This window comes from Sminthopsis crassicaudata, chromosome 5 (genome assembly GCF_048593235.1).
Source record: "Sminthopsis crassicaudata isolate SCR6 chromosome 5, ASM4859323v1, whole genome shotgun sequence".
NCBI lineage: Eukaryota > Metazoa > Chordata > Mammalia > Dasyuromorphia > Dasyuridae > Sminthopsis > Sminthopsis crassicaudata.
The window spans coordinates 299,927,927-300,066,893 of NC_133621.1; the positions used below are offsets into that span (position 1 = coordinate 299,927,927).

At 47.8% G+C, this 138,967-nt stretch overlaps 7 protein-coding genes across 22 annotated transcripts in view; 4 read left to right on the forward strand and 3 right to left on the reverse strand.

Moving 5' to 3' along the window:
• Positions 1–4,361: 4,361 nt before the first annotated feature.
• On the reverse strand, positions 4,362–42,737 carry DMC1 (DNA meiotic recombinase 1). Of its 2 annotated transcripts, none has more exons than XM_074271729.1 (14): positions 42,670–42,737; positions 36,651–36,728; positions 36,189–36,233; positions 33,408–33,554; positions 31,720–31,802; positions 30,338–30,390; positions 28,448–28,489; positions 26,362–26,434; positions 24,683–24,774; positions 23,428–23,501; positions 23,197–23,311; positions 22,307–22,367; positions 8,410–8,526; positions 4,362–4,994 (listed from the first exon to the last, which is right to left on the reverse strand). In XM_074271729.1, exons 2-14 carry the CDS (start codon positions 36,705–36,707, stop codon positions 4,925–4,927), a joined length of 1,029 nt encoding a protein of 342 aa, XP_074127830.1. In that variant the 5' UTR covers positions 36,708–36,728; positions 42,670–42,737; the 3' UTR covers positions 4,362–4,924. The 2 variants fall into 2 exon arrangements, with proteins under 2 accessions (XP_074127830.1, XP_074127831.1); XM_074271730.1 differs by lacking the exon at positions 42,670–42,737 and adding an exon at positions 42,105–42,192.
• A 7,883-nt stretch (positions 42,738–50,620) lies between these two features.
• Positions 50,621–76,532, reverse strand: FAM227A (family with sequence similarity 227 member A). Of its 6 annotated transcripts, XR_012482840.1 has the most exons (14): positions 75,014–75,142; positions 73,036–73,164; positions 72,548–72,700; positions 71,856–71,953; positions 68,263–68,326; positions 66,338–66,426; positions 63,118–63,264; positions 61,389–61,490; positions 58,080–58,184; positions 55,453–55,576; positions 53,736–53,840; positions 52,462–52,592; positions 51,449–51,709; positions 51,069–51,183 (listed from the first exon to the last, which is right to left on the reverse strand). XR_012482840.1 is itself a non-coding variant. In XM_074271732.1 (13 exons), exons 3-13 carry the CDS (start codon positions 72,690–72,692, stop codon positions 50,920–50,922), a joined length of 1,374 nt encoding a protein of 457 aa, XP_074127833.1. In that variant the 5' UTR covers positions 72,693–72,700; positions 73,036–73,164; positions 76,448–76,532; the 3' UTR covers positions 50,621–50,919. The 6 variants fall into 6 exon arrangements, 5 of the variants coding, with proteins under 5 accessions (XP_074127833.1, XP_074127834.1, XP_074127832.1 ...); XM_074271732.1 differs by lacking the exons at positions 51,449–51,709; positions 75,014–75,142 and adding an exon at positions 76,448–76,532 and having other exon boundaries at positions 50,621–51,183; XM_074271733.1 differs by lacking the exons at positions 51,449–51,709; positions 75,014–75,142 and adding an exon at positions 75,212–75,340 and having other exon boundaries at positions 50,621–51,183.
• LOC141544953 (protein chibby homolog 1-like) lies at positions 74,672–87,307 on the forward strand. Of its 2 annotated transcripts, XM_074271742.1 has the most exons (7): positions 74,672–75,391; positions 75,512–75,696; positions 77,635–77,736; positions 85,741–85,846; positions 85,924–86,042; positions 86,419–86,523; positions 87,086–87,307. In XM_074271742.1, the coding sequence occupies exons 3-6, from the start codon at positions 77,659–77,661 to the stop codon at positions 86,497–86,499; spliced, it is 384 nt and encodes a 127-aa protein (XP_074127843.1). In that variant the 5' UTR covers positions 74,672–75,391; positions 75,512–75,696; positions 77,635–77,658; the 3' UTR covers positions 86,500–86,523; positions 87,086–87,307. The 2 variants fall into 2 exon arrangements, with proteins under 2 accessions (XP_074127843.1, XP_074127844.1); XM_074271743.1 differs by lacking the exons at positions 74,672–75,391; positions 75,512–75,696 and adding an exon at positions 75,721–75,975.
• A 2,133-nt stretch (positions 87,308–89,440) lies between these two features.
• Positions 89,441–102,252, forward strand: LOC141544952 (protein chibby homolog 1). Of its 5 annotated transcripts, none has more exons than XM_074271739.1 (7): positions 89,441–89,554; positions 90,327–90,511; positions 92,776–92,887; positions 96,923–97,028; positions 97,106–97,224; positions 97,788–97,892; positions 101,738–102,252. In XM_074271739.1, the coding sequence occupies exons 1-6, from the start codon at positions 89,486–89,488 to the stop codon at positions 97,866–97,868; spliced, it is 672 nt and encodes a 223-aa protein (XP_074127840.1). In that variant the 5' UTR covers positions 89,441–89,485; the 3' UTR covers positions 97,869–97,892; positions 101,738–102,252. The 5 variants fall into 5 exon arrangements, with proteins under 5 accessions (XP_074127840.1, XP_074127839.1, XP_074127838.1 ...); XM_074271737.1 differs by lacking the exon at positions 101,738–102,252 and adding an exon at positions 97,976–99,716 and having other exon boundaries at positions 89,444–89,554; XM_074271741.1 differs by lacking the exons at positions 89,441–89,554; positions 101,738–102,252 and adding exons at positions 90,045–90,110; positions 97,976–99,716.
• A 1,191-nt stretch (positions 102,253–103,443) lies between these two features.
• Positions 103,444–105,956, forward strand: TOMM22 (translocase of outer mitochondrial membrane 22). Its single transcript, XM_074271747.1, has 4 exons — positions 103,444–103,616; positions 104,404–104,522; positions 104,840–104,957; positions 105,286–105,956. Exons 1-4 carry the CDS (start codon positions 103,476–103,478, stop codon positions 105,358–105,360), a joined length of 453 nt encoding a protein of 150 aa, XP_074127848.1. The 5' UTR covers positions 103,444–103,475; the 3' UTR covers positions 105,361–105,956.
• A 948-nt stretch (positions 105,957–106,904) lies between these two features.
• JOSD1 (Josephin domain containing 1) lies at positions 106,905–117,135 on the reverse strand. 2 transcript variants are annotated; one of them, XM_074271744.1, is made up of 5 exons: positions 116,999–117,135; positions 115,291–116,042; positions 109,640–109,768; positions 109,278–109,472; positions 106,905–108,964 (listed from the first exon to the last, which is right to left on the reverse strand). In XM_074271744.1, the coding sequence occupies exons 2-5, from the start codon at positions 115,473–115,475 to the stop codon at positions 108,865–108,867; spliced, it is 609 nt and encodes a 202-aa protein (XP_074127845.1). In that variant the 5' UTR covers positions 115,476–116,042; positions 116,999–117,135; the 3' UTR covers positions 106,905–108,864. The 2 variants fall into 2 exon arrangements, with proteins under 2 accessions (XP_074127845.1, XP_074127847.1); XM_074271746.1 differs by having other exon boundaries at positions 115,291–115,614; positions 116,999–117,129.
• Positions 117,136–129,483: 12,348 nt separating this feature from the next.
• The window catches only part of GTPBP1 (GTP binding protein 1), a 24,219-nt gene continuing 14,735 nt past the window's right edge, over positions 129,484–138,967 (forward strand). For 3 of the 4 annotated variants that reach the window (XR_012482842.1, XR_012482843.1, XM_074271750.1), the window contains exons 1-2: positions 129,487–129,758; positions 133,589–133,700. Coding sequence is in view for 1 of the 4 variants with exons in the window: in XM_074271750.1 (XP_074127851.1) it covers positions 129,567–129,758; positions 133,589–133,700 (304 nt within the window). In the remaining 3 variants the exon portion in view is untranslated. Of the gene's footprint in view, positions 129,759–133,588; positions 133,701–138,967 lie in introns of all 4 variants that reach the window. The other variant, XR_012482841.1, reaches the window with a different exon arrangement.

The following is a 138,967-nucleotide window of genomic DNA, read 5'->3' on the forward strand; positions in this document are numbered from 1 at the left end:
GAGAGTATACCTGGGAAACCCTCTTACAATCTTCTAGAGCACTGAGGAGTTAAGTGTCCTACCACAGTGTATCTGAGGCAGATTCTGAATGGAGATCATTACTCCAAGGTTCGAGCTGCTTTTACCTTGCATAACATGAACATGATAAATGTTTGCTAAATTAAGGGACCTAATTTGCCTTTTTTGTTTTTACACATTTAAAATAAGGCTGGATAGGTGAACCGCAAGATATTTTGTGAGTTTAAGTGATCAAAATTCATATTTTTGGAGCAGAACAACCAGCAGGTAAAGATATGATTGCTTATGTAGACAGAAGAAGGAGGAAGGAAGGAAGGAAGGAAGGAAGGAAGGAAGGAAGGAAGGAAGGAAGGAAGGAAGGAAGGAAGGAAGGAAGGAAGGAAGGAAGGAAGGAAGGAAGGAAGGAAAGAAGGAAGGAAGGAAAGGAAGGAAGGAAGGAAGGAAGGAAGGAAGGAAGGAAGGAAGGAAGGAAGGAAGGAAGGAAGGAAGGAAGGAAGGAAGGAAGGAAGGAAGGAAGGAAGGAAGGAAGGAAGGAAAGGAAGGAAAGGAAGGAAAGGAAGGAAAGGAAGGAAAGGAAGGAAAGGAAGGAAGGAAGGAAGGAAGGAAGGAAGGAAGGAAGGGAAGGAAAGGAAGGAAAGGAAGGAAGGAAGGAAGGAAGGAAGGAAGGAAGGAAGGAAGGAAGGAAGGAAAATTAAAAAGGCATTAATTAAGAACTTATTCCAAGCTGTGCTGAGCACAATACAGAAGTCATTCCAACTTTACATTTTTGTATATAAGCTTTAACCTTTTTGGTGACTCGCAGCCCACCATGAGACTTTACTCAAGACAGGGGCTCAACAGTTTAAAAAATTGATTACTGCTAGAAAAAGACATTTTCCCCCAACATGATCTTTAAATATGTCCTTTCTGATTCAGGTCAAAGAAATTGAATAATCACTGATGTCATGGACCCAACAGAGCCAGAAAGGAGCCCATCTGGTTCAAGCTCCCCATTTTACAGCCGAGCCCCCCAGTTCTCTTTCCTTTCCAACAAGATTTGAAAAGAAACAAAGATTTGGTGGTTTAAGAGTTGATCAAAGGCCCCAGAAGTCAGTGAAGTGAATAGCCCACTATGTGCTAGGCAGCTGGCTAAGATTTGGGAATACAAAAACCAGCAAAATTTCTCCTCTATTTTCCTCCTCTTTTCCCTTTTGGTAAAGTATTACCTTCTCCATCCATTAAGAGTAGGGTGGAGTGGGCTGAGATAGATTGACATTGGTGGGGCCTTTGGTTTTTTGCATAATTGGATTTATAAAGTGACTTGGAAAAAAAAAAAAAAGGCAAAAACAATCCCTGCCCTAACCTTGAAATCTTCCTGCTAATGTTGTTGTTGTTTTAATAAAAATAGTAGCAACTATATTACATAGGAAATAGGAAAGTGCAATAGTGCTTGATGACTTGCAACAAGTTTTACACATTGCCTCTGGATACCAAGTAGATTTGCAAATGAACTACAGGGAAATCCAGAAGACTGACATTGTTAAGATTCTGGAGTGACAGACACTGAGGTTTTAAATTTGAGTGCTAACTGTCTATTTTACCAGAATAAGATAGGAAAGACAAATCTAGACAGCCAGTTATCTAAAAAAGCCTGAAGGTTTTCCCAGATGTGAGAAGCAATGTGGCTTAATGGAGAGAGACAGAAGGCCAACCTGCAAATCAGGAAGATTTACTTCCTGATAAAAGTTCTAAGACTGTACATGGTAAACTTGTTTTTGACAACTCAAAATGTCTCAATGTGGAAAGGGCCACCTGGAAAGGGGGTAGGCTCCTCCCAAAGGAAGTCTTAGATTAATGGCAGGTTGACCAACTCTTGAATATGTTAGAGGGAATTTCTGGTCAGGCTGGATTAGCTGGCCTTGAGATGCCTTCCAACCCTAAGATCCTGGTGTTTTGTGTCATGAGACTCATAGTAGAAGAATTGCTTGTACAGGATATGCTAAAAGCTTAATCACTTAAGCACTGCACTATGACTTTTGGTACACCCAGTGTATAATGAGGAGTCACAAAGGAGGAAAGTCCTGATTCCCAGGTCCTTTAAATTCTGTATAAAATTTAAAATTGATTTTAATTCATCAATCTGCCATAATATTCTCCCAGGCCATGAGAGTCTACTACTTACCCTTACGACTTCACCTTTCACCTAATTGCTAGAGAAACTTGCCCGAAGGTCAGGTTTTTTGCTCCTAAACTACCTCTACCCTTGGAGTAATGTCTTTTTTGAGTTTCAGTCCTATAATTTGTAGCTCTGCCCTGGTACTGTTTACTTTTGTTATCTCATCCATCACCCATCTGTTTAAAATTTAAGTTAATTTAATTAAAATCAAGTGCTCCAGACTATATACCCACCTCCTCCTGAAGATATCTACTAATTGTGATTGTCTTTCCTTTGCCAGGGGAGATCCCAATGATGTTCAGTCAGGCCAATTAGAAGGAAGATGCACCCAGAACCCTCTTTCAGGGTTTATGGTCATTGAGAGAGGCCATTGATTCAACTTATTGGTTAATGCTAACCTAACTAATAAATTGATCATGTTTGGAATTTGTCTCTCAGTTTATCTTCATTTTCTTTCTTATTTTTCTGCCTTCCTTCCTTCTTTCCCTCCTTCCTTTCTTCCTTCTTCCTTCCTCCCTCTTTTTTCTTTATTTCCTTTTCTTTCCTTCCTTCCTTCTTTCTTTCTTTCTTCTTTCCTTTTTTTTTCCCTTTCTGCAATTGGGTTAAATGGCCAGGGTGACACAGCTAGTGTCAAACTGATGCTATATTTGTTTTGTTTTGTTTTGGATGAGACTATATTTTAATTCAGCTCCTCTTGACTTCAGGACCAGTACTCTATCCACTGCACTACCCAGTTGCCCCAGTTTGCCTTCATTTTCAAAGTTAACATCAGAATTTCCTGTTATTGTCTCCACCAAGCAAGAAGGAGACATTGCCAGAGAAGCTGTGATAGGAAGAGGTTGTTTAGGCTGATGGAAGCTTCTCTTCTAAATATTTCTGATCATTCCAAAATCTCAGATCTGAAAGGGACATCAAGGCATCCAGGGTTGGAGACAGAAAGAGCTGAATTCAAATTCTGACTCAGGTGCTTATTTGCTGAGTGATCCTGGGCAAGTCACTTAACCCAATTGCCTAACTACTGTGTTGGTCTCTGTTTCCTCATCTGTAAAATAGGAAAAACAATAGCATCTGCCTTCCAGAATCATTGTGAGGATCAAATGAGATGATATTTATAAAGCATTTTAGAACAGCATCTGGCACAGAGTAGATGAAATATAAATGTTAGTTATTATTATCATTAGTTTTGAGGAATCAAAAAAAACAAGTAAACCCATAGGCTCATCTCTGGGATCTGCATTATGTGAAATAATGGCCTTATGAGGATGCCTGTGTTCCCATTGCTGAAGAACTGTAATTAAGCTTTCAAGCGTTAATGGGTAATCAGGTTACCTTTGGAACCCAGGAGGGCAGCTCAGGGATCCCAGGGAACAGCAGCTCAAAGGCCAATTTCATCATTTAATTCCCCCAGCTCTGAACCTTCTGCTGCTTCCCATCACTCACGTGGGGAAAAGGCCAGATTTCTTAGCCTGCCTTTCAAACTTCAGATATTTCCTCCTAATTATTAACTGGATACCCTTCATGGATACCCTGCTGCAGCATATTATTCTATCCCCTCTCTCCTGAAAGTTTCATTCATGTTCCTGCCTCCTTGCTTTTATCCCTACTATCTTCCCTGCCTAGAATGCCATCCTTCATCAAGCTGAATTCGAATGTTACTCCAACACTTACAAGCCACATTTTAAAGGCATGTAACCACTGTGAACCTCAGATCACCTACCTATAAAATGGAGATCATAATATTTGCAGTACTGATTCAACAGGGCAGTTGTGAAGGTCCAGGAACAAAATGTGTACAAACCTGAAAAACCATAAACAATGGCTCACCCACAAGTGCTTTAAGTGGAATAAAGAGAAGGGCAGTCTGGAAGAAAGCCTGGGCGAATGCTGCCTCTGCCATTTAATACTTGTGTGGCCATTCCTCTTGGAGCCTCAGTTTCCCCATTTGTAAAATGAAATAACTACTGCTCAGTCCAGAGTGCCTAGAGGTATTTGCCCTAGTCAGTCAGGTGTGTACATGGGGGCAGGTTCAGGACTGTTGAGTGTCCTCCCAAGAGACAACCAGAACAGAGAACAGATCCCCTATGAGGAAACATTGCCTAAAGCTCACCATCCATCGATATTTGCTGGAACAAGTTTTAGGTTTAATAAGCAGAAGCAAACACGGCATAAAGCTTACCACACAGCTACATTTGCTAGAACAAGTTTTGTGTTTAATAAGCAGAAGGAAACAAGGTTAACCCTTTAAACATTTGCAATCTGACATTCTGAAGCTGCTGGGAGCCAACCTGTCCTACACAGTGACTTGGTTTATTATTGCTAGGAATGATAAGGCCACGTAGACACTCTGATGTGCTCAATACATACAGTTTTCTCCTGGGCCGGATGAGCCTCTCTACCCCAGTAGTCATAAAGCTTTTCTATTTTTGGAAATATAAGTGAAGGCTGAAGGGGAGGGGGGTACAGAACTCCGGAAAACTGCAGGGCAGAACTCTGTGGGTTCATGCACAATGTCTGTTCTGAGAATTTAGAAAATCTGGGGGTACACTTTGAAAAGATGAAAGGAGAGGAATCAGGTACTTAAAAGGCAAGGAACAATTTTTATCTCTTTTACCCACTTTGCATTAGTCAACACTCTGAATCATGTGAAAAAACACAGCCTGTCTTCATGCGCTGAATCTGTGGTTTTCTTCCCTTTCTTCGGGTCTGAGGGAGCCTGTTCTGCCCCCCCCCTGATCTGCACCAGCTCTCCACCTACTCCTTGGCATCCCCAATTCCTCCAGCTGTTATTGCGAAGGTGGCTTCATTTTCAGGCATCTCGGGGCTACCGAAACATAAGGATGAAAGCACATGAGGAGACCCAGCTTCTAACAGGGCCCTCTGAGCATACAAGGACATCACCTGCATGTGAAATCGGTAGCCTTTACCTGCCTGGATTTGCGATCACGAGCCCATGGGCCTGTGTCTGACCAACCTCACCAGGTCTTCACCCAAATTTCCTGTGAAATGAAACAGAACTCATCCCACACCAGGGGAGCACAATGTGGGGGAAGAATTGGGGTCAAGAAAAGTGGATTCAAATCCCAGTCCAGCACTTACTAGCCATGGGACCTTAGGGGGGGTCATTGTGTTTGAGGGAACCCAACTTTCTGCCAGAACAATGGGCAGTCTGTGTCTTGGGAGTGCTCTGCAAACCCCAAGAAGCCAGAGAAACACAAGTCTGAGAGGATCACTAGTTATTCTGCTTCGAAGCAGGGAAAGAATTAAGAGTGATGTGTAGAAGTCATTGGGAGGCCAATTTCAGCTCAATATAATAAAGCACTTTCTAGCCATTAGTGATATGCCAGAGCAGAACAAATGATATTGGGAGGCAGTTGTGAAGATCTATGCAGATGTACAAACCTGAAAATCCAAAAGCAATGGATCACCCACGAGGGCTTTAAGCAGAATAAAGAGAAGGGCAGTCTGGAGGGAAGCCTGGGTGAATTCTGCCTCTGTCGTTTAATGGCTGTGTGGCCCCTCCTCTTGAAGCCTCAGTTTCCCCATTTGTAAAATGAAATAACTGCAGCTCAGCTCCGGAGTTCCGGGTGGTACTTGCATTAGTCAATCAGCTGTCTACGTGAGGTCAGGCACAAGACTGTTGGGTGTCCACCCCAAAAGATGTCCAGAACAGAAAACGGTTTTATATGAGGAAGGCCTGGGAACCCTGGCTAAAGCTCACCACACAGCTGGAACTGTGTTTTGTATCTGGAAACATTTGCTGGAACAAGTTTTGTATCTAATAAGCAGAAGGAGTTTCTCTGGTGGGCTTGAAGCAGAAGCAGGCTGAGGGACTGCACACTAGGGAGCTGCCCAGGGACTCATCCAGAGGGACCAGAAAAGGATGGAGTCTGAGATGCCCCCTGAGGCAAGAGGGCTGGCTCATCAAAAAGGCTTTGTGCCCTACTTCAGCTCTTGTGAAACATTATCCCACAATGCTCTAGGGGCCTCTGAGACCTCATCACCTTGGATAGGACTTCCAACAGTGAAGAAAAAAGTCTAATCCTTGCTTGCCCATCCTGAGCAATGCTAGTTCATTATTTGCAATGTCTACCCCAGAGAGACAGACAGATTGACAGATAGACAGAGGAGACATACGCTCATTGGACAAACTCTATGGATTTCTATCCACCTACATGTCACCCCTTTGGACAAGGGCCATATGTGACCCAAGTCACTTAACCTTTAGATTTTCCCAGTTGTAAAATGGGGAGAGGAATAGTACCTCATTGGATTGCTGTGAGGATCAGATGATATAAAGTATGTAAAGCACTTCACAACGTTTTAAAGGGCTATTTAAATGGGATTATTATTTTTCATCTATTCAGTCTTTCCTTTGTAGATAGCTGGGCCGGACCCTCCTTCCTTGGGCTAGCCTCAGCATAAGACCGTCTACACAAGGCCTGAAAATCTCTTAAATCTCTCCTGTCTACAAGGAATCTCTCTTTGATTTGTCTCCTTGCTGGGTCTCCTCTGGGACAGTAGCCAGCATGGCTGCACATTCACCTCCCTGCTCTATCACTTTTTTGAAACTAAAAATTACAAAATAGCTCAATAACTAACTGTGCCACTATATCTATAGCTATAGCTATCTATTAATTTATCACTATCAATCTACCTCTATTTATCATTTATCTATATCTATGTCTATCTCTATCATCTCTCTTTATCTATCGCTATCATCTCTATCATATCTCTATCATGTCTTTATAGCTATCTTCCTATCATCTCTCTCTCTGTATCTGTCTCTGTCTCTCTGTTTTTCACTCTTTGTTTCTATCTCTCCCTCCCTTCCTCTTTCTCCCTCCTTTCCTTTCCCTCCCTCCCTCCCTCCTTCAATCTCTCTCTCTCTCTCTCTCTCTCTCTCTCTCTCTCTCTCTCTCTCTCTCTCTCTCTCCTCTCTCTCCCCCCCCTCCCCTCTGTCTCTCCCCCCCCTCTCTCCCTCTTTCTTTCTTTCTCTCTCTCTCTCTCTCTCTCTCTCTCTCTCTCTCTCTCTCTCTCTCTCTCTCTCTCTCTCTCTCTCTCCCTTCTTCCCTTCCTCTCTCCTCTCGCTCTTATCTCTATCTATCTATCCATCCATGAGGGCATCTTTGATGATTCTGATATATTCGAGGTGAGGTTTGGCTTTGCAGAGTTATCTTTTACTGAATTAGCAAAGCTAATCTCAAGCCTAGTAGGGGTTGCTTGGTCTTGCAAGTTTACGGGGCCCAGATGAACATGCAGAGGTGACATATTCTCAAATCCTCTATATTGCAAAAGGAAAGTCTCAGAGCTGGGAGAAGACTCAGAAGTCAGCTAAGCCAAAGCAAAACTAAAAAGGGATCTCAGAGTTACATAGCCTCTACTTGTAGACCTCCAATAAGGATGAGCCTCTACTTCCTGAGGCAGCCTATTCCACTTTTGGATAGTTCCAATTCCTATAAAAATTTTCCTCGCATTGGAATCAAACCAGCCATTCTGCAAGTCACTTCTTGTGACTTCCATCCATTACGGCTAGTCCTGTTCTTGAGGGCCCAGTATAAAAGTCTTTCCTATCTTCTCCAGGACTGTCTTTCACATCCTTGGAGGCAGTGAACACATCCCCCTCATGTCTTCTCTTTCCCAGGTTCAACTTTTCCAACTCCTTCACCTCATCCCCACCATGGCATGGTCTCTGGGTTTCCCTCCAGCCTGGTCCCCCTCCTCTGGATCTATTCCAGGTTTTTCATCATGGATCCCAGTGGCCCTCCAAGGAAACCACCAAGTAACTCTGGAAAGGCCCAGCAAGTCTGTGAATCCACTTAAATATATTTGCAGAAAATTACCAGAGAGCTCTTATAGCTCCATAAAATATAACATTTGCTATTTTCCAAAAGGAAAAGGCATGGGCTCGAGGAAAACAGTAATCTAGAGAGGTGGGAGGCCAGATCAATGAAAGAGCACCATGTCATTATTTAACATTTGTTCAGCGCCAAGAATACACAGAGGCTGTATCAAGAAGCAACTTGAGACTTGAAATTCCATGTGACTTTTTTTTTCCAGCCTCAGTCCCCAGGGTAAACAGTTGATATAGTCATCCTCCTCTCAAAATAACTTTTGAAAAGGAAATCCTTTTCAAAGGGAGACCTTGTTCCCATCTACAGTCTAAATTTTAGGTAGGCAACACTCTCTGTTACTCCCCATCTGTGCAGTTGCTTAAGGCAAACAAAGAAACAAGTTACCTGTCATAAATTTTGGCGATTCGAAGCTCTCCTCTTCCCTTGCGCAAGCAGATCCTTGTTGTTGAAGCATGGGCCAGGATGTGACCCCCAATGGGCTTTTTAGGGTCTGCCTGAAAACTAAACCAAACCAAAACATTTTAATTCAGTTTCATCCTGTGGGTTTTCTACACTGAGGATGGCAGAACAGAGAGTCCTCAACCTCTCACTGGGAGGAGCTATTTTTAAATCCCCAGATTTGTGTAGATGTGTACGCTGTTCTTACGGCCATGATGGCTGCCTGAGTGGAGGCCAGCCACCCACTTCCCACACGCCTGCTCCGTCAAAAAATTAAAGTTCATCCCAGATGGTAGAACACTCAAGAAATCCCAGGAGGGATTACATATATTAAGTCTTCTACCTCAGAGCTACACAGAAAATCAGCTAGAAACCCACTGGCAATAGGAAAGGGGATCACCATCAGATAGCTTCCCAGAACTACCAGAGAGGAATTGCCTGTAAAGGGCTTCAGAAGCCCCAATGGGGAACACTCAAGCTAGGACAGACCAGATGTACAGGAACTACCCAGGACCCAGGAAAGGACAGAGAGGGACTTGGAGATTCAGAGGACCATGACCTTGGAAGACAGATAGAAACCTAAGGGATCCCAGGCTATGGACAAAGAAACCTGACTGACTACTCTACCCCAAACTACAGAATGACCCTGGCACAAGGCCCCAATCCAAGAACTGAAACTGGAGATATGTGTAAACCTAAGAAAACCCTGACCAGTATCACAAGTTATTTTAGATCTGGAGATCTCCCAAAAGAAGTAGAGAGTAATTCCATAGCAACTGTAAGCAGAGCCTCAAGGGGAAAAAAAAGGATTTTTCCATAAGGATTACTTGAATATCTAGAAGAAATAAAGCAAGAGATTTTTAAAAATGAAGTTAAAGCTATAGGCTAGTGTCTAAATAAAATAGAAGCAGATCTCTGCCAATTGCATACTGATTTAGAAAACCTCAAATTGGCTTTATCTATGTTGTACAATATTTGTATTTATTTTATTAAACATTTCCCAATTAAATCCCCCCCCCCTACCTGATACTGGGGTTAAGTGACTTGCCCAGGGTCACACAGCTGGGAAGTGTTAAGTGTCTGAGACCAGATTTGAACTCGGGTCCTCCTGAATTCAAGGCTGGTGCTCCATCCACTGTGCCACCTAGCTGCCCCCCAATTAAATTTTGCTCTCGTTTGGCTGTACTCAGGGTCAGAGAAGGTAAATGTGTCACTTCTGCTCTAGAGGAAAGAAATGGAAAGAGAATAAATTGCTTAGAAGAGAATATAGAAAATCTTACCCAAGAAAGGGGCTCTCTGAAAAATTAAAATAGATAAAACAGAAATCAATGATTCCATGAGATAGTAAGAAATATTAGAACAAAACCCAAAGGTTGAAAAAAATAGAAGAGAATACAAGGCATCTAATATAAAAAACAACTGAGTGGGAATATAGATCAAGTCACTGCATTCCTTTAAAAAATTATTTTAAAAATCTGGAAATCCCATATCAAAAAATCATACGTTAAAATTGCACATATATAGAAAGATACAATCCATCTATCATCTCCTAAAAAGAATTACAAAAGAAAAAGCTCCAGGGATATTAACAACCAAAATCTAGAGCTTCAATAACAACAACAACAACAACAACAACAACAACAACAAAAAGAGCTATCACAATTATTCAAGAAGAAATACTATATCAAGAAATCACATAAGACCTAGGAGCTTCTCCTACAAGTAAGAGAAGTTGGAATTCAACTTCAAAAAGCAAAAGATATAGATTTAAAAATAAGCTGCACATCATTCTAGAAAGGAAAAAAAAAGGACTTTTCATGGAATTGAGTTTTGTTTTTGTTTTTTAGCATTTCTGATAAAAAAAAAAAAAAAGAAAAAAAGAACAGTTAGTAACTTAGTAAGAAGTTAGTTAGAACTTAGTAAGTTGTTCAAAATGCAAACCCAAGTTTGAAAAGAAAAACTAGTAAGGTAAATAAATGCATTTGAAGAATTAGAAGGGCCCATATGATACAGTGCTAACATTTTAATGAGGGAGAAGAAACAAGTGTCCCTTCAAAACGTTAATGTCTTTAAAGGGTATAGAGAGAAAATTGGGAAAACAGAGGACCTGGAAGGATTGGTTCTGTTCTGAGGTTTTGAAGGAGAAGGGAAGCTAAAAGAAGCAAGAAGGGGATAGAACTTGCTATTTCTCATAAATTAGATGTGTGAGAAGAAGAATATATAAACAGCATGAAAGAGAAGTCCTGTGATGTTTGGATTGGACTTACAGAGTCCACTGGTCACTGAAAGCCTTTCCAATTCTTAAATGATGTGATTCTGTGAAATGCTGTCATCTGACCTGTTTATGTAACCTAAGAAGCCCCGGGACCTCGCCATCCAGACCACATGTCCAGCCCTCAGCACTTCCAAGCCTTGTCTCTGTCTTTTATGTGATGTCTCCTTGAAGCGAAGGGTGAGATCCCGCAGAGTGGGGATTTTTCCTGCCTTTTCTCACTATCATAATGTTCATTTTATGAAATGCAAGAGAGAGAGACTATTATGAAATGCAAAAAGGATAATTTTGATTGCATTAAATGAAAAAGAGTTTTCACAAACACAACCAATGCAATAAAGATTAGAAGGAAAGCAGAAAGCTGGGAAACAATGTTAATAACCAGTGTTTCGGATAAAAGCTTCATTTCTCAAGTATAAATGAAGGGGAAATTCTGAAACTTCCTCCTTGAAACTATCCTTGACTTTTGGAATGAACCCTGAAACTCTCCTCTGACTGGGATCCACCCTTCAGGGCAGTTAAGTGGTTTCATTAAGATTAGCCCAGGACCACTCCCTACTTAGCTCAGACTTAAGTGATCTCATTTAGCTAGAGATCTGGACCTGCTATATCTATTAACTAGCAGCACCCTCCATTGGTTGAAAATTAGTCCAGGAGCACTTCTACTTAGCTTGGACTCAAGTGGTTTCTTTCTGCTGGAAATCTAGGCCTGGGAGCAGTAATTTCATTCAATTGAAACTTCAGTCTCAGATTTCCTATTAAAAGGCAATTTAGGGCTCACTTCTTTGCAGAGGCCCAAAAGTAGGGACCAAACCTTGTCAAGGAACCACTCTCTTTGGCATAGCTGCCTGTCAGGACGCCTGCCTGCTGTGAAGACATTCTCTTCACACCTCTGTTTCTCTCTCTGCCAGGACTTTGTCACTCAGAAGTCAGTTTTCCTAGCAAAAACTGACTTCTCTGGGCCAATAAACTTCCTTTTGCCAGTCTGATATTCCGGGTTCGTGAATTCTTTCACATTGGGCCTGTACCAACCAAAGAGGAGTTCCCACAACTCTCTGCACTGCCACTAACTGCATCATTTGGTTCCCTGACCTCATCGTATAGAAAACTGAATCAGATTTATAAGAATACAAGTCATCCTTATATGAACTGATGCTGAGTGAAATGAGCAGGACCAGGAGATGCTTATATACTTTAACAACAATACTATATGATGATCAATTCTGATGGATGTGGCCCTCGTCAAATATGAGATGAACCAAATCAGTTCCAATAGAGCAGTAATGAACTGAACCAACTGAACCAGAGAAAGAACTCTGGGAGATGACTATGAACCACTACGTAGAATTCCCAATCCCTCTAATTTTGTCCGCCTGCATTTTGGATTTCCTTCACAGGCTAATTGTACACGATTTCAAAGTCTCGATTCTTTTTGTACATCAAAACAACTGCTTGAACATGTATACATATATTGTATTTAACTTATACTTTAACATATTGACATGTATTGGTCAACCTGCCATCTGGGGAGGGGATGGGAGTAAGGAGGGGAAAAGTTGGAACAAAAGTTTTTGCAATTGTCAATGCTGAAAAATTACCCATGTATATATCTGGTGAATAAAAAGCTATAATAATTAAAAAAAAAAAGAATATAAGTCATCCCCAAAATGATAAATAGGTCAGAGGATATGAACAATTTTCAGATGAAGAAATTATAGCTATCTGTAATCATATGAAAAAAATCTCTAAATTACTATTGATTAGAGAAATGCAAATTAAAACAACTCTGAGATCAGCTACCTCTCAGATCAGCTAATATGACAGAAAAGGAAAATGATAAATGTTGGAGGAGATATGGGGAAATTGGAACACTAATGCATTGTTGGTGGAATTTGCGACTCTCCCTACTGCACATACCCTTTAATACAGTAATACCACTATTAGGTATATATATGAAAGAGATCATTAAAAGGGGAAAGGACCCACATGTATACTAACAGTTACTGCAGACTCTTTTGTGATGATAAAGAATTGGATATGGAGGGGATGCCCATCAACTGGGAAATGGCTGAACAAGTTGTAATATTTGAATGTAATGGAATACTAAAGTTCTATAAGAAATGCTGAGCAGGTGGATTTCAGAAAAATTGGAAAGACTTACAAGAACTGATGCCGAGTATAATGAGCAGAACCAGAAGAACACTGTACACAGCAAGATTATATGATGATCAACTTTCAACTTAGTTCTCAGCAATGCAAGGATCCAAGACAGTTCCAATGAACTTGTGGTAAAAAATGCTGGACCCTACCAGAGAAAGACCTAAGGAGTCTGAATGCAGATTGAAGCATACTATTTTTACTTTTTGTTTTTTCTTTCTCATGGTTTTTCCCTTTTGTTCTAAGTTTTCTTTCACAAAATGACTACTGTGGAAATATATTTAACATGATTGTACACGTATAACTGATATTAGATTACTTAGGGAAGAGTGAGGCAAGGAAGGGAGAGAAAAATCTGGAGCTTAAAATCTTACGAAGGTGAATGTTGTAATCTATCTTTACATGTAATGGGGAAAATAATAAAATACCATGAAGTAGAAAAAAAATTCAATTCTGTGCAAGAATAAAAAGCTAGATCTAGGTGGTACAGTAAATTGAATGCTAACCCTGGAGACAGGAAGACATGAATTCAAATGTGGCTTCAAACAAGTACTAGCCATGTGACCCTGAGCAAGACATGTAATTTGGTTGCCCTCAGTTTACTCATCTGTAAAATAAATGGAGAAGGAAGTAACAAACCACTCCAGTTTCTTTGCAGAGAAAACACCAAATTGGGGTAAAGAAGAGTCTGACACAACTGAAATGGCTGAGGCAAAAGAATTCATTAGACAAGGTAGTAGAAATGAGGTGACAAAGGGTAAGCCAATAATTCTGAGCCTTGAGAAACCGCAGCTGAATAGGGTTCCAGGTGGTCAGTCAGAAAGAAGGGCTGGGGAAGAGGGTCTGGCAGGGAATGATCAATCTGCTTGGCAAAGCCTTGATGAGTGAAGTGGGATGTAGGATGGTCCGCTCATGAGAGAATGGGTGCCTTGTCCTTGATCCAGCAGAGCTCAGCATCAGGAAGCTGGAGAATGCCAAACTCAGAGACAAATCACCTACAAGGGAGCAGAAGGGCGCACTGGACGGGAAGAAGATATCCAGCCCAGATGGCCCAGGGGAGCCAGTGTGTTCAGCAATGCCCCAGGGAAGGACACTCCTGTGCAGGAACACAATGTCCTGAGGGGAAGGCTAGCAAGCTTTGTCCTTTTAGGGATCCGCCCCTCCCCAGGGGAGATAGGCCAGTTACTCTTGTGAGAGGGCCCTTTTAGAAATAAACACAAGTGGGATTTCATTGCTATCTAGTCTTGGTGTTGCCTATGGCAAGGTGACCCACTCAAGATCCCTCAGCCAGGCTGGTGATGTAAGACATGAGGCCATGTCATCCTTCCTCAGAGGCTGGTTCTCTGTCTGCTCTACCCCTGAGAATCCAAGAGCTAGAGCTGGATGGAACCCTTGAGGTCATCAAAGGCAGAGGTGTTAAACACCTGGTCCAGCACTGCCCAGTGTGCCCAGTACCAGATTAAATATAACAGGGACAGATTAAAAAAAAAAGCAAATAAAAATCCAATTCAACATAGAAAATGATTCTTGTAGGTTGCAGATTGACTTTATGTAAGTTTGACACCCCTGACCTAGAGAGAAAAACACTGGATTTAGAGGCAAAGATGCTAGGCTTGAATTATGGTCCCTTTCTCACCAGTCATGTGACCATGGACTGTAGACACCCCGCATCTCCAGCCTTACTTGAGGTGCACTTAGAAATGTTTGCTGAATTGGATGATTAGTTGGATCTGGTCTGTTTTTGTATCCCCAGTGGTCAGGGTAGTGTACATCAAACATCCCTCCAACCACAATAATCCTTACAACCATACTCACAAAACTCTCCCCCTAATCGTAACTGTACTAGGAATCTTAATAGACACAGAACTTAACCTCTTAACAAACAAAATACCAAACAAATCCTTAATCCATACTCACAACTTCTCAATAATGCCACTAGCAAATCTAAAAATAGGCCAACACATCACTACCATGTACATGGCACATAATAAGAATTAAATAAATGCTTAAAAAAATTCAGTTCTTCAATTTTAAAGGACCTATGAAGGAAGAGACTGTCCACATCCAGAGAAAGAATTTGACAAATAGGAGTATACACAGTATGGTTTTACATATATTTTATAAATCTGCATCAAATGGTGGCCTTCTCGAGTGCAGGGGAGGGAGGGAGGGAAAGAGACAGTTTAGAACTTAAAATGTAACAAAAAAGGAATACTTAGCACAACATCCCAACAAATGGTCATCCAGCCTCTGCTCAAAGGAAGATCACCTAGAGAACCCAAAGAGAGGACTGTGGGAACTGGGTATGGATCACAACACACTTTTCACTCTTTTTGTTGTTGTTTGTTTGAATTTTGTTTTCTTTCTCATTTTTTCCTTTTTGATCTGATTCTTCTTGTACAGCAAGATAACTGTATAAATACTATGCCTATATTGGATTTACATATATATTTACCATGTTTAACATATATTAGATTACTTGCCAACTAGGGGAGAGGAACACAAGGTAAAAAAAAAAAATCCTTTAATTTAGAGGGGAGAGGGAGGCCCCAGATACTGGAGAGGGAAAGGGAATTTTGCATTTCTGTCCTGCTATATCTTTGCAGCAAAATCCCTTTGTAAAACCTTTGGGAGAAAAAAAAAAAAAAAAACTTAAAGAAGGCAAAAGGAAGGAAGATAGAATTTTATGGATCAGAAACGGCAAGCAAGGCAATTTCGCTGAAATGTAGGAAACCTGAAGGGGAGTAATATGTCACAATCCTGGAAAAGTAGCCCAGGATGAGATTGCAGAGGGCTCTAATCCAGAAAAGTTTGCTTTTCATTCTAGAGACAGCAAGGAGTCATGGGAGATTTTAGTGAACATGCATGAACTGGCAAACCCTCTATTTTATGAAGATGATTTGGACTAGTGTGTGGAGATAAACTGAAGAGGTGAGACCCTGAGGTAACTGCTAAGAGTTCAAGGAAGAGGCCTGAATTAGAGCAAGAGCAAAGGCCATGGGAGCTGAAAGGAAGCTGAGATGAGTTGGAAATGGGAGGTGAGGTGGAGTACAGAGTCAAAGGTGACTGAGATTATGAACTGGGATAACTGGAAGGTTCTCAGTGCTCTCGACCAAAGAAGTTAAAAGAAGAGAAGACTCCAAGTCGGTGGCTGGGGTAGAAGATAATGGCTGGTTCTGGTTTAGAAATATCGACTTTGAGATGTCCCCAGGAAACCTAGCTGGAAATGCCCAATAGACTAATAAAGAGACTGGAACTAGATGTAGAAATGAGGGGGACATCTGTACAGAGATGATCGCATAACTCAGGAACTGATGAATTCACCAAAAGAGAGAACACAGAAACGCTGTAAAAAAGACCCAGTTCAGAGCTTTAGGATATACCCACAGAGAAGGGGCAAAACATGGATGATGGTCCAGCCATTGAGACTGTTATAGAAACCTGAGAGCAGAAATTATCAGGAGGCAGAGGGTGCTTTGCAAGTGTCAAACCCTGAAGAGAGAACCAGAAGGAGAAGGATTAGCAAAAGGTTCAAGAAGGGGGACACCTTACTGGGGAAGAATCACAAAGGCTGCATTTTGATCTTTGATGCTTTTTTTTTTTTTTTTTTTAATCACCAGGAGAAAATAAGCACTGCAAGATCTTATCTTCTCTGTACCTTTCTATGAAATCTGGATGCATAAGAATGCAATCTGTTGTGGAATATCCTGTTTGAAAATCTGCCTGTTTCCTCCACATGCCCTTGAGGTGTATATTCATCACTTTCATAAAGCTCTTCATAGAGACAAGAAAATAGATGGATCAGCTGGAAGTAACTGAAGTCCCATCAATCACCTTTCTCAGTAATAATCCTTGATTTTTTCCTCTTCTCTGGCATCTTGCCGTCTTTGAAATATCTTAAGAATTTATCCCTTAATCTTCACAAAATTCCTCTTTTCCTTCTCTTTTCTTTGGGGAATGATGGCAAGAAAGGAAGAATAAAAGCTGCAAACTAGTCCAGTTTGAAGGAGAGATGAGGAGAGAGAGACAGAGACAAAGAGAATCAGACAGAGACAGAAACAGAGAGACAGAAATGGAGAAAGACCATTTCCTCCCTAAGATTTCAGAAATGAATTTCACATCTTAATAGAGCATTTCTCTTGAGTGCCACACCCCTCTGATTGGCAAAAAGATCAAGTATTGGCAGACTAAGGTGATTTCTGGGCTCTTTTGGCCTTTGTTATAGCAATAACATTGGTTGAGCTTCCAGAGGAAATTGTGATACTTTCCTCGAAGTCTTTTTCTTGTCCTATTTTCCAGCATAAATGGAAATAGTTCCAGGGCTGTATCATAATTCCATTCGGAATCATCTTCTCATCTTCGTCTTTTTTATCTAATTTGGTGATGATTTTGATCACTGTTTAAACACATCTGATTGCATACTGGTAGTTAACTGACATCCTGGAGGGACCCTAGAGGTCATCGAGGGCAATTTCTTCATTCTAAAATTGAGGCAACTGAAACTTAGGGAACTTAAATAACTTGCCAACACTTTATCCACCATACCTGACTGTCTCTCCAGGATTCACTTTCTTTCCTTTAAGATCATTGTTAATTGGGAAGGGGAGACTATTTTAGGTTTTGGTTTTTCTTGAAATTATAACAATTTACATTTCTTAGGTAATTACCAGGGACTTCGGAGCGGATAAAACAAGATTAAAAGGTATTCTCTTTGTATCTTGGAGTTAATTTTTTTCTTCATTTGAATGCTTGAAAGATGCTCTAGAAAGTATCCCACCCCTATGGCTCTTTACATTTCTCCTCTTTTCCTTCTCGTTTCTTTGGGTAATGATGGCAAAGAAGGAAGAAGAAAGGCTGAAAACTATTCCATTTTGGAGAGGGAGAGACAGAGAAAGAGACAGAGAGATAGAAACAGAGAAAGAGAGATGGAGACAGAGAGACAGAAAAGAAAAAGAGATAGAGAGACAGAGATGGAGACAGAGAGTCATACAGAGAGAGAGAGAATATATATATTTCCACATGGTGGCCGTAACAGCCCAGCTTTTATACATCAAAGGGACGCAAACGTTTACCCTTGAAAATGGATGGACCTTTCAGCATGAAAGCCATAGTAGCTTGATCTTCCTCACACAGGTTAGAGAATCTGGCTGTGTGATCCTTTGTAGCCAACTGCTAAAAGGACACTATTCCTTAATTTGGTGAAATCATATCTTTATAAGCTTGTAGAGTCATTACCTACTTCTGTGACTCCAAAAACAATACTGTTCCTCCTCGGGCTCAGAAAACAAATACCCAGACAAGGTCAGTGAGAACATGGCTTCCGCTCCTTCGCCTTGCACACCATTGGTACTGTCAGAGTGTGGGGCTTCCCAGCTTCATGCACTGGTGGTCCTTCCACCTTTGTTCCTGGGTCTTCATTGTTTATATTACTCTATTTCAAAGCCTTTATCTGGAAGCCTTGCCTGGAAACCACTGCTTGGCTGGATCACACAGGAGCAACTCGACTCTGTAATTTTGTTCCTTTTAATACGACATGCCATCAAGTATAATACATGGGATATAAGCCTCAATTATTGTCAGCCTGCTTGGGGCCTCATACCAATTATTGTGAGATTTCTCTGACAGGCCTGAGGCGAGCTGCAGCTTGGAGCTCCTCTGCCAGAGGAACAAAGACACTGCCTGCTGCAGCCTTGGGGGGGATCTTTGCAAGCTGCATTTGAAACTCTGTTAATATCTGAACTGAGTAGAATTCTCTTCTGAGGTTGTGGCAAGTCCTGTGCTTTAGCTGGACGTGTTGTATTTGTATATTTAATAGATTTCAAATATACTAATTATAGTGAATTTGGTTTTCCCACAACTCAGTGGGAGGAAAGAGACTTTATTTCATAAAACAATTCTGAGCTCTGCTCTTAGCTCACTCCTTTGAAAATGTCCTCCCTTTTTTTAGACCCTCTTCGATACTTCCCCTTTCCTTCCCTTTCATTGATTATTATTATACAATGAGTTCACAGTGATTTCTTGCTTTCTAAGTTTACCATGAATATATAAACACACATGCATGTGCGTCCAAACATACATGTACAGAGACATGCAAATACAGAAATCTGGAGAGTCTAGGTCATGTGACTCATGTGGCTCTCATCCTCACTGGATTCCCCCCCCCCAGTCTGGCCTGTTCACAGTTTCTCCCCAACCCTGAATAAAGAGGCTCATGGGGCTTTTCACTTCGATTTCTTTATTTGAACACAGCTCGCTTCCTCCTCCTGAACCAATGAGTCATTTTTCCTTTTTAAAGCTAGCCTTAAGCTAAATAGAATTGGAAGGTTTTAAAATTAATCTCTGTGAGAAGTGCCTTGTGCCTCGTGTATGAAGGAGCCCCCTAAAACAGAGGCTTAACTCTTCAGAGCCCTAAGACTAGGAAGCACTGATGACTTTCTTGGCCTTCCAAGCAGCTGCTTGACAAAGATCTTTGTCTTCAGCATTCCCCAAATGACCCAATTCTTTCCTTGATTGTCCCTCCTTCAGTGTTTTGGGGTTTTGAGTTTTTGTTGTTGTTATTGTTGTTCATTATCTCACAAGAGGGTATAAGGGAGTTGGATAAATGTTTCCTTGAAAAGGATCTGGGGGTCTGAGTTCACTGAGAGTCAGTAAGGCAGCCAAGAAAACCCATGGGGGTCTTGGGCCATGGCTTCCAGGTAATGGTCCTTTTGTGTTCATTGGTCCACTCTAGAGTACTGGGTTCAGGTCTGGTCAAGGCTACCAGACTGGTCAAGAGCATGGAATCTGAGTCCAAGAAGCAGGAGAAGAAACAGAGCACGAGCCCTAACTGCAAGTACAGGAAAGACTGTTGTATTGAGAGGGCATGAAATCTGTCCTGTTTGTTCCCAGAGGACAGAACAAGTTGGGGGACATTTGCAAACAGGTAAATTTAAGTTTGATGTCAAGAAATACTTCCTAATAGCATTCTGTCTCCCACAATGGAATGGGCTGTCTCTGGAGGCAGTGTGTTCCCCATCATGGGAGGGTCTAAGCAAAGGTTGGATGATCACTGGTTAATGTCAGATTCATACCCCAGGCATCATTTGGGCTTGAGGGCCAATAGTTCCCTTCAATCTCTGAAATTCTGTGAAAAATCCATCTACAGTAGAAGGATTTTTAAACTCAATATCGTAGGGCCTTCACACAGAAATCCACTGATAAGGATGAGACATAAAGATCAGTGCTCTTAATGGACAGGGTAGAAGACAGCCGTCAGAAAGGCTGACCCACATAAAGAATGATGAGAAGGATGATTTCAGAGAGGGGAGGTTTGTATGAACTGATGCAGAGTCAGACGAGCAGAATCAAAGGAACAACACATTCGGAAATAATACTGTAAAGAAAAGCAACTTAGAAAAACGGGGGAGCGCTAGTCAATGTGATGACCAACCATAATGCCAGAGGACAGATGAGAAAACATGGTCCCACTTCCTGAGAGAAAGGTGGTAGACCCAAGGAATAGAATGATACGCACATTTTTTGACACAGTCACTGAGTGGATTTGTTTTGCTTGACTATACTTATTAGAAAAATTTTAAAAAGGTCATTGAAGCATTGCAAAAGTGTACACAAGAGAATGGAAGTTCCCAAGGAACACAGATGAACCAGGATAGCTCTGAAAGTAATATAATCTAAAAAAGCAAGTGCGTGTGAGAGATATGTTTTCATATACAAACCTCTTTTTTCTGGATATATCTATAAATTTGCTTTTTTCTTTCAGTATTTATTAATTAAAATTTGTAGAGGGCAGATAGTGGGAGAATTCTGGGTGAGGTATAAGACCCTTCAGCACAGAAGGAACTGCTGACAGTGTCTGGTTCAGCTCCCCATCTCTCCCTAAGAGCTCTCAACCTTCCAGAGAAGTCAGGAGGCTATGACAACCTGTGTTGTATTAAAGCAGAGTGATACCAAGTGGCAAAGAGTCATCCACATACAATAGCAAGTTGTTTATGTGTCCCATATAGTTAGTGCATGTGCAGTGTTGCTTCAGTTATACAAGGGTATCAGGGTTTATAAGGCTGAGAGAATTTTGGAGTAAATGGACTCCATGTTTGACTATCCACGCAAGTCTAGCCTCATCACTCCTCTACTAAGACCAAGGACTTGGGCTGGTCCCAAGATCCTCCGAAGAGCTAGTCCAGACAGTGTATTTTGGCACCCCAGTGTGGGGATTCTAAAAAGCACACAATAAAAATTAATTAATTAAGAAATGTTCTTTGAAAGACCAATTCATTTCTGTGTAGTTTATGGAATTCACAAAACCATATTAAATATCCTTTGAATACTTCATTTCATCTAGTACTTTAACATCATCTAGTACTTTAACACCATACCCAGAGCTGTATGGGAATGCTAATTAAGATATAAATGTAAAATCAGGAAAGTGGGATATTTTTGGCAACTCCCTTTATGAGAATTCCATCCACCAAAACAGAGCACTCCCACCTCTATGACTTAGAAGTTGAGAAGGCAGAGGGAGTCAGTTTCTTAGAGGAAGGATTTGAATTTAGTTCTTCCTGACTCCAAGCCATTGCCCTGGTCATCACCACACAGGGCTGCATCACTAGGAGCCATCATGCTCTATTCTCAGTGTTGGCATCCAGACTGATGATGCTGCCCATGTTTATCTCTGCCTGCACATTGACAAAGGCAGCACTAAGTAGTAGCAAGAGAACTTGACTTGGAGTCAGGAAGACTTACCATAGTGCCTGACACATAGTAATCTCTCAGCCTCAGTTTCCACATCTGTAAAGGGGACAGTAAGAGCATCTAATTCTCAAGCTGGTTGTGTGACTGAATGAGACACAAAGCAAACCTTGAAGCCACAGAGCAGGGAGACCGTTCACAGGCCATCAGGATTTCTGACTTTGAGCGGAACCACTAGTCTTACTATGATCTAGGACCCAGGGTGTTCCTGGCCTTTAGAAGGCCCTGCCAGAGGAGGCAAGCTCTGGGTCAAGGATTTTACCTTGGTGGTGTCCTGGATGGACCCTCAGGCAGGGACCCATGTCAGAGTCGCAGTGTTAAAAGCAGCCAATAAAACAGGATTATCGAAGACACCAGTTATACTAGAATATAACCATCACACTAGTTTTTAGGAAGTTCCTGGACTCCTGCAGCATGTCAAGGGGTCTAGCTGTGTGTCCCTGAGGACCAGCCACCCTGGAGCGGCCCAGGGCCCCATAGGGGAGGGCAGGCTCCCCAGGACTGGCCAGCTTGGAAGGTGAGGGAGGAGCAACAATCCTACCAGAGAGAGCACTTCTTCCAGGAGGGGGCTAGTGGCAGCCCTGTTAGCCCTTTTTCTACCCACTCCCTCTTCCCAAAGGGAGGAGGGGGAGAGAATGGAAGGTACAAGGGAGAGGGGGAGAGGCTCACGTCAGAGTTGCTCCAGGATCAGCCGTCATTTGATTGGTCACAAACACAGCCACGTTGTATTCTGCAGAAAGGAAACAAAATGAAACCCTGAGGGAAGGGGCTCAGCTCCCCCTGCCTCACCCTTCTGGAAGTGTGTGGCCAAGGCTGATGGATGCTCACTTTAAGAAAGGGGCTTGACCACATTGAGGCTATGCCTGAGAGTCCCCAGGACAGCGACAGCGGTCTGGAGTCCCCAGGCTTGGGCCTTGCTCCCTGGGGAGCACACATACTCTCTCCTTCTGTAGGAAGTATTAACAAGGCTGGCATCTGGGGGACCTGGATTCAAATCCCACCTGGACTCTCTAGAGCTGCAGTTTTTATAAAATAGAACTGATTCACAGAGGAGGGAACAGGCATGAGCTTCAGAGCCTTTACCTTTAATACTTTATTCTTTAATATTTAATACGTATTTAATATGGAAAGCGTTTACGCTTTAAAGCCCATTCATTTTTGCTGTTGCATAATTGTTGAGTGGTGGCTAATCCTGCATGACCCCACCTGGGGCCTACTTGGCAGAGACCCTGCAGCAGCTGGCCATTTCCTTCTCCGGCTCATCTTTACAGATGAGGAAACTGAGGCAGCAGAATGAAGTGAGGGCCCAGGATCACATAGCGAGTACATGTCTGAGGCTACATTTTCACTCAGGTCTTTCTGACTCCATCCACGGCACCATCCAGTTGCCCTATGCGTTGGCTATTATTATCTTATTCTGGCAAGACACTAATATAACTAATTGGTAATCTGACTAATTGAGGTTAGCTGCCATTAGCCAACCCTATCCTCTGACTTTACAGAAGGAGCAGGCCCAGGGATGGACTGATTCCAGCCCTTTGGCCCAAAGGGCCGCCTACCTTCTGATATTTTCTGCAGTCGAGACAACATCTGGGCCAGTTTCTGCTGCCGCTCTGCTAACTCTCCTCGGCCGCTGAAATCCACACGGAAGAGCGCCATGATGGAATCGATGATCTGCAGGGATTGGGGACAGGAAAGGTAGAATGAGCAGACAGGGAGGACTGGACCCTGGGATGAGGGCCAGTGGCCAGCTCAGGGGAGGACAGTAAGGGCAGCCTGTACGCCCGTACCAGAAGCTTGAAGACACCGCCCTCCTCGTGGAACTTGGCAGCCACGTAGTCCAGCAGCTCCATCTGATGCTCACCTGGTGGAAAAGACGCCAAGGAAGAGCTCAGAACCTAAGAGAAGCCCATGGTTCCCACCCTGCTGGCCCAGACTCACACTGGGAGCCTCAGGATGCCAGAATTCTCTCCGTGGGACAATTTCCCTAGGCCTCTGCACTAGCCACAGATCCTGCATTTTTCAAAGGGAAGGTCAATAACTCGATTTACTACTTCAAGGGGCAGAACTGTATGGGTGCTTCGTAAGATCTAAGACCTATCAGACTGGTCAGAAGAACGGGGTGGGTGGGTGGGGAAATGGCAAGCAACCCCAAGTACAAAGCAGCTCCCCTAGGGACAACTCAGAAGCACCAAGTCAGCAAAAATTGACCTACTAAGTGCTAAGCACAAAAGAATGTTCCATTCTGTTGGAACATTTACAAGGCATTGAGTGCAAGGATCTTTATCTTATTCCCCACTTGACAAAGAGGAAACTAAGGGCCAAATACAGGAGCTGACTTGTTGGAATGACCTGGACCTTTCATGCTGAAGATGAGAACTCCCCACATGGTCAATGAATGATGCCAAATTGGGAATAATAATAGCTCCGCTTGCCCAGCCTTGAAATGTGGTGATAAGGTCACCACAAGATCTCAGAACTGCAGGCCTGGGAGGGGCCTCTGATCTCCCCCTTTCCAAAGACAGAATTCACTAGGGCAGGACTTTGGGGCCCGGGGCCTGGGAACTTGGATTTTTAACAGATTTTTATAGTGGGATTTCAATCCAGAACATCATAAAGACTTTGTGCCATTTTGGCCATGGGAGATGCACATGGCTTTCTCCGCATTTCCTTTTGGATCCAGATTGACCAGGAAGGCTCTGGGACCCCTAGAGGGCTCTGGGACGCTGTCCTGTGGGATCCTTATAAGTGGCCATTCCACCTCTACTTTAGGACCCCAATGAGGACACCCCATTTCATTTCAGGCAGGCCATCCTGCTTTGGAAGTTTTCCTTAAATTATCCCTGTGCCACCCCTCCCTACAGCAGATCATTCTGTCCCCAAGGGACAAGACAGCCCCTCTGTTTTTTAGCCCCCTTTTTGCTTCTCAGGAGGGAAAGCAAACAGGTATTATTGTCCTCCTAGAGATGAGGCTGTGAAAGCCCAGAGAGGGTGAGTGCCTTGCCCAGACACACAGCTCACGCCCCTGGGAGATCAGGATCTTACTGGTATAAGCTCGGGCATAGAGAACGTTGTCCAGGACAGCATCATGGTCTACATTATAGCGGTCAGCGATGTCTCGAAGACGGTCTGGGCGGCTGGTCCAGGTCAAAATTAAGGAGCCAGGACTTCAAGACAATGTGAGGCAGAAAAAAAATCTAAGCAGGTCAGATGGGCAATCCAGAGAGGTTGCTAGGCACAGAGGCAGGGGACCACTCATCTATTCAAGGTCACATAGCTAAGTCAGAGGCAAGGTTGAACCACTTCTCCTGCCTTTCCCGGTTAGGGATGGTCCCTCCTCCTTGTTTTTTTGTGGGGCTTATTTTTGCCAGTTTGACATTTCCTGCACAGGGCATGGGGTGATGTATTTATGGTTAGAAAGGATCTCAGAAGCCATCGAATTCACCTCCAATTTTTCAGATGAGGAATCTGGGGCCCAGGCAGAGGGACATGACTTAGCTAGGGTCACGCAGATGGTAAGTAGTAGTGAGGGACAGGACTAGGGTTTCAGACTCAGGTCCCTGACTTTGAGAACAAGATTCTAGGCACTGCTGCACTTTTTGGCCACTTGGGGGGCAGCTAGGCCAGCCCCTCATTTTACAGACAGGGAAATTTCCAAACCTGGCCTCTGTCTCCTGCTGCTCCACATTCCACATATGTGACCATTGAGATTGGAGGCCAAGAGCCTTTGTGGACCTGACAAGCTCCCTGCATTCAGTCAAGAGCTACTCTGGAAAACAAGCTTGGAAGGCCACCTGTTGGGACAGATGCTGCTCTACATTTTACCAGAAAAGAAACCGGGTCCTCCAGCCAGAAATGTTGAAACTGCTCTGTGGTTGTCATTCTGCTAATTCCCCCAACTAAATCCCCCATCCTAGGGTTCACCGAGGGGCTTGCCTGCATGCTCTCATTTCTTGTCCTCTGTAATAGAGAGGCTTTGGACAAGCTGACCTCTAGGGGCCTTTCCAGCTCTGAGCCTCGGCTATCTACAAAAGCCCCAGAGGGCAGAATGGCCCTTCACATGAGAGCCGGACTTTTTATTGGCAAAACAGGGGAACTTGTGGCTCTGGTGTTGAGAACAGAGGCCCAGGGCCTCCCTTAGAGTGAGGAGGTGGGACGAGGCTAGGACCCCGGAGTCTGTGTGACAAATGTCTGGGTGAGGGAAACGGTTCTCACGGATGTGACCAAAGGATGCAGGTCCAGTTTGGTGGGCAGTGTTCACCTGCCAGGATGTTGCAGATCAGCTTCTCCGTGATCACCATAGTCACATCTCGACTGTGGCCCCATGGAGGGATGGGGCAGACATGAAAGGATTCAGGAGGGCAGGGGAAAATGTGTATGGGGAGGGGGCAGTTTTCTAAAGGGAATGAGGATCCTCCTGAGGGCTAAGGCAGTCACTATCTGTGTTCCCAAAGCCGGGGGCCAGGAGCAGGGCTATCAGCACTTGCTGTGGCTCCTCCTATGTTCTGCCTTCTGTCTCAGGTGGAAAAGGGCACTCTTTGAGGCACAAAGACACAGAGAGACAGGGAGCATGGCCAGTGACCATGTCCTCTCCTCTCTACCCACCCATACCTGCTGCCTGTAACGCATGGGAAGATAACATTTCCAACAAGACGTCCCCTTTCTGGGAGCGTTCCCACCCTCTGAAATGATACCAGCAGCCCGGTTAACTAAAAAAAGGGTACAAAGTATTTTCCGTGTCGATGAAGATAACCTTTCCTCCTGTGTAGCCTCCAGTTCCTGGCAACTGAGCTGTCACTGGAGAACAAGAGAAAACCAAGAACAAAGATGAATGCTGGGAGACAGACGTGGAGCAAGTTACACACAGTAAGCTCAATAGCAATTGCTTGTGTGCTTTCTTTAGCGGAAGCTTTTCATCCTTTCCCTTTAGTACCTCCCGCTCCTGGTCTCTGCAGGGCAGGCCTTCTGTCAGCTGGCATCCACCCCTGGGCCCACAGACCTTTGTGCCCCAGAAGGGGAGGCCTACCCAACTTGGTTCTCTGGAACAGCGGCATTTCAACATGACTAATGGGAGTAATACCATAAGCATAAATGATGCCCCGTAACTGATTTAAATAGGGCAATTAATCTAGATCATGTCATTTAACTCGGTGCCATGCTGCTGGAGCAGGTGCTTAAGCCTTCGTGCCTCTCACCCAGAGGGCCTGTGGCCAGACCAGCCTCCAGAGGCCAGCTGAAGAGCGGGCCTCTGCCCTTGGCTAGGCCACTTCTCTGACAATACGCAGAGAGTCGGAGGGGGTAGTCATGTTGGAAGTCTCTGGAGCCCAGGGGGAGAGGGGGCTTTATAGTAGCCAGCGTCCTGTCATCTTTCAAGGGGAGACTTAGGTAAAGGACATCAAGGATGGAGAGTAAATCCGTGACTTAATCAGCAGAGGGAACCTCACATGTGGATGTTCCCCCTTCCAAAGAAGATCTTCTCCTTCTGGTTTGAAAGAATGCCATGGGGCACTGAGGAGTTCTAGGATTGTTACTCAGTCAGTATGTGTCAGAGGCAGGACTGGACCCCGGTCTTAATGGACACAGGATCAGCTCACCATCCACATTGTCTCCCTGCTATGCTTGTTTGGTCACCTCTGACTTTCCATGACCCTATCTGAGTTTGCCAGCTTGTTTTACACATAAGGAAACAAACACAGCTAAGTGACTTGCCCTGGGCCACCCATACAGGAAGTGTCTGGGTACAGACTGAACTCAGCTCTTAGGGTCTTAGGCCCGTCAGCGCCCTCTCCACAGAGCCACCAACTGTCCCCATGTCTCTTGGTAATGCTTCTAATGGCACCACTCAAGTATGAATTTTTAATAACCAAGTGCTAGTGTCCTAATCACTAAGACAAGGGGAAAAAGAAAAATTAAGAAACGGAACTCTAGATACCAAAAATGAAAACCATTTATTTTGTTCCAAAGTGGCACCCCCTCCCAGCTCTCCTGTTGGCACATCATTGCCTGAGGTCAGAAACTTTGATTTATAATTGACATTTCCCATGGCTTCACTTTCCCTACAGAGTCAACCACAACGTCCTATCAGTCTGTCCTCTGAAATACTCCATGTCTCTCCCTGTCCATTTGCTCCAGTCCTATTGCCACTGCCCCAGTCTGGAGTGGGGCGGTTCCCACCTGGGTTAGTCCAGCAGCCTCCCAGCCCCGGCTCTCTCTTCAGACCATCCTATATTAATTGTTCAGTCATGACATGTTGATCAGACTGTCTCATGACAGTCAAACAACTTCTTATCACCTCAAAAATCTTACTAATGAAGATGACTTCAGTACCTGAATTCTCCAATTTCTGTGAGTTCACTAAGGATAAGGATGGCAAGGGTTGTGAGCTGGGTCACTGGGGAAGGCAGGAAGGTGACATGGAGGCCGGCTGATGTCAGGGACAAGATGATGGACTAGTTAATAGGTGCCGTGAACCTCAAAGGGGAGAGATTGTTCAGTCATGGCGGATCACAGGCGTGGATGTGGCCATGATTGGGGTGGGAGGGAGGACTAGCCTGCTTATCTTCCTCCCAGAGGTGAGAGAGAACATGAGAGCACAATCACTCTCCTGCTATTGGAGGGGTAGGGGAGGAGGCAAGGAAAGAGAAAGGACTGGGATGGGAGGAATCCCCACAACTACAGAAAATTATGTAGAACAGCTATGTTTCCAGAACCCAAAACGAGGATGCTGTGTGACAAAGAATAGTACATTTGAAAGGCTTGTTTTCTTGAAACCAAAACGGTCCCAGATGTAAGAGAAAGACAGATACTTACCACAGAGAGTATGAGAAAGCTGGGTTTTTCCTGTTCGAAATTCTGTGAAAGAAAGAGAAAATAATGAAGAACAGGCACTTTTTCTTTTCTAACTCCTTGAAATTTCTGCCAAGAATATCACATGAATATCATCGCTGTTATTATATCTCTACCAGTCTTCATTCATCAAGGCCATAGAATTGTCAAATTTTAAAGCTGGAAAGGACTTGAGGGATCATCTAATCTGCTCTCAGAATTTTACAAATGAGAAAACTGAGTCCCTAGGAGCACAACACCAGCTTTGCAAATGATCAGCTTCTTTGGGGGATCATATTTAAACCTGACAGGGCCTATTTCATCTCTCAGATAGGGGTTGAAGTAAATAATCTCTAATATTCTTTCTGACCCTAAAATAAATCTCCTTTTTTGGATATAGCCCAGAGTAGATGTTTATTGGTTGATATATAATCATTCATGAGATTCTTAGGTCAAAGGACATGAAATTTTTTGATGATTATCAGACTACTCTTCAAAAAAGATTCTATTAATGTGCAATTCCACTAGGAATTACATAAGTGTGCCCATTGTTCCACTAGCATTATTTTTGTCACTTTCAGGCTTTGTTTTGTTTTGGTTTTTTGATGGGTATGATGGAAAAGTGCAAAGTTATTTTAATTTCTCTCATTAATAAATGAGATTATTATAGGTGTTGTTATATGATAGCTATCAGGTGAGATAATAGTCTCTAAGGAGGGAAAGAGAGAAACAGGGGAAGGGTATCAGCAGGTTCTTATGTAAAACCAAAGGGAGGGGCAGCTAGGTGGCACCAGCCTTGAATTCCGGAAGACCCAAGTTCAAATCTGGTCTCAGACACTTAACACTTCCTAGCTGTGTGACCCTGGGCAAGTCACTTAACCCCAGAGTCAGGGGGGGGAAAACAAATAAACAAACAAAGAGAAACTTCAAAGAACTGTAGTAAAAGAGGTTACTGAGGAAATATAAGATAGGGGAAAAAAAGATAACTATGTAGAGAAGATAAGAAAGGAAGATAGCCTGAGGGACTCAATCCTAAGGTGTCCAGTTCTTAGAAGAAACTAAGGGAGATCCTCAGAATATTGAGTAGACACTCCCAAGGCAAGAGATACTTAGGATTGGCTGGCAATTCACAAACTGAAAAGATCATGGATCCACTAGAGTATCAATGAGATTACATTTTTAAAAATGCATCCCTCTTTGTAAAATGTCAGATAAGGGGCTGGTGGTAGATAGAGAACAGAAAATTCTAAAGCAAGAAAATGAAGAAGCAAATAAACACAACAATATTGTTGAAACAAATAAAGAGAAGGAAAGAATAAGAGGAAACAGATCTTGTGGCTAGGATAGAAGTTCTAGGCTTTTAAGTTTCCCAGAACCCTTAGAATCCCAGTTATTTTTTCACAGTGACCCAAATTAAAAATACACATGCACACACACATAAATATACATGTGTATACATGCATGTATATATGTGTATAAGCATATATAAGTTCCACTTATTAAGTATTTTGGTTAAACTTGTTAGATGAAGTATTTTGGATAGATTAAATGTCTGTCCCATGGGACCCCTGTGAGTTTGCTGGGGCAGCTGAGAGCCTTGGCTCAGTTTGGGAACCTCAGCACTAGAAGACTTGGGGAAGGCTTTATGGAGGAGGTGGCCCTTTTCATCCTGTATCTCACAGCTTTGATACCAGCTCTGATATCCTTTGTTGTATGGGCTATTCTTAGACATTATATCTTTTAACGACCTGTCCAACTCAGCGGGCCCTCTCGGTATTGATATTTTCCATTTTAACTTGGTTCCTCCTAGCCCTGTTCTCCTCTGCTCTAAAATCCCCCCGACTTCAGTCATCAAAATATTAAGGTTTCACTCACCCCCAAAAGCTTCTGTAATGGCCATGCTTTCAATTCCACCACCCAAGAGCTTACTGGAAAAAGAAAATAAGCATTAGGCAGTAAGAGCAAAGAGTGTGATAATAAGAGGCCTGAGCTAAGCAACCCTAAGAGGGAGGTACTACTATTATCCCCATTTTACAGATAAGGAAACTGAAGCAAATAGGGTGAAGTGACTTGCCCAGGATCATATAGCTGATAAGTGTCTGAGGCTAGATTTGAACTTGGATCTTCTCATCCACATACACCAGGCTCTATTTACTATGCCAGCCCAGGTTCAAGGCCCATCGAGGCCCTTCACCATTCTATCAGCCCCCCTGCGGATGTTATCTGACTTACTGATGATTTCCTTCCTCCAATGTGGCCCCGGAGCAGAAAACATTCCTCCAGGGCCTGTGACCAGGGCAGTGTTCTGCCTGATCCCGGAAGCTTGGAGGCCTATGGGATTTTGGGTAGCTGCAACCCCCCTTGTCCAGCTCTAAGCTTGGAGTGTATGAAATGTCAAACAGCTACTTCATCAATGTGAAGATGAAGCTCCGGACTCTGGCAGCATCGATCCCATGGGTAACCCAGCAGTTCACCCAGGAAGATCTCGTCCCCTGCCAGGGCCAGGACTTAGGTCCTTAGCTTGCCTGGCAACGACCCCTCAAATTGTGCAGATGGGGCCTCTTCTGTAAAGGGAGCAAAGACCAATTCTACCAAACAGGACTGGGAAGAGAATGATTGGCCTTCAGGATCACAGGGAAATAGAGAATAATAATAACTAATGTCTAGAAAGTGCTTTAAGTGTCATTCTCAATTGATCACAACAATAAACTTAGGCACTTGCTGCTATTATGATCTCCATTTAATAGTTGAAGAAACTGAGGCAACAAGGTTTTACAGCTAGTAAGTGTCTGAGGCTGGATTTGAATTCAGGGCTTCTTGACTCCAGGCCCAGTGCTCTACCCACTTTGCCATCAACTACCTCTAAGATAAAAAGAGGAGCTAAGCCTGCCAGAAGCAAAAAAAAAAAAAAAAAGAACATGGCTTGGGGTCTTTAAAATGTGTCCTTTCAACCTATTAATCTATTTTTTAACAGCAAGAACCAAATTCCTTAAAATAATCCACTTAAAAGCTTGGTCTCTATGAGTTGCAAAGAGAAGCAACAAGTCCTTTTAAAATCTCTTTGAGAGGAAGAACAGCCTGATTTTGTCTTTGGACAAAATCTGTGTGGGATTTCTACTTGGCTTCGGTGCCTGTTGAAAATTCAGAGGCCCTTCTGTGTAAAGAGCATTTATACAAGAAGTGGCTATATGGCAGAGGGGACCTGGCCAGCCCTCCCCAGATCAGGCCCCCTGGTGGGAGAGAAATGAGAGACGCACTCAAATTCCTGGCTTCCCGTGGTGACGTGGAACACCATCTTTCGCTTCTCGCTATACTCAAATGCAGTCAGGAACCCCGGCTCCTGGGAAAAGAACAGAGAAAAACCTCAGAAGGCCAGCCTGCGGCCCTAACTTACTGGTCGTCAACCTTGACACCCAGCTAAAGTGGCCAGAGAAGGGCCGACTTTGGCGTGTCCCAAGAGACACCGTGCTAGCTATGGAAACATCAGGCCCAGGTCCACTCTGGCCAACGAGTAAAGAAAACGGGGAACAACTCTATGATGGACCACCCCATCCTCCTCCTCACAGAGAACTGGGAGTGGCTCTACAGGGTCACCTCTTAGCATCGCAAAGGGCAAGGCCAGAGTCTCATCCCATTTGGTCAGTACAAACCACTGAGAGCAGAGTGTGTGCATGTGTATGAAAGTGAAAATGAGAGAGACAGAGACAAAGACAGAGGGTGGGAGAAAGGAAGTGAACATGTGGTTGCTTACAGAGTACATCCAACAAGTTCCCTCACAGTCCCAGCATTGATTAGCGATTGCTTGCTGATTGGATAGATAATCTATGTACCTTCCAGAAATAAGACAATGTAACCTGAATTATGGGCAATGTGTACGGAGACTATGATGCTGGGACCTACATAAATATTTTCATCAGAGAACATTTTGGGGGAAAAAAGGCCTTTATTTATCATCATTCTCTCAGGAGTGGATGTCTAAAAATGACAACAACAAAGATTAAAGAGCATTTGTCTGGAACTTAAAATATTTGCAAAGCACTGTTCATGTATTGATTCATTTCATTCTCACAACCTGTGAGGCAGACACTACTAGTAGCCCCATTTCACAGATGGGCAAACTGAGACTAAGCGAAGTGAAAGATCTTGCCCTGGGTCATGGAGCAGAGTCTGGGGAGGAAGGATCCAGATTTATCTGGCTTTTGACATTCTGGGTTTGGAAGAAGCGTGGTCATCCACACTTGATGTGCAAAGGAACCCAACGCCTGGTGACTGGAGAGAGAGCTGGATCCGGGGCTGGAGACACTCAGACCCCCACCCCCGTATGGCCCAGGCCAGACCTGATCTTCCCCCTATGTAATTCTTTATTTTGGTGGAAGAGGGTAGGCCCTTCTGGTGCCAAATCTGGGGTCCCTGAACCTTGTTTTGTGCTCCAGGTAAGTTAGGCCGGGCCATTTGCTGTGTGAGTGCCAGATTTGTTCCCCTCACCTTATGAAAGACTCATTCAGGCAGTCTGTCTACAAGTGGAATTTCCCACACAATGTTTAAATGGCTCAGCCTCTGTGTTCTCAGAACCTGCTTAGCCGGGGAATGGCGACGGAGAGAACATGGCAGAAAGGCACCACTCGGGCCATCCAGAGTTCCACTGGCCAGTGCCCAAGGAGGCTCCACCCCGGGCGTTGGAGGGTCACTTCTTCCTGGCGGGCACGCTGCGTCTCAGAAGGTTGGCTCTCCCCTCCTGGCACTGCCCCAGCCTGTCTCACCCTGGAATTTTCTGGCACTACCATCTCCCATGGGAGAGGCTAACCGTTTGGGGAAGGCCGATCCTTGGGGGTAGGCCACCTTGCCCTTGGAAGGCCTGTCCCTCTAGCTGGGTCCCTTACCCCAAAGACCCGGCCCTATTCCCCAGGTCCGGGGCACACTGACCACGCCACAGAAGGGAGCTTACTATGAGCTTGTTGGCCGCCTCCTTAATCTTGTCCACTTTGGCTTCGGAGAGGCCTTTGATGTTGCACAGGGCCCTTCTGGTGGTCATCTGGATCCCCTTGACCGTGCAGATCCCCGCTGACTTCATTTTCTTGATATCGGCCACATTCTGGGGAGAGAGGTGTGGCACACAGTGCCAGTGGAACGCCAGGCCGAACAGCTCCTCTCTGCGTGCCATGAGCCTGCGAGCGAGTCCGCCCTGGCCCGCTGTGCCACCAGAATGACTGCTCTCTGTGCCCAGGTGGAGCCCACCCCCCCCTCCCGTGCACATTCAAATGGAGAATCTGGAGAGAACCCACCTGCTGGGGTGCCAAATGTTCCAGCTGAGCCACGGCTCCCAAGAATTGTTTGTGGAAGCCTGGCCATGCAGAGATTGCTGAAAAGAGTAGCTTACCTTTGGAAAAACGAGCAACCTTCCCCCTTTGCCAATCATCCCCTTGGCTCAGTGCCTTTTGGGCGCAAAAACTGTGGCCAATATCTTTGGGTTTTCATTTTTAAAAAGAATTTTCTTTGCCCTTGAAAAAATGCTCACTTGCCCCTCTGCCAATGAGACAGGATTTCCTCTCCTGCTCCTGGATACTGAAAGCAGCTGAGCACAAGGCTAGATAGGAAAGCTTAGATTCAAAACAGTAAGCAAGTATTAAGCACCAACTGTATGTTGAGGGTAGGGAGGGTATTGCCTCCTATAAAACAACGGGATAATAAAATGTATACACACAAATAACTGTGCCTTGTCAGAATATGGTACATGTACATGAAAGGCGTGAGGGGCAATCAGCAATCGCTGTAAGATAAGGGAAGATCCATACCTGAACTGGCCAGAAAGGGAAAGAAGGATTAACAGCCAGAGATGTCCCCAGAATTCCTTTTCAAAGTGGGGGAGTCTGCCAGATGGCCAGAAACGTCAAGGGTCTGGTCCAGATGGAAGTTAGGGAGTAGGAGAAAGAGTGCCATGAAGTGAGATTCAAAGAGGAGGCCAGGGGCAGAGGATGGAGCCCTCCAATGCTGACTTCAATGAGGAGCATGGGCTCAGTCCTTTGGTAGGGAAGAGAGCAGGTGAAGGGATGAGAGGCTTTGGCCTTGGTGTCCAGATGGAATGGGGCCTGCTGGCTGCTGTGAGGGGCTTGTGGTCTCTAATGTGTCGGTGTCCTGAGTGCACAGTGTCTCTTCTCTCTCCTGTTTGGAAGTTAGCCCCTGGGTATGGGAAAAATGGCCAGAAAAGGGAAAGAAGAGAAGGATGGGGAAAAAGGAGGAGAAAGAGGAGAAGGAGACAGACAAGGCGGAGAGGGCAAGGGGGAGAGACAGAGATATAGGGAGACAGAGGGAGGGAGGGAGAGGGAGAGAGACAGAGAGACAGACAGAGACAGAGTCAGAGTCAGAGAGAGACAGACAGAGACAGAAAAAGACCGAAAGCCAGAGACAAAGACGCAGAGACAGAGACAGGGAAACAGAAGGGGAGCAAGGAACGAAAGGAGAGGGAAGAAGGGAGATAGGGAGGCAGAGATCAAGCAGCAGCCAGTGGGAGAAGGACTGTGTTGTCTTCTATGGAAGAGATGACTTAAAAAGATAAGACTTCTGTCTCAGAAACTGGCAGCTCATCCCTTGGAGGCTCTCCACAAGCAGTCAAGGAGCAAACATTTCTCAGAAGGCTGTAGAAAGGACCTTATGAAAACACCCCCTGGAGCATTCCCATGAAGAAGCTTTGAATGAAAGGACTCCCGAGGTTTCACCCCCACAGACAGAAAGGCCAATGAGAGAAAGCCCCAAGGGGCCTGTGCTGGAGGGGCTGGGAGCACAAGGTGACATTCCCCTTGTGCCTGGCCTGTCTGTACATCCAAGTCTTGTTTCTACCTCCGTTACCTCCCCTGCCCTCAGACAGCTGCTGCCCTGAGACTGGCCCTCGTCCCCCCACTCATTATCTCCCTAACTGGTCTTCTAGTCACAACTCCCCCCCAAACAAAGGGCAACATAGACAAAGATAGTCAAAGCGGACTCATGGGAACTGGAAACGAGGTGAGCGCTTATCACTTGGACAGTGGCTAGGAATTAAGGCACATAAGTATCTTGAAATACAATCATAAGAGATTGTTAGTCTAAGGAATTGGGAGAAATGTGGGAAGACTGGCTCACACTGATGCTGAGAAACATCAGCAGAACCGGAAGACAATGCATAGCAAAGACTACAGTATGAATTAAAAGAGCCCCAAAGGAAGGTGCGCTCCAAGTGACTGAAAAACTAATGACCTTCACCCGGCAGAGAAGTCAGAGTGGTGTATACATTGTCCAGCAAGGTCACTGCCGGGGATGTTTTTTGCTTAATTGTTCACTGCAATTCTCCCTAAGTAATATTCAAGCTGGAGGGGAGTGGGCAGAATCTGGGGGCTTTCCTGCAGAAATGACTTTTATAAAGACAGATGCATCCCCAAAAGAGAATTTAAAACGAGCAATAATAATAATAATAATATTAAAAGAAACAAGTAGATCAGGCAGTAGTGCTACTGCAGTAGGTACAACATGAAGAGCAGCTACAAACTCCCTTAAACAGTGGGGAGTGATTGTTGTCATGAGAGTCTGATTCTCAGGTTCCTCAAACATCCCACTGTCCCCCAACCATCCAGGCACTTCACATGCTACGGAACAGAAGTGGACGGAACAACTGTGAGATAAGTGAGTCTGGACAAGAAGGTAAAGCAGTGGAGAAAGGCTGTGGATCCCAGGAGCAGAACAGTCTGGGTCTACTTACAATACCATGCTTTTGTAACAGGTCAATATCTTGAAACAGGGATTCCTAAAAACAATGGAGCATAAAGAGGAGAATGTGGGTTACTCATCTATCCAACTAGATTTCAGTTCTGCTAATTAACATATTCATTATGTATCAGCTACAGATGATTCCAATACACCCTCTCTAGGCACCTTAAGGAGAGGACAAATAATGATTTTCCTCTGTTCCTATTCTCAATGGTGATCTTGAGAGGAATATAGACACTCAAAAGTGCCACCCCTGTTCCAGTGTCCATTTTTTCTTTTCCTTCTTTTTCTTCCTTTTTCCCCCTTTCATTCCTTCTTCTTTCCTTCCTTTCCTTTTTCTTTCCTCTTTTCCTTCCCCTTTTCTCCTCTCTCCTTTCCCTTCCCTCCTTCTTTTCTTTCTCTTTCATCTTAGAAGAATTTCTACCAACCAGGGACTGTTATGTTCTAAACTTGCCTCATCATCCTGGTATCCTTGTTCTTCCTGAACAACTTGGTCCTCTGTGGCTTTCATGATAGGACAGTTCTATCAGTTCTAGAAAGAAATATATCATTAAGCAAAAGGGATCTTAACATAATATATAGTGGCTAGAAAGCTTTATTTCAAACTACAGAATTTGGAGAGTGTTGAGAATATGTAGTCCTTTAGCAGAAGAAACAACAGAGCTTACAACCTAGTTTTCAAGAACAATTAAAGAGGAATTCTCATACAGTTCACTTTTTATCCTCCTGCAGCAGTCCCCAGATAAGCTCCCAGGTCTGTTCCAGCTCACACAAGTCATATATACATATATGTGTGTGTGTGTGTGTGTGTGTAAATGTGTGTGCGTATTCTGCCTTTTTCTGAAAGTTGGGATATTTACCCATCTCTGCCCCTGGAGCAATTTTCTTATTCTCAGCAATCTTTCCAAATCAATAACACAAACAGAAATAAATCCCCTTCTGGATGGAAAAAAATTTTCTTAGTTCTTAAAAATCGTAAAGAAAATTAAATCAGAATTTTAAAAAGAAAAATTATTTTAAAATAAAATATAAATGAAATCTCTAATAACAAAAATCTTTTTAAAACCTCAAGCTCTTTTTGTTGTCATCAGCATTCTTGAGCAACTTCAGTTCATTCTTAGTTTCAAGGTTCCAAACTCCGTTCTTGGGTGAAAGACCATTGTCACATTTTTGGGGTCAGTATGACACCTGCCTAGTTTCGTTGTCTGGACACGTCCACAAAAGAAAACAAGTTCCCTGTATGTCCATATCATTCCTTTTTTTTTTTTTTTTTTTTTTTTAAAGAATTCTTTCTCCTCCCTCCCCCTTCTCATCTGAATATTTTTCCTTTTTCTTGAGTTTCCTATCTCTCTTGGGATAATTTCCCTCATAGATTTTTTTTTTTTCCTGAAGCAATTGGGGTTAAGTGACTTGCCCAGAATCACACAGCTAAGAAGTGTTAAAAGTATATGATATATGAGGCCAGATTTGAACTGAGGTGTTCCTCCTGACTTCAGGGCTGGTGCTCTATTCACTGAGCCACCTAGCTGCCCCATAGAATTTTAAGTCATAGGATCCTACCTGTACTTTCTGCGGACCAAGTGAAATGTATTTTCCCAAAATCTAGGGCCCACATCAGAGTATTCTTTTCTAGTTCTCTAAATCTCTAAAATGTCTAAAAATAGAGATCTCTTATCCACAAGGTTCCAATCTACTTCAACAGCTGGATTTGTAAATAATTTTAAATTCATATTCTCACTTAATACTGTGTCATAATTATTATTTGCATTTTACCAATGCAGAAAATGAGGTTCCCCCAAAGCCAAGTGATCACCAGACCACACTGGTGAAGGAGAGATTTGATTCTAGAGCCGTTTTCCTTTGGCACAAGACTTCATTCCTTTTGGTTGGTAAGAATCTGATCCAGAACCACAGTTCCCTCTTTTGCTTTCTTCCCCTTTTGAAGAATGAAATGATCATTGATATAAATTAAGAATTTACCAATCGATGTTTTTAGCAGAGAGAGATTCTACCAAACCAGATCAGAGATTCACTTCTTAAAATTCCATTTATCTTCTTTCCAGGAGTTGACAATCTATTCCTATCAAAATATTCCTTCTTTTCTTTCTCTATTACTCTTTACCCAAGTATTCTTTTATCATGTTTTCCCCTTTGGGCTCTGAGTTCCATTATATAAGTATAGTTTTCTCCTCCTCCTTTCTTCTTTCTCTTTCTTCTTCCTCCTTTTTCTTTCTTTTCCTTCTTCCTCTTCCTCCTCCTCTTTCTCCATTTTCTTCTTTTTTTTAGGTTTAAATGGCTTGCCCAGGATTGAACTCAGTTTCTCCTGAATCCAGGGCCACTGTTCTACTCACTGTGCCATCTAGATGCTCTAACATAGCTTTTTTTTTTTTTTTTAAACAATTTTCAATAGTATTTTATTTTCCCCAATACATGTAAAGATAGTTTTCAATATACATTTTTATAAGACTTTATATTTTAAATTTTTCTCCTTCCTTTCCTTACCTCTCCCCTCCCCAAGACAGTAAGATATCTGATATAGGTTAAATCTGTACAATTTTTAAAAACTTAATTCCATATTTGTCACTTTGTACAAGAAAAACCAAACCAAAAGAAAAAAAAACCATAAGAAAGAAAAACAAAAAGGTAAAAATACTAAGCTTTAAATCATTTCACTCTATATAGTTTTCTCTCTGGATATAGATGACATTTTCCATCTCAAGTCTATTTGAATAGCATAGCTTCTTCATATACAATACTACCCCACTGCCTTTTAAGATAGTCAATTCCTGTTAAAGAGGTATTGTCATTCACAATGTACTCTAGCCATGAGCATCCTTACTCCAAACCCCAGAGATCCTTAGGAAGCAAATTTTGCCTCTTTACTTTTAAGATTTCTAGGTCACCTTGTTTGTTACCCACACTCTGTGCCCTTTTGTATAGATGGACAGCTAAGGCTTGGTTTTATTGCTGGTTTGCTTCTTGGATGTCTTTTGTGATAACTGAGCTCTCCAGTTATTCTATGTCATCTCCATTACTTCCTACGATGTCTGCTTTGGCAGATTTATGTAGGGATTCTGCAGCCCTCACTTTTCATTTAGAAAGCTCTTTTAAGAAACCAAAACAGATCTGCAAGTTTCAGGCAAACAGAGCTTTATTAGCCCTTGTTAGGTATTCTCTCTCCTGGCTAAGAGCCTCTATTTTAAGGCACAGCCAATGATCTAAATCTCCTTCCAGGATACACCATCTTCTTAACCAGTTGCTCAGTTTCGAAATCCGCCTCCCTTTCTGAATCCCCAACCTTCATTTGGCAGCAGTGAGGAAACTACCACCTGTGTCCCTAAGGTAGGCCCCCCCGCCCCCCATGCCAGAACTGAATGCTTTCTAAGTCCCTCCATTTGTCCCGACATGCACCAGACAGGGATGGTATTCATCCAATGTAACAGGGCTCTGATCCCAGACCAGGCCTTCCCCATCCATCAATATTAAAGAGTCATCTTGGAATCCCACAGCAGGAAGCCACTAGCCTCTACTGGTCTTTTTCTTCTCCTTTCCTCTGATCCCCTTTTTCCTGATGCCATATAAAGGAACGTTCCTTAGTGCCAAAGAAGCTGTTTCCTTCTAAAAGAGACTGACTCCCTCACTCCCCTCAACTGTTATTGCTGTTCAGTCATGTCTAACTCTTGGTGACCCCGTTTGGGGTTTTCCTGGCAAAGATACTGGAGTATCTTTTCCTTCTCTAGCTCATTTTACAGGTAAGGAAACAAACAGGGCTAAGTGACTTGCCCAGGGTCATGGAGATAGGAAGTGTCCGAGGCTGAATTTGAATTCAGGACTTCCTGAGTCCAGCCTTCAATTTTATTATTTTATATATAAATATAATTTATATTTTATATTATATTTTATATATTTATATGACATCTTAAATAATATAAAATATATATTATTTTATAAATATAATTTAATAATAAAATATATAAATAAAATAAATATTTATTATGCTCCATTTATTCATTATCTGGTGTTTTCCTTTTCTCTCTGGGTTATATTCCTACGTCCTCCAACTTCCACGTACAAGTTAGGATTTTCTTCTTTATAACCTGAAACACGTCCCCCATTCTTTTAAGGAATCCATCGCCATCTTAGACAATCTCCGTATTATGAACCTGGAGTTTGCAGAAGCATTTTCCCAGCTTTTAACTGCACAGGTGACCAATCCATACACAGTAGTGGTAAATTGGTGATGGGAAACACAAACACAACAGACGCTCTGCTGTTGCGAAGAACCCTTCTGGCCCTTCCACTCTGCTACTAGTGAGACTGTCATGTTCCTCAGCTCTCTGTCCTATGTTTACCTGTTGGGAAACTCAGGAAGTGAGGGTGCCTCTAGAAGGTCAAACTAGGCCATCTTTTGCATCAGTTCTTATCTAATCACTGAATGGGTATTGCTCCAGACAACTGAGATCTGGAAAAGACCTTAGCTTAAAAAGGTCGGGTCTCCTTCCATTGCATCCAGGGCCATTTTTAGTCCTCCTGATCTCTATCTGGCCACTGGACTCAGATGGCTCAGGAGGGGAAAGTGAGGCAGGTGACCTCGCAGAGCCCTCCCTCACTTGCTGATGTCATCGGTCTTCTTCCAGAAGGAAGGACAAACAATATCTACTTATAGGAGCCTTTTCTCAGGAGATGCCATGACTTTGCTCAGTTTCTTTATGAATTAGTCCTGCCCTGCCAAAGCCTCAATGCAAAGAGAGATTCCATTTGCCTTTGTCTTCGAGGGGTTCTCAAGAAAAATCCAATTACTGGCTGTTGGGCCACTCAAATCCCTCCCACTCAAGTCTAATGATATGTTCTTCTTGGAGAATGGGGTATCCTGGATGGTCTCTAACTTTCCCACCAGCTCTAAGATTGCATGATTCTAAAATTTCTTTTCTGCTCTTTAAAACACATTTAAATTTCAGGATTGTTTGGTTTTCCACATCCTTATCTCTAAATTAAAGCAGGGCTTGAAAGCCTCTGGGGCTCTTCTAGCTCTAGGACCTACCTGGAATTCAGTTTCCTTATCTGTAAAATGAGATTGGAGTCCCAGGCCTCCTTCCAGCTCTAGATCTAGGACCCTGTAGACTCTCTGGGCCTCAGTTTCCTTATCTGTAAAACTGGAGGTTAGGCTTGATGGCCAGTAAGGTCCAAGTCTAGGATAAGAGTTTTTATTTTATCTGCCCCATGGCTTACATGTCCTAGACATTCAATATTTGTGTCCCCTGGAAACAAGGGGACTGAATGCTGGATCGTGAAATTGTGATCATCAGTAAATATTTGATTTCCCTACTATTTTATATAGCTACATTCCCAGGATCAGGTGAAAAGGGATTGCAAAAGTGGGAAAAGTTTAAGAAGCCCTATTATAGATCCTTCCATTTCCAGCCCGTCCAGACTGCTTTTTTTTTGGCTGGACACACACACTGAGCTTTCTCTCTTGTTCTCTCTTTTCCTTTGCGTTAGTTCTCCTTCCTGGTGTTTGGAGCGCACTTTTTCTCCCCTGCAGCTTTTAGCATCCTTTGGGCCTTTAAACCTCCGTTCAAACACTACCTTAGAGTTAAGCCTTTCTATGAAGCTCCTCCCCCTCCCCCCTTGCCAAGTCTGCCAGCCTCAGTTTTCCCCATCTGTAAAATGGAGGTGCAACACCTAGCCCATGGGGTCGTTGTAGGGATCAAGTGAGACGAGCCAAGTAAAGCACTTTGCCACCTTATATAAAGACTAGCTGTCCTTTATACGCCTTTTAGCCCTTTTTAAAAAATTAAACTATTGGGTTTTTTTTGTTTCTTTGTTTTTTTAGAAAACCAAGTTCCATTTATTTTCCCCGGAATTTTTCAGTTTTCTGACGGCAAAACGGGGTCACTAAAGCACTTACCCACGGCTGGCGGTAAGGATCAGGTAAGACGAGATACATAAAAAGGCTTTGCCCTAAGAATCCCCCGCCTTACGTAGCGGGGGAGGGGCGGCTGCTGAGGCGGCCTTCGGCCGGGCCGCGGACACTGAGCGGCCGCCGGAGCCTCCGCCCACCCGTCGGCGCAACTATTACACGCATGTCCCTTTGGGGCTCAGCCGAGGGGCCCCATCCCCGCTGGGACCACTACTGAATAAACAGGATAACAGCCATAAAAGCGCGTTTTGTTGGTCGCGCTTTCGGGCTGGCTCGGCGCTTTGCAGGCGTCAGGGGAACTCCTCAACCCATTTTACATTAGCGGTACACTGAGGCTAGCCGTGTCCAGGCACGGCGCCCCCTGGCGACCGCCCCGGGACCGAGCGGGCCCCTCCCCCCACCCTTCCCAGGCCCCGGTTTTTCACCTCAGCCCTTTCCCGCCTCACCCCGCCCCACTCCGCCCTGCCTCAGTTTTCCAGTCCGCGCTCGAGGCTCCTGCATCTGCGCCCCCTCCCCGGACGCCCGGACCCCACCCCCCAGACCCCAGGCCCACCCCAAGCCGCAGAGGCGCCCCCAGAGTGCGCGCGAGGCCGAACTGCAGCTACCACAAGAAGGAGGGGTGGGGCTGGAAGAGGGGCGGGGCCAACGAGGGCGTGCGGGGAAGAGGCGGGGCGAGCAGAGGCACGCCCTAGGAGGGAGGGGCCTGAGGGCTGAAGGCGGGGCTGAGGGGTGTGCCCAAATAGGGGGTGCTGAGCAGTATGAGACCCCCAGCTGTGGGGTCTCCAGCAGCCTCACCTCCCCATGCCCTGTCAGAAATCCCAGTCACGTCCCGGAGGATAAATGTTCCCTATAAAATCTCCCTGTGGGCTCCCATGCTGCTGCCCTTCTGGGTCCCGTCCCCTCCAGCGCCCCATACCACGTGACGTCTCCCCTAACTTCCGTGCTTCCCCCACTTCTCCCCCTACGCTAGCTCTTTGGGGGGCCGGTCCCTTCCGGGCCATGCCGGCTAAGGGCAGGCCCCGAGCTCGTGGGGGCGCCCTTTCTCCTGGCGGTGGCGAGTTCCACCCCGACGGTGTCTTTCATATGCTCTCCCTCTCCATTTTGTGCTTCCCCTCCCTATGGCACCCTTCCTTTTGTCCGTATTCTATTCCTCTAATAAGATCTCCCTTAATAATAATAAGTCTGCTTTTGCCAAAGAGAATGGCCATTGTGGATTCCCCACATGACTGAACTCATCAGCTGGCGTCTACATCACACACATTTTGGTGGCCAGCCCACTAAATTGGGGGTACAGAATGTGCCAGAGTGGGGGTGTGGGAGGAAGGGCAGGGGTTTTGGAGAGGGGACCATCATTACTAGAGAATCCCCCATCTCTCCCAGGGAGCTGATTCACCTCAAAGTTGGCCTGCCCCCCTTCAAACCGGATCTAAAGGGTCAAAAAAGCACAAAGGGTTTTGGGCGCGGCTTTCTTGCCATCTCTACGGTGACCACCCCAACCACCAGGGGGCTCTTGTTAGCAGCGTCCTACTTTGACCGGGGGCACCGCCAGGGATGATCATGGGGGAGCCACCCTTTCTCTTCAGGGTTTGAGTGAGTCTGGTGGAATAAATGATGGAAACCCCCACAACAGCACCTGTTATTTCACAAGTAATTTTATTCTGGAAGAATGCTCAAAATGCCAGCCAATGGCTTCCAGTGTGATTCAAAAGATGTTCCGCTCCCAAACCATAGTATATTGTGTTAAAAGGCCAATGACGTCTGTTCCATGAGGAAATGACCTGTGTCCACATATGACTGGATTTACACAAAGCATGAAGTAAGAGTTACTTTCACCTAGGACCTCTCACATGAAATAATTACGGTCAGTTCTGACCATTATCACATAGGATAAAGCGACAATGTTCGAGAGAGTGGAACTAAAGACAATCTCTGAAAAATACAGCACTTGAGACTGGAGTTTCACCTCCCCCTTGACCTTCCCTTAAAAACCCTACTGTGTGTCTGCAGTGACATCCCATCCCTCGACCCCTCAATTCTATCCTTTCTCCCCATCTTAACCCCTGGGTGAACCAATTCAACTCTCCCCAGTCCTTTTTTGGAGGACTGATGATTGCATCCTGCTGAGCCTCAGCCTTGAATCCGCCTCCCTATTCCTCACCTCTGCTCTTTCTCATTTGCTGCTGAACAAATATGGAGGAAATCACAGTGCCATTCTGACAGGATCCATTACCCGGGCCTTCACTGCTGTGCTACTCTTCCTCCTTCATCAGTTCACTTCAGGTCATCCCTCCACAGGCTCCCCTTGAGGTATTTGTATGAGCTCCCTTTGGGCCCCACTGCATTTCCTGTCACTTCACTCTCCCCTCTTTTATCCCTCTCTCACATGGCCATGGCTTAACTCCCCACCATCCAGTCTCCTCTAACAGATTTCTCCCTCTATCACTTCAGTCCTGAAAGTCACAGAAACACCGGACAAACCTCCACAATGTCACCCAAAGCCCAGATCCCCCTCCCCAAGAGCTCTAGTTTCCCAGGAATCCAGGTGTGCAGTTCTGAAAATAGGCCTCAAAGGGCATATGGTATCGTTCTATGGTTTGTTGTCTCACCTAAAGCTAATTTAGGATCTCCACAAAATCCTTATTAATGGCCTATGTCTGGAGCAACTGTACGATCTGTCTAAGCAGCTCACAGTGACATCCTGGAGGGACAACAAAGTCCAGTTCTCTTGGGTCTCTGTGATACAGATTTAGTCCTCCAAATGTTTGATAGTCCCCTTCCTTTTCAATACCGCACCCTGCTGTGTAATCTCCCTTTGGAAGATTGGTTCCTGGCTCAAACTCAAATACCCTGGAAGTAACCCCTAAGACTGGAAACACCATGTCTCATTAATATCAATAGACTCAGTAAAATATAAAATACACAGAAGAAACAACTTATCAACGAGAGACACAAACAGGGCAATTTTGCTACTGCTTTGTTAAATTTAATACACATTAAAAAAAACCTAAATTGCATTTAGCTTAAGTTCACAGTTTCATATATAATCCTGTTTTTGTTTCATGTATTTGTTGATTTAATTCACAATGAAAAAATGTTTTTAAAATTCATGATAAAAAAATTTGTCTAACATGCATGAAACCCAAGAAATCCTGCTTTTGCTCTACTGCCTGAAACCCTAAGACTTGAGGAATATGTGGCTCCTGGGAGACAAAACACCCCTCCTGGTTTTCTTTACATTACCTTCATACTGTTTTTCTTTTACTTAATTTGGCACATTATTGTTTTCTAAGTGCTCAGGGGGAACTGGTTGCCCGTGATCTCTCAATCATCTTATAGTATGATGATTTAAAATCACACAAAATCTACCTTCATATTGTTTTTTACTTAATTTGGCACATTTCTTATTGTTTTCTAAGTGCTCAGGGGCAACTGGTTTACCCATGATCTCTCAACCATCTTATAGTATGATGATTTAAAAATCACAAACAAAATCAATGCAAGTGGAATGAGAAGAAAAGATATGGATGGGGTAGGGGGAGGAAAACATCATTGATAAAAAGTCTAACAATAAAAACTTATAGGGAATTAACCCAATCTACGTGATTAAAAGTTGTTCCCTGAGAGACAAGTTGTTAAAGAAGGTGAACAGTTTTCAAAAGAAAAAGTGCCCCAAATATTAAATGGTTGAATAAATGTTCATATTTACAAATAATAATAGAAATGCAAATTAAAAGAAGAGATTATTACCCCATGCCCATCAAAATGTCAAAGAAGGTGAAAGATGGGGAAAATTTTATCTTGGAGGGGCTGTGAGGAAGATAACCATTTTAAGTTGTATTAAAGTCATGAATTGGTCCAACCTTCTGGAAAATACTTGAGAATCATTCATGAATATTTGACTCAATAAGCATTTATTGAAGGTCTTCTATATATATGTAAGGCATTTTACAAGGCTGAGGGTTTAAAGACAAAAACAAGCCCTTGTCCGTGGGGAGTTCACCTTCTACTAGATACAAATCACACAAATAAGGATGGTTTAAGAAAAGATGAGGAGGGAGGGAGAAGGGATTGGGGAAGGTTCCTCCTAGTAGGTGACACTGGCATTAAGCTTTAAGGGAAGATAAGTATTTTGAGAAAGCAGAGAGGGGAGCAGAAGTCCAAGGACTGGGGGCAGTTCTGGCAGTTCATCCCCAGCAGTGGGATGTAGAATATTAAATGTAGAAAATGGTAAACCATCCAATTTAGGTGAAACATAAGGAGCTGTGTGGAATAAGGCTAGAAAGGGGAATGCCTGTTAGGTAGCATAAGACCATAATGCCATACCCAAGAGTCCGTATTTGGTCACAGAGCAGGGCTTTTGAGCAGTGGAGTGACCAGTCATCCCTGTCCTTTAGGAAGATGATTTTGACAGTTGAACAAAGGATGAGCTAGTGAGGGGAGAGAGCCTGTAAGAAAGGACACAACAATAATCCAGGGGAGAGAAGTGAAGGGCCAGAGGAGGCAATGAGCAGCCTAGAAGTCTGGCAGTGCCAGGGAGGTGCCATGCAGGACACCAGCTTGAGAAGAGAAGACACTTGTGAGGATGAGCTCCTTCCTGGAGAAGATGGGTTTGAGACCAAGGACCCAAGTCCTTGGATGGCTTTTGGCTGCAAAGACCGTGACTTCCTCATATGAGTGGAGAGGTGCAGAGTAAGAAAAAAAGGGTTCACAGCAGCTGGCTTCTACTCCCCCCATGTAGCAAGAGTTGAGGACATCTGTAGAGACAAGAGCTGGAAGCAGCTTGGGAGCTTGCTTGAGGATTGCAGAGGGGAGTTTGGGAGAGAGTCGATTAAGGAAATGTTATGTTTTTCTGTGTAACAATAAGGACCAATTAAGACTGGATAGCATGAATTTGTTCTGGATCTGGCAAGATTGGGGTGTCTCCCTCTGGTGATGTTCAGCAGGTCAAGATGGTGGATATTGGGAGTGGATGAAGAACATTGCTAATGGTAGCAGGAAAATGAGGCAAGGGATAGTTGTTGGTCAGCTATAGGGTCAAGACTCCGAAGACAGGGAAAGGAGCCAGGAGACTTTGAGAACAAGGGTGGAAACACTGGAGTTTGCAACGAGGATGAAGAAAGATTTAGAAAGAGGCAGAGGGGAGAGACGGAAGAATGGTCATGTGTAATGAGGGAATTTCAGAGATGAGAATTACATGGTGATAGTTCTGGAGGAAGGCACTCGTCCCTGGGATAGCTGAAGGCGAGAAAAGCTGTGGGGGAGGGAAGCACAGGCCTGTGAAAGCAATAGCAGTGTTCATATTATTGGATGTAGAGATGCTACTATGAAGTGAATATCCTAAGAAATTAAATGTAACTAGGAAAGACCCCTATGTTAAAAACTGATCGTTATTTGTCATAACAGAACATGCCCCATAACGAGGGACGATGGAACAAAGTACACTCTGGAATGTCGGGGATCTTTACACTTTCAAGAACACAAAAAAGAAGAAATCAGAAGAATTCCCACTCCAGGATGGAAAAAGCCAAGAAAGCCACAAAGTACAATGACTACATTAAGGCAAATAAGGGCAGTTCTCACTGCTAAACTTCAAGTTAGAGTAGACACATAAACTTTTCCTTTCTGTTTCCCGGACATCCCACAGACTGACGGGGCAGTCACTTGAGTCGCAGTGGTTTTAGATCGCTGCTGAATGGTGTCTGGCCATCAAAAGAAAACCTATCGGATTTTTTAAAAAGAATAAGTTGGAAAGGATGGAGGTCATCCTCCAGAAGGTCTGAACAAAGGGGTGAATGTTAAATAAGCCTGGGAGGCCAAATCAACAGAGCATGGTTGGATAAAAGCCAAGGTGCTTGGGAATGTGGCGCATCTCTCCATAGAAATTGGGACTTTTGAAAAGGAGCAGATGGGCCGAGAAAGAAGATATGTTTTCTTTTGAATCTATTGAATTTTAAATCAAACCCTTCAACTTGGGGTCTGAGCTCAGCATCTCAAAACACACTTGAGTAGGGCTGACTCACTCTCATGTGGGATTCTTCCCAAGTTCATTAAGGCTCCGCCCTCCACCCCACACTCAGCCCCTGGGGGTCTCTGTTTGTCACCTCCCCCAAGGCCCCGGATGTGTCCTGTGTAATGTTTAATGTGCCTTCGGAGGTCCGAGTGTAGGCCACGCCAAGAGGAACAGGGAGCAGCCATGCCTTAGCCAGCTCTGACTCCCCTCCCCAGGCCAGGAACACTGGGGCAGCCCCAGAAAGGCCTGTGGTCACTGGTGCTGGCCCAGCCCACCCGGCCCAGGGTAGCAGAGTGCAGGCATTTAATGTGCTTAAGCAACTCTGAAGGCTCGGTAACTTCTAACTCATTATCTTAGGCCAAACTCTGTTTTCAGCGGACGCAGCTCTGCCCTGGATATCATCCACTTAAAGATTCTTCCAAATTGATCAGAAAGTTCCTCCCGAGGAAAGATAAAGTGATGATTCTTCATCCGTCTTCTTCTTTTCTAATTTATTTGTGCTGCCGTCTTTCACTTCCCTGGTATGATGACAAAAATATATATATTTCAAAAGGGAATAATCTATTTATAGGAAGAGAGAGAATTTTATCTTAATTTGCCAGTTAGCAATCAAGTAAATGGCTTTCGCCTCAGAGAGGGGCCAGCACATGGGCCTGAAGTATGGCGCCAAGCCTGAAGCCAGCCTTCCTTCTGACAGCCGTGCTGGGCTTAATTGATAGGGAGGACGCAGTTCTCTGCCCCCTTCCCCACGACCACCCCCTCAGACTGGAAGCGCCCCTGAGGCAGGCCCTCTTTTCCAAAGGTCACGTTCTCAGGGCTGAGAACAATGCTGTGTACTTACTAAACAGTTACTGAATGGGGGCCCATAGTCACAACCGAGCTCTCCTTCTTCTCTCCCAACTTGCTCAGACTTTTTCTCCTTGAAGACATCCTTTCAACTGCTGTCACTCACGGGTGATGTCCCCACCCAGATGTCCCCGTCCGTTTCGGCTCTGAGCTCCTCTGCCCCATCCCCTACCCACCCAGCTGGGCATCCTACGCTCCCTGCCACTCCCATTAAGCCAGCGTTCGGCTGGGCGGCTCCTTTCAAGCCGCTGCACCTGGGAATGAAATTGGGCTCTATGGCCTCTCTGGTCAAGAGTCCCCTGGTCGGGGCAGCTCAGTGGCGCAGTGGTTAGAGCACCAACCCTGAAGCCAGGAGGACCTGAGTTCAAATGTGACCTCAGACACTTAACACTTCCTAGCTGTGGGCAGGTCATTTAACCCCAACTGCCTCAGCACAAAAACAAACAAACAAAAAGTCTCCTGGCCCTGAGCCGGGCCCTCCCTCAGCTTTCTCAGCCACACTCTCCTACACCCATCAGACTATAGGTTCCATGAACACAAAGCCCATGGCACCCCTCACTCCCACCAGACCTTGCACTTAACTCAGTGCCCCACCCCAGAAGGCACTTAAGAAGTATTCTGTGAATGAATGACAATTCATAGGATGGCTTCCCTTATGTCTGGTTACTGAATATTTCTATTTTAATCGGCCCTTTCTGGGGAAGCTAGGTGGCACAGTGGATAGTGCATGAGCCCTAGAATCAGGAGGACCTGAGTTCAAATCCAACCTCAGACCCTTAACACTTCCTAGCTGTGTGACCCTAGCCAAGTCACTTAGCCCCAATTGCCTAGCAATAACATAAAAATAAAATAAAAAAGAAATGTCCTGGACTAGAACCCCCAATCAAAAATAACTAGGCCATTTTGACCCCAACCAACTTAACCCCAATTGCCTAGCAAAAGTAAAATAAAAAGAAGTGGATCCTGGACTAGGACTCATTTAATCAAAATTAACCAGGTCTTTCTGATTCCAACCCAATGAAGGGATTCTAAAGGTGAGAACCTCAAGTCCTCTGGCAGCTTCTAGGATGGCCACTGGCCCCTTCAAGCTAAGCTAAAGATCTGCAATCTTAAGACCCTTGAGCCGGAAGAGACATCCTTGATCTAGTGTAACTACCTCCATCTTAGAGACAATAGGACTGGGGCTAGCCAGGCCAGTGCCCCCCCCAAGCCAGGCAGAGAGCCTCCCACCCCTGGGGGACCCCCCTCGGGCACCTGAGGAAGTCAGACTGCAAATCCTTCTGTCTCTGCTCAAACAACTTCCACTCGTTGCTGTAGGCCCTACGCAGCTTCTGCATCTCCTTGTTCAGCTTGACCATGTTGGCCCTGACCTGCCGGATGACATCTCTGTACGTGGCAGTGCCCTCTGTGCTTTGGGTCATAAAGGAAAACAGCCAGCAGCCCGAGCCCCTTGCAGCCTTGGCCGGGGGAGGCTGGAGGTGGTGAGCTGCCTACCAGGGAAGACTCAGCAGAGAGCGGCAGGGGGACCCTGGGGCACTTGCCCGGGCCATTTCCCTCTGCCTTACTCTAGGGCAAATGCCCTCTCTTTTTAGAAGTAATGTCAGCTAATATGCTGCCTATAAGGCCTACTATGTGCTAGGCTCCAGGCCAAAAGTTTAACAAAGGGGATCTCTCTGGGCCCACCAGGCACGGGCCAAGGGGAGGGACAGGGTCTTTAGATGTCCCTAGCCATCCATCGCGTGCTGGCAGCCAGGGAGGCCCTCTCCCATCGGCTGACCCAGAGGTCGGCCTCCTTCCCTGCCTCCAGCACCCAGCTTAGGATGCTGAATGCACTGGCTGCTTAATAAGCGCTCTGGACGGCTCGTCCACAAGGCCAGTCACCGTGGCAGCGCCAAGCCACGAGTGTGAATCCTCCCCACCTCGGCACACCAGCAGGGCTCTCCCTCCCTAGACCCCACCTTCCCAGGACTCTGGATCCTGGAGTCCCCAGGGGCGACGGGGAAGGCAGGGGCAGATTGAGACTACTGAGTATCTTAAGAGGCAGTAAGGATATGGTATCGTCTTGGACACTTCACGCCGGGTCATCAAGATGTCTTCGCCGGTCTGTTGGTAAGCATTGTGCTGCTGGAGGTAGTGAACGATCAGTGGGCTCTTGCCAGTGATGCTGAACATGTTTTTTGAAAACTCAGGTCCCCTGCAGGCTGGATGAGACTGAGGGGAAGAAGGGGGACTCTGTGACAGGAGCCCCGCAGACATGGGGGAGCCCCTGGCCCACCCCAAACCCACATACACCATCCTACCATCCCCACCACGCTGATCACCATCCACTGAGGAGCCAGAACCACTAGAGGTCCAGTAAGTGCCTTGGGAAGGGGGCTGGAGGTTGGAAGGTGGCCCCTCTTAACCCACTTTGCTCTCAGAGGCCCGAGGGTGTGCTAGCCTCCCTGCAGGGCAGCCCTAGCAATGCCTGTGGTACCTGTCAACTGAAGTCCTTGTGCTAGTCTAGCGCACTTTGCCCAGAGTCGTGGAGGGAGTGGGCGGCAGGGCTGGGGCTGGAACCCAGGTCTCTGGTGCAGGGGTACTTGCTGCAGAGTACTGTATGGGGTAGCTCTGCGTGACCTCTGGGACTCTAATGTCCCCTCAATCTCCGAGTGAGCAAACTGAAGCCCGGGGAACTTCTCCTGGTCCTCCCAGTTCTGGTCCGTGCACCCTTCTTACAGCGCCACTCCTGCCAAGGCTAAAAAGGTGCTGAGTGGGTGCCTCAGTGTGATGCCCCAGGGTTCCTCCAGCCTCTACTGCCCCAGCTGAATGGCCAGGCCTGCAGGCTGGGATGACCCTGCCAGAGCCCTGGCCTGCTGCCTCCTTGCTCTCTCCCATGCAAGGCCCCCTGACTGTGCCAGGCCAGCAGCAGGCTGGTCTCGGAGGAGTGCCTGGACCCGACACAAACAAGCAGTTCTTAACCACAAAAGCCATTCCCGAGGAAGGCGGGCTGTCCTGCAAGGCAGGGGCCTCCTCCTCCCTAGAGGGCTCCCAGCACCAGCCTGAGGAGATGGCAGAGAGCACCCATGTCTGCCCAGCTGGCCTGACAGGACCTTTCTCCTTCAGAGCCTTGGGCTCTTCTTCCAGGGGCACTGAAAACGGCTACAGGAATAGAGACTACCTGCCCCAATCTGGAAGTATCCCAGCCGCTGGGAGCAAAAAAGGAAAACCAGGAATGTTAACCAGAACACAAGAATTTCACAAAGGGACTCGCAGAGGGCTCTTTTGGAAGATGGGGCTATCATTACCCTATTTTACAGATGAGGAAAAAAAGGCAGAAAGCCCAAGTCACAGGCATGGGGTCACTCGGGGTAAGTGTCTGAGGCAGGATTTGCACTCAGAGCCTGTCTGCTCCAAGTTCTATCCATGGCAGCGCTTTGCCAAAGAGCAGCAATTAGAGAACCTAATGGACTTTCCTCTTGGGCCACAAACCAAGTCTAGGCTGTTCACCTCGTTCTGAGACGCCTTCTCCAACAGCCTCATCTCCGTAATCTCCTTGACCTTCTTGGAGGCTTGCCTCTGCCTCTTGTACTGGGGTTCAGACTTTGAGGGCTTTGCGGCCATCCTATGCCTGGCGATGCCTGGGCAAGGAAAGAGGCACCCAGGATATGTGCAAATGTTCGTCTTGGTTTAAGATTCACAGAGGAGGAAAGGAAGCCCTGGGCACCCCCATATAGCCCCTTACTGCTCCCCCTTGGCTCTCATCAACGCTGAGGCTCTTGAGATGGGCAGGGAGCAGGAAGAGCACGGACCTCACCCTGGCGCAAAACCCGCTAACAGCCCCACTTGCCAAGCAGGGAACCATACCAAGGAAGACGGAATGGAAGCTAGAGAAGGCCTGGCAAAGAGCCACCTGAATGGCCCTGCCAGAGAATGAGAAGAAGCTTTCAATCTCCAAGGAGAAAACTGGCTACACAAGGATTTGTCTAAGGGACTACATCCCAACAGACCTCAGCTAGGGAGCTCCCCTGAATCTTGAGAAGGGCTAATTGATCTACTTCTCTATCTACTCACCAACCCATCCATCCATCATTCATTCATCCATCCATCCACTCAACCATCCACATACCCACTCACCCATTTGTTCATCCATCCATCCAGTCACACACCTACTTGTCCAGCTATCTACCCTTCCATCCATCTATCATTCATTCATCGATCCAGCCTTCCTCCCTTCTTTCCATCCATTCATCTATCCATTAATCTATTCACACACCCACTCATTCAATTTATCACAAATTTAGGAGGAATTTCCTGAGTATAGCACTCAACTCCATGCTTCTGGAGATTCAAAAATACATTTATGCTGCCCTCAAGGAGCTTACAAGGGAAAACAAGACATACACACAAAAAATTAAACAGTAAAGGACAGGGATTACTTCAGGAGATAATCCGAGATTCCATCCTTGCCCTTTCTCTGCACTTTCCGGCCCCCATGTATGCAAGGACTTCTGCTTCCTAACCATCCTCCCTCCCTCCCCTTCCTCGGAGCCTTGACCCAGAAGCCATCCCCTGAGTCTCCTGACTGGGCCGGAAGTCTGTTCCTTAAACGGTCTCAAACACAATCGCATCTTGCCCTGCTCATGTTGGCTGCCTCGGGGTGTGGGCTCAGAAAGTGACCCCAGGTGTAACCCCAAGAGCTGGAAGCAGGCTCAGGGGACAGAGGGAAAGGGTGAGAGAAGTCCCAACGACCAGAGGGCCCCAAGAGCAGCTGGCCTTCTCACCAGAGATCTTCTCAGGGCCTCTCAGCATCTCTTCTCTCCGGAATCGCTCTGGCTCCAGTTCAAAGTAGTTCCAGTTCATATAGCTCTTTGGGTTTGGGAGTGTGCCTGAGAGGGAGAGAAGGAAGGGGAGAAACAGAGCAAGGGACCAAGAGAACTTTCTTCAATAAGCATGGGGAGAGGGGGAGGAGCCCCGAGGTCGTCATCCTGAATCTCTGGGAGAAAGGGCAAAATTCCTCATTTTGGGAGCGGTCTCAGTGTGAGGGAGACAGATATCCTCTAGATTGTGAGTCCCAAGAGATCAATGCAACGTCCCCATCCAGAGCCAACACCTCGGCAGAGCCGTGGCTGCAGAATGAGATGCGGTTTCTGATACCACCAATGGAAGAACTCTTTTTGTTTGACCAGAATCCTCACAAGGGAGGGATTTAATTTGGAGGGAGTCAGTGTTGTTGGGGGAGTGGCTGGGCAGGGATTGAGATATGAAGAAATGAGCAAAAACCATTTCAAAGACATAAAAAAGAGAATGGGGAGGTGTTCCAAGGGGAACAGAGCCAAGCAGGGCAGCAGATGCATTACCATTTGATTTATACTTAAAAAAGGATCCCAATAGTTTTATGTCCAATCTCTTTTCTTGTTCTCCTTCGTACATGGAAAACATTCATGTTGGCTGCTGTTTGCTCTGCTCTGCCAGTGAGGAAAAGCCTGGCCTGTGGCCCCCTTGCCTTCTAAGTCAGTCTGCTTCCTGAGCCTCAGTGTTCACTCATGTCAAATGGGCAATAAGTAATACTCCTTGTTCAGTCCCTGCAGCTGGGCTACTTGAGGGAATGAAGTAATGGGAACGCCCCAGCGGCCGTCCCCCAAGGAGCCCCAGCCTGCCTTGGGCCTAGTGATCTCCGCTGTGAGGACTGGGGCACGTGTGGGTGGGTAGAACAGTGGGCAACCTCCCATCCAAGAGAGCAATTATTTCTGGGGAATTCTGGGGGACCTCAAGGTCTATCTGGGGTATTTTGGCTAGATACAGACATGTAACAGAGAAGTTTTGTTTATTTTGTGGCTGCTGCATCTGCCACGCCAGGCCTGCTGAGCAAGGGCATTTTACACTTAATGCAATTATATAGAAATTTCCTTTTAGGTGAAACAACTTAACTTTCAAAATCTGCTGGCACACTCCAAAGCACTCCTGATACCTGAAGACGCCCCCGAACACCTTCTGGGAAAAGCACCCAGAAAATGTCTTATCATTGATCATTAATAATAAAGCTATCTGGGGGCAGCTAGGTACGTGGCACAGTGGATAGAGCACCAGCCCTGAAATCAGGAGGACCTGAGTTCAAATCCAACCGCAGATATTTAACACTTCCTGGTTGTGTGACCCGGGGCAAGTCACTTAACCCTGACTGCCTCAGCAATAAATAAATAAACAAACAAACAAATAATACATCTGTCTAATCATTAATACTTAATAGCATGAGCCATGAAGAATACAAAGAGGCGGCCTGGTGGAGAGCTCATGGTGACAGAGAGCACTGATATGTGCGGATTTCTAGAAAGGATCAGGAAAGAGCATCCTCCTCATGATGGGTCCAAATGGACTCATCAAGGCAGGAAGGCTTGCTGTAGCCAAGCCAAAACACAGAGAATTTGACAGAATCAATAGGAAGATTCATTCCCTGCCCCCGGTCTCCCCCCCCAAGTGGAGAGAAAGGAGAGTTCTCACCTCCGATCCACTGATGTATCGTGTCACAGACGAAAGATTTGAATTCATGATTGCCAAACCACGACTGTGGGAAGCAGGAGCAGAAGCTGGTATACAGAGCTTGGCTCAAGAGGACTGGGAAAATCTGAGGGTCAGAGAGAGTCAGAGAGAAATCCATGAAATCCCCTCCATTTCAGACTGAGCCCCTGAATCCCAAGATTTTCTTCTTCGTTAAGCAGAAAATCTGAGCTGAGCCTCTTTGACAAACTGCTCCCAGCAGCCTCAGGCCAGGCCGTGACGCCGCGGCCCACCTCGGGCTGGACAGGTTGGCAAACACGTTCACGTCCCCCCACGTCAGCTTCTTCCGAGGCCATCCCTGACGTGATTATTGGTGCCGGCGCGGCAGGCCGCCCACCCTGAGACAACAGCTACTTCCAAGCTGACGGAATACGTCTGGTCCTTGGGCCTACTACGGTTCGGCACTGGGCTCCCAGGCTTGGCGCTGTCTGGGCCACACAAGTGGAGGAGCCCAGCTGGTCGCAAGGCTGTGCAAACATGAATCCAGAAAAGTGTCCCCAAAGACAGATCTCTGTTCTCTGCCAATCAGCCTTTCCAGAGCCTCTGAGGCCGAAGTGAGGGGAGAATTTGTAGACAAGTCGTTTTTCTCTATAAACACGAGTGAGGGGCCCGGATACCCCAGATTCCCGCTTCCGGCTCTCTCTCCTGCTAGCGATCCTGCCCCTCTCAGTGCCGTGGGGACCTTGGAGGTCACAGAGTTCCAGGATTCTTCTCCATCACCCAGGACCTGGTGCAGAGCAACTCCCATATACTCCACCTGAGCCCGCAAATTAAAACAAAGTAATACCTGGATAAACCCCACAAATGGTGGTCTAGGGAACTCCAGGGAAAGGGCATAATCCCAGAATAAAGTGGGATGAGGTGGGAGCTATTTTGGAATCAAAGAGGAGAAATTATTCACTTATGTAGGAAAGTCACACATGACCTCTTGAATGAAGGAGTCTGCTTAGAGGGTCTCAGAATCTCCCCCAGCTCTCAGTCTCTTCTCCAGAATCTGGCGGGCTGGTCCCAGCACCAGCTCAGGAGTCCACAACCCCTAAATCCAATTGTGGCTCTTCTATTTGACAGCTGGGCCAAATCTATCAGCTTGCTCAGACCTCAGTTTTCTTCTCTTTAAAATGGGGGGTGGGGGTTGGACAAGATAACTTCTGAGGACTCTTCCAGCTTCAAAAGGAGGATGCAGCCCATTTATCTTAGAGGGAAACATTTTTTAGCATTGCCCTTTTCCCATAGAGCCCCTGTCCAGCTCCAGGAGCACCATCAGTGACGTCCTATGATCAGCGGCAGCAGCATATGCTGGTGAGGGTCCCAGGTGGGAGTCGGGAGTGCCTCCGACACTTCCTGGCCCTCTCTGGGTCTAAGAACTCACCATCGGGCTCTAACTCCGTAACCTTATTATGTCGGATCTCCTTCCTGCCCACCTTAGGCCTTGCGGGTCTGACTCTGGCGCCTGTCCTCGGGTCTCTCCTGAGGCTCAAAGACTCCCCCTTTTAACCACCTCCTGGATGTCTGCAGCATCCACCTCCAACTCCCCAGGTGGTCACTCCATCTCCATCATTTCCCCCACACCTTCTCCCGTATCAAACTCCCAGTCACCTGGACTCCAAACCTCAGCACCTCGCTCGCACTTGCTCCCCTGAGCCAACCGGCGGCCTGTCATTCTCCCCTGTCCTAACCTCCCCTCTCTCTGCTCATGGGGCTACGAGCCCTCGGCCCCTCTCGCAGGGGCTGCTACTCAAGGGTCTCCTGACTGGTCTGCCTGCCTCAAGTCTCCCCTCACTCAGTTACCAAAGGGATTTTCTTGAAACACAGACCGGATGTGACACACTTCCCCTTCACTTCACAATGGCTCTCTATTACCTCCTGGATCAAATCTCAAATCCACTGGCTGCCATTCACCCCTCTCCGATGCTCTTCTGACTAACTCTCTCCCAGGTACGAGCCGGCTATTTTGATTCTGTTGCTTGCCTTTGGTCTCAATGACTTTCTTCCCCGATTCCCAACTTCCCGGCTTTCCCCCAGCGCGCCCCTCTGGGATGACCTCCTGGCCCCAGCTCGTACAAACCAGTTAGTTGTGGGATGTCCACCCCATTGCAATGTGTCCCCTTGAGAGCAAGGATCACTTTTTGGTCAGAAATTTTCCCCTCACTTCGGTCTCAGTGGCTCTGGAAGGGCTGATTGGTGGAAGGCAGAGATCTGTCTTTGGGGATGCTTTTCTGGATTCATATTTGCACAGCCTTGCAACCAGCCCAGACAGCGCCAAGCTTGGGAGCCCTACCTAGTTTTCGTGGCTCAGTAACATGGAAGAGTGAAGAGCAGGCCGGGCTTGGGGACAATTGTGGCTCTTACAGTGGCTCACCGAGTGGCCAGGTGCCATGCTCTGCTGCCAAGCCTCCAGCTCTAACAACACCCTCCTCCCCCCAGGGGGGCTCCTGAGGCAGGAGACCCCCAACCCGGCCAGCCTCTCTCCACAAGCTGTCCTGGAGCCTCAGATCCTCACTGTGGGGCTCCCTTCTGGCACAAATGAGCCGCCGTGATCCACCCCCCCACCACACACTCTAGGTACTCACTCGTAGGAGGGCTTCTTTGAAACCTGAGTTGGGCAGGTCCATCAGAAGATGAGCATAGTTTTGTGACACTCGGTCAAACAGCCTCCTCTGGGTCGCCTTGTTTGACTGCCATAATGGAAATGGGAACAGGGCTGTTAGACTATCTGTGGTCGATCTGGTCCACTGAACGTGGATACCAGTATTCCCCATTTTAATGAATCTGCTTCTCAGGACTTCAAGGCCATCCCTGGGCAAGAATCCCCACTACCTCATCCCCAGGGGCCCCCCAGCTCTGTCTCCCGTGGGGACTTTCCACCAGTCTCCCTGAACCTCCTCCCGCTCCACGGCTGCCTTTTGACATCAATCAGCTGAAGATAACTATGGTGGCCAACCGTCCTTCACCTCATCATTCCCCCGCCTGGCCTCTAGAGCCCCATGCCTAGAACTGAACACAGTGTTCCAGACATGGCCTGATCAGGGCTGGGAATAGTGGCAACACGGCTTCCCTCACACCTAGTGTGGGAGCTGCCTCTGGGGTCTCCGTGTTTCTCTGGGGACTCACAGTAACCTCGAGTTTCCCTCAAACCCCAACTCTTGTATCTTGGCAGCAGGGCTTTCTCCATCTCTAGAACCTAAATGCAGGACTTCCATCTCTATTAGATTGCATCTTATTAGATTGGCCCAATGACTTTTTTTGGACTGGCACTCATCTAAGCAGTTGGCCATCCCCCTCAGCCTCCTGATCTGTGGAAATCTGAAGCCTTCATCTCTATGCTTTCCTTTGAGTCAATAATAAAAATGTGAGACAGAAGAGAAAGGTTACTGGGGCACTTGCATTGGAGACCTCCCTCCGACAGGATCCCGAGTCCCTCATGCTCTGGTCCTGGTCTTTCCACCTGCTCTGATCTCATGGGGCCAGCTTTCTATTCTGTCCACAGCTCTTTGACTCATCTACCAGGACAGCACGAGACCCCTAATCCAGGAACCCTACCAACCAAAGCAGGCAGCCGGGCTAGTTCTCGGCAATCACAGATTCCCTTCCTCAACATTCACCGGCTGACTATCCCACTAAAGACATCCTAGAGTCCCGCCAGGAGTTGAAGTCAATGTCTTCTGGCCAAATATTCGGTGAAAATCAGTGCCTTATGACATGTTCCCACTCTCCAGGAAGCCCAGGTCACTCCCAGCATCCTGGCTGTCTGTCCTGGTGACTTGAGGCTAGCTAGGAGCTGCTGTACTTCCTCCTGGCTCGTAACTCCCTGCCAGCCATCGGGCCTGGTCTTCTCTAGCCCAGAGATGGCAATCTTTGGCCCAGAATGCTTTCTCCACTCAGCGGTCCATCTTGACTCCTCGCCCTCATGCATGTGGGCACTGGCTGACTTCCAGGAGCCTCACCAGCTGAGCCTGTTACTCCTGACACTGTGTCCCAGGACCGGCCTGGGCTTCTGTCTTGGTTCTCCATCACCTGCCCTTGCTACTATCCTATGTGTCTTAAAAATGTATGGAGTTGGAGGACATCCAATGCACATTGGTCTCTTTGGTTTTCTTTCTTAAATTGCTAGTTCGGGCCCCAGCTGCCAAGGCTGGCATCCCTTGCCAAGGCTTACAGGGTATACCCGAGCTCTTTCTCAGCAGGGAGCCTCACAACCAGCTGCTATGGGCTAGGGCCTAAAAGTATTCTTTTTCACAGATGAAGAAACCAAGGAAAGATGTGTGGTTGGTCCTGGGTCACCACAAGCCTCCAGCTTTCTTCTCCTTCTATATCCCATTCCCTAGGATGGATGGAGACTTTCCTCCATGTTCCTCATCTCTGCCTCAGCAGCCAATCTCCTAGCAAGTTTTGTCTAATTCCAAGAGCACTTTCCCTGATTGCTTCCTTCACCTTTTGAAAAATGAAATAATTTGTAAATTATTGCACAAATTAATCTTCTTAACAAAATGGACAGAATTCAGCGGCATCTTTCGGGCAGAGGAGAGAAGATGGAAGGATGGGGCTTGGGAGGGCATGTGGCTGACAGGCAAGAGAATAAGCACCCGTCCCAGTCCCATCACCAGCCTGCTGTGTAGCTCATCTGCTCTGGAGCCAATTTCTTCCTTCTAAGAAAGGAGGGGTCAGATCTCCATGGTTGCTCCCTCTGGAAGATGAGCAGGTGATAAAGGGGGTGAATACTGATGCTTGTCCTTGATACCATCAGGACAAAGTAGCCAAGGTGAGGGGATCCCCAAACACAGGAAGAAACTACTCTGGTCCAGAGAAGAAAGACCAACGTGATAGGAGGGGTGATGGAGGAAGGATCCCCAGACTAGGAAGTCACATTCACAGGCAGTAACTTAATTCCTGCTATAAGGTTTAACGAAGTCTAGGAGGAAGATGAAGCTGTGAAAGAGCTCTCTTCATAGAAACAGATTTGATTTTCCCTAAACGTAAGTCACCAACTTATTTGTGCCCACTCTGCACGTAACATAGTTAAAGGGGGAAAGTCCCTTCATAAGAGTGTCCAACTGCTCCACAGAGTAAGGTCTACCTGTAAAGAAAAGGAAGGTTCCCAGATTTGGGCCCATCACTCACCTGTGGGTAGATTTTTTGGCAGGTAACCCCAGGTTCCATTTTGAAATCCTCCTACTAACTTAATTTTCTCTTTGGTCTTGGAAAATACCAAATCATATTTATTTCTTTGTTTTTAATCCAAAATTGAGGGAAATGCTCAATTTTAATGAGAAGTCAGTAAAAATAAAGATGATGCTTTTTTTCCCATGGACTCCCTGAAATCTAGGGTCTGTGATCCCAGGTTAAGAACTCCTGCCTAAAGGGATGTGATGAGAACAAAAGAAGCATCTTCAGCTGCTTACAAGGTGAAATAGGATGAAGGGTGGACCTGAGAGCCAGGGACTAGACAACCTAGATGATGGCTGTCTGGGTGAGTGATGGGAGAGAGCTTTTTCTCTGGCATAAAAAACCGCCCCACTCACAAAGAGCTGGGATTTCTCAGGGATTGTTGATCCCTTCACCAGCAGGCTGCAATCTGCCTGAGCAGAATAAACACTCTTCCTGGGGCATGGAAGACAAAAACTTGAGCCATAAGGTGCTCCTAACTGGGGCAGTTCTTGGGGACCAGGTGCAGGCCACCGCCGGGTCTCATGGGCTTCCCTGTGTCTCTAATGATTCAATATGGGAGGCCAAGCCCGACCCCTAAGTCTGTCTGTCAATCTGTTGGGAAGTCTTACGGACAGAAAAGGCCACAACCAAGGGACTCAGTGCCAGGGATGGTCTTGGATCCCTTCCCTCCTCACTTCTAACCAGCCTTCATGAGCTCCTCCTTCCTCCCTTACATCATATCTTTCATGAAAGAGCCACCAGAAACAATCCAACACGATATATTTTGTATACGGACAGCAAAAGAATTTGGTCATTTCTGCTGGTGCACAGATGGCCTGAGGAAACAAAATCCAGAGTTGTTGTGGTTGCTCTTATATATTGCCCATAACATTATTATTGTTACTATCTGCTTACTTATCAATAAGCATTGCCTATATTATTATTATTATTGTATACTGTCTAAAACATCATTAAATATTACACAGAACATTGTTTTTACTATATGCTATGTACTAGTATACTATATACTATACATGATATATATATATCCTACATCATCATTATCATATGCTGCCCATGCTATTATTATATACTGCCCAAAATATTATTATTATTGAATACTATTCAAAATATTATTATTATTTACCGCCCATAATATTATTGTTATACACTATCCATATCATCATTATATTCTGCCCATATTATTATTATTATTACATACTGCCCATAACATTACATTATTATTATTGTATATTGTCTAAAACATTATTATTATATACTGCCCATACTATTACTGTTATTATATGTTATCCACATCATAATCATTATTATATTCTGCCTACAATATTACTATTATTATATATTATTCCCCACTGCCCATAATGTTACTATTATTACTATAGTATACTGTCCAAAACATTATCATCACATACTGCCTATAATATCATTATTGTTGTTGTTATATACTGTCCACATCATCTTCTGCCCATAACATTACTATTATTATACAACTGCTTATGCTACTATTATTATTGTATTCTGTACAAAACATAACCCACTGCCCGTCACAATGTTAATTTTGTTATAGATTGTCCATATCTTTATCATTATTATATACTGCCCATAATGTTGCTGTTACTGAGCAAGGCACTGGTCAGATGGAGGATCACTGCCCAACAGTCTGCCCTGTGGAGTGGGTGTTCCGGGGGTAAAGGGGGTATCCAGGAAGCAGATGGCAGGGGAGAGAGACAAGGACACTTCAGGCATCTGAAAGGACTCAGGAGACCGTCCTGTCTGTCACTAGTCAGCTATGTAACTCTGGGAAAATCCTACAAACTCTATGAGCTCAGTATCATTATCTCTCCATGGCAGGATGTGAATATTTTCCCAAAGAAGCATTAGTTTTCAAAGCTGGAAGGAACATCCGGGGCTACCCACAGGGGTCTCACCTATGCCTGCAAAGGGTCTGCCCTTCACCAGCCCCCAGAAGTAGAAGGGAGCCCATGCAGGTACAACAAGGAGGACGGTGGGGGCCAATCACAGACAGAGGGTGAGGGACAAAAGGCAGACATTCAGATATTCATGAAATACTAACGGGCCTTGAGGAAGGCCTCTGGCACACTGGAAGAGCTTCCTAATAAGAGAGCACAGACAATAATCCTCCTGCAGGATCTCATAGGTCACCATAGCTCTCTAGAAACTTGGAGTATGTGGCCACAAGAAAGCCTGGTGGGCTGTGATCTGCACTAGTGAGAAGGTCCTCAATCCATGGAAGCAAAGAAATATGTGGGCAGTGGAGATCTCCAAACCCACCCTAGCTGCCTCCCCGGGCCATCCCAGCTGCTTCCCCAGGCTGAGAAGACCACAGGAGCCTGTGGATGGGAGTGTTCTGGGCAGCTGGCTGAGCTGCCTTCCTGATGTCTCGGGGGCCCCCCGCACCTCATTATGGCCTCCTCCAATTACCTTGCCACTGATGGTGGTGTATCCCTGTGCCCGGACAACGTTGCCCACCATCTCTAAGTAGTTCACTCTGTTTGGCAGCTCATTGGGCATCTCCTCATTGTACGCTGGGGCCTGGTACAGCTCAACCAGGCCATCCTTCTGGATTCTCTGGAGAGGATCAAGAAGGAGGGAGTCACTGTGAAAATAGGGGGTCATTCTGAGAACTCCCAAGTCTGACGGACCGTAGCAGGAAACTGTTAATCCTTCATCCTGGAAAGTCCCCCCTTTTCCTTCTTCAACAGCCTCCCCAACAAGTCAAGCCATTCTCTAGCCTTCCCTTGGAAGCCCTGGTTCCCAAGGCTCCATTCTGGGGCTCAAATCTGCCCTTCTGTAGCTTCTGCCCTTCAAGTCCAACTGAAACCAGTATGATTCTTCATCAGAGCTCTTAAAATCCTGTATTAGCACAGAGACTACCACAATATATCCCAATATGACCTGGCTGGATTTAGGCCAGAAACCCAATTCTGAATCGATATTAGGAAACAAAATTAATTAATGTCAATTAATGTATCTTTAATTTCAATTAAATTAATGACAAAACTAACAAAAAGCAGGGGATTATGTCGAGAAATGTAGAAAAAGCTTTTCTTGCTAAAAACACAAGAAAGCATAGGAATAAAAAATGCTTTTCTCAATATGGTAAATACTACCTATCGAAAACCATGAGCAGCCTTCTCTCTAATGGACGGACAAGGCCTCTCCAAGAGCAGATGGGAGGCAAGATGTCCATCATCCCCTTACTCCTCAATACTGTGCTATAGATGTACATTATAGCAATGACATAAGAAAAAGACACTGGCAATGACCACCAGCAAAAATAAATAAATAAATAAACTATCACTTTTTGAAGATGTTGTGATGATTTATTTACTTGGGAAAATCTAAAGATTCAACCAAAAAAACTAACTGAAACAATGGATAACTTTAGCAAAGTGGATAGGTATAAAATAAACCTATATAAATCCTAAGCATTTTTACTTGTTATCAACAAAACTCAAGAGAAATAGAAATGTTTTACTTAAAATAACTTGGGGCAACTGATAAATGTTGTCAAAGGATACAGAAATTTTCAAATGACAAAATTAAAGCCATTTTTAATTATATTTAAAAAATGCTTCTATATCACTACTGATTAGAGAAATGCAAGCTAAAACAACTCCAAGATACCACTTCACACTTCTTAGATTGGCTAAGATGACAGGAAAAGACAATGATAAATGTTGGAGGGGATGTGGGAAAACTGGGACACTGATGCATTGTTGGTGGAGTTGTGAAATGATCCAATCATTCTGGAGAGCAATCTGAAACTAAGCCCAAAGGGCTATAAAACTGTATAAAACCGTATCTACCCTTTGACCTAGCAGTGCCAATACTGGGTCTGTATCCCAAGGAAATCATAAAGGAGGAAAAGGACCCATATACGCAAAAATGTATGTAGCAGCTCTTTCTGTGCTAAGCAAAGTACTGGAAAAGGAATGACTGCCCATCATTTGGGGAAATAGATAAACGAGCTGTGGTATATGAAGTAATGGAATATTATTGTTCTATAAAAAATGATGAACAAAGCTGATTTTAGAAAGGCCTAGAAAGATTTACACAAACCAATGCTGAGTGAAACAAGCAGAATCAGGAATACACTGTACACAGTAATGGCAAGATTGTGCGATGATCAACTATGAAAAACTTGGTTCTTCTCAGCGGTTCAGTGATCCAAGGTAATCCCAATAGACTTTGGGCAGAAAATGCCATCTGTATCCAGAGAGAGAACTAAGGAGACTAAAGGTAAATCAACACATGCTAGGTTCATCTCTTTTTCCTGATTTTTAAAAATCTCTCCCATGGTTTTTTTCCTTTTGCTCTCATTTTTCTCTCCCAAAATGATTCTGACCTCTTTCACCTCTTCCCACCTGGGTCATTATAAGGGGCTCCCCACAGGTCCCCTGATTTCCAGTGTCTCCTGTTCCCAATCTATTTGCCAACAATCTTCCCAGGAAACATCTGACTACATCCCTGCCCAGTTCAAAAGACTTCTTTTGTTCTTGAAAACAAAAATTCCTTAGACTAGAATCTAGCTCCTTTGTAGATTCATTTCATGTTATTCCCTTCATTTCTTTCTTTTTTTTTTAGCCCAGGTCTGATGGGAAGGGCTGCCCTTTAAGACACTCAGGGTCATTTCCTTTCTAAAGGGAGATCTCTTGGCAAAGAAATCACTGGTTCCGGTGCACAGGCAAGATCGGCTGTGACCCTTTCCCTCTGCCCACCCGACTCTCAGCCTCCCTCCCACCTGGCTCCAACTCTTGCTGTGACTCCTACCACCCCTCTCTGTGCTTGGGCTGCTGTAGAATGCCATGCTATTATTGGTTCCATAGTTCAACAAGATGAGAAGTGAAAACAAGCCTTTGTGGGCTGATGTCGGAAGCAGACCGCTATTTATAACACTGTTTCTATGGGAAAAATGCATTCTGACTTGCAAACAAAGCTTTGGAGCATAACCTGCTACTTGGGGGATGGGACTGTCCCACTGAGGGGCGAAGTGAGAGCAGCTCTTGGGCCTCCTAAGGCCCTTCCCCCCAGCTTTCACTTCCACTCTCCCAGAGGCCTTCACAGGACTAATCATGTAGGGGGGACCCCAGGATCCCTGGAAGAAAAGGCTCCGAGGAGGGGAGCAGCTTAGAGAGTGCAGAGCCGACCCTTAAAGGTACTTCCCCCATCCCAGGATCACCTCCTGACCACAGACACGGCAGCAGTCCCAGAACAAAATGCTCTCCACCACCTTTGCAACCTGAGTCTCAGAATGTGTCTAGGAGCCCTGAGAGATGAAGGGATGTGGCCTGCATCACCGGGGGTCCTGCTGCTTCCCTAGCTATCACAGTAGAAGTCTAGCACAGCAGAGGAGGAAGCGGCCCACAGACCAGCTCTCCTTTCTCCCATTGTGTCAGACAGCACGAAGCACCAATAATGCCAAGTGAGGCTACCCGCTGGCCTGGCAAAGAACACATGTGAACGTTGGGTGCCCAAAAGCCAGAACACGGAAGCCATCAGTCCTCTCACTACGCCTGTGCTGGGTCTTTAGGGCGACCCTAGCAGCCAAGGTCCTAAAACATTTATGGCCCCCAGAAATGAAACCCAGCTTATCCCCAAGGAAATAGGGGAACAGTCACCCCTAGCTCAACTCTCGTACCTTTTTTGACCCAAGATAGGGAACACTTGGAGTCGACGAAGTTAGTGGGAATAACTTATGCAGCTTTGCCTTGCTTCTGCTAGTCTTCTCTGCAAAAGACAGAGGGAGGAGAGTGAGAATGGAGTGGGAAGGGGTCTTTTTGCTGACAGGAACCCCTCTGAAATGTGATTTGCATTTAAATTCCCGCTGCAATTTTTCCCCCAGGACGCCCTTCAAAATACACCTAAAAGTCATAGACATTTCTAGAGCTATCCTTCATATACCTTAGCTAACACTGGATGCCTTTTATTCATTCATTCAACATTTATTAGATGTCTACAGTGTGCCAAGTCCTAGAGATACAAAGAGGAACAGTCCCAGTTTCAAGCAGTTAAATTTGGAGTGGGGAGAAGAGGAAGGAGGGAAACACACAGAGAAAAAGTAAAATAAAAATTTGTATGTATATGGGTGTGTGTACAGATATATAGAGAGAGAGGAGAGGGAGGAAAGAAAGAAATAAAATAGGAGAAGAGAAAGAAAGAATATCAAAGAGGAGAGAAAAAAGGGGGAGAGAGAGAAAGGGAAAACACAACTGTGCTATCCACAAGCACGCACAGGCGCGCACACACACACACACACACACACACACACACACACACACAGAGGGGAAAGGGGAAAAAGAAAGAAAAAAGGAAGGAGAAGAGAAAGAGAGATAATAGAAAAGAGCAGAGAAAGACAGAGAAAGAAGGAAAGAGGGAGAGAGAGAAAGGGAGAACATATCTGTGCTAAACACACACACATATGTGGGGAACAGGGGGAAAGAAAAATAAAAAAGGAAGAAGAGAAAGAGAAAGAACAGAAAAGAGGAGAAGAAAGGGAGAGAAATAAAAGGAGAAGGGAGAGAAAGGGAGATCCATACACACATACACACACACACACACACACACACACACACACACACACATACACACACGGGAGAGGGGAAAAAGAAAGAAAGAAAAAAAGGAGAAGAGAAAGAGAGATGATAGAAAAGAGGAGAGAAAGAGAGAGAAAGAAGGAAAGAGGGAGGGAGAGAAAGGGAGAACATAGCTGTGCTAACCACACACACACACACACACACGTAGGGGACAGGGGGAAAGAAAGAAATAAAAAAGGAAGAAGAGAAAGAGAAAGAATAGAAAAGAGGAGAAGAAAGAGAGAAATAAAAGGAGGAGGGAGAGAAAGGGAGATCCATACACACACACACACACACACACACACACACACACATACACACACACACACACACACACATATGCATAGGGGAGAGGGGGAAAAGAAAGAAAAAAGGAAGGAGAAGAGAAAGGGAAGAGAAAGAGGAGAGAGAGAAAGAAGAAAAGGGGGAGGAAGAGCAAGGAGAACACAGCTGTACTATTCAATTTTCTCATTCAGCATCCTTTAGCAGAAATTAATGCCCTTCACCCACTTGGTTGCTAGGCTCTTTATGGCTAGTCTAGTCAAGTCCAATTCAATTGAGTTTGAGTCCAGAATTATTAACACTTACTGTGGTCAGAGGACAGCTAGGATTTGGGGAAGATCAGAGTCCTGCCCCCCATGAGGGCACACTGCCTAAGGCCTGACCCATGGGGGAGGAGGCACCTACAATCCTCCCTCTTGCCAGCCCTGTGACCTTGGGCAAAGCCCTGGGCCGCTCTGGGCCCAGTTTCCCTATGTGGCTGCTCTGACTCCTGAAGGAGGTACAGAGGAGGGTCCCAGGAGAGCTCAGAGTATCCTGAGGGGCGCAGGACCAGCCGAGGTTTGAGCAAGGGAGCAGAGGGGGGGGGAAGTGGCTTCAGAGGCTTTGGGGCAGGAGAAGGCCAGGATCCCCCCTGCTCCTTGCCTAGAGGCTGAGAGCGGAGCTGGAGGGGACAGGGGGACTCACTCACTACCCCCCCCATTGGTTTTGCCTTTGTCTCCCCACAGGCGCTGATGCTCTCTCATTTCCTCTTCAGCCTCCAGTTTCTCAATGACCTTTGGGAACAAAAAACACAAGGAAGTGAGGGTGCACAGTCAGTCCTTCCAGGTCGGTCCCCCCCAACCAGTCTAGCTAACCTCAGAGCCATGGCAGTGTGCCCACAACCCCCCCTCCTTCTGCTGGCAGATGGGAGTACCATCTTTGTCTACTCCCCTGGGCAGCAGCAGGGGGGTGGCAGGAGAAAAATGGGGAGAGTCAGGAAAGCCAGGTTTGTTTCTCGGATCTGACACTTGAGACTTAAGTAACCCCTAGACAAGTTCTCTTTTTCTGAGCCTCAATATGCTCATCTAAAAACTGGGGGGCAATCCTCCCATCCTTCCGCAGCCCAGGAGAGGGTAGGTAAACCTTGCAGGAGTTACTCTGATTAAAAAGAGAAGAGCAGAAAATCAAATCCATAAAATAGCAAATAAGCAAAACCAGAAAAAAATAAAAGAATACTTAGAAACACACTATGCACAGCTATATGCCAACAAAACCGAGAACACAAATGAAAGAATACCTTCAAAAATGTAAACTATTCACACTATAAGAAGATCATGTGGAGATTTTAAATAACTCTATCTCGGAAAAGAAAAACAGACCGAGTTGTAAAGGAACTATCAAATTTAAAACAAATAACAACAAAATTCCTGATCCTGATGGATTCACAAGAATTATATACAACTTTTAAAGAACAACTAAGTAACCATATTTTACAAATTATTCTCAAAAACTGAGAAAGCAAGCACCCCACTGGATTCTTTTTATAAGAAAAATAGTCAAAATACTTAAACCAGGAAAAAATAAGACAGAAAGAAAATTACAGGCCAATATAATTCACAAACATCAACTCAAAAATTTTAAAACAAAAACCTATCAAACAGACCACAGTGATTTATCCAAGAAATAATTCATTATGATCAAGTGGGATTTATATCAGGAATGCAAGAATGATTTACTATTAGGAAAACAACAACATAACCAATCATATTAGAAGATAGAACAAATAAGAAATACACGACCATTTCAATAGATACAGAAAAAGCCTTTGACAAAGTACAGCACTCTTTTATGTTAAAAACCCTAAAATGCACAGGCATAGACAAACTATTTAAAATACACATAAAAGACATCAGTCTAAACCAAAAAAAAGGCATCACATACAACAGAGATACATAGAACCTTTTCCAATAAATATGGGAGTGAAGCAAGGAAGCCCAATCTCCCCACTATTATTTGATAAAGTTCTAAGAAATACTAGCAATAGCAGTAAGACAAGAATTAAAAGACTAAACAAAGATAAAACTACCTTTATTTGCTAATGATATAAAACATCAGGGAAGGTGCAAAGATTAGTGAGAGAATCAATAGCTTCAGCAAAGTTGCAGGCTGCAAAATTAACTCCCAAAATATAATTTCCATATCATAAAAACAAAATGCAAGAAGCAATAATAGAAAAGAAAATCCCATTCCAAATAACTATAAAATGTATAAAATATCTGGGGATTAATTTCTCAAAGCATACAAAAGAGTTGTATAGAATCAATAACAAAGCACTACTTAAGGAAATAAAGAATAAGCTAAATAACTAAAGGAATATTCAGTGTTTATGGTTAGGTCTTGCTAATAAAAATCAGATCAAAAGGGGGAAAAAAAGAGAAAGGGGAAAAACCCCACAAACAACAAAGATGAATATATCACACTGTGTCCACCTTATCAAACAAGAGACAAGAGGCAATTTTGAAAGATAAAATAGATCATTTTGACTATTTGAAACTGAAAAGGTTCCACAGAAGAGAAGTGGTCAAATGGGATAAATATCTGTATTAAATTTATCTGATAAGGGACTGAAATCCAAGATAAATAAGCAATTAATAAATATATATGAGATATTTCCCACTACATAAATGGTCAAAAGAACATGAACAATAAATGACAATACTGCCAAAAATAATGTATACCTGATACCATACCAATCAAATTACCAAAGACATACTTTATAAAACCTGATAAAATTAAAGAATTCATTAAAAAAGAAAAATATTGGGGTATCTAGTTGGTGCAGTGGATAGAGCCCCAGCCCTGATGTCAGGAGGATCTGAGTTCAAATTTGGCCTCTGACACTTAACATTTCCTACCTGTGTGACCCTGGGCAAGTCACTTAATTCCAATTGCCTCAGCAAAAAAAGTAAAATAAACAAACAAATTTCTGGGAAAATTGGAAAGCAGTCTAGCAGAAATTAGGCTTAGATGTGTACATTTACCACACTCCACAACATACCTTACTACTAAACGCCCCCTCTCTCCCAAACAGAAGAAAACTGATCATCTACCTTTTACATCTATAAGAAATGTAATTTTTTTATTTAAAATTAAAAATTTATTTTATTTTATTTTTTAAATAATAGCTTTTTATTTTCTAAAACACATATAATGATAGTTTTCAACATTCACCTTTGCAAAACCTTGTGTTGCAAATGTTTCTCCCTCCTTCTCTCCCCCCTCCTTCCAGCCAGCCAGCAATCCAATAGTTTAAATATACACAATTCTTCTAAACACATTTCTATATTTATCATGCTGTGCAAGGAAAATCAGATCAAAAGGGGGGGGGAAAGAGAAAGGGGAAAAACCCCACAAATAACAAAGGTGAATATATCATGCTGTGATCCACCTTCAGTCTTTATAGACCTAAGAGATATATTCCTAATCAATGAAGAGACAGGGGCATTTTTAAAAGATAAAATAGATCACTTTGATTACTTGAAACTGAAAAGCTTCTACACAGAAGAGAAGTGGTCAATGCCTTCTGGGCCGCCCTCTGAGCAGCTGACCCCTGGGACCCCAGCCCTCCACTCTGGTGCTCCAGGGGCAGCCTGCCCTGTTGGCCCCTCCTCAGTCTGATCCAGGCCCCTTTCTTCCCTTTCATCAGAGTTAGGTTTATTTATGCAGGAAGAGGACATTACAATGAGCTGGCCTTGGCCAACATCGAGCCCACTCGAGTGTCCTCCTGAGGCCCTTTCCCAGGAGAGAGCCAAGGGACACTGCTGATGAACCTGCCCCCAGCCACCAGCCACTTGGGCACGTGCCCACGTGGGGAAGGGCAAGGACGACTCTCACCCGTTACCAACCCTTCCCTCCTCTGCCTTCCTGCACGGGCGTCCTGCCCGCTCCTGGGGCCGCAGCTTGCGGTGGCCAGGCCTAGGTCTCCGAGAACCTCACTCTGCCGTCCGAGGTCCAGCTCAGCCGAGATCAGAAGGGCTCATCACTGGGGCCTGGCACACTAAGACTCCCGCAGCCACAGGGAACTCCAAGCGGAACAAATCCCTCCCCCAGGACGGTCTTCTGCAACTCGTTTTATTCAAGGGCTGCTGAGAACACCCCGAGGTTTGGGAAACCAGCGGGTCACATGGCCTACGTGTCAGAGGGAGAATGCGAACCAGGACTTGCCAGGAGGCCACGCTGGCCCTGAGGCCCAAAGGGCACAGCCGCTCTCAAAGGGAGGCTCACACAAGCTGCCCCCTCCCTCCCTGCCGGCTCTGCCCTCACCAGGATCTTGCTGTGAATACTGGTCTTGTGGAGTCGCGTCTTCAGGTCTATCTGGGCGATCTTTTTGTTCAGCTTGCTCACAGAGCCCACGAAGCACACTGACACACGGCTGTTAAAGAGCCTCTTGGCACCAGACAGAGCTGGCCCCCCCGGACCCAGGCTAACGCTCCTGCCTCATTTTGCAGATGAGGAAAGCGGCCCATGGAGGGAAAGGGCCCGTCCCGTCCCCCCGAACTTCCCTCCCACTCAGGCGGATCCCGGGGGAGCCCCACCCTCCCCTGCCCTCTGCCACCCCAAGGGTCAAGGGAGAGAACGAAGCAGAGAAGCAGGGTCCAGTCTGACTGGAAAAAGCCAAGGGAGGGGATGAATCTGGCTGGCAGCCAGGGGTCCCCAGGGGCGCCAGGGCAGCCCCAAGCTCAGCACACAAGGAGGGGCAGTGGGGGGTAACCCTGGCAGGGCCCCCATCTCATGAGGCGGGCAGGTGAGTGGTTCTCGGGAGGCGGTGAGGAGGAAGGCCCCAGGCCCCACCCTTCCAGCTCCCTCACTCGCCGGGCCCCCGCCTCCCCAGGCTGAGCGCATGCCCACCACCTGGGCCGACAGTCCCCGGTCCTTTCCCATTCCAAGAAATCAGAGGAGGAGGGCGCAGAGGGCCCGGGTGCTGGGGTCTGGCTGGCCACGCCACTGGAAGATACGGGGCGGGTTCTGATTCACGTGAGCCTTCTGTTCCTCGTGCTGCTTCTGCCTCTCCGAGGACGATACCCACAGGTAATCGTCCAGCGGGACCATGGGGATGGCATTGAGGTTGATGGTCTCCAGCATTCCGGTGGGGAGCGGCATCTTCGATCCTGCACATCAGGCACAAAATCTCCATGAGGATGGAACAGCCAGAGAGAGAGCCCCACCCCTACCCGCCGACTGACGGGAGGCACAGGTAAGGTGGGCCACCCGGGGCAAGCAGAGGGTGGGAAAGAGCCCCCGAGCAGGGCTCTGGGCCCGCATGCCACTCCTGGTGCAGTCTGGAGGCCTGGGTTCAAGGCCTCTCCCGAGCAGAGATGCTCCCCTGCCCAGGGGCAGCCCTGAGAAATCATCGCCGGCCTCGGCAGCTCAGGCGCCTCCTCCGCGCGATCGTGGGAGGGGCCCCAGCCTGGCCGGGGGGTGGCCAGCCTCACATCGGACTGACCTGGCAATGGGCGTCCTGCCTCAGGCCGGGGGCAGCTGTGGGGTGTCGAGGTACTGCAGCTTCATGCACAGGGGATCCACGGGGACTCGCTCGGGAGAGCCCAGCACGAGGTGCTGTTTGCTCCTCCACCTGGGAAAAGAGCCAGGAGGCACAGACTTGCGGCCCAGAGCCGACTTGGCGGCCCTAGGCAAGCCCCATTTGGCCCTGAGCCTCTGTTTTCTAATCTGTATAATGGGAACGTAAGGCCAGAAGATCTCTAAGATTCCTTCAAGTTCAGAGAATCTGAAAAAGGTGACAGGTGACAAGCAGCAAGACATGAGAGCGATTACTTGTCTTCTCCCCAGCCCCCTGCCTCTGACCCAGTGAGGCTTCCTTTGCAGAAAACAATTGGATATCGTCAGAAGATCTGAATTCCCTGCTAGGCTATTTATCACTGCGGGACCCGGGAGAAATTACATCAGCTCCGACAGCTTTACTTTCCTCATCTGTGAAATGGAGCAGTTGGAACATCGGGGACGGTCTACCTGGGGAAGCCTGTGCAGCCCTTCTCAGAATCATGCAGAGGAGCAGAACCCAATGGCCAGCGGACCCAAGATGTAAATGTTCTCCCACCCAAGTTCCCCAGCACCCGGGGGATCAGCCCGCTGGTCCAGACGGGCAGTCTGCTCGCCCTTCTCAGGCCGGGAGCGGCTACCCGTCCATTGGCCAGCTGCAGACCGCCCCAAGGGACCGCTCGTTACGAGATGCCCCGGCCCGATCACAGCACCTCCCCTCGTTTTCTGATTTTTGTCTCAGGCAAAGACCTGAGAACGAGGAGGGAGGGATGGTACTGAAACACAGCAGCACAAATTAAAAATCGACAATCCCACAGAACCACTCCTATGCTTATATGAAAATAAAACAAGGCGATTTAAGAAAAGTGTGCGCGTCAGGACGCCGTGGCTTCATCTCCCAGGACCAGCAGATGGGGCCGTGCTCTTTCGACCGCTCCGCATCACTCATCCCGGTCACTTGGGATGCTTCCTGATGGCGGCGAGAGGGCCCAATTCTGCAGCGGGCAGCAGCGCACCGCCGGCTGCCCGGGAACCGACTTGTTCCGTCTGGGCTCAGGCAACATGGAAGCCTATCCCTGTGACTCTCCTGTATGTATTCATTCATTCTACGGGCAGACCTACTATGCGCTGATTCAGCACAACCCCTAGGAATACAGACATGCAAACAAGCATGGGCTTCCCCTAGAGTGGCACTGAGCAGTCCTTCTGCCCTAGCCTGCAGGGTGGGGGTTGTTACATCCCGAGGGGTCAATCAGTGCAGGAAGGGGATCCTGGCTGACACAAAGAGGAAAACACCTGCAGTGTTCTGGCCAGACTGGTATACAGTGGGGGCATAATAAATACCCATTGCCATGCCCTTCTCCCCCACAATCTCTAGTACCCCAAGCCGGACTGACCACTCCTGGGCACGGATTCTCACTTAACCTCCCGCCTTTATGCACCTTCAAACCCCAGGCAACTAACACTGAGTAAGCACCTACTGTGTGCAGGGTAAGGGGCTGAGGCTGGAGACGAAGCCCCGCCCACATCACTGCCTATTGGTCAGTGAGTCCTTATAAAGGGCCTACTCTGAGCTCCTCTCCGGGGAGAATAAGCATGTATTGAGGGCCTACTGAGTGTCCAGCACCTTGGGTGCCCACAGCGGAAGGCCACAGAGGATGAGGATTTGAATTCACTTCCTCCTGAGGGCTCCGCGCCACCGAGATGGCGGATATAACACGTGTAGCCATGGCGTTCTCGCCATGGGGGCGAAGGCTCGGAGGCAGGAGACGGAGCGGCTGAGGTTGGGCCTGGACCCAGCCCAGATTACTAAGCTCCCCAGGCCGCAGGTCCACGCGCCATAAAATGGAGGGAAAGAAGTCCGGGAGGGGAGATGATCGTAAAGCGCGGCGCTGTCGTGAAAGGCGGGGAGCGCGTGCCGTTACCTAAGCGGGGCGGCTCCCTGCCTTAAGCCACTCACGCCGGGGATCCCTCGGGTGTGTTGCGGGACCAGCTCCGCACGACCCACCGAGCGTCCCCTTCAACACCCAGAAGGACGCCCTGGGGTCGAGAGATGGGCCCCATAGCGGTGGGGCCGCCGGGACGGACGTCCATCGTGCCTCCGGCCTACTATGCGTTCTTACGTTCCAAGGCGACCCCCGTAGTGCGCCCGTGCACGCGGCTCCCGGGAGCCTCGCAATTCCCCAAGGAAAGCAGCATTCCTTCGTGTGTGCACGCACGTGCGTGCGAAGCCAGTCTTGGAACGCCGCGACGCCGTTACTATGGCGATCTCAGGGGCGGACCTTGGGGAGCGACTATTGTTGGTATGGGGACGAGCCCAATGGGCGTAGGGGGCAAGAGGGGAACAGATGACATTTTCGCGTTTCCTTGTTTATATCGGGGAACTTATCCGAGCTGACCTTCTAGTTATGTTCTCTTATTAGAGGAATCCGAAGGCAGTTCGAGCGTGTACGGCGTCTCTCCGACAAACTTTCACCTCTCCAGCAATCTGCCCTTCCCCCCTGCTTCCAGAAAGTGGTAGAACCCGAGGCGGTGGCGCGCAAGCGCGGTCGGTGGGCCGGCGGTCTGCTGGATTTGGGCCCCAAAGGGCTCCGGCAGAACATCACAGGTAAGTGAGTCTTTCCTTCTTCCCAGCAGTCAGTTCTGTAAGAGCAGGATTGTTCTGGGCTGGCACCCCCAGCACCTCCACCCACAAGGGCTTGGTATTTGCATTTTAAATGACTGCTGGCTGGTACCTATGAAGTGGGTAGAGCGGAGGTTCCAGAGTTGGTGGACCTGAGTTCAAATTCAGCCTCCAACACTTCCTAGCGGTGCAACGCTGGACAGGCCACTTTCTCCGCCTCAGTTTCCTCATCTGTAACATGGGAATAGCGTCACCTGCCTCACGGTGAGGCAGTGATTGTAAAGCACTTCGCTCAGGGCTTGGCCTGTGTATGCGCCTGTGCTGTCTCCCCTCCACAGGAGGGTGCTTCTAGAAGGCGCCTGGGTGGGTGGTGGGGCCGGGTTTTAGGAGCACCGGAAGCGCTTGCTGAATACCTTCTTTAGCCCGGGGCTGCTGGGTAACAAAGAGCCTTACTGGTGCCCCTGGAGGGGGGGCTCTCCCTCTCTTCATCCCGGCCTTCCTTGGGGTTGGGAGCACAGGCTTCTGGCCCTAGAAGCCACTCCAGAGAGCATAAGATTGGCTTAGGGTCACCCAGGCGGAGTGGAGAGCAAGCCCTGGGATTGGATTCCCCCTTAGCCCCTTACTAGCTGGCCGGCCCTGGGAAAGTCACGTAGCCTCAGGTGGCTCCTCTCTAACTCGTCCCTCCGGTCTAAAGCTGGGGGGACCTGATGCCACGTCCAGGATTTCCACGACTCACCCGCCTCCTTCAAGGAGCGCCCCTCCATCCCCTTTTTGTCCCTGCGGGGCCAGCACAGGCCCTCCCTGCGTGGGGTAGGCCTGGGAGGAATGGTCCTGGAGGCGGACCAGTAACACACAACAAAGCGCGGTCCCTGACGGCGCAGGCCCCATAGTGGCCCTTGGTGTTTTGGGACCCATAGCCACAGCCCGGTGGTGCATGAGGTCAGTCTCGTCAGGGGCAGTTCTGGATCCCCCCCACGCCTCCCGGACTTCGAGGAGCGTTTCTCAGCATTATTGGCAGCTTGGTGCACAATTAGAATTTAGGGATAAGTGGGTCCAGGCAGAGTTGGGAAGGAATTCCTTCCTCGTGTCCATTTCTACTTAAATGTCCTGGCGGCATTCTGCCAGAAGAGAGTCGTTATTAGTAGCACAATTAAAACAGAGGGAATGGACAAAGCAGGGCGGGAAGGGACTTGGGCAGCAAGCTCTGCTTCCCAGCCGAGGCATGTGGGAGGGCAGACTCGGGGGCTGCTGAATGTGGGGGGAATTTCCCATCCTGGGCACGTCAAGCCCAGCGGCTCACCACCTGTAAAGCAAGGCAACCTTTCGGGGCTTCAGTTTCCTCGTCTATGAAATGGACTGCCTTCTGACGTTCAGTCCTTCTGGTCTTTGCACTGGCCTTGGCTGCCTCAGGTAGGAACACTTAGATGGCAGCGTGGATAAAATACCAGCTCTGGAGTCAGGAGGACCTGAATTCACATCTGGCTTCAGACACGTAACACTCACTAGACAAGTCATTTAACCCCAATTCCCTTGCAAAAGAAAAAGAATGAAAAAAGATGAAAGCCTTTTAAGTACAGGCAAGTGAGAGACTTAAGTCCGTTCTTCTTCTCAGTGCCCATTCCTGCATTATTTGCAAACATAACTCAGAAAGTGCAGTGATGCGCTAAACTGTTCCTCCCCAGGTTGGCGCACCTTTCCTGAGCGCCTTGCTGTTGGGGGATAGAGGTCATTATTGAGGGAAGACCATTTAGCCTTGTGTCTTTTGTAGGCCAGGACAGAGCTTCACTGAGAGGAAAAAGCATCTCAGGATGAGAGAAGCGGCAGCCAGGGAATTCTGGGCCATGTGTCCTTGTGACCCCTCCCCCATGACAGAAGCCACCCGTCGTCATCCCCTAACTTCTCGCTGTTTTTTCTCTGCTCTAGGAGGAGGTGGAGCTTTACTGGGAGATGCCTCTCTTCAGAAATAAGTTCAGTCCCAAGAAGACGCCTCCTCGGAAGTCAGCCTCTCTCTCCAATCTGCACTTTGTGAGTGAGCCCTGACTAGAGTAGGAGGAGTGACTGTAAAGGCATAGGGCAGAAGGGTGCTTCCAGGAAGGCCCAGGACAGCTTAGGAAGCTGCCTCCTAATAAGGAGATCCTTGTGCAGAGCCCTCTTTGAAGGGCACTAGCTTTAGAGCCTATTTGTCACATCACAATATTTGCCTCATTGCTGCATAGTCACAGCTGAATAATTTTAAAAAATAAAATAAAACTAGTATCCTTCCCCTGCTTTATCACTGAATTCTGTTCCCCAGACTTGGGACTAAATGGCTATGACAGTTTCAAAAAATCCAACTCACTTTAGGGGATAGAAGCAAGATTTGTCACGATGGCAGATCTCCCGAACAGCATATTCCAGGACCAGGATGTGTTGGGAGCAGTAGGCAGCTTCACTGGGACAGTTCCTGGAGCCCACTCCCAACCCCCATGGGGGATAACATGCATTTGCTTGTCAGTCTCACTGCAGGGATAGAGACAGGAGCCTGGGACTTCATTGGTGGAGGAGGTGCCAGCAGCATGCTCTGGGCAGCCTGTGGTCTCGGTTACTTCCGGTATGGAGAGTTTATGTAAACTGCCCAGCTTACTGAGCCCAGATATATGAGAAACAGAACTTGACCAGGTCTTGCTGGCTTTGAGGCTGGTTTCCCATGCACCACTACACAGCCTATGGAAAAAAAAATCAGTCACAGAATTATAATCCTGCTTGGTAAAAATGCTACCAATAATCCTTGATGTACTTTTGATCCCTTAATAGTTGATGAAAAAGGAGTTTGTATTTTTTTCACTTAATAAGCATTTATTTTCTCTCCCTCCAAGGGAGAAAAAACTTGTCACAAACTATCTGGTCAAGCCAAGCCAGTTCTTGCACACACCATGTCCAAGCAGGATCATGGAGGTGGGGGGAGTGGTGGAGGGGTATCTGTCCCTCTGCTTCAGGAGTTGAGCAGTAGGCTTCTTCCTGCTTACTCTATTCCTCAGTGTTCCCAAGTCTGAAATCAGTTCTCACCCATTAAGTTTGGAGAAGAAAAAGATCAGAAAGAGGAGGAAGTGCTCTAAGGACAATGGCCATGTCAGCCAATGAAGGGTGAGAAGCAGCGCAAAGACTTGCCCCCAAGTCTCACTTATCAGGGGTAGGGTCGGTGATTCCAGACTTCCAGATACAGAATCAAGTATCCGATCTGCCTCTTCAGCCAACCTTCAAGACAACAGCACAAAGCAACTACAAATTAACTTGTTTATTTTACTTAAACTACATCTTTAGAGTAGTACCAATATGTCAATCATCAAATTATAGGATCTCATCTTTGGCAAAGACCTCTAAAGTCAAGCAGTCCAAACTCTTCTCAAACTGGAATTTCTCTACAACATTGTCAGAAGATATCCATCAGGGCCACAGGAGAGCAAGAGGTGGCTATGGTGCCATAGTGTGTAGAGCAGAATGCCAGGCCTGGGATCAGTAGAAACCAAGTTCAAATCCAGCCTAGCTGTGGGATTCTGGTCAGATCCGCAAAGGTCTCTCTATCATAGTTTCTTCATCTGTAGAATAATAACAACCCCTACTTCTCAGGATTATTGTGAGGATTTTAGATTATGGTAGAGCTTTAGCCACAGAAAGCCTAACTCCTAATTTGTTGCCTTCCAAGGCCATCCATTTTGTTTTTCCTACATAAGGAAATTGTCCAGAATCTATCCTGTTGGAGTCCAGCTCCAGTGAATACCGAGAGTGTGAACTTGAATTGAATATCTATGAAGTCTACAGGTAGAAAAATTTAATTTGCAATTTTTCATCTATTAATCTGAGAGCCAGAGTTTATATACTCTTTAATGTTGCATTAATGGTGCTATATATATTCCAGGGTTAATGAATAGACCATACTTCCAACATTTCAGTTTGACCTTAACTAACATTAACAAAGTATCTATCATAACAAGGTCATAAATGATAGTAACTATTGATAATAAGATATCTCTCATAACAGACTTATTAATAGTAGTAAGTATCAGTAATAAAGTATTTGTCAAAACAGAATTAATTGTAAATAGCGCAGTCGTGTTGCCTTGTTCCTGTTACATGCATTCTCCATCAAGAGTATATTAAATTTATATCGAGTATGTCTTTTATTCATTGTTAAGGGAGGTGGTGAGGTAAGGCTTTGAACTGTTTGCCCTTACAGAGACCAGGTCTCAGTAATACCTGAATTGGACTTTTCCTGTATGGGGACTTATTCAATACTGGCCCTCTCTATCTCCCCCTTTTTTATTCAGAAGATGAAGTCTATGAACTTAAGTTCCCATAGTTGACAATGATGAGAAAACATATTGGAAAACACAAGAGGCTAAGCCAATGAGTATAGGAATGACACATGCAAGAACAAAACACAAAAGCATAGAAAAATCAGATTATTTACAGGATTTATCTTTTTCAACCACTCAAATACTTTGTTTGCTATGCTGTCAGTTTCAATTCCAGGGGCACTAATTGTGCCATATTTTCTGCCAAAGCAGCTAAGATATATGCAAAGTGAGGTTGGAATTATGTATAGCTCCATTTATTCTGTTCCTTATTTGAAGCCATGTCACATTTTTGGTATCATTGTCTCGTCTATATGGAGTTACACATACATAAGTAAAAATATAAGCACGTTAGTTGTAATCAAGTTTCCAAATTGTTTACATAACCCCTAACTATATTAATAATTTTTCCATTAAATTTAATTCTTGTTTTAGCTCATTGTATTAATTTGTTCTTTAAGAGCTTATGATACATTTTTTACTAATTGATCTGTGAATTGGGCAGTCTGAATAGATTCTGTTAGAGATGTAGCTGAAATGGCAAGTGAATTAATAATTGCCATAGCTGCTAGAATTCCAGCAATGAGTAATCCAACAAATCACCTTTTCCTACTTCTGTTGTTTTCTAATTTTCTTTTGACATTATCTCAAGCCTGTTTACCTGCTGATGGCTTCCAATTGTAACTAATCTTAGTAGGCACCATCCTTGGTTCAATAATAAGAAACATAGGTAGTGATTTAGAAATAAGACATTGGATTAAAACGTATTTGTAACATTTTATAATATATCCTGCTGACACATTCATGATTTATATTCCAGAATCATTTCTTAAAACATTATCTGTAGTTAGATGATATTTCTAACATAGTTTAAGCATGCCCATATGGTATATTTCTGCAGGGCCTGAAACATCATGGAATCCCATATCTGACATGTGAAAATCTGTTCCATCCCAAGTCCCAAATACATTGTAACAGGGGACCCATCCAGACACTCGATAATTTGGGGTACATTATCACCAACCAGTTCCAGTTCTTCTCCAAACAATAGGGCCTAAAGTCCTCTGGGAGCAGAGGCAATGATCTCATCTTCTGAAACTACCTCCTCCTGAGAATGGGCATAGAGCTGAGTCACCTACAGGGTCCCATTCTTTTTTTGGAGGAAGTGGTAAGCTGGAACTGATTGAAGTATCCAATGGTTGATTCAGCTCCTTTAAGCTAGTAAGTACAGTTGTAACTGACCAAAGTCTAAAGAAAAGAAAGAAATCTAATAGAGGCTAAAATAATCTGAGATAGAAAGACAAGCCCACAAGGACTGCTATAGGTTCTAGAGAGGCCAATGTAGATTGACCAGCAACTTTTCACATAAATACATTTGTTTAACAGGACACACAGTACATACAAATGTTAAAGATATTTCAGCTTTAATTTCAATAATAAAATAACAGCTCTTATAATCAATCATGCTAATTGTTCTTACATTATTTTTGAAACCTTTAAAGACCTTATTTCATATAGACATAAACATCTAGTAATAGATAAATGACTAGGCCAAATACTCATTCATTAAGTTATTTAGACATAATGACTAGATTTTTCAGATTGAAAACAAGATGATATGTAATTGAATTGTGTTCATGGCTTCTATTGACTTCTGATTATATAAATTTGCTACAGGAGTAAAATACAGGGGTATTATTATAAAAACTGATTCTTCAAGCTTCTGTCTGGGAGCATATACATGACGGGATAAAGCATCCTTAGCTCAGTTTGATATCTGATTATAACAATTACACCTTATAGCCAGATTCAGGAATAATCAGGTGGGTTCTTATTCAAGGAGACACAACTGGGGAACTGAGTCAGAAGGATCTCCCCTTGAACAGAGGCCAAGGTTCCAACTCTTTGTCTAAATACAGAACTTCACTTATAACAGTCCAGGATCACGTTTTTCTGAGTAGCTTATGGTATTTCTCTCAATGGGTGGGTTACTGACTTAATGGTCAGGCAGTCCTGAAAAAAAAATTTCAGGAGCCCTGAAAGCATTTCAGATAAAATTTTAACCTTAAGCAAAGATTAAGATTCAAAACTCAGTCCCAAGAGATTTTATCTCTAACAGTAAATACTACTAATCACAGTTTAGAGCCAGATAAATTCTTTTTTAAAATGTTTACCAAAACTTACACACACAGATTTTGTTTAACTTGTTTTATATGTTTAAGCTTATCCTGGTGCAAAGAACTGATCATTAAACAAGTTTATAGATTCTTAGTAAACACTTTCTTTGTTTAGGAACTATACATCCTAAACAGGCTCATTTCTCAGGACTGATGACCTTGCTTACCCTGATGCTTTCAAGACAACTGGCAAGCTTACAAATTAAGGGAAGTTGACAGAGACCTGAAGGAAGGGACTGAGCTTCTTGTTGCCCATCACAAGCATTCTTAGTGTTTTTATGGGCCATGCTGTTTGATACCTCCTCCCACCCTGTGAAGGGGGAGAAAGGTACTTTATACCTTCATACTTTTTCTTTTTTTAAATTTAATTTTATTTATTTGCTGAGGCAATTGGCGTTAAGAATTAGTCACACATCTAGGAAGTGTTAAGTATCTGAGAACAGATTTGAACTCAGATCCTCCTGACTTCAGTGGTACTCTATACACTACATCAACTAGCTGCCCTAGCATGAGCATTTTCGAGGGCAAATTGTTTCAATAAAATTTAAGCTGCCTCCCCATGCTGATTGAAGGTTGAATTGCCATCATTGAGCAATTGACAGCCAGCAAAGGTGTCATTGGGTCCTTGCACAATTTTTGTATAGAATGTCCCTCTGTCCCTACTGTCTGATTGATTTTGCCTATTCCAATTCAATCTGTACTATATTGATATCAGCTGGACAAGAATCAATCTTACAACTTATATCTAATATCTGATATATTTTAATCCTCGTGTTAGCCTGGTGACAAACTACCTTCACCTCTTACTTACCTTCTTTTTCTTTAAATGTTGAGCTCACCAAGAGGTCACTCTCCTGCCCGGTCATTCAAGTGCCTGTTCTAGGCGCCAACTGTTGAGAGTCCAGCTCCAGTCAATAAATACCATGTGTGTGAATCTGAATTGAATATCCACGAGGCCAGACAGAAAGATTTGCTTTGCAATTTTCCTTTATTAATCTGAGGGCCAGAGTTTATATACTCTTTAAGCTAGTGTTGCATTAATACCAGCTACCTCCAGGTGGCGCGATATACATTCCAGGTTAACATATAGAGCATAGTTCCAAGATGCAGTTTGACTTTAAGTAGCAATAAAACGTTGTAAATAGCAATAATTATCAATAACAAGGTATTTGTCAAAACAGAGTTGTAAATAGCATAGTTGTGCTGCCTTGTTCTTGTCACATGCATTCTCCATCAAAAGCATCCTAAATTTATCTCCAGTATATCTATCTCTCATTCATTGTTAGGGTTGGTGGTGAGCCAAAGTTTTGAATTGTTCACCCTTACAGAGAGCTGGTCTCAGTAATCTCTGAAGTGGACTCTTCCTGTACGTGGATTTACTGAACACTACTCCACAGTTTCCATTCCTTGTTCTTGCTTAGATTATCGGTGCATTCCCTCTTCCAGATGGTAAAGGGAGCTATCTCGGGCCTGGAGGCCCTCCTCCTTCACTTGATCCTGTTAGATCCTGCTTCTCAGGCTCTTCTCAGTCACCTGAGATCCAGTTTAATGTCTTTATCCTCAGAGTGTACCCACACACGCACTGGGGTCCCCAGGGCCGGAGCAGAAGAGGACCCTTGGAGTGGACACCATGTATTCCATTTCTGTCTCATAAAGTCCCCAGCCCATCACTGCCCCCTGAAGTGGGCTGAGGGCATCACAGAAATGATCTTGGAGGAAAGAGAGGACTGAGCTCAGAAGGGAAGTGGGTGAGAATCTTGGTGATGTCCCTGCCCTGAATGCTCCAGGCATCTGTTTTCAAGGAGCACATGCTGGGATAGAGGAAAGCAGCACTACCCAGAATGAACGTAAAAGGAATAAAGGGGGTCCCTGGGTATGGTTTTAAGAAAACTTGCCCAAGGGCAGGATGGGAACATCATGATGATCTGATGACTCTAGGATGCAGAGCAGCAGGGTAGGTGAAGCAAGCCGGTCCAGGAAAGGAGGGCTGAGGGCCACTGTAGGAGCCTACTGAGGCCACAGGTGGATTAGAGGCCCTGGGGGGCAGTTGCTCAGGAGGCTCCCCCTTGTCTGCAGCCTCAGCCCAATAAGGCAGGAAGGAATCAGGCTCTCTCAGTAGAGAGGCAGGCCCTGGTCACATTAGGGGAGAGGCCGTGGCAGTGGCTTCCATAGTGGGCACAGGCCTACTGTGCACTGCCCCCATGAGGCCTCATCTGGGACACTGGACTTGGTACCAGATGCAGTATCTAAAGGATCCCAGCTAAATTTCGCCTTCTGCATGGGACTTTTCCTGATTGCTTCTCAGCTGCTGGTGCCAGCCCCTCTGAACTTACCTCCCACTTCTGTTTGCATGTGTGCATGTGTCTGTACATGTGCACACGCACACATCTCTACCAATTCTCTCCCTTGACTCATTAACAGCACGGACTGCTTGCTTACTTTGGCACATATTTATCTGAGCCCAGACTGTGTTCCTTGAAAGGAAGAGCAAGATGTGGAGGAGCCCTGAAAGCATTTCAGATAAAATTTCAACCTTAAGCAAAAATAATCTGGATTAAGATCATAGAGAGCAGTTGGTGCTTTTAAAAGACTTTTTTTCTCCCATGCCAAAGTAGCCCTTTCCCTATAGGTTTTATTTTGTCTTCCGGCTCAGCAGTGCATTTGGAATAAGATTCAATTTGCAGGATTTCGGTTTCCCCGAGAAACATATTGTAGCAGTGACCAGTGTTTACAATTCTATATTTGGGATCTCTCTGATGCCAATTTCTGACAGTGTGGCCAGATTTCAGTTTAAAAAACCATGTGACGTGCCAGAGCCTGTAGTTCCAAAGACCCCAAAAACGACCGCTGCCCTCAGAGAGCCGTTCGGTTGGCAAGTTGTCACACAGCAGGATTTACAAAATCACCTCAGGAGCAGAGCATTGATGAGCCAGTGGGGCAGGAAGGAAGCCAGGGCATGGAGGCCGGGTGGGAGTAAGGGGAATAGTAGGCAAGCTGCCTGCCCCAACCCTTTAATGAGCAAAGCAAGACTCCCAGGAAGGAAAGTATTTATCCATGGTTGACATGGTCAGAAAGAGTTGTTACTTTGTGACTCTGGGGATGAAGGAGTACGCTTCAGTATCCTGCCCTGAGAATGGGGGCCCACAGTTCTGGGCCTGCTCACAGTTCCATATTGTGAGGACAAAACAGGACTTGGCTCTGCAGAGACAGTGCCAGTCCCAGATCGCAGGGTCAGGTGGCCATCCAGAGACAGAGCCTCCTCCCATCTGTGGGGCACTTCACTGGATCCTCAGAAAAGCTCTCAGGCAGGGAGAGACCATCAGCCCCATTTTTCAGTGAGGAAACTGAGGCCAGCCTCACAAAGTACTGAACTGCAGAGCCCGGACTCGCCCTTCAAGACCATTCTGCCATGTCTGCAAGGCCTCCTGCCCTGCCATGGCAGGGTCTTTAGCAAGCCCTCATGAGGAGCCAGGCCTCGGGCTCAGAGCTGAGCCGGCCTCTGGTCTGTTTATTGCCCACAGTTGGACAGATCCACTCGGGAGGTCGAGCTGGGATTGGACTATGGAGCGCCAACCTTGAACCTAGCTGGGCAGAGCCTCAAGTTTGAGAATGGCCAATGGATAGCAGGTGAGAAGCCTGGGCTACTCCCTGGGGTCCCTGCATGGGGAGAGGGGCTCTCATGGATCCTGCTCCTCTTCTCCCAGAGTCAGGTGCCTGTGGAGGCGCGGATCGCAGGGAGGCGCAGCGACTGCGCAAGAGGAACAAGCAGCTGGAAGAGGAGAACAATCTCCTTCGAGTCAAAGTGGAGATCCTGCTGGACATGGTGAGGGGCTGGACCAGGGAAATCTTACTGGTCATGGTGAGGGGCTAGGTCCAGGACATCCTGCTGGACATGGTGAGGGGCTTTTTGCTGGAGTCAAGACACTCAGAGTAGGGGTTGCCTTGGAGGAGACAGACCTGGCCCCTGCCATCTGTGGGTGTGCCATCTGCGTGGTAGGGGAGAGTGGGCCAGGTGCCCTGTACCGTGAAAGGCTAGTACCTGTCCATTGGCCCCACCAGAATCTCCCCCACCTAATCATTGTTCCTTTGTGGAGCAGCCCCTTCCATGTTGCCTTCTGATGTCTTCACCTGCCTCCAGATGGGAGGGCCAGCTGTGCTGAGGGCCCCCGGCCTCACGGTGTGTCCCACATTCCTTCCAGCTCGCTGAGACCACGGCCGAGTCCCATCTCATGGAGAAGGAGCTGGATGAACTGAAGAGCATTAGCCAGAGGAGGAAGTGATGTCAGAGGCGCCAAGCCCTGGGGGTCAGTACCAAGGGGTCAGGGAAAAGGGAGGGCTGGCCCTAGTGGAGGTACTGGTGGAGCACGTGACCCATGCACACACACAGCATGCAGGATTGTCTGGGGCTGGGAAATATTGGGGTGATGTGGCTTTTAACCTTTGGGGATGGTCTAACTGGAGAAGCTTTTGTGCCCCTTCTCAGAATAATGCTTTTGATGGAGAGGATTAGAAAAGAAATCATAGTCAGGGAGACCCAAGATGTAATTGTTTTCCTACCGAAGTTCCTGAGCACCCTAGGGGATTAGCACCTTGGTCCAGATGGGCAGTCTGCTCTCCATTCTCAGGCTGAGAGGGGCTATGTGTCCATTATCCCCTCATTACCCTGAGATGCACCAGCCCTGATCACAGCACCTCCCCATGCCTTCTGTCCTTTCTCTTAAGCAACAAAGTGAGAATGAGGAGGAGGGATGGGTAGTAGTAAAACACAGCAGCACAAATTAAAAATCAATATTCCCACAAAATCACTCTCATTTGTATGAAAATAACAAGCAAAACAAGGTGATTGAAGAAAATTGTGCATTTCAGGATCCTGTGGCTTCATTTCTCAGGACCAGCACATGCAGCACTTGGAAAGGCCTTGGGCCTGCGGGATGAGTGTCAAGTGTCACATGCTTGGGTAGGGCCAACATGGGAAATCCATTCTGACGATGCAGGTGTTACAAGGATTTTGGCTTTTGGTTTTTCCATTGAGGGGCTAGAGAGCTGGCCGTAGGGCTGTCCAAAACAATAAAGAGAGAGAAAAGCAGGGCTCCTGAAGCATTTTTATTTTAAATGCACAGCAGAGAAGGCCAGAAATAACCTGAGCTTGAGCAGGCCAGCTTTCACAATAACCTGAGAGATTTATTAAATGGAGAACTGGAGCAATCATTTGCTTGTCTTTTTTTATGAGAAGGCATTGATTTTATGCCCTTCTGGAGATTTTTAATTTGTGATGTTATGTTTCATCACTATCCTAGATATAAAGTAAATAAAAAGCAAGCCATCCAGAAGAATGTCCATTTTACCTGGTGTTCAGTTCTGAAGAGATATATATATATATATATATATATATATATATATATATATATATATATATATATATGCATGTGTATTCACATAAATGTACCACGTGTATGTATATATATATATATATGTATATGTATATATATATATATATATGTATATGTATATATGTATACATATACACATACACACAGAGAAATATATATATATTTTTAAACAGGAGGGCTCATAGAGAGCAATCCTCTCTATGTGTATATGAGGCCCAATGGGTGGTGGGCACTTGCCCAGGGCCCCCAGAATTAGCTGAAGACAACAGCAAGGCCAGGCCTGTTTCCCGACACCCCATTCTACCAGGCTCATGACCTCTCCTGACCAAATGCCCGCCATCTCAGGGTAGTTGTACCTCTCCTGCTGAGATAGGGTTAACACATTGAGAAGCCCTGCTTCCATCAGCCTGGAGACCCCAGACCCGCTTTGGACACCTGCTGAGAGGCACTCTGTGCCCAGAGGAAGGCAATTAGTACAGGGAAGAGCCCTGAGTCAACTTTCCGTGAAGATGGGCTGAAGGAACCATTACTGGAGGAGGGACGAGTTTCATTGGGCCCCAGAAAGCAGACCCAGGGGCCATAGTAGGATGTGGTCAAAAGCTATTGTCCCCGCTAGGAGCTGCCTGAGATAGCCTCAGCTTCCGACAGGGACTGGACTCCGACCTGCCGCTCTGTAGACAGAGGCTGCAAATACCCGATCACATACAGGACAGATGGGTGGGCCATGGGGAATCACTGCCTGCCAGCTCCCCAAATCTGTGATTCTGGGGCAAAGCCCTGGTGGTCAGCCAACTCATGATGAGGCAAGACTACCCTGGACACCGTGTCCACAGATGAGGGAAAAGGTGCTGAGCAAGCTGCCCCACCCCGTGGCCCTGCCTTTGAGAGCCCCCATCAGAGGGAACCCCTCATATGAAAATCTCCCCGCTACAGGGAACCCCACACTATGGAGAGTCCCCCAACTACAGAGAGCCCCGCACCACAATGAACCCCATACTATGGGGGCCCCCACACCACAGAGAATACCCCACTACAGGGAGCCCCCCCCATTAGGAGTTGGAGGCCATGATGCAGTCAGAGACTTCCTCTATTTTTGAACAGAGCCAATGGGCTCCAAGGGCCGTTGGAAGCCATTCTGCCCAAGCCCTCCCTGGGAGGCCCTGGGAAAGGATCGGCCTCTAGTGGCATGATAGGGTCCTTCTCCTCCCACATCGCTCCTTGGACAAACCCTGCTCGTTTTTCATCACAATCACTTCGGATTAGTTTCCTGATGGCGGGAGAGGGCTAACCTGCAGCCCTGGCCCAATTCTGCAGCGGGCAGCAGCGCACCGCCGGCTGCCCGGAAACCAACTTGTTCCGTCTGGGCTCAGGCAACATGGAAGCCTATCTTGTGATTCTCCTGCTATACATTCATTCTACGGGCAGACCTACTTTGTGCTGACCCAGGCTAGCCCCTAGGAATACAGACATGCAAAACGAAGGTGTCCCTGCCTTGGGTCAACAAGCATGGGCTTCCCCTAGACTGACACTGACCAATCCTCCTGCCCTGGAGAGGGGGGGGGGCACAATCAGTGCAGGAAGGGAATCCTGGGCTGAGCTCCAAAGGCACCAGTGACACAAACGGGAGAACATCTGCAGTGTTCTGACAGGGCTGGTATACAGTAGGTGCATAATAAATGCCCATTCCCATGCCCCACTCCCCCACAATACCAAGTACTACAACTGAATGACTACTGCTGGAATAGGGCACGGATTCACACTTGACCTCCCGCCTTTATGCACCTTCAAACCCTAGGCAACTAACACTGAGTAAGCACCTATTGTGTGCAGGACAAGGGGCTGAGCCACATCACTGCCTATTGGTGAGTCCTTTTAAATGGCCTATGAGGAGCCAGGCACCTTGGGTCCCCACAACGGAAGACCACGGAGGATGAGGGACTTGCAGGTAGGGAGTGGCGCAGGATTTGAATTCAGTTCCTCTAATTCCTTCCCCCCCACCGCCCCCCCAGATTGCGGATATAACACGTGCACCCACGGCGTTCTCGCCATGGAAGCGAAGGCAGGAGATGAGCGGCTCAGGTTGGGCCCTGACATACACCAGACTACTAAGCTCCCCAAGGCCGCAGGTCCACTCGGGGAGGAAAGTCGGAAAGCGCGGCGCTGTCGTGAAAGGCGGGCAGCGCGTGCCGTTACCTAAGCGGGGAGGTTCCCTGCCTCTAGCCACTCACGCCGGGGATCCCTCGGGTGTGTTGCGGGCCCAGCTCCGCACGACCCACCGAGCGTCCCCTTCTACACCCAGAAGGACGCCCTGGGGTCGAGGGATGGGGCCCCATAGCGGTGGGGCCGCCGGGACAGACGTCCATCGTGGCTCCGGCCTACTGTGCGTTCTTACGTTCCCAAGGCGACCGCAGTTGGCCCTTCATGGCCCCCGTAATGCGCCCGAGCACGCCGCTATCGGGAACCCCGCGTTTCCCCAAGGGAAGCCCATTTCTTCTTAGAGTGTGCGTACGTGCGCGCGCAAGCCCATCTTAGAACGCCGTGACGCCGTTACTATGGCGACCGCAGGGGCGCATCTTCCTTCAGGATTGACTATTGTTGGCATGAGGACGAGCCCAATGGGCGTAGGGGGCAGAGGGGAACAGATGACATTTTCCCGTTTCCTTCCTTATATTGGGGCGCTTATACTAGCTGACTCCGTGGTTTTATTGTCTTTTTAGGGGAATCCGATGCGGTTCGAGCGTATATGTGCTCTCTCCGACAAACTCTCACCTCCCGGTCGATCTGCCCTTCCCCCCCCGCTCCCAGAAAGTGGTAGAACCCGAGGAGGTGGCGCGCAAGCGCGGCCGGCGGGCCGTTGGGCTGCGGGATTTGGGGCCCTAAGGGCACTAGCAGAACACCACTGGTAAGTGAGTCTTCCTAACTCGGCCCTCCCCTTATGGGGTTTCTCTACAGACAGTCCAGGCCTGGCACACACCGTAGGCGCCTAATCTGTGCATGGGGAATGATGGGTGCGCTTGTTTATATGTGTCTCCTGGCCCCCTGAGGACTAAATACACAGCAGGTGCTTAGTATGTGCCTCTGGGGGGTTGGGGTTACATGTACCAGTCTGGGGAAGTGTCTTCTCAGTAGAATGTAAGCTCCCTGTGGGCAAGGTCTCCTCTTGTCAGCGCTCCGCCCCCGTCAGGCACACTGCAGGCACCTAATACTTGCACCCGGACTCCCGAGTGTACACGGTGCTCCCTCAGCAGTCAGTTCTGTAAGAGCAGGATTGTTCTGGGCTGGCACCCCCAGCACCTCCACCCACAAGGGCTTGGTATTTGCATTTTAAATGACTGCTGGCTGGTACCTATGAAGTGGGTAGAGCGGAGGTTCCAGAGTTGGTGGACCTGAGTTCAAATTCAGCCTCCAACACTTCCTAGCGGTGCAACGCTGGACAGGCCACTTTCTCCGCCTCAGTTTCCTCATCTGTAACATGGGAATAGCGTCACCTGCCTCCCGGAGTTGTGGGGTATACGGTGAGGCAGGGATTGTAAAGCACTTCGCTCAGGGCTTGGCCTGTGTATGCGCCTGTGCTGTCTCCCCTCCACAGGAGGGTGCTTCTAGAAGGCGCCTGGGTGGGTGGTGGGGCCGGGTTTTAGGAGCACCGGAAGCGCTTGCTGAATACCTGCTTTAGCCCGGGGCTGCTGGGTAACAAAGAGCCTCCAGGGGAGGGGGGGCTCTCCCTCTCTTCATCCCGGCCTTCCTTGGGGTTGGGAGCACAGGCTTCTGGCCCTGGAAGCCACTCCAGAGAGCATAAGATTGGCTTAGGGTCACCCAGGCGGAGCGGAGAGCAAGCCCTGGGATTGGATTCCCCCTTAGCCCCTTACTAGCTGGCGGGCCCTGGGAAAGTCACGTAGCCTCAGGTGGCTCCTCCCTAACTCGTCCCTCGGGCCTAAAGCTGGGGGGACCTGATGCCACGTCCAGGATTTCCACGACTCACCCGCCTCCTTCAAGGAGCGCCCCTCCATCCCCTTTTTGTCCCTGCGCGGCCAGCACAGGCCCTCCCTGCGTGGGGTAGGCCTGGGAGGAATGGTCCTGGAGGCGGACCAGTAACACACAACAAAGCGCGGTCCCTGACGGCGCAGGCCCCATAGTGGCCCTTGGTGTTTTGGGCCCCATAGCCACAGCCCGGTGGTGCATGAGGTCAGTCTCGTCAGGGGCAGTTCTGGATCCCCCCCACGCCTCCCGGACTTCGAGGAGCGTTTCTCAGCATTATTGGCAGCTTGGTGCACAATTAGAATTTAGGGTTAAGTGGGTCCAGGCAGAGTTGGGAAGGAATTCCTTCCTCGTGTCCATTTCTACTTAAATGTCCTGGCGGCATTCTGCCAGAAGAGAGTCGTTATTAGTAGCACAATTAAAACGGAGGGAATGGACAAAGCAGGGCGGGAAGGGACTTGGGCAGCAAGCTCTGCTTCCCAGCCGAGGCATGTGGGAGGGCAGACTCGGGGGCTGCTGAATGTGGGGGGAATTTCCCATCCTGGGCATGTCAAGCCCAGCGGCTCACCAGCTGTAAAGCAAGGCAACCTTTCGGGGCTTCAGTTTCCTCGTCTGTGAAATGGACTGCCTTCTGACGTTCAGTCCTTCTGGTCTTTGCACTGGCCTTGGCTGCCTCAGGTAGGAACACTTAGATGGCAGCGTGGACAAAATACCAGCTCTGGAGTCAGGAGGACCTGAATTCACATCTGGCTTCAGACACGTAACACTCACTAGACAAGTCATTTAACCCCAATTCCCTTGCAAAAGAAAAAGAATGAAAAAAGATGAAAGCCTTTTAAGTACAGGCAAGTGAGAGGCTTAAGTCCGTTCTTCTTCTCAGTGCCCATTCCTGCATTATTTGCAAACATGACTCAGAAAGTGCAGTGATGCGCTAAACTGTTCCTCCCCAGGTTGGCGCACCTTTCCTGAGCGCCTTGCTGTTGGGGGATAGAGGTCATTATTGAGGGAAGACCATTTAGCCTTGTGTCTTTTGTAGGCCAGGACAGAGCTTCACTGAGAGGAAAAAGCATCTCAGGATGAGAGAAGCGGCAGCCAGGGAATTCTGGGCCATGTGTCCTTGTGACCCCTCCCCCATGACAGAAGCCACCCGTCGTCATCCCCTAACTTCTCACTGTTTTTTCTCTGCTCTAGGAGGAGGTGGAGCTTTACTGGGAGCCTCTCAGAGATGCCTCTTTTCGGGAATAAGTTCAGTCCCAAGAAGACGCCCCCTCGGAAGTCAGCCTCTCTCTCCAATCTGCATTCTGTAAGTGAGCCCTTGCTCGGGTAGAAGGAGTGACTCTAAAGTCATAGGGCAGAAAGATCTTCCAGGCGGGTCCAGGAGAGCTTAGGAAGCCGCCGCCTCATAAGGAGACCCTTGTGCAGAGGCCTTTTTTGAGGGGCACTAACTTTAGAACCTATTTGTCATATTTTAAAAGTAAGGGAAAAAAAAACAACAGTATCCTTCCCTGCTTTATCACTGAACTCTGTTCCCCAGACTTGGGACTAAATGGCTATGACAGTTTCAAAAAATCCAACTCACTTTAGGGGATAGAAGCAAGATTTGTCACGATGGCAGATCTCCCGAACAGCATATTCCAGGACCAGGATGTGTTGGGAGCAGTTCCTGGAGCCCACTCCCAACCCCCATGGGGGATAACATGCATTTGCTTGTCAGTCTCACTGCAGGGATAGAGACAGGAGCCTGGGACTTCATTGGTGGAGGAGGTGCCAGCAGCATGCTCTGGGCAGCCTGTGGTCTCGGTTACTTCCGGTATGGAGAGGTTATGTAAACTGCCCAGCTTACTGAGCCCAGAACTTGACCAGGTTTTGCTGGCTTTGAGGCTGGTTTCCCATGCACCACTACACAGCCTATGAAAAAAAAAATCAGTCACAGAATTATAATCCTGCTTGGTAGAAACGCTACCAATAATCCTTGATGTACTTTTGATCCCTTAATAGTCGATGAAAAAGGAGGTTGTATTTTTTAAATTAATTTTTTCAAAAAAAAAAAAAAAAAAAAGCCCTTGTCACAAATTCACAAACGACATGGTCAAGCTAAGCCAGTTCTTGCACGGGCAGGAGCATAGGGGGTCTGTCCCTGCTAGGTCAGGACCTGGGCAGTGGATTTCTTCCTGCTTACTCCATTCCTCAGTTTTCAGGTCTGAAATCAGTTCTCACCCATTGAGTTTGGAGAAGAAAAAGACCAGAATGAGGAGGAAGTGCTCTAAGGACAAAGGTCTTGTCAGCCAGTGAAGGGTGGGAAACAGAGCAGAGATTTGCCCCCAAGTTACACTTATCAGTGGTAGGGCTGGTGACTCCAGACCTCCAGATACAGAATCGAGTGTCCCATGACCCTCTTCAGCCAACGTCTAACTGCCTTCAGGACAACACAAGGCAACTACAAATTAACTTGATTAGTTCATTTTAGTACATCTTTAGAGAGAAGTACAATATCATCTCAATCTCATGGACAGAAACAACTACACCCAGAGAAGGAACACTGGGAAGTGAATGTAAATTGTTAGCACTACTGTCTGTCTACCCAGGTTACTTATACCTTTGGAAGCTAATAATTAACGTGCAACAAGAAAATGGTATTTACACACATATATTGTATCTAGGTTATATTGTAACACATGTAAAATGTATGGGATTGCCTGTCATCTAGGGGAGGGAGTAAAGGGAGGGAGGGGATAATTTGGAAAAATAATACAAGGGATAATGTTATAAAAAAATTACTCATGCATATATACTGTCAAAATAATTTTTATAATTATAAAATTAAAAAAAAATTATAGGATCTCATCTTTGGCAGGGACCTCTGAAGTAAACAGCCCAACCTCTTCTCAAACTGGAATCTCTCTACAATATTGCCTGGAAATATCCATCAGGGCCACAGGAGAGCAAGAGACGGCTATGGTGCCATAGCGTGAAGAGTAAAACGCCAGGCCTGGGGTCAGGAGAAGCCAAGTTCAAATCCGGCCTAGCTGTGGGATTCTAGTCAGATCCCCAAAGCTCTCTCTCTCATAGTTACTTCATCCCTAGAATAGGGATAATAATAGCCCCTATTTCTCAGGATTATTGTGAGGATTTTAGACTATGGTAAAGCTTCAGCCACAGAAAGCTTAACTCTTAACTCATTGCTCTCCAAGGCCACCCATTCTCTTTTTCCAGAACCTGTTCTCCAGAACCTACCCCACAGTTTCCATTCCTTGTTTATGCTTAGACTATCAGTGCAGTCCCTCTTCTGCGTGGTTAAGGGAGCTGGTGTGCCTTCTCAGGCCTGGAGGCCCTCCTCCTTCACCTGATCCTGTTAGATCCTGCTTCTCAGGCTCCTCTCTGTCCCAGTCATCTGAGATTCAGTTTAGTATCTTCATCCTCAGAGTGTACCCACACACCCACTGGGGTCCCCAGGGCTGGAGCAGAAGAGGACTCTTGGAATGGACACCATGTATTCCATTTCTGTCTCACAAAGTCCCCCAGCCCATCACCACTCCCTGAAGTGGGCTGAGGGCATCGCAGAAATGATCTTGGAGGAAAGAGAGGACTGAGCTCAGAAGGGAAGTGGGCGAGAACCTTGGTGATGTCTCTGCCCTGAATGCTCCAGGCATCTGTTCTCAAGGAGCGCGTGCTGGGATGGAGGAAAGCAGCACTACCCAGAATGAACGTAAAAGGAATAAAGGGGGTCCCTGGGTATGGTTTTAAGAAAACTTGCCCAAGGGCAGGATGGGAACATCATCATGATCTGATGACTCCAGGCTGGGTGAAACAGGATAGCCCGGGAAAGGAGGGCTGAGGGGGACTGTAGGAGCCTGGTAGGCCACAGGTGGATTAGAGGTCCTGGGGGCAGCTGCTCAGAAGGCTTCCCATTGTCCGAAGCCTCAGACTGTGCTCCAAGAAAGGCAGAGCAACTTGTACAAGAGCCCTTCAGGCCAGTTCCAAGGGTCTTGTGATAGAGAGAGCCATCTGCATCCAGCAAGAGGATTATGGGAACTGAGTGTGGATCACAATATTGCATTTTCCCTCTTTCTGTCGTTTGCATTTTGTTTTCTTTGTCATTGTTTTCCTTTTGGATCTGATTTTTCCTGGGCAGCAAGAGAATTGTAGAAATCTATGTAAAAGAATTGCACACATTTAACGTAATGGACTACTTGCTGTTAGAGGAGGGAATATGGGGGCAAGGTAGGGGAAAAAATTTAAGCACAAGGTTTTGTAAGGGTGAAGGATGAAAATTATACATGTATATATTTTGAAAATAAAAAGCTTTCATTTAAAAAAAAAAAAAAAGACATGGAAGAGCCCGAAAACATTTCAGATGAAATTTCAACCTTAAGCAAAACTAATCTGGATTAAGACCATAGAGAGCGGTTGGTGCTTTTAAAAAAGGCCTTTTTTCGCCTAAGTAGCCATTTCCCTGTAGGTTTCATTTTGCCTTCCAGTTCAGCAGTGTATTTGGAACAGGATTCAATTTGCAGGATTTCGGTTTCCCCGAGAAACATATTGTAGCAGTGACCACTGTTTACAGTTCTATATTTGGGATCTCTCTGATGCCAGTTTCTGACAGTGTGGCCAGATTTCAGTTTAAAAAACCATGTGATGTGCCAGAGCCTGTAGTTCCAAAGACCCCAAGAACGACCGCTGCCCTCAGAGAGCCGTTCTGCTGGCAAATCGCCACACAGCAGGATTTACAAAACCAACTCAGGAGCAGAGCATTGATGAGTCAGTGGGGCAGGAAGGAAGCCAGGGCATGGAGGCCGGGTGGGAGTAAGGGGAATAGTAGGCAAGCTGCCTGCCCCAACCCTTTAATAAGCAAAGCAAGACTCCCAGGAAGGAAAGTATTTATCCATCAGAAAGAGTTGTTACTTTGTGACTCTGGGGATGAAGGAGTACGCTTCAGTATCCTGCCCTGAGAATGGGGGCCACGGTTCTGGGTCTGCTCACGGCTCCATATTGTGAGGATAAAACAGGACTTGGCTCTGCAGAGACAGTGCCAGTCCCAGATCGCAGGGTCAGGTGGCCATCCAGAGGCAGAGCCTCCTCCCATCTGTGGGGCACTTCACTGGATCCTCAGAAAAGCTCTCAGGCAGGGAGAGACCATCAGCCCCATTTTTCAGTGAGGAAACTGAGGCCAGCCTCACAAAGTACTGAACTGCAGAGCCCGGACTCGCCCTTCAAGACCATTCTGCCATGTCTGCAAGGCCTCCTGCCCTGCCATGGCAGGGTCTTTAGCAAACCCTCATGAGGAGCCAGGCCTCGGGCTCAGAGCTGAGCCGGCCTCTGGTCTGTTTGTTGCCCACAGTTGGACAGATCCACTCGGGAGGTCGAGCTGGGACTGGACTATGGAGCGCCAACCTTGAACCTGGCTGGGCAGAGCCTCAAGTTTGAGAATGGCCAATGGATAGCAGGTGAGAAGCCTGGGCTGCCCCCTGGGGTCCCTGCATGGGGAGAGGGGCTCTCATGGATCCTGCTCCTCTTTTCCCAGAGTCAGGTGCCTGTGGAGGCGTGGATCGCAGGGAGGCGCAGCGACTGCGCAAGAGGAACAAGCAGCTGGAAGAGGAGAACAATCTCCTGCGAGTCAAAGTGGAGATCCTGCTGGACATGGTGAGGGGCTGGGCCAGGGAAATCTTACTGGTTATGGTGAGGGGCTAGGTCCAGGACATCCTGCTGGACATGGTGAGGGGCTGGGCCTGGGAAATCATACTGGTTATGGTGAGGGGCTAGGTCCAGGACATCCTGCTGGACATGGTGAGGGGCTTTTTGCTGGAGTCAAGACACTCAGAGTAGGGGTTGCCTTGGAGGAGACAGACCTGGCCCCTGCCATCTGTGGGTGTGCCATCTGGGCCCTGTACCCTGAAAGGTACCCTGTACCTGTCCATTGGCCCCACCAGAATCTCCCCCACCTAATCATTGTTTCTTTGTGGAGCAGCCCCTTCCATGTTGCCCACATCAGGTTTTGTTCCTGACATATGGGCCTCAAAAGCTTACAGATCTCCCCAAGGGGCGGCTGCATCTTCAGGCTGAACAAGATAATTCCCCATCGGGAGCCCTTGGCTTGTGGAGCCCGAGAGGAGGGGCTCCTTCTGATGTCTTCACCTGCCTCCAGATGGGAGGGCCAGCTGTGCTGAGGGCCCTCGGCCTCACGGTGTGTCCCACATTCCTTCCAGCTCGCTGAGACCACAGCCGAGTCCCATCTCATGGAGAAGGAGCTGGATGAACTGAAGAGCATTAGCCAGAGGAGGAAGTGATGTCAGAGGCGCCAAGCCCTGGGGGTCAGTACCAAGGGGTCAGGGAAGAGGGAGGGCTGGCCTTGGTGGAGGTACTGATGGAGCACATGTGACCCATGCACACACAGCATGCAGGACTGTCTGGGGCCGGGCCTCCGGGCAGAAGAGGAAGAGGCGCTCATTCTAGAGCTTGGAAATCTTGGTATGATGTGGCCGCCAGAGCAGCTCCATCCAAGACATGTGCTTCATTCAGATGGATCATCAGCTTGCTCCTACTTGGCCCCAGCCACAACAAGCTCTGGGGTGGCCTGAAGTCCAGCTTTGATCCTCAGCCTGGTTTGTCCCTCTCCTAAATTAGTAGCTCGGTGGCTTCATTGGCTCATCCTTTTTTCCTGCTCCCATGGGAGTGCAGGGGTTCTAGTTTTTACTATTAGTTTTTATTAAAAGTGAAATCAGTTCTGTGGCTCAGGTAATTCTGCCTCCGGTGAACAAGGGGGAGACTGGCCATCTGTGGCGCTTTGAAGGCAGCTCTTGACCCAGAGCTTTAATGGTTCAGAGGAAGAGGAAAGCCATGCAGTGGGTGCTCACAGGTGGTTTTGATAAGGTCAGGGTATGACAGGTTCCTCTTAGGGTCCACCATGGGGGGAAGGGCTGGGATACAATAGAAGGATGTGCCTTGCAGATTTTGAAGCACAACATAAAGGCTCCATGCCTTCAATCCAGCGAGGCCTTCAAGCTTCCCTCTCTGGCCAGGACCCCGCGTGGGAGCTGAGCCAAGAGTGCCCAGTGACCTCCAGTGCTCTGCCAGGCTTCTACTTCCTACACAGCAGCCTTAGGGGATGGAAGTGGGGACCCTCAGGTGAGCCTTAGGGCCAAATCACCGTGCTGGGAGGTGATGACACCAGAAGTGGAAGGTGGGCCATGGTGATCCTGACAAAGGGTACAAAGGACCAGAGGATCCAAGGATGCCCCAATTACTCTCTTCTGGAGTGGATACATCATCCACTCTCCAAGGCCCAGCTTGTGGGCTAGCGGGCCAATGTCTTATGGGGAGTCCATGGCCAAAATGAAATAGTCCCTTCCTTCGAGTTTATAGGATATAGGGGCAAAAAGCCCGTCTACCACTAAGTCAAATAAAATACATCATAAGTAAACACACATGATAATCATTGATAGCTTTGGATTTGTAGCTCATTTTTCATTTGGGGGAAAGAATAGCAGGCTTCAGGGCAGCTAGGTCGCACAGTATATAGAGCACCAACCCTGAAGTCAGGAGGACCTGAGTTCAAATTTGACCTCGACATCTGTGTGACCCTAGGCAAGTCACTTAACCCTCAGCAAAAAAACAAATTACCAGGCTTCCCGGGGACAATTTTAACATCACTTTAATATATATCCAAGCTATTTCTAGCTTAGAAAGATGTCCAAATGGCACCACTGATTCCACTTTGCCTCAAGATGATTCATTTTGACAAACCAGCAATACTGCTTCTGGGTCTTATGTCCCACAAAGATCACAAAAAAGGGAAAAGGACGTACATGGACAAAAATATTCATGGCAGCTCTTTTTGGTGGCAAAGATTTGAAAACTGAGGGAATGCCCATCAATTGGGGAATGGCTGAACAATTTACCTGGAAAAGCCTGGAAAGACTTGCATGAACTGATGCTGAGTGAAGTGAGCAGAACCAGGAGAACATTCTACATGGCAACAATAAGATTATGTGATGATCCACTGCTAAATTTAATTCTTCTCAGCAATACAATGATCTAAAACAGTTCCAAAAGACTCCTAATGGAAAATGCTATCCATATCCAGAGAAAGAACTATCATGTCTGAATGCAGATCAAAATACACTATTTTCACTTTTTTTGGTTGTTTCTTTTGTTCTGATTATCTTTTCATAACATGACTAATGTGGAAATATCTTTAATGTGATTGTACATATATCAGATTGCCGTCTTGGGGAGAGGGAGGGAAAGGGAAAACATGGAAATCAAAATCTTATAAAAGTAAACATTCATTCCCTTAGCCTTATGATTGGAAAGTGCCATCTGAATCCAGAGAACTATGGAGATCAAAGCATTGTATTTTCACCTTTTGTTGTTTTTTTCCCTCTTAGATTTTTTTCCCCCCTTTTGACTTGATTTTCTTGTGCAAACATGACAAATATGGATATATGTTTAGAAGAAATTACACGTTTAACCTATATCAGAATGTTGCTGTCTTAGGGGAGAGGGAGAAATATTTGGAACACAAGGTTCCTTTTGTAAAGATGAATGTTGAAAACTTATCTTTGCATGTATTTGGAAAAATAAGACACTATTAAAAGTTTTTTAAAAGTAAATATTGAAAAGTTAAAAAAGGGATCTAGAAGGAGGCATTATTAACAATCCATTGAGCAACCCCATCCTGAACCTCTTTCTTGACAGCCACCTTCAGGAATCTGCTAAGTTCCGTGCATAGAGCCAAGATGAGAAACTAAATGGAATGGATTTGAGTGCCTTTGGGTGAAGAGGCTCCATTCCAAGGAGCATGTCCCAATCTTAAGTTCTGTTAGCTATTACAGCTGCTATTGAGAGGAGAAGTGATTGTAGAGAAGGGCCTATCTCATTACAACCTGATGTTGCTGCTGAATGACTCCTACCGACAAGCAGACACAGGAGCCAGGGGATCCCCTCACCCTATTCTAGTACCACTATCAGTCATGCTTACAGAGACCTGTCCAGTGTCCTCTGCACAGGTACCTCCTGAGAACAAAGGGCCATTCCCCACTATTACGATGTTCTGACAGGAGCATCAGGATAACCCTGGGGCAGTTAGGCAAATCAGGCTGCCACCACCCTGACATGTCCCTTCAAACTCTGATGGAGGCAATCCAGGAGCCTGAGCCTAAGAATCTTAAGGAACAGCCACGTTAGCAGCCCTGTGCTCCCTCCTCCTCTACCCCCTCATCCCCTTTCTGGAAAGCTTCCCTTGAGGAGATACAGCCTGGGAATGGTTTCTTTCTACAGAGGCTGCAGCAGCCATAGCTCTGGAAACCCCAGAAAGGAGGATCCTTATCACCAAAGCCTTTAGCTCTGGCCACCATGTGACAGTACAACATCAGAAATATATCAGTGATAAATATTAGAGATAAAGCAGTTCTCATTGTGGCAGCAAAGAACTGGAAATTGCAGGGATGATGTCAATGGGGAATGGCTGAACAAATTTTGGTATATGATTGTAATGGACTATTATGGTGTAAGAAATGAGTTCAATGATCTTAGAAAAACATGGATAGGCTTGTGTGATGTTTAAAAGGATCATTTGGTCATTTCATGGACCAAAGACCTGTGGTGGTGGTGGGCTTACTGTACAGGACTTACATGTCCATGAGTATAGGTGTTCCTCGGACTGGTAATTCAACACTGATTGCTTAACTAGAAAATGAATATTAAAATATTCATTCAGAGAGAGAGTGGGCAATTTTACATGAGAGTCTTGGTATACCCAATCTTGGTTGAAGAGACATCAATTTCCATATCACCTGTTTGACAAAAGGGAGGAGATCCACATTTTCCAGATCTGTAAACAAAATGAGCAGACTTGGATGCACCCATTAGTCCAAACATTACTATCTGATTAGATCTTGTCCTGGGTAAATCTCTGACTTCCCACACTACTTGATTTCTGGATGAGGAAGTAGAAAAGGGGAAAACCTTGGTCCTAATATAGTTATTTTTAAAATTTTTCAACAATATTTCAAATCCATGTGAAAATAGTTTTCAACATTCAACATTGTAAAACTTTTGTGTTTTCTCCTTCCCTCCCTCCTCCCCAAGTTAAGAAGTAATCTGACATGGGTTAAATATATGCAATTCTTTTAAACATATTTCCACATTTTTTCAGATTGTGCAACAAAAATCAGACTGAATGGGAAAAAACCTTGAGAAAGAAGAAGTGAAAAAGTGAAACCACTATGCTTCAATCTATATTCAGTCTCCACAGTTCTCTTTGGATGTGGGTGGCATTTTCCATCCCAAGTCTACAAAAATTAGTTATTAGATATGAAAGAAATAATTTCTGACACTTGCAAAAAAAATGAGGTAAATGAGAACAACTAAGTGCTATGCAGTAATATTAACAATTGAGCAAATAAGTCATTTTGACTATTATAAATATCCAAATTAATTATAAAGGACATAAGAAAGCCACTATCTGCACCCAAAGAAAAAGCTGATAAATAGAAGTAGGTGTAGAATGGTTAAATATGATAGATACACACAAGTGTTTAATAATAGCCATATCTAGAATGAGAAGGAAAAAAAATTTACATAACTATTACATATTTAAGAGGACTGGCAAATTGTACATAAGGCAATCTCTTGTGTAATTTTTTTTTAAATTAAACTATGTTATGGAAATGCTTATTTTATAAATTAAAACTAAAAAATATTTTTGCAAAGAAATATATTAGTGGAAGTGATTGAGGGATGAGGGTTTTTACAAAGAAATATAAGTGGAAATGACTGAGGGATGAGGGTTTGTTATTGTGCCCTAAGGAACTTGGGCCTTTCCCCTGGATTTACAGCTTCACCTTCCCCTCAATTGGATGTCTCCCATTAGAAGGGAAGCTCCCCGAGGGCCCGGGAAGGGCCGGTTTCTCCTTATGATAGTATCGCCGCCGGTGCTTAGTACTGGGAATGCTTTATCGCTTCTTTTCCGAATAGGGAGGATCTACGCTTTCTACGGGTCAGTCTTGGGGGCACTTAGAGGTGTGAGGTGATCATTGTCAATCCACAGGCCTTTGTCGCCTTTTGATGTGAACAGAGGTTTTCCATATGCTTCTCTTGCCCCGGCCGGGTAGAGTGTAAGCGCTGCTGGAGGCCGCCCCCCCCTCGCCGCGGCCGGGTAGAGTGTAAGCGCTGCTGGAGGCCGCCCCCCCCTCGCCGCGGCCGGGTAGAGTGTAAGCGCTGCTGGAGGCCGCCCCCCCCTCGCCGCGGCCGGGTAGAGTGTAAGCGCTGCTGGAGGCCGCCCCCCCCTCGCCGCGGCCGGGTAGAGTGTAAGCGCTGCTGGAGGCCGCCCCCCCCTCGCCGCGGCCGGGTAGAGTGTAAGCGCTGCTGGAGGCCGCCCCCCCCTCGCCGCGGCCGGGTAGAGTGTAAGCGCTGCTGGAGGCCGCCCCCCCCTCGCCGCGGCCGGGTAGAGTGTAAGCGCTGCTGGAGGCCGCCCCCCCCTCGCCGCGGCCGAGTAGAGTGTAAGCGCTCGGCGGGCGGGCAGCCAGCTGGAGGCCCCGTTCCTGGCCCACGATCGCCCCGTGCTGGTAAGAAGCAGCAACGGCAGCCTCCCCAGAAAGGCCAAAGTCAAGCACTTCGTTTCGGCACCAAGGACAGGGCCCTTTCTGGGGAATGTCACTGTCGGGGGTCTCCTCCAGGTCGGCTCTGGGGTTTATCCCACAGTGTTAAGGCAGAAGTGAAGTAAGTGACTTGAACCTAAAGGCTCTTGAGGAGTCCGTGCTTCCTCCGGGCCGCGCGGGGGCGCTCGCGCTCCCTCCCTTTCCCAGCTCCACCCCCGCTCTCCCGGCCACTCTGTCCCGCCTCCGGCGCTTCGCTTTGCTTCCTCCCTTCCGCTTCCGGTGTCCCCTAGAACCATGGCTGCCGCCTCGCCCGCCGCCTCCGTCCCCACCTCTGCCGAGTCGCCGGTGGGGTCGCCGGGGTCTGCGGACGAGTTGCCGCCCAAGACCAACGGCGAGAAGGCCGAGGAGGAGCTAGACGACGATGACGACGACGAGGTGAGGCCGCGGCTGGGCCTGGCCGAGCGCTCGCGAGCCGGGAGTGGGGGGGGCGGAGAAGCGGGCGCGCGTGGGCCCGGGGGGCGGGGCCGAGGGGGCGGGGCCGAGCCGCGTCCCTGGGACCTCCGACTCCGAATGCTTAGTTTAGTGCTTGAGACGAGCGTTTATTCGGCCCTGACTGTGTAAGGGGGAGGAGGGAGATGCTGCTGATGGTAGTCCGAGACTGTCTGGTATTGGACACTTAAGGAAACTGAGGCAAGGGGGAGGATGACTTAGCCAAGGTCATTCACTACGGGAGCCGACGAGCCAGGGGCAGGGCTGGGATTTGGATCCCGGTCCAGGAGATGCTCAAAGTCTAGGAAGGCCTCCGATGAGGTCCTTGCAGGGAGGGAGTGGCCCAAGGTCATGGGGAGAGAGGGGAGGAGTTAGAACCTGAGTCCGGGATTTCTGACGAGGTTACCTGGGAGGTGCTTGCACCCACCCCCTCAGAATATAGATTTCTGAGGGGCGGGACTGGACCCCAGCTCCCTCTGAGCCCGCACACGCTTGCCTGTGTGTCCCCAGCTCACGCAGCCTTGTCTGTTTCCTTCTCTGTGGGGGAAGCCCTCGCTCTCCAGGTGGTGTGAGCATCCCGTAAGAGCCAGAGCTGAACAGGACGGCAGCCGGGGCCCCAGAGCGGCTCTTTTGCAGAGGAGGAAACTGAGGCCTACAGCCCCAGGAGCAGAGGCGGAGCAGGGCTAGGATTCCCCTCTGACTCTGTTTTTCACCTTCTCCATTAACTCTGCAGCTCGATGAGACCTTGGCTGAGAGACTGTGGGGCCTGACAGAAATGTTCCCTGAAAGTGTCCGGACTGCCGCCGGAGCTACCTTTGACCTCTCCCTCACAGTGGCCCAGAAAATGTACAGGTGAGCTGCTGCCGTAAGAAACCCCTTCAGATGTGGAGAAGCAATGGCCCTCCTCCTACTTTCAGGGCCAAGATTTGAATCCCCCCTTCCACTCCTTCATCAGGCTCCCATTTAAAAATAACTTGAGAGGTTATCTGATACATTCCCTCCTAGCGCCCCCATGAGGTGGGAGGTTTCTCCCCATTTTACAGAAAGGGGAAGTGAAGTCCAAGGTCGCTCACCACCTTCCCCACACCAGTGGGGTTCCTTCAGCGCTTCATGGAGGCCGCGCTCTGCCGTGGATCCCACTTGCCAAGCCCACCCCGTTTCCTGTACAGGTTCTCCAGGGCCGCTCTGTGGATCGGGACGACCTCATTCATGATCCTCGTTCTTCCAGTTGTCTTTGAAACGGAGAAGCTGCAGATGGAGCAGCAACAGCAGCTGCAGCAGCGACAGGTGAGGAGCTGGAGGGCGGGCCTAGTCCAGGGTTTGCCTCTGGGTGACCCTCAAGGCTGATTGGGCCTTTCTTTACTTGCACGAACGTTGATTCACCCACTACCTGCGTGTCAGTGTATGCATGGACATGTGAGTCCAGGGGCCGTTTTTCCCTTGCCCAGACTGAAGTAAGAATCTCCAGATTCTATGTCTGTTGGACAAGCCCTGCCATCCATCAGCCGAAGGGTGCTGAATGAGGTCGTCTCCAGGGTTCCTATAATGGGCTGTCCCCGTCTGGTGGGATGTGGGTGGTCCTCGGCTTCCTCGTGAACCTTCCCTTCTCTTACAGATACTCCTCGGCCCTAACACCGGTCTCTCTGGAGGGATGCCAGGGGGCCTACCTCCACTTCCTGGAAAGCTTTAGAGAGAATCTGCTGCATCTGACTGTGCTCGAGGGGGACAAGTTTCAAATTCAACTGTTAGCAAACTGTTGATTATTTGAAACGGTTTTGCTTTTTCTGGGGCTTTTTGGGGCATGTTGAACCATCTGAACACTATGAGCAGAATCCTCCCCACCCCCTCTCTAGAGGCGTCCATCTTTCTCTGCCCTCCACACTGGCATGAGGTTTTTTCTTCAGTCCTCCAATTCTGATACAAGTGAGTGCAAAGATGCAGTGACCCCAGCTCTGGTCTCCCTGTCCCCATTGCTAAGCTGCTGTCAATCAAGGCATCCCTTGCCTTTTCCTGGGGGAATTGAAGTCAGCAGGAATGTGCTTCTGACCATTGCTTGAGAACCGAGGCGGAGAGGCCCGAATCAGACCCAGGGCATCAAGTGTGGGGCTGACAAGAGTCACTGTGAATTTGTGGGTTGTAGAGGCCAGGGGAGGGCGGAGTGAAGGATGAAGGAGGCGTGGCTTCCTCCTGGTGTGCTGGCTGTTTTTGTTCGCCCTCTAAAGCAATGTGTATGAGAAAATCAGCACTAATATTTTGTATTAAATATTAAAAATGATTCCATCTCCAGGTCTTGGTTGCATGACGTATCTCTCCCTCTTTGGCACAGTGATTCTAACCAGTGTTTCCTTTGGATTAGATCTTAAGCAGCAGGAGCACAAGCACCCAGTGTTCCCATGCTAGCTGATGTATGCAGGAGTCACTAAAAGGGCAGTCAGTCTGGGCCCTTCTGTAGCAGTTTTTTTCTTGTGTTGGCTAAGAAGCTTACTCTGGCAGTGTTTATCTTATGTGGGGGGGCTGGCTCTCCAGAGACTGTCAGATAAGTGGAGAAGGCCTCACAGCTTGCCATAGCCTTATAAAAAGCTATTCATTGGCAGAGGACGAGTAATCAGGTGGATCAAACAATTGCCTTTATTTATGAACTGGGTGGGGAGGGGGCAGCTGTGGCAGGACCTGAAAAAGTTCAAGTACAGTTCAGCAAAGGAAGGGGAGGTTAGTCTCTATGTGATTGGCTACTGACCTTTTCTTCCTTAGCCCCAGTAACCGAAAGGCCAACATGGCGTGGGGTGACAAAAGGGAGGCAGGATTCCCCAAAAAAATCAGATTCACAGAGACCTCCTATGAGGATGGTTTGGGAGGTCCAAGATCCTTGTCCTACAGGGACTTTCATCCTTTGAGATACAGAGTTTGGATTACAATAGTTTCTGAAAAATCAATTTGACCTCATTGGTAAGGGATTATGCCATTTTTTATGAATTAGAAGCATTGGATTTAAACAGGAAAAGACTCATAGGAGTCATTTGACAGAGAGGGAAATGGGTTGACTTGGATTACATGGTTTGTCCAAGGTTACATCAGGAAACGAGCAAAAAAGCAGGTTTGGCCCCAAGCCTATAAAACCGGACTTCTGGATCTTTACAATGGGCTCCAAGTGAGCTAACCTGACCCAAAATGGGCCAAGGAAAATTTGTGCTACTCATGAAGAGAGAACCCCTTTATATGAAATCAACAACACAATAAAGAAAAAAGGTTTATTTTTTTTTTTTCCTTTTACATAATTACAGAACTCAGGCAGACAGACAAGTAAAGGGATTTATATATGGAGAGGGTTTTTTTTTTTTTTTTTTTTTTTAATATTTGGTTAAACAAAATACATCCTCTGTAAACAAACAAACCCAGCACAAGGCCAACAAATGGAAGAAAGGGAAGCAAGAAAAATAAACAGCCTAGGGTTGCCCACTGATGGGCAATAGGGCAGGGGACCCCCCCTTCCCTATAGGGATAGGATCTCCATGCCCTGGGGCATCAGCATGGGTCCCTGTTCCTGAGCACCAGAGTTGGATATGAACAGAGAAACCAGCCCTGAAATATTTGTGAATCGTCTTTGCATATTCCATCGGCTTGTGGACTCCATGTGCAAGAGGCCTCATGCCGTTTGCATGGATCTAAGCAGGTTCCTTCCCAGGAAATGGCTTGCTGTCATTGGACAGAGCTCCTACAGGCCCACCAAAGTTGGCTGGATCTTCTGGCTGGTGGTGGTGAATGGAATGTCATCTTGCAGGGGGCAAAGAGCTCCTCAAGGGGCCAAAGCAGCAGGTCTAGTTTGGAAAACGGTGCAGGAGACATTGCGACCAGGTGCTGGGAGGGTGTGATGCAGGAACTGCTTTCTGGCTGCCATCATTCAGCATTAAAAAATGGCCTTGTTGGATCGTAGGTAAGTGTGCAGAAGAGTGCTGGTGTAAACATGCGCTCCAGTCACAGGTGGGAGAAAGCTCCTCGGGGCTCGGGCCAGTGAGGCCTGCCCAGGCTCGTCCTGTGGTCCTAGTTCTGCTGTGGGAGAGAAGTCTCGGGCCCCCTGTGGTATGGTGCTCTTACCTATCAGCGTTGGCGTCAAGAACAGCCCACTCCCGTGCTTTCGTATCTCAAGTGACCCCGACTGGCATGATCCGGTCAGGGGAGCTCGATCACCATCACTTGCCTTCTGCCTGTCACCTTCCAGAGTTTTTAAGAGAAAAGTGGCCACCTGAAAAAAGCTGTCACCTGACAGATAAAGGTCATTCCTGAGCTAACTTGTCAAAGGCCACGTTCCACAAAGCTGAGGCCGCCCTGACTGGAGGGCTCTGGCTCTTGAAGCTGCCTCCACTCCCAGTCCTGTTGGCTCCAACACTTTCTGTGCCCTTCTAGTCCTTGACTACTAGAATTCCTTTGTCAACTCTTCCTCTCGAGACACTTGGGGATAAAGTTGAAGAGCCCTCTTCCTTTCTTGCTACGGTGCCCTCCCCCGACACTTCCACAGCATGTAGTGAAATGCTGGGGACTTCATAAAATAAGCCCCCCAAAGACCAAGTCACACCCTCACTTAGTCACCCCACCCTTGCCCCTCTGACACATGGTGGGATTCAACTAATGCCCGAGTTGAAGAAATTCTCCTTTGGGGAAACACTCAAGATGGCCCGTTTCCTTTCGAGATCTCCTCTGTTAAGGTGGACATTCGAGATGCTGTACCATTGCTCAGTAAGGTTATGAAGATGATTTCCTGAGAGACCCCTATGCTTTTGGCCTTCCAAGCCAGTCATCTGGGCTTCATGAGTATCTTCAGAACCATTAGGTTGACAGGAAAGGGAAAGTGGAGGCAGCATCTCCAGATCAGGGGCGGCAGGCGGTTAACTCCAGCAAAAGTTGGGTCAGGTCCACCGTGGGACCTCTACAGGGAAGAAGAGCGGCAATGCCAGGACCACCCTTCCTCCTCCTCGGCTCTGTGGGCAAGCCCACGGGAGCTCGGACCCCATCTTCACTTCCTTCTCCAGGAACAAAGGGCTGTCCTCCCAGCTAATCGACTGCATCGTCAAGTCTGGGAAGAATCAACCCAACAAGATGTGGGGGCAGGAGAGACCTGTGGCGACACAGGCCACGACACAGCAAAGGCTCTTGGGGAGGGGAAGGCCGGGAGGAAGAGGGAAAGAAAGGCGGAGCTGAATTATGCATCTGCCCTCCAACTCTGGTGGGCCTCCACCTCTTCTGGGACCACAAGCAGCAGCTCACAGTTTTTTCCTCGGAGCTGATGTTTTAAAAATTTCCTGTGGGAAGAAGGGAAACTAGTGAGAGGAGAAAGGCTGTAAGAATGGCACAATCCTCAGGCCCGGCAGACTGTGCCAGGGAAGAGGTCAGCCTTGTGCCCGTCTGCAACAGTGGGAACCTTTGGTGGAAGGGACATTCACACCCAAGATGAACACATTGCAACCAAAGGCCACACTCCAGCTTTCTGTGGGGAGGAGATCCCAAGCCCATAAATCTCTCATTATTTCTCATTCTCACAGAGAGCCTAGGAGGAATGAGAGGTTCACCCCCGTGCTTCCTTGGTGGGCAGCCCCAAAGCTAAAGGAGGCTCACCTGAGCTCACTCTCGCCTCCGATCCACTCGGGCATCTTGAGCTTGGAGTCAAGGTTGTAGTAGGTGCCTCCCACCTCTCGAACGCAGATCCAATGCTGCCTCTTGAGGGGGAGCTTCAGAGGACCCCAGCAGAGGCTGGAGGGGAGATTCATGATGAAGCCCATGACGTTGGAGAGGGCAATGACGCTGACATCCCTGAGAAAAGAGAAACGGGACAAGGTTGTGAAACAGCTCGTCCCCAAGGCCGCTGCACCTCCCCTCATGCCATCAAGCACAAGGTTTCTCCAAGTGACCTTGCTGGAAACTCACTTCTACCACAACATGCAGAGCCAGCCTCCAGCCAGCCCAGTCTGCTTCATTACCTTCGCTTGTCCCACCAAACCGCTTCATAGCCTTTGGTCTGAAGGGCCGCCATAATGACGTTCACATCGTAGTTCCCATTTCCCAGCATGCTCTTCTTGTGGGGCGTCACCATGGTGTTTGGAGACAACCTGCAAACACAGAGGGTGATGGGCTCACTCTTGGGATCTAGGGTCTCTATGCCCATCCCAGGTATGTCTGGGTGGTACTTAATAGAGACAATTCAAAACTCGTTTTTTTTTAGTGCTGAAGGCTGAGCGCTTTGCCCCCAACAACTGTAGTAGCCATCAGCAGGGCAGGTCTTCCTGATTCACAAATAAACTGAAGGGCAGAGTTATCAAGGGGCAAAGCCCAGAGTTAAACTCGTGCCTCCTGATGCCCAATCCAGCATCCTTGCCATCTACTTGAGACGTTAAGAGGATGTTCAATCTTATTCAACTCATGCTCACTTCCCAGCCATTACATATAATTGTACCCATCTGCTTCAAAGTACAGTTTAAGTAGAGCCCATAAAGTATTCAGTAGTTTGAGCGTGGGTGTCTTAGAGACAACTTCTCTTTCTATGTCACAGTCAGGAAATTCTACCTCGAGTAAGGGGCACATTTTCCCTGAAGCACCCATTTTTTGAATCCCCCATCAGGTTGTTCTGTCAGCCAGCGCTCCTGTGGGTAAGTCATCTAACACATTAGTGCTGGAGACCCTAGATTTTGAAAAGCCATACTAGAGAAGGCAGGATGGTGCAGTGGATAGAGCACTAGCCCTGAAGTCAGAAGGACCTGAATTCAAATCTGACCTCAGGCACTTAACACTTCTTACCTGTGTGATCTTTGGCAAGTCACTTAACCCCAATTGCCTCAGCAGAGAGAGAAAGACAGGCAGGCTCTTACCTGAGCTGAAAAGGTTTGAGATGGGGGCCTAGACCAAATGCACCGCCCACCATACATGACTGGCCTTGCTAAGGTCAGGAAGGTTCATTATCAGAAGGTTGGTCACTAAAGGATGAATGTTTTCAGCCACAGAAGGCCACGGAGTGTTTACTAGTATCTACATGTGACTTGCCTTATAACTATACTAGTGAAATTATGGGTCCTTCAAGCATATACCCATTGAAGGGATTAAATCAAAATTATAAAGATATCGGGCCAATTGATCCTTGCCCTGTTTCTCTGACCACACTTCTACCTCCAAACCGGACAGACACTGATACTGCTTTTACCAGCTCACTCCCTGATTCAAAAATCCCCAGAGCTCTCATTGCTGCCTACCACCAGGGCTTTCTCATTTGTAGACAGGTTCCTGGCAACCATTTCTTGGCAGAGCTACCATGATGCTCTCTTCCCTTGGGGGGATGCTATAGCCATCCACTGCTTCCCCCTTTGCTTTCTCCCCTTCCCCACACTTACCTGGACGTAGGTGTCTCTGGCAGCAGTAACTCTCTCCCCCTTGCCTCTCGATGTCAATGATACTTATAAAAACACTAAAGGGACTGGACAGCCCATCCCTGAACAGGAGCCTCTGCTGCCAGCCTGGCCCCCCTAACGGGTTTCCTTCTCTCCTCCTTTCTCATATACTCCACTCCTCTGCACAGGACGCCTCCCTCCTAATTCCTGATGCTCCTGTGGACCCCCCTCTAGGTTGTTTTTTCCTCTCTGTGGTTTTTCTATAAACTGTGACAAGTTAATAAGAGGTCTCCAAGCTCCCAGAAAGCTGTTGGGCCCTCCATTGTCTTCTCACCCTCCCCTTGGGCCACTGGAAGTCACGTAAGGTACTACTTGCCTTCAGCAATCAATCAGTGTGCTCACACTCCTACAACACCAAGTCCATCCTCTGTCCATCTTCCTCCCCTGAAAGTTCTGGGTTGGCTGATTTGACTGGTTCCTCGTGTGTAAACTTGGCCTCCTTTCTCAAACTTCGGTGGGTCACACTAAGTCAGTCATATGCATCTAGTCTTCCTCATTCAATTCAGAACATTTTGGCCACAGAGAAATCTGCCCATTGTGTGATTCTGTTCTCAGCATCTCACTGATTCAATTTTAATTGAACCCAACATAAATTAATTGCATGTGCAAGTCAGGGTTTGGAGTTCAGAGACAAACATGACAAAGTCCCTGCCCTGTTAGGGGTTGTCCCCTAAAAAGTACTTTATTCGAAAAGAAACTGAGTTGGAACTCTTGGAGAATCAAAGATTGATTGATAGAAGGAGGGAGCACCAGAAGAATGAGGAGCAAGTGCATTCTAGGCCTGCAGGGCAGGACATGGAAGGCCTAGGGAAGAAAAAGTGGGAGGCAGGCCAGATGGGAGGACCTTTATTTACCCCCTAGGCCTTTAAGCAGGGGCAGGGACTTGGCAGTCAAATCCCTTAAGACAGTTCTTAGAGCAGCTTCAGAAGGAGAGAGCTGAGAAAGGCCAATGACTTGCAGCTGATCAGTGTCAAGTCCAAGGCCTTCTTGCGTACCCAGCTGCCTCTCGGTGGGCAGTCTCATGAGCAGACTGAGGTTTCAGGCAGATGTCACAAATGCTCCCCGTTTCCTTCTGGATTTGTGACTACAATCACACCGGCACTCATCTCCCACCAGCCTCCTTGTTTCTCACCCACAAACTCCATGCTTCCTCCTGCCCTCATCCCTTGGGGTCCCGGCCCCTTTCCTGCAAGGCCTCCTCACCAGGCCCAATCCTGATCTCCCTCATGTTTCATCTCACCCAAAAACCTTTCCCGTGAGGACAGAGCTCTCTCCCTCCCTGGATTTCCTACTACACTCCCAGATGACATCACCCAATCTGATACTTAATTATATCTTGTCTTGCATATTTCCTGCAGGTAAGTTTCAGCCTTCAACTAATTACAAGCTCCCAAAGGGCAGAGACTGTTTTCTGTAGTTCCTCTGGCCCTTGGTCAATGCCCGCCACAAAGCGACTGAGCTGGAAGCAGGCGGTCCCAGGGACAAAACTCCGGCCCCATTAACCTGTGCTCGCATCCCAAGGCTGCCTCACCTGGGCTCACAGCCAGGCCCAAACCCGGAGGGCCTTCTCAAACTTCCTCCCGCCCAGGATCAGATTCTCCAGAGCCTCACGGTCAAGGCTCTCCCTGGGGCCCAGAGAAAGCCCGTGGTAACCGCGAGGGGCTGGGTCGTTCCTATCCAGATCTCGGGAACCTCCCCTCCGGCTCAGGCTGACCCATCAGAGGGTCTGTCAGTCCATCCGTCCGACTCTGCCTCAGGTGAGTGCCCAGCTGTGTGAGGGCAGGAAGCACAAAGCCTGTCACCAAGTCCACCTCAGGGGGCATCAAGAAGGCTCTTACCCAGTTTGCTTTCTAGCTTTTTAAGGGCTGAGGAAGAGAGGCAGCAGTGCTAGCCGTGGAAGGCCATGCCTCTGTGGAGTCCCAGGAGGTATAAAGGCCCCCATCTGAGGATCATTGGCCATCCCCCCACCGCATCTCGTTCTCCAGCCTCCAGAAGCACGCTTTACCTTCCAAGCCCCTTCCCCTCCCTCAGCCCTGGCTTGTTCTTTTGTAAAAGTGAAGAGGCTGGGATTTAACAGCCTCCGGAGTTGGTCCCTTCTGCTGCTAGAGCTCCGACCTCCCGCTCTCCCTCCTTGGGCAGTCAGGATGCTCCTGGGTTTACACTCAGCCTAGGAGCCGGGGACAGAGACCTTAGTGGAACCCTCTCAACCACTCCAGCACAGGCCTTGGAACAAATGTTCGAAACCTGCCAGTCCCGTACCCACTGAACTGACCAGGAGGCTCAGTGAAGAACCCAGGTTGACTCTAGACGCTGCCCCTGTCCCAAGGCGGGTAGCAAGGACAAATGATCTCCTTTCTCCCAGATCCTCCATAATAGTGGAAAAATCCTCTGGATCCCTCATCAACTGCCTCCTAAAGCTTCTTCCCTTTTAGCCTCAACAAGCCTTGTCGGGTGAACTTTTAAAAAAAACCCCTTTATGCTTCCAGCGTGGCCGCCAACGCTTTCCCAACTCAGTCAGTGCTCTCCTCCTACAGCATCCAAGTCCATCCTCTGTCCATCTTCCTCCCCTGAAAGTTCTGGGTTGGCTAATTTGAATGGTTCCTCATGTGTAAATCCTACTTAGTTCTATACATCTCCTTCTCCTTGTTGTGTAATAACAAGGAACAAAGCCAAAAGCTACCATTTAGATGGCTCTTTCCTTTCACTATCTCATTTGACTTTCACAACCCTGGAAGGCAGGTGCTGTTATTACCACCCCCATGTTAAAGATGAGGAAACTGAGGCAGGCCCAGGTAAAGTCACTAGCCCAAGGCCACCCAGCTGCTTCAATTCAGGTCTCCCTGCCTCGAGTCTAATACCAGCTACCTTACCGCATACCTTTCTTCTGGGATTACATTTAGCTTGCACAACTGCTAAGAAGATAAAAGCCTGGCAGTTTATTTCAAAGGAATTTATTAAGCCCGGCTCCCCTTTTCTATTTTACTTCCCTGAAGTCTTTTTAACTGCCAGTACTAATGCTGTCACTCCCCTGCTCAGCAGCTTTTCATGGCTCCCACTGCTTCCTGAGTAAACACCAAATTGCTTTAGCCCATCATCTCTAAAGACTCCTCAATCTGCCTTGTTTCACAGTGTTTCTCCTTTGTGCAACGAAACTTCCATTTTCTGTCCCTTCAGGCCTTCTGACCCCTTTCCACCACCACAACTCCCATAAGGAGAATCCTGCCTTTCTTCTTCATGGTCCAACTTAAATCCAATGCTTCCTGCTGAGTTCACAGTCTAGGGCCTTATTTGTCTCTGGAGCCCCTTACACTGCCCTGCCAAGAAGATGGAAGGGATTCCTCTTCCAGTCAGAGGAAATGGGCTGGTAAACTCTCCCACACATGGCCCAGCCTCCCTCCCACCTCAGAGCCTTGCCAGCTCCTTAACAGCTGGAGGTGAAGAGCAGCTTTTAAAGCAATCTTTCATCCCTCCCTGGGGCCATGTCCTCCTAAGGCCAGAGGAAAGGCACCTCATTTCTTTTCTCCATCTGAGGAGCAGGAAGTACTCAGGAACACTAGTCAATCAAGGGAACAGGGGAAGGCAACGGAACATGGGGGCGCCTCCCCCAGGTCACCTGATGATATGAATCATTTCACCCCCCCCCCCGCACCCCAATTCCTAAACAGAGAGAATTCTGCTCCCCACCCAATGGGGGCCATGATACAGGCCAGCGAGGTCCCTGCCCATCCATCCAAAACAGGTAAAGTTATTACTGCCATTAGAAAGCAATTATCCCCATTAAAACTTAGTTGGTGACTTCAAAGCTCCATCCAAAGTTGGGGAGGAAGTATCCTGGCATCCCCATTCTGGGTGGGCCAGATTGTCCAGAGGATCTCTACGTTTCCTCTCCGTTGAGCCCCAAGCAGGCCCAGTTCTTTCTAGCTGGAAAGGTCTCACAAGCTCATGGCCAGGGCTACTTGGGGTCCCTCCAGAAAGTGTCGAAATAATCCCCACAACCTCTGAAAACACTCAAGAATGGGATCTCAAAAGGGCGAAGCTCCTGTCCCAAGACAGACTTGCCGGGAGTCTGACAGGGAGGGTTCTTTTGGGGGAAGGGGAGGTACTTAAGGAAATTTGGGACAGCTTCCTCCCCTTTCCTCCCCCAAGAAAACAAGAAATCCTCTGCCTCCCAATTGGGAAAGTCCTTCTCCTACCTCTGGAAAATCTCCTGTAGTGTTTCTCGGGTGAAAGCATTGCTGTCTTGGAAGACGTTGTTCAGTGCATGGAGGGCGCACAGCTCCCGCCGCTGCTTCTCATGGTAGATCTGGGGGGGCGCTGGCTGGGGCAGGTCCAAGGATTCTGATTTGGTCTTGTCACCTCTCCATGGCATGCAACTCATGTTTTTATTTTCCAGGAAGAGGTGGCCTGGGAAGCTCCCCACCCTTCCCCTCCGAGGAAGAATGCAGCCTCCTGGGTCTTTCCGGGTTTGGTGGGGTTCACTCAGTCTCTAGGGGCCATGATTTACCTCGGAGTGGAGGCTGGAAACAGCAGCAGAAACAAAACCCTTTTTAAAAATCCCGTTTTCAATAGAAAAACAACTCTTTCTGCTTCAGTTTATCTGGCCGTTATCTCTACTGCTAAAGCGCCGGGCCCCCCCAAAATGTCCCCAACCCAGGACCATCATCCCCTTCTGGCTGGCTTCGGAGCAGCAGTGAACTTTAAGTGAAGGCTGCTGAGGGGGCTGGATCACACCTCTCCTTTTCTTCCATCTCCCCGGGCACACTGGAAGCAGGGAGGAGCTCGGCTAGCAGGTGGCGGCCCCGGGCCTCAGGGACCACACCCCTGCCTCTGGGGGCAGGGCTCCATCCCTTGGGGAGCTGCGAGCCGCTGCCCAGCACATGCCAAGGTGGAGGAGGGCAGCGCTGCAGAGGCGGCCGATGTCCTCCTTGGGGCTCCTCCTAGGGCCCTGCGGAACACAGAGGAACTCCAATCAGCATCCCCGGCCCACAACAAGTTGCTTGCAAATGACCAGGAGCCAGCGAGCAGGGCCAGAGCTCTGGGAGGGAGGGAGGGAGCGGGATGGGGTGGGGGAAGGAGCCCCGCCTGGCCCATCCCCGGTCCCTGCCCCCAGGGCAAGGTTTTGTGCTTGGGGGAGAACCCCAGGCCGGTCCTGAGGTAAAGGGGGGGTGACCAGACCCTCTAAAGGGACGGGGCCCGGCGCACCTTCGCCCCAGGTCCTGGACCCTTGCCAGGGGATTGAGATCTGGGGGAGGGGGCGTTTTAGCCTCAGAGCCCCCCTCATCGGGGATCCCCAAATGGCATGAAGCCCCCTGAGAGGCGCTGGAGGGGGCAGCCTGGGGGGCAGGGATCTCAGGACACCCTAAATAATTCAACACCTCTAAGGGGACACACACTTTTTAGGGGGCCAGGGGCTCCTTTTTCGGGGTCCCACAAAGCACACAAGCCCTTCCAAGGGAAGCTGGGGGCACAGTTTGAGGATCCCCTGGTGCCGAGCCCCTCTGAGGGAGGATTCAGGCCCATAAGGAGGGGTCCCTCTGTGTGTCCTCGGGAGAGGACCCCCTCCTTCCTGTCCTGCAGGACCCCTCAAGGGAAGGATCCCCTCGTTCCTCAGCCCCCCCCCCGCCTTTAGAGGAGGCTCCCCCAGGGGAGTCCCTGTGGATCCTCGGGTACCCCTCAATCTCAGCTCCCACGAGCCGGGAAGGGGATCCTAGTCGTGAGCCCCACTCCGTGAGATCGCACAGGGGGCCCCGCGTTCCCCAGCCCCCCACAAGCCCCGTAAGGAAGGATCCTCCAGAACTCAGCCCCTTCCTCTCCAAAGCCTCTCTCCCCGTCTGGCTCGGCTGAGGGACGCAGGAGCCTGGGGGGCGCTCATTCTACTCCAGCCCGGTCCCCCACACTCACCTCCGCCGCCGGACCCGGCCCAGACCTCGGCACGGGCGGGGGGGGAAGGGGGAGGGAGGAGGAGGAGGAGGAGCGCAGCAGGGAGCGAGCCCCGAGGGCGCGCGCGCGTTCCCGTGCCCGACGTCACCGGCCCTCGCCCGGCAGGCGCGTGCTCCAGAAACGCCTTCTCCCTTTGCTCGGTGCTCTTGAGCCCCGCCCCTTCGTCCCGCCCCCCCCCCCCCAGCCTGCGCTGCGCATCACAGCGCGTCACGTGGACGCAGCACGGCCCGTCCCGCAGCGGAGGTAGCGGCGGCAGCGGGCGCGCGCGTGAGACGTCTGCGTCAGCGTCAGCGTGGCGGGGGAGGGAAAAGGGAGGAGGCTCCTAGGCGGCTGCCCCGCCCTCCCCGCCCCTGCTCTTCCTCCCCTCCCCCCGCCCCTACTCTTCTCCCCACCCCCGCCTCTTCTCTTCTTCCCCTCCTCCTCCATCTCTTCTTCCTCCCCCCACCTGCCTTCTCTCTTCTCTTCCCCGCCTCTTCTTCCTTCTCCTCTCCTATTCCTTTCTCACACTTCTCTTTCCTCCCCCTCTCCTGTCCCTCCTCCCTCCCTCCACCTTCCTCTTTTTCTCTTCCTTCCCCTTCCTTCTCCCTCTTACGATAAGACACAAAGAAAAGTAAAAAGACAGTTCCTGTCCTCCGGGAGCTTACGTTCCGGTGGGGAAAGGCCATTTCTAAAGGAACTGAAAAGCTGGCGGGGCAGGGCGGGCCCCACACCTGAGGGGGAAGCGGGGAAATCCCTGGAATGGGCCAGGGCTGGCCCCGGACCAGCCACCGACCCGCGAGCTTAGGGGACCGAGGGGGCGGGCGGCTGCAGTCTCCGAGGCCCGGGGCGGAGGCTGTTTAGACCCCCGTATGGGCCCCGCAGTTTTCCTAGGGACGGGGTGTTGGGCTTCCTCGGCCCATAAAGGCCCCGGCGGGTGGATAAAGGACCCGGCGGACTTGATGTCCTCGCGGACGTAAAGAGCCCGGAGGGAGAGTCGGGAAGGCTTCCGAGCTCCCTGGGCTGTGGTCCGGGCAAAACAGCCCCGCCAAGTCTGGAACTTGCGGATGAGGGAGCCCTAAGTGGTCTGTGACCCTAAGAACACACGAGGGATTGGGGGGCAAACGGTAGGAGCTGTCCCCCAGGGTGGCCCGGCGCAGAACAAGCTTCAGTCACCAGCTAGGCGCGACCCTGCCCGGTGCGTGGGCAAGGGAATGACCCTACCGGGAGGGGCTGCACTGGGGGCTTCTGGGACGCCAGCGCCCCTCCCTCCACATCGGCCTCCAGCCGGCCCCCTCTCTTTACTGCACGTTGGGAAGACTCCGTGCGTGTTCAGACCCGTCGTTACATTGGCCGGAAACACGGCTGCAGGTTGCAGAGACCTCTGTTTTCTTGAGGCGGCTCTCACCCTAGAGAGAGGGAGAAACTTAATTATGCGGGACAAGACCTTGGGCTCAAGAGGGGAGCCCCGGGAGAATCTCTCAGACGCGCCGTTAGTGTGTTCCGCGGTGTTGCTCTCCGCTCTAGTACATTGCTAATAGATTTCCAGAGATAGTCACATGTGCCCATAAGTGACCGTGCTAATTGCACATCTGCTTCCTCTGTGCCCCTGCCTGCACGGCAGCGAGTGATTGATTGCAGTCCATAGGGAGGAGTGAAAATGACTTCTACCGGGATTGCAATGTGTATGTAATGATCACTTACATCAATTTTATATGAACAATAATTTCTCCTTTTATGTATCAGGTAAATATTTGTAAAAGTTCCACAAATGAAATCATTACATTAAAATATATAATATAAAATATTATATTAAGTAAATTATTACATAAGTACGTATAATTTTTTATGTGTCATTGGCTAAATATAAGCTGTTTATCTTGGTTAAAAGATCCCATGTTAATTAAGATTAAGCTGGGGAGAAGGGCAGTCAGTACATTTTCTATCCTCCTCACTCTTGAGATCTTGTTTCTTGTTTAAAAGATGTTTTTCAGGATATGGCTTCTTGATATCACCATCTTGTGTTAGCCTGGCTTTTCCCTGTGATCTCAAAGCATCTTATTTGACTTTTAGAATAATGAACATTGTCACCTTTTTCTCATGTGGCAAAAGTAGCATGGATATTCCAGGCCCCGTGCTATCAAGGTTAGTCAATCAGTCATTTTAATGATCCTAACCCACTGCCCATCTTCTCCCGGGTGATGCTCTAGGGCGGTGTGATTCACCGACACTCCCATCTCAAAGCAATCATAGTGGCAGGTGTCCCAAAGAACAATGGTGGGTGTGAGTGGCTTTGTCAAATATCACCAAGGATGACTTGTTAAGCTTGAAGTGGGACAAAAAACAGTGCAAGATGGCTTGGAAAGTGAAGGTGAAGAAGAGAGGAAGTATCCAGCTAGTATCCAGCCTAGTGGAGGAGTGATAAAAGTGGATGGACCAGAACCCTGGAGCATCTCCCTGCTGATGAGATCCTGCTTCCCTTATCATAAGCAGAATTGCTTCTCCTGATCCTTAGTCTCACCTCCTGTTGTGGAGATGATTTTTGGTTTTTAAAGGCCACACCAGAGGAATGCAAACTGGCAGGTTCTGCCCAATTGGAAAGATCTTGGAAGAGACTTCAAAGGCTACCTCATCCAAATCCATATTTTATAGATGAGGAAAGTGGAAGGGGCTTGGTCCAAGGTCACACATAGGATGCTTGATATATCTTTGGAAGCAACTTCAGAGGCCATGTAATTGAATTTTGCAACTATAGAAACTGAGGTCTGGAGAGGTTGGAGGACTTTTTTTTTTTTTTTTTGGAGGACTTCTTAAAGTAAAGATCAGTGATGAGCTTGAACCCCGGCCCTCAGACACTATGCACAGTTGTTTCAAGAAGTAGAGATGAACTGCATAAAATGAACAAACCTCAAAAACCCAAGAGAACCCTCTTCTAAAGATCTAAAGCAATTCCATTCTATGTTAGTACAACTGACTGCCCACATCATTAAAATTGACAGGGTGGGGGGGTGAAATTGTGTTCCCTTTAATCTGTAAAATTAACACTCTAAAATTGTATACCCTTTGATCTGTAAGGTAGAGAGATTTGAGTCTCAGGCCCTTCTGGGAAGCATATCTCCCCAGACTCCAGAGAGTCTATGAGAGATAGTATATCCTCCTGGCTGGCCTTTTTTTAAGGCAAATCACACCCCCTTTTCAGGAAATTCCAAATTCCAGAAGCCTTCAAAAGTGATTTCCCATTCAATTGGAGATCTAGGCCTGGGGACTTTGGCTTTCTTTTCAACATGAAACCGAAGCCTCAAGATTCCCTATTAAAGGGCAGTTTTAAAATCTCTTCTTTGCAGAATGGCCAAAGCAGGACTATGCCTTGTCCCTTGGTATAGCTGCCTGCTGAGAAGACATTCTCTTCTCAGTGCCGGCCTCCATTTCCCTAATAGGATTTTGCCACCATGAAGTCAGTCTCTTAGCAAAGATGACTTTTCATCCAACAAAATGAACTTCCATTTTTGCCACCTAAAACTCTTTGGGTTCGTGAATTCTTTCATGAAGAATCTTTGCCTCCAACCAAAAGGGGATTTCCACAACTCTCTGAGTGCCACTAGAACCCCATCAAAATCATATGTCCTTGAGTTAAGTTTTTTAAGCAGTAGGTAGGAAAAATTCAATAATAATTAAAGCACATAGTAACAGTTAACTCATTATTGGATCAGCTGCTTCCTCTTTTCATTGTGTAATAAACTGCAATCAATCCCTCCCTTAACTCCAATACCTATACCAAGGTGAGAACACATCAGGAATGAATCAGTTCTTCCAAGGGGGGAACTAGGGGATGGTCGATACAAACTTTTTGCATACAGCTAGGGGACTAGGTTGGAATGCAAATTCAAGCTTCTATGGTAGAAGTCTTCAGCATAGTCCCAAAGAGAAAATCTCAGCCTCACACCCCCAACCCTTATTTATATGGTGGAGCATCTTTGGAGAACAAGACAATTTGGAATTTTAGAAGCAATCCCCAGCAATGCACTAGCTAATGATGACATCGTTGCATCAGGAACATGGACATCATGGAATGTGGAAGGTGGATTTAAGCTTCTTAAGAGAACCCAGCAGAAAAACTTTACTGGACAGAAGGGGAATATATTGATAACTCCATCAAGAGTACCTCAAGGAACAATGAATTACCTTTTGCTGTTCCTTTGGACTGTTGTGTTCCTGTGGGAGAGTTCATCACAACCTTTGTGGGGATGGATTTGTTTCAACTAAATCACTTTCATAAATATCCATATTTGTTATGGGAGCAATCTGCTAGTGGCTACTGGGGATCTATTTCTGACGAGCAGAATAGATCCCTTCATGTGAGAGGATGAGAAGGATACAAGGAGACTGAGAGGCAGTTAGTTACATTGTCTGGCAGCTCTCCTCTTCCCTCTTGCCTCTTATTTATTTCATTCCCAATTCACAAGCAACAGGCTGATTTGCAATTCCTTGTGTTATGATTCACAGCTGTGGGGACTTTCAGAGAACCCACTTATCCCTTAATGGTACAGTCCCCTTTAACCCTTTGTAGGCTCTCTGGGTTTCGCCTTTAGGCTTGGTCCTTAACACATATTATTCATTATGCTCTTACTTGGATCTTCAACTACTAACCATGGGTGTTTCCCAAAGCTCAATCCTGGATCTTTTTCTCTTCTTCCTGTAAACTATTTACTTCACTTGAGATCTCATCAGCTCCTATAAATTAAATTAGCATTTCTTTTTTTGTTTTGATTTATTTTTAATACACATTGCTTTATGAATGCTTTATTTTGAGAGGGGAAAAATCAAAGCAAAAAAGAAAAACCATGGAAGAAAAAAAAACAGAAAAAAGAAATTAATGTAGCATGTATTAATTTAGATTCAGTCTCCTTGGTTTTTTTTCTGGATGCAGATGGCATTTTCTGTTCAAAGTCTATTGGGAATGCTTTGGATCATTGAACCACTGAGAAGAACCAAGTCTTTCATAGTTGATCATCACACATTCTTGCTGTTACTGTGTACAGTGTATTCCTGGTTCTGCTTGTTTATCTCAGCATCATTTATGGAAATTTTTCCAGGTCTTTCTAAAATTAGCTTGTTCATCATTTTTTATAGAAAAATAATATTCCATTACTTTCATATACTACAATTTATTCAGCCATTCCCAATTGATGGGCATCTACTCAGTTTCCAATTCTTTGCTACCTCTAAAAGAGCTGCTACAAACATTTTTGCACATGTGGGTCCTTTTCTCTTTTTTATAATTTCCTTGGGATACAGACCTAGTAGTGTCACTGCTGGTCAAAGGGTATGCACAGTTTGATAGCCCTTTGGACATATTTCCATATTGCTCTCCAGAACAAAATATTCAAAGCCTCCCATGATTTGTTTTGTGAATCTCAACAGGGTGTATTTCTCATTTTAGTTATTCTTAGAGGCTCCATGCTTTTTCATAGTACTTGAAACTGGAATAAAAAAATTATTGTATTTCCCTTCAAGGCCATTCTGTCACATTCCTGAATGGTTGGATCATTTCACAACTCTACCAACAATGCATTAGTGTCCCAGTTTTCTCACTTCCCCTTAACATTTATCATCTTTTCCTGACATCTTAGCCAATCTGAGAGGTATGAGGTAGTACTTCAGAATTGTTTTAATTTGCTTTTGTAATTAACAGTTCTTTACAAATGATTCTCAAATGTATTTATTCATTCTTTCTCCTGTCTTTTAAATTGAATCTCCAACTGCCTATCCATACATTGTGAATTGCATCTGAAGTTTAACACCTCCAAAACTGAAATCATTATCTTTCTACTCAGAGCATCTTATCTTCTAAACATTTTTTAAAATTATTGTTGGAGTCTCCACCATCTTCCCAATCAAAAAACATTTAATAAGCACCTACTATGTGCCAGGTACTATACTAAGCACCAGGAATATAGAGGCAAAAGGCATTCCCTGTTCTCAAGTCACTAACTGCCAAATGGGGGAGTCAACATGAAAACAACCATCTCCAAAGAACATTGAGATGGTTAAACTGGAGATAACGAACTAAAGAAAGGTGCTTTCTTAAGAAAGACAAGGACTCCTTATACAAAGTAGTTCACCTAGAAAAGACTCATCTTTCTGAGTTCAATCTGGCTTCAAACACTTCCTAGCTGTGTGACTCTGTAAAACTCACAATACCATCAGCTAGAGATCATCAGCTTCTCACTCTTTACACCCCTTCCCAATATCTACTGAAAATTCGGTGAATCCTATCTTCATGACATTTCTAGCATATGCCCCCTTCTCTCCTCTGACACTGTCAACCTCCACCCCTGCAGCCCCTCATCACCTCATATTTTGATGTTAGAATAATTTAATTAGTCTCCAAGCCATTAAATGCCCTTCTCCCTCCCCTCAGTGAGTTCTAGTGCTTCCCCATTACCTCCAGAATCAAACAGAAAATCCTCTACTTGACTTTTAAAGCTTTTCCCAACTCACCCTCTTTCTATGTAACTCTCTTCCACATAATCTACAATCCAATGACGTTGGGTTCCTTGCTTTCTTGCCCAGGACACTTCACCTCTTATTCTCTACATTTTCATTGGCTCTCCACATGCTGAAATTCTTTTCCTCCTTATTTCTGCCTCTTGATCTCCTTCAAATTTCAGCATAAATTCTACTTTATGCAAAAAGTCTTTCCCTTCCATTTAGTCCCTTTAATAGCAGCACCTTTACTTTTCAGTGATCACTAATTTGTGCATATGTGCACAAATGCAAACAATTCTGTACACATAAAATATACAGACAATATCTGTCTCTACATGTTTAGATAGAAGAAATTTTTGTTCAGTTATATTTCAGCCACATCTCTTTGTGACCTTATTTGCAATATTCTTGGTACAGATACTGGAGTGGTTTGCCATTTCCTTCTCCAGCTCCTCTTACAGGTGAGGAAACTGAGGCAAACAGGGTTAATAAGTAATTTGCCCAGAATTACGTAGCTAGGAAATATGTGAGGACAGATTTGAACTTAGAAAGATGTCTTAAGACTCCAGGCCCAGCACCTTATTGAGATGTCTATCTCTGTCTATCAATCGATCTATCTAGATATAGATATATCTTGCTTTTATAGAATTATTTGCCTGTTTGTTCCCCATTAGATTGTGAATTCTTGCAAGCAGGCATTGGTTTTTTTGCCTGTCTTTAAATCCCTATTGCTTTACATAGTGCCAGGCATTCAGGAGGCATTTAATGCATGCTTTTAATGATCGGACTCACTTCTAAAAGTAAATTAAGTCTAGCCAACTAATTTATTTCAACCAATAATCATGATGGGGGGTACACAATGGTGGGGACTCATACTAAAGTGTTGGAAAGACACTTCCTAACCCCTCTGAGTTATCCCATACAAGGAGAGATAGAGAAGTTTTCCCCTGGGGATCTAGCCCAATAATACAAGTTGAGGTTGGAAGAATAGTTCTAGAACGTATACTACAGTTTCCTAAAAAAGATATTGAATCTAGTGGAGTATGATTAGGACAGGAAAAATATTCACAGCCTTCCATGATTTGTTTTTCTTTAGTCTTGTGAAACTCAACAGGGTGTATTCTTCATTTTAGTTGTTCTTAGAGGCTCCATGCTTTTTCATAGTATTTGAAACTGGAATAAAAAATTATTAGATTTCCCTTTAAGACCATTTATTTAACACTGCCACACTCTGAACTAGTAGTTTAAAAGTAATCGGTAGACAAGGAATGAAGAATCAGTACTTTCCCTCAAATAACTTACATTCTAATGGAGAAGACATGTATATTCTCAGCATATGCATCATATGTAAAAAATAAAAAAAAAGGTAATTTGGAGAGGAAATATACTAGGAGCTGGATGCATTCAGGAGGCATTTAATGCATACTTTTAATGATTCAACTCATTTCTAAAAGTAAATTAAGTCTGGCCAACTAATTTATTTCAACCAATAATCATGATGGGGGGTACATAATGGTGTCCAAAAGAAAAAAAAAAAAGGAGGAATTACCAAATGAAGCAGGGAATAATACATTCCTAGTCATCATGGCCAAATATCCATTTGGTAGAACTCCCAAGAGGATTCATGGATATGTCCTTTTCAATTCTGCAATTTCAGGATTCCATGAAATGTCAAGAGTACCTATTTTGTACAAAGGTCTGTGCTGACTAAGTATCTTCAACCCTAAGTTAGGACTGTCTGGGGATTTTCTTGAGGTTTCTAATGACTGCATCAAGGGCCACTTATCAGGGACCATGACAGAAGGTAGAGGCAGATAAAAGATACAGAGGGAGCTTCTTTCCAAAATGTTAATCTAAATCCAGCACTGAATAGCTCTTTGTTTCTTTTTTTCTTTGTTTTTTTTTCCTTTTTTCTTTCTCCCCTCTTCCCTTTTTTCTTCCTTTCTTTTTTCCTTTCTTCATTCTTTCTTTTTTCTTCTTTCCTTTTTCTTTCATCCTTCCTTTCTTCTTTTTCTTTTTACTTTATTTCTTCCTTCCTCCTTTTTTTCCTCTTCTTTTTCTTTCTCTTCCTTTCTTCCTTCTTCATTCTTTTCTTGCTTTTGGAAGCAATTGTGATTAAACCACTTGCCCATATGTGTCTGAAGCCAGATTTGAATTTAGTTCTTCCTGACTCCAGGGATGGTACGCTATCCTTCTTAACATATTAAAAAAGAGAGTTTTTAATGGGGGAAGATTAGAGGTACAAGAATCCACTCCAAGTTTCACTTCTCTTTGGAATCATTCAGTAGCTTGCTTAATGGCATCTCACCATTTTTGGAGAAGGAAACTTTCTAGGGCAGAGGTTTTTAACCTGAGTCCTATAAACCTCCTTTTCTTAATAGTTTGATAACTATATTTTAATAGAATTGGTTTCTGTTGCAGTCTGATGTATCTTATAAGTTACAAATGAAACTCAGAAGGAGACCATAGACCTCACCAGACTGGCTGTCAGAAAGGCCAGGACATAAATTGTTTTAGAACCCCTGTTCCAGATTAGAGTGGTTTTATATATAGCTTTTTGTTTCCTTTGAGATGAAGCCTTATGCACACAGCTGTTGGAAAAGGACAGGACCATCTTTAGTTTAGCTTGTGTTGTATGATTTCTTCAGAAAAAAAGCATATCTACTGAGCCACCCATGTTTATTTCTATGTCCTCATATTTGAAGTCATATTTGAAAACAGAGCATATGAGTTGGGTGATTCTGGGCAAGTCACTTAATTCTTATTACATCCAAAAGGAAAAGAAAAAGGCAGAAAAGAAAGGATACTTCTTAGAAAATAGCAATCTGGAAAAGTTGGCTTTAATTCAAGAAACCTCTAAGAAAAGCCTGTTCTTTTGTTGGAGAGCTTAAGAGGAAACAAATCATCACCCTTTCCCTCAGGGAATTTGTTATCTTATGGGTGATATAAAGTAAACAATATACATTATAAATATACAAGAATTTTTTTTTTAATGTTAAAGGTAGGATGACATATGGATGGAGTCTATTTTGATGGAAGGGAAGGTTGGTGGTAGGGAGGAAAGACCTTTACAGCTCCAAGAGGGGGGAATCCCCCATAGGTGAGAGAAGATAGGATATGTGTAACTGGGGCCTAACGACCAGCCCACTTCATAGAGTGTTTGAGGGGATAAGACTAGAAGCTGAGCACAATGTCCATCATCATAGGCTTTTAACAAATGCTTTTAGATGGACTCAAAGATGGAGTCAGATTTTGGAAGGTCTCAATCCCAGAGTATTCAATCTTGTGGTCTGAGAAGTGATGGGGAGCCATTGATGTTTTTAGAGCATGGCAGCAATATGATGAAGCCCGAGCCTTGGGAAAATTGGCCTGGTAGAGTTGCTGCTAGAGCCATAATTGGAATACGGTGATGGAGCCTCTTTCCCAGGAAGCCCACATCCAGGGTGGGGTAGGCACAACATCTGCCATGTTTCTTGACTTAAGCTCAACTTGAGACTCGATTGGCTCAGAAGGGACTGCCAGGGCTTCCTAGAATCTTGGGGTATCAAAGGTCAGCTTGGGAGGAGTCAGGGACCTTTAGACCTGATGGTTTTGCTGGTCCCTGTGAGTCATCACACATGGTATGTCTTGCTCACCATCTGTATTTAGGTGTCGGCTAAATTCAACTTGAAACGTGGCGGTAGTAAGGTCATGGAGTTTCCTATGCTGTGGTTTTGTTCACTGTCAGCTTTCTGCCAGGCCTGGCCCCCAGTTTAAGGAGTGGACTATCTCCCTTCTGAATGAGGGCAGATGCTACCACACTGCAGTAGCCCGGGTACGCTTGTGGTCCAGTGACAGCCAAGCCTTCAAGATGAGGTCCCACTCTCTCACCAAGATCCAGTGCCTCCCTATTCCTTAAGTGGCCTGCCTTCCAGAGCACCCCGCTTTCCCACCTGCAGAGGCAGGGCTAGGCCCTCTGTGAGAGGTATTGAAGCTGGGCTATCACTCCCCCTCTTCATTGAGGTGCTCCTGCCTCCAACTGTTATTAGCCCAGATGAAAGAATTCTTATTTAGGGAGGGCCAGGATGGCGTGCCGGAGTCAGGGAGACCTTCCAGCGATTCCTACCTAAGGCACTTCCTCATTGTGGGACTCTGGGCAGGTCCATTACCCTCGCTTTCCTCATCTGTAAGATGGGCGAGATAATAGTACCTTCCTCCCAGGACTTTTGTGAAGATCAAGTGAGATAATCCTTGTAAAATGCTTTGTAAACTTTAAAGTCCTACACACATTCTAGTCATTATTACAACTGAGGGCTTTGGGGAGAAGGAACAGAAGCAAGGAGACCCCTTAGAACAGTACTAATTATATTATTCCCGGTAAGAGGAGCTTGTAGTGGGAGGAAAGATTCAGGCACAGAGGCCGGGTCCTAAGACAGGACTGCGGAGCAGCTTTTAATGGCTATACTTGTGTGTAAAAGACACGGTAGAGAATTGATTTTCAAAAAGTATGAGGACTTGGCTTGTGGAATCAATTCATTAACAATCTTCCAATTTTGCATCGTGAATGGAAAATGGAACAGGAATAACTGAAGATGCTCTTTGATTATTTATATATGCTTGAAATTGCTTTTAGGGAAGATTTATCTTGGAATTATAGTAATGATAATTCAGCATTCAAAGAAACTTTCAGTCCAAGGCTGCAAGTCCCCTTAGACGGGTCTGGACCCTTGTGCTCTGACCTGAGCCCCAGTGACAGGATGATGGATGCCCCAAAGAGCCTGGATGAGGAGAGAGGAGGAGCGCACTGCCGCTGCGGACTTTGGGGGGAGCTCTGAAGCGCTGGGAGATGTTAGCGTCGGGCAGCAGAGGTTAAATGATGGATTCCTCCCCAGCTCCTCATTCCTTGCTCCCTGACATGGAGATGACAGGTCCCCTCCCTCCCAATAAAGCTCGCAGTTGTTTTGCACATGTCAGGCAGATATGTACGTAGAGCTTTAAATCTGGGGAGGCCCTTCGAGTCAGTTGAGTCTATCCCCTTCCCTCTTGAGGCATAAAGTGATTTAGGAAATTTGCTCAGATCCCCACAACGCTCAGTCATTTGCATTCTGATCCCCACTGAGGGCCGAGGCAGGCTGACAGTTCTGCCTCAGACACCAGCTGTCAGCCTCAGTTTCCTCGTTCGCAAATGGGGAGAATTGGCAGCACCGATTGCGTAGGGCGGGGGTGAAGCTCAAATTGTGTCTCTTTATCTCCCGCGCCGCGAAGGTAGTTGGTATACAGTAGGTGCTTAATCTGTGGGTGAGCCGGGGGTCACAGTGGATGGTTAGCAAGTGAGGTGGCAGCGGGCAGAAGGCATTCTCTTCTCGGGGCCGGAGCAATTGTTGCAGTGCTTTTCGTTGGCCCACGACGTGCCAGGTCCCAGACGCAGATTCTGGCAGCCCCGAGCTGGCGCCTGGCACCAGCCTCCAGTGCCTCCTGAGCGTCTCTTTAAACGAGGGCCCGCCCAGGGCGCGCTGAGCCGCGTCCGCTGCCATCATTGGCCCGCAGCCTGCCCACTGGGTATTTTGTTGCAACTTTCCAAGCTTTACGATGCCGAGGAGCCCGGCCGGGGGCCAGACACCCACCCCGTGTCCCCATTGGTCGGAGGCGGCCTCCATCTTATTCTCCTCCACTCCCATTGGCGGAACGTAGTTGGGCTGGAGGGAAGACAGTTCCTGAAGGCCGAGGGAAAGGCGTGTGACGTTTCCATCATTGTTTGTTGTGGGGGATTCGGGGTATTAAAGATTCCCCTTAGCCCGCGCGGCCTCGCAGGCGGCTATTGGAGGCTCAGGGGCCACTGCTCGATTATTCATGAGCTGACCCCTCCCCAAGCTCCAACATCTCCCATTCCCCGGCCGGTGGCGGCTGCGCAGAAAGCTCAGTTCGGCATCGGCGGCTGCGCAGAAGCACCGGCTGGCGACGGGGGGCGGGCCCGTGCATAAATTAGTCAAATGCAGCAGGCGCGGGGCGGGCCGGGAGGCCGGCGGCGGCAGCAGCGGCAGTGGCGGCGGCGGCGGGGCAGGCGAGGCAGCCGAGGCGAGTGAAGATGGCGGCGGAGCGAAGCCGCTCCCCGATGGGCTCGCCGGTGCCGGCCTGTATGTTTGCGCCGGAACCCAGCCCCCCGGGCGCATCCCGCGCCGCGGCCGCCGCCGCCCGTCTCCACACGGGCTTCGACTCGGACTGCAGCGAGGACGGGGAGGCGCTCAACGGCGAGCCCGAGCTGGACCTCACCAGCAAGGTGCGCGGGGGCCGCCGGGGCTCGGCCGGGGCGGGCGGGCGGGCGGGGGGCCTAGGCCTGGCGCGGGGCATGCCGGGAAGAGCTCGGGGGAGGGGGCGACACCATGGCAACGGTGCGCTGCCCCGCCCCTCCCGGCCCCCCGCCGCGCCGCGAGCGCCTCTTCTGGCCCCGCCACCGCCCGGGAAACTGAGGCCCTGGGGAAACTGAGGAAGGGCACCCTAGCTTCTGCACCTCCTCATCCCCCGCCGTCTCGGGGCCTCCCACCCTCGAAGCGTCAGTCCCATCAGCTCCGGGCTGGCAGCTAGCTTATCAGGGATGTGGAGAGGGGAGTCCCCCCCAGATAAGCACTTGGAGCGCCTCCCTCCCGAGCGCCACGTGGACAACTCCCCTCCCCCTCCCACCCCCCCTCCCCCCGCAAACCCGGCTCAGGCTGGCCCCAGGAGGAAACTGGGGAGGCTGGGTGACCCAGAGGGGAGCTGGAGGGGAGCTGGAGGGGACCTCGGAGCGGCTCAGCCCCTCTTTTTACAGAGGAGGAAACTGAGGCTGGGGGAGGGGGGGTGACCTGGAGGGGACCTCGGAGCGGCTCAGCCCCTCTTTTTACAGAGGAGGAAACTGAGGCTGGGGGAGTGGGGATGACCTGGAGGGGACCTCGGAGCGGCTCAGCTCCTCTTTTTATAGAGGAGGAAACTGAGGCTGGGGGAGGGGGGAGCTGGAGGGGACCTCGGAGCGGCTCAGCTCCTCTTTTTACAGAGGAGGAAACTGAGGCTGGGGGAGGGGGGGACCCAGAGGGGAGCTGGAGGGGACCTCGGAGCGGCTCAGCCCCTCTTTTTACAGAGGAAGAAACTGAGGCTGGGGGAGGGGGGGACCCAGAGGGGAGCTGGAGGGAACCTCGGAGCGGCTCAGCCCCTCTTTTTACAGAGGAAGAAACTGAGGCTGGGGGAGGGGGGATGACCCAGAGGGGAGCTGGAGGGGACCTCGGAGCGGCTCAGCTCCTCTTTTTACAGAGGAAGAAACTGAGGCTGGGGGAGGGGGGATGACCTGGAGGGGACCTCGGAGCGGCTCAGCCCCTCTTTTTACAGAGGAAGAAACTGAGGCTGGGGGAGGGGGGATGACCTGGAGGGGACCTCGGAGCGGCTCAGCTCCTCTTTTTACAGAGGAGGAAACTGAGGCTGGGGGAGGGGGGATGACCCAGAGGGGAGCTGGAGGGGACCTGGGAGCGGCTCAGCCCCCCTTTTTACAAGATGAGGACGCTCAGGCCGTGGAGGGGGGCCCTGCCCAAGCCTTGGGGCCCCAGAGGGAGTGTTCTTGTGCCGGGCCAGGCCCCCGAGGGCCAGGCCCCCGGCTAATGACGGTGATTCACCTGGCTGAGCTTGCTCCCCACCCTGGGCCCTGCTGGCCCTGTCTAGCAGGTATGGCAGGGTCTGAGGTTCCCCACTTTTCAGGTCTGAGAGCTCTGGGGCCTTGCTGACCCGGGCTGCCATTCAGACCTGGGGGTCTCTCTCTGCGCCCAGCCCAGAGGGACCCCCTTGCTCTGCCCCTTTGGTCACAGCCCTCTCCCGGGGGTTGGTGGAGCGGCCAGGTGGGATCGCTCGCGGACAAGGGCCCACCGTGTAACTTGGACGGGCCTGGGGCCTGGGAAGTCGTCCGGCAAGGTCCTGGTGCTCCTTGGCGGGACGATTTCTGTGGTTGGGAGTCAGGGTACCTTGAGGATCATGGAGAGGATGCTCTGGAGGGGGAGCCCTCACCTGCCTCTAGCCCCTTGTGCTTGTGCGGTGATGACACCTGGCCTGTCTGGGCCAGCTCTAGGGTCCTGGTTTCTCCCAAGGTTTCTCCCCCCCACCCCCTGGGCCCTCACCCTGTTTGAGCTCCCACCTTAGCAGAGAGAAGTGATGAAATGCCCCCTCCCCCCAGGGCACGAGCTCTTCCTCCTGGTCTCCCAGACTTCTCCTTCCTCCCAGGACCTGACAGCCGAGGAGCAGCAGCATATGGCAGGTGGAAGCTCTGCTTTCCACCACTTCTCTTTCCCTGATGGGGCGCTGTTGTTGTGGGGGGGGCCGAGGGGGCCCCCCCTATTTTGGTAGCTGTTCACAGATCTCAAAGGCTTTGGAGTCTTGGCCAGAAACCAAGCAGGAGGAGACCTGGCTCGGAACAGGGCATTCACTGTGGGCCCCTTCCCCCCGGCCCGGCCTCCTCCTCTAGGACTGGGCCACCTGGGCTCCAAACCCTGACATTTAGGAGCCGTGTAAGCCTTTGGCCAACCCCTTCCTCTGGGAGCCGTGATCATGTGGGTATGGCCTACCTCACACAGAATGGGGAGGGGGGCAAATCTTGAAGCACATTCATAAAATGAGTATTTTAGAAGCCCTGGAGAGAGAGAAAGAGAGGAGGAGAGGAACACAGACAGGAGAGGGAGAAGGGGACACAGAGTCAGAAAGAGACAGACAGAGAGATGGATGAGACAGACGGAGAGCGAGCGAGCAAGCTTCCCAGCAACCCAGTGGAGAGACTGGAAGGGCTGACCCCTCCGAGTCCAGAGAACTCGCTTTCTCACCTCCTATGCCTTCCAAGTTCCAGGCAGGCAGCAGGGCCAGGGGGCCACAAGGAAGGGCAGAGGTAGACATGCTACCTGTATAGCCCACCCAAGACTTGACTTTTGTGCAGTGTGTGGCCTCCCAATATGTGTATATGACTGGTGGGTGCAGTGAGCCTTGAACTATAATGTGACCCAACACATGCAAAAATAACATAGGAGGTCACGGGAAGCAGAGGGGTCTCTGACATTAAACACACACCTTTGTCAACAGTCAGCATAAGGGTGACCCCTGTTCCCCCCCATGTGCTGCCCCAGCCAGGCCTCGCTTCCTCAGCTCCCTAGTTGGCTCTGAAGTTGAGACAGATCCTCTGGAGGAGGGAGCTCAGCCCACATGGGCTTTCCAAGTGACAGCCAGGCACCTTTGTGTGTAAATCAGCTCAGGATCCCAAAGGGCTGTTTCTCTTCCCAGAGAGGAGTCCTTGTGTGTTATTGGCTGAGAAACTTGGAAAAGCCCTAACTCTACCTGCACGATGGGTCTGTAAACAAACAAAACCCCATCTGCTGCTTGGCCACGTGTTCTTCCTGACCAGGACCCCCAGTGCCCCACACCAGAGGTCCAGACACGAGCCGGCGCCACTCCAGAGAGTTTATCGAGAGGTGTAGGGCGCTTCAGAAGCTAGCCTAAGCTGGGCAGGTGGAGGTTCTCGGCCCTCGGGAGGGAATGCTCCCCTGCCCGGCAGTGCCCCGGCCTGGGCTCTGTCGGCCGATTCTCGAGGGTTTGTATTGCATGGAGCATTTGGGCCGAGGGTGGGTGGAGGAGCCAGCCCTGCCTCGAGTGATGTAGGCTGAGAAGGTGCAGCCCTTTCTGTGTGAGTAGGAGATGGAGGCCCGACTCTCCCCTCCGAGACGCTTCCCATGTGCTGGGAAATAAGGAAGGGCAGAGGTGGGCCAACCCTGGGGTAGTGGGTGAGGGGGTGCCAGGAGGAAGGGCAGAGGTGGGCAGCAGGATGAGAGGGTGCTGAGAAAAAGGGCAGGGACAGGCAGCAGGGCGAGGGGGTGCCAGGAGGAAGGGCAGGGATAAGTAGCAGAGTGAAGAGGTACCAACAGAAAGGGTAGAGATAGGGTGAGGAGTGCTACCAGGAAGGGCAGAGCTGGGCAGCAGAGTGAGGGGTGCCAGGAGGAGGGCAGAGGCGGGCTGGCCCTGGGCAGCGGGGCGAGGGGCTGTGTGGTCACCAGCTCTGGCTGGGCCAGCCCTGCAGGGCCCGGGAATCCTAAGGCCTTCTGGTTTCTCCCCTAGCTGGTGCTAGTGAGCCCAACATCAGAGCAGTATGACAGCCTCCTCCGGCAGATGTGGGAGAGGATGGACGAGGGATGCGGAGAGACCATATATGTCATTGGGCAGGGATCAGGTGAGCACCGTTCTCCTTTCAGCATTTGAAGACTCCCGGGATCCACGCCATTGGGCCAGAGGGCCGCAGTGCTCCCTTCACGGCCACAGATCGCCACCCCCTCGGGTCTGAGTAGACTGTCGTTGTGAGCCGCTCTGGCCAGATGCCCCGGGGCGCTCACCCGGCACGGCCCCAGAGGACGAGCTTCCGCTGGGCCGGCCTGTGGCCAGGCTGTGCTTGGAGCTGGGCCGGCACCGTGAGGCCTGTCCTGTGCGAGTCTGGGTGGCCCAGGGTGCTCTGCGGCAGCTTCCTCACAGAAGCCTCTCGTAGTCTGCCGGGTCTCCTTTCAAGTAAAAATCTCCCCCGCTACCTCACTTGCCACGTTGGAAGAGCTCTCGCGTATGGCTCTCTGATTGTGCCCCGTCATTGTGGGCTAGAAGCTGGGAAGGAGTGTGGGGTTCCGCGGTCCTCCCCACCGAGGCTCGTTAGTGTTGGGGTGAGAAAGGCAGTTTTCAGATGATGTCCCGGATGCATTTCTCTCCCCACCAAGACGACAGGGAAACCCTCCTGTTCCCAGTGTGCTTGTGGCCATATGGGGAGAGGTCAAGGAGTGATGGGACGCCGGGCCCCAACTATGGCTCCCCTCTGAGCCTGGATTGTTTGATCTCTTTTACTCTGCCTGTGAGCTCAGACAAGGAAAATCCTGGGCCCAACCATTGCCGGCGCCTCCTGACTGAATCAGACCAGCCCTGACCCCCCATTCTTGCCAAGGCCCCTGTTCTCCGCTGCTTGCTGCCCATGAACCTTGCTCTGCCAGAGAAGAGTTTTGTTAGAGCCTGCTGGGTGAGCAATTGGGGTTTGTGGTCTTCGGGGGACAGGGCTGCTCCCCCCCCAGCGTGTGGCTCTCCTTAGAAGTAGTCCTTGGTCCTTTGGAGGATCAGGGAGGTCACAGCTGGGAGGCCTTCAACCCTCCCTGGCATCTTGGCTCCAGTGACCATAAACAGGTCCAGCCCTGCCATGTGCCGCTCACCTGCCTTTGACGGGAGGTCGGGGGCCTTGTTAAAGGAGCAGCTTCATTTATAGCCTTGGTTTTTGCCCAAGGAGGCTCAGAGTGGGACATTCTCCTCTTCGTTCACCAAGTCTTTGGAGTGGCTGCTGCTGTGTCAGATTGTGTTGAAGACGGGGTCCCTGCTGGGATGGAGCTTGGAATCAAGTGAATGAAAGAAGGCTTGATTCCCTCCAGGAGATTCTGGAGGGGAGACACAGACAGGAGGATGCTGGAAGTCTAGAGGGGAGCAGCCGGTCCCAGCCCGGCCCTCGGCTCCGCTGTCGGCCGTTTTCAATGTTTCGCTGGCTCCCTTTGGTCCGTCCCAGCCGGTGGCCCGGGACTCTCTCCAGCACTCCTTCCCTCTAGAAGCATCCTTGCTAACAAACAAGTGAATCCTCATGCAGAATTAGGTCTGGAAATAGCTGGTGATGGTGTCCCGTGAGCCGGGACTGGACCCCAGAACTTGCCAGCTCTGTCCCTACTTCTAGTGAATCCTTCTCTCTGGTCTGGGCTGCGTGCGATGAACAGAGACTCTTCAGAAGTGCACAGATGATGTCACTCCCCGGATACCAGAGGACCCTGGGCCTGCCACCTCTCTCTCTGAGGACCCCTCTTTCCTGTCCTACTGTGGGCCATTTCTTATTTTGCCAGCCTTGCCTTCCTGCCTCCCATGCAGCCTCCATATCTGCCTGCCCTGTCTCCCTCCCTCGGGAGCTTTCTTGGATTGTTCTGCTGGGAAATTTGCTCATCTCGCATTTGGGAAGGCCCACTGTGTGTCGGGACTGGGCCAGGCCCCAGGCTTGGGGCCCACGGAAGTGGGAGGCAGAGACGGAGGAATCGTGTTCCTAGCAGGGACAGTGGACGAAACTGTGAAGAATGGGGAAGTTGGGGCAGATCCCTGGGGGAGACCAGTGTTGGGAGAGCCTTTTGAAGGGCCAGGCCTCAGGATCACAGTGCTCTGCCTCTTTCATGTGGCTTTTCAATGGTCTTTTCCAGCCTGGCGTCAGACAGTTAATTAGTCCTTTCAATCCCAAAACACCATATGGTGGTGAAATACTCATTAAGTCATCCTCATCAAGCTGTGTCTGTTGGACCCTGGGAAAGGACTGGGATTCGTACCACCAACAAGAAGGTGACTCTGTGTGGGAGTCGGGTAACCCCCTGTGGCTCCGTCCCCCCTGCCTGAAGTGCTCTCCCTCTTTGTCTCCCCCAACTCCCTTAGGACCACTCACGGTCTGCCATTGCCCCTTCCGCCCACCTTCCCGGCCCCCTTCCCACAGGGGTTGCTGCCCGTTTATGCAGAATAGAGCCCGAGTGGACGCTCACTGCCGGTTGGCGGCATCCTGTTTTTAGCCATGAATGCATGCTGACTGACTGAGTTTGCAGAGTGAGCGGCTGGGCTCAGTTAGACCCCTAGAACTTGGTCATCTTCCCAGGGCGGAACAGTGAATCTCCACCTCGTCGGACCCTTCCTTGGCATCCTGTAGTCACTTTGTTCTTCATGTTGGCAGTGGGCTGGGTGCCCGGGAGAAGAGGCAGCAATGTAGACTAGCAAGTATAGGGTAATTTTGTGGGGAGAGGGACCTTGCCAGCAGATGACCAAGCCGCATTTTGAGGGAAACTTAAGGATTCTTAGTTGGAAGTGAGAAGGGAGGGGGTAAAGGGCAAAGGCATTGAGATGGAAATCACATTGTGCTTTGTAAAGAACGAGGAAATCCCCTCATGTCTCCCTTCTCCAGTCTTGTCCAAATCTGTGAGCGGTTAGGGTGGCCCTCTCCTGCTCAGGCCTGGAGCACTGTGCTAAGAGAACCTCCCACCAGGGAGGCCAGCCCCAGGGCCTCAGACCCGCTCCACTTTGGACAGCTGGGGTGGTCAGTCAGGAGGAGGCACCTGGGCTCAAGAGGGCCCCCTGGGCTTGCATTTGCTGTTGTGGCTCTCGGCAGCGGCTGCCGGGAGGCCCCTCCGACCGGCCCCCGTGTCTCCTCCATCTGCTCGGCCTCAGGACGGATGGGACGCCTTGTCCCCCCTTCCCTGTGACGCCCAGATAAGGCTGTTGTGCTTCTCTGGTCCTGGAACTCAGTGGCTGCTGAGTCAGTAGCGTTTAAACTTTTGTGGGGTATGTCTGTAGGGCCCTTTGTAGCAGGGCTTCTGGAGTCAGGCTGCCCTCTCTAATTAGACTGGCTGTCCCTCTCCTGGGCATCTTTGCCCAGACCTATGGAGGGGCAGAGGAGAGCGGCAGGTACAGGAGTGTGCCTGGGCAGAAGAGGGGTAGGGAGGGAGAAAAGCAGTCATTGCAGTTTATCGTAGCACATTGCCCTGAGGGGCAGGCTCCTGCTCATTTAACCAGATGGGGAAATTGAGGTTTGGGTCATTGACTCTTCCTCTGCCTCCCTACTTCAGCTGCTGGGGTCGCTCCTGATTAGAGTAGGGATGATGACGGGGTGAGTATATACAAGAGTCATCGGCTCACCGAAGGGCCAGCAGGCGCCAGGGAGACTGGGCTCACTCTTCCCTGGGGAGCCTGGTGTTGACCATGTAACTCCCCCAGCATCTGGGGGCGGGGAGGGTTTCAGGGTGAATTCATTTGTGAACTCAACAGGTAATAGAGACAGTTCCAGGTTCTGGGCTGAGCTCTAGGAACCAGGGGAGGGCGGCCCAGTGGTCATTGAAGTATCCAGACCATAGGGCCATCCCCCTGGCACAGGCGAGGCTGGCAGGAGCTGGGTTTGCCCTTCCTTTGGGCCTGTCCCCAGAGGCTGCTGTGGACTTTGTTAGGAGAAGCCCTCTATGCTTCTTTCCAGCTTTGAGGCTTTGCAAACATTAATGGTGACATTGCTGCTGGGCCTAGAATAAACAAGGTAATGTCATTTGCTGCCAGGGTAAACAGAATTAGAGAGTTGAAAAAATTCCCTCTAGAACGTCTTGGACCAGGTCGGGATCAGCTCTGAGCGAAGGCCTCCCTCCAGCCACGGCTTTCGCTGCACTTCTTTGCTGCAGAGATTTTTTTAAAAAATGAATTTCATTGTAAACTGAGCCATGTTTTCTCTTTTATTCTGGACAAACACCAGATACAATGAGTGCTTCCATGTGAAGTATAGAAATAGAGAGGATGCAATCGTGCTCTCGTGCAGGATTGGTTCAGAACTCCCTCAGACCTTCCTCTGTTCCCTTTTTTTGGTTTGGGAGACATTTTCCTAACCACTCTTTCTTCTCCCTTCCCTTCATAAAAAAGCCAAATCCTTATAAGACCAAAGAAAAAAACCCAAACAAAAAAAAGCTTTGTCATCAGTAGAGTCAAGCAAAATAAATTCCTACAAGGGTCTCATTTTGTCCCTTGTTCATCACCTCTTTCTTAGGGGATGATGGCATATTGCTTCATCAATGAGGTGGGAGTTCTTTGGTTTTTCAAAGTTTCTTTTGGTGGGGTTATTGTTGTTTACATTGCCCAGTTCTGCTTGAGTCACTCTGCATCAGTTCATTTGAAACCTTCCCAGGTTTCTCTGAAATCATCCCCTTTTATCATTTCTTCTTTTGCAACAGAATTCCATCACACACACCCTACCCTAATTTATTTAACATAACTCTTTCCCCAGTGATTGGCATCCCATGGGTCCAGTTCTGGATATCACAAAAAGAACTTCCGTTAAGTACCTGTGTCCGCTGGGGTCCTTTTTCTTTCAGATCTCTTTTGAGGGCACCCATGGTTTAGTGCCTTTCTGCCATCTCTACAAGTTTGATCTACAAGATGGAACCACAAATTATTTTATTTGTTTCTTTAATAGGGATTTGGAGAATTTTTGTCATCTGCCTCTTGATACTTTGAATTTCTTCTTTTGAAAATTTCATATTCTTTGATCATTTCCCAGGTGGCGAATGGGCCATCCACTTTGGGAGAGTGCTCATTGTTTGGAAGAGCTCCCAACTTCCTCCCTGTCTCAGTCTCTCCGAGGAGGAAACCTCTGTGGTTTTCCTTTTGTCTCTTTGACCTAGTGACTTAGCCCAGATCTGGCTGCTGAGTCTGAATGAGTGCATGAATAAATAAATCCATTGGATCCTAGATTTGGGGCTGAAGGGGGCCCTGCCTGCTGAGGCCGGTGAGCAGGATGAGCCCGGTGCCTCTTGCACAGGCTGGCCCTTCTTATGCTGCAGTTTCCCCGCTGCCCCCGCTCTTGGCATAGGAGGCCAAACAGACCAGGCCTCAGCTCTCCCACTCTTCGGGTCCTCTCTGTGGGTTTTCATG

What these genes read in the sequence shown, in the direction of transcription:
- JOSD1 (XM_074271744.1), bottom strand. Translation starts at nt 115,475, where the DNA reads ATGAGTTGCATGCCATGGAGAGGTGACAAGACCAAATCAGAATCCTTG. An exon ending in CTACAGGAGATTTTCCAGAG is followed by an intron (nt 109,769 to 115,290) that starts GTAGGAGAAGGA and finishes CTGTGTTTGCAG; the next exon opens with GTTGTCTCCAAACACCATGG. An exon ending in GTTTGGTGGGACAAGCGAAG is followed by an intron (nt 109,473 to 109,639) that starts GTAATGAAGCAG and finishes CTCTTTTCTCAG; the next exon opens with GGATGTCAGCGTCATTGCCC.
- FAM227A (XM_074271732.1), bottom strand. Translation starts at nt 72,692, where the DNA reads ATGCCGCTCCCCACCGGAATGCTGGAGACCATCAACCTCAATGCCATC. An exon ending in ACACCACCATCAGTGGCAAG is followed by an intron (nt 61,491 to 63,117) that starts GTAATTGGAGGA and finishes TTGTTTCCTCAG; the next exon opens with GCCATCTGTGCACCAGCAGA. An exon ending in AGAAGGCGTCTCAGAACGAG is followed by an intron (nt 51,184 to 52,461) that starts GTGAACAGCCTA and finishes TCTTCCCCTCAG; the next exon opens with TCTCATCCAGCCTGCAGGGG.
- TOMM22 (XM_074271747.1), top strand. Translation starts at nt 103,476, where the DNA reads ATGGCTGCCGCCTCGCCCGCCGCCTCCGTCCCCACCTCTGCCGAGTCG. An exon ending in GTGGCCCAGAAAATGTACAG is followed by an intron (nt 104,523 to 104,839) that starts GTGAGCTGCTGC and finishes TTTCCTGTACAG; the next exon opens with GTTCTCCAGGGCCGCTCTGT. An exon ending in AGCAGCTGCAGCAGCGACAG is followed by an intron (nt 104,958 to 105,285) that starts GTGAGGAGCTGG and finishes CTTCTCTTACAG; the next exon opens with ATACTCCTCGGCCCTAACAC.
- DMC1 (XM_074271729.1), bottom strand. Translation starts at nt 36,707, where the DNA reads ATGAAAGCCACAGAGGACCAAGTTGTTCAGGAAGAACAAGGATACCAG. An exon ending in AAGGATACCAGGATGATGAG is followed by an intron (nt 36,234 to 36,650) that starts GCAAGTTTAGAA and finishes CATTGTTTTTAG; the next exon opens with GAATCCCTGTTTCAAGATAT. An exon ending in ATCGACACGGAAAATACTTT is followed by an intron (nt 24,775 to 26,361) that starts GTACCCTTTTTT and finishes GACCTGGACCAG; the next exon opens with CCGCCCAGACCGTCTTCGAG.
- LOC141544952 (XM_074271739.1), top strand. Translation starts at nt 89,486, where the DNA reads ATGGCCTATGAGGAGCCAGGCACCTTGGGTCCCCACAACGGAAGACCA. An exon ending in GGAGGATGAGGGACTTGCAG is followed by an intron (nt 89,555 to 90,326) that starts GTAGGGAGTGGC and finishes TTGTCTTTTTAG; the next exon opens with GGGAATCCGATGCGGTTCGA. An exon ending in TGGAGATCCTGCTGGACATG is followed by an intron (nt 97,225 to 97,787) that starts GTGAGGGGCTGG and finishes CATTCCTTCCAG; the next exon opens with CTCGCTGAGACCACAGCCGA.
- LOC141544953 (XM_074271742.1), top strand. Translation starts at nt 77,659, where the DNA reads ATGCCTCTCTTCAGAAATAAGTTCAGTCCCAAGAAGACGCCTCCTCGG. An exon ending in CTCTCTCCAATCTGCACTTT is followed by an intron (nt 77,737 to 85,740) that starts GTGAGTGAGCCC and finishes TATTGCCCACAG; the next exon opens with TTGGACAGATCCACTCGGGA. An exon ending in GAATGGCCAATGGATAGCAG is followed by an intron (nt 85,847 to 85,923) that starts GTGAGAAGCCTG and finishes CTCTTCTCCCAG; the next exon opens with AGTCAGGTGCCTGTGGAGGC.